The sequence below is a fragment of the Heterocephalus glaber genome, unplaced genomic scaffold (genome assembly GCF_053883595.1).
Source record: "Heterocephalus glaber isolate CG9 unplaced genomic scaffold, H.glaber_assembly_v1.0 deba00001613, whole genome shotgun sequence".
NCBI lineage: Eukaryota > Metazoa > Chordata > Mammalia > Rodentia > Bathyergidae > Heterocephalus > Heterocephalus glaber.
In genome coordinates, this window is record NW_028258384.1 from 22,414,825 (window position 1) to 22,559,003 (window position 144,179).

The 144,179-nt window shown below is 36.7% G+C and overlaps 1 pseudogene; it reads right to left on the minus strand.

The window, feature by feature from the left end:
• Positions 1 to 22,657: 22,657 nt before the first annotated feature.
• Positions 22,658 to 105,939, minus strand: LOC101723229 (integrator complex subunit 7 pseudogene; annotated as a pseudogene).
• Between the last annotated feature and the right edge of the window lie 38,240 nt (positions 105,940 to 144,179).

Below are 144,179 nucleotides of genomic sequence, written 5' to 3' on the forward strand. Positions count from 1 at the left end.
GAAATATGTGATTAAGAGATATCTTGTAATCAATGGGAAATTGATTTAGCTTAGCAGAAAGAAGGGTATTTTTCTTGTTGAGAGAGGCTTGTTTTCCTTTAATCTTTTGATGCTTACTAATTGCTATTAGGATGGTTAAAAGCGATATTTGCTTTTTTTAAAAAAATTCTTTTATTGGTACATTGTAGGTACACAACACAATTACATTTCTCATTGGGAATTGTACCTTTACATAATGCATCTTGGTTCTTATTTTTTCCCCATTCCTAGACTTCTGGTCACACCCTCCACCTTTCCCTATTTACAAAGACTTTATTTCCATTTTTTCCGTTTCTCAGCATTTTTCCATTCCCTTCTTTCCTTTCCCCTGCCCCTCTCACTACCCCTACCACTTTGGACCTTTTCTTCCTACTTTGCATTATCGATTATTCATTCTAATCTTTGGTACATTTTAGGTATACAATATAATGACATTCCTCATTGGAAATTTGCACCTTTACATAGTCTCTCTTGGTTCTTATTTTTCACCCTTTCCCAGCCCTCCCTTCAACCCCTAGATTCCTCACTATTTACAAAGATTTTGTTCCTATTTTTCCATTTTCTCATATTAATCCCATTCCCTTCTATCCTTTCCCCTAGCCCTCCCACTTCCTTCCCCTTTGCCCCTTTTCTTCCGATTTCACATTACCTATTATACATTTTAGTCCTTATTTACACATTGTTTCTCACACCAGAGAAACTATTCGGTATTTATACATGTGTGTCCTATTTATTTCACTTAAGAGTATCCCCTCAATGTGCATCCACTTAGCTATAAATGTCTCTAATTTCTCATTTTTTATGGCTGAGTAGTACTCCATTTTATAAAAAAACCACATTTTCTTTATCCAGTCTCCAGTTGATGGGCATTTGGGCTGTTTCCAAGTTTTAGCTATCACAGATTGTGCTGCTAATTGGAATCTCAGCGTTGTTTTCATTTGAATCTCTCCAATGAACAGTGATGTTGAACATCTTTTCGTATATTTATTTGCTATTTCTACTTATTTGCTGAGAAATGTCTGCTCATTTCAGATGCCCATTTTCGGACTGAGTCTTTAAATTTGGGAGGTCTGATCTTTTTAAGTTCTTTATAGATTCGAGATAGTAGACCTTTGTCTGAGGAAAAGCAGGTGAAGATTTTTTCCCACATTGTGAGTTGTCTCTTCACACTGTTGGTGGTTTCTCTTGCTGTGCAGAAGCTTTTTAATAAGAAGAGATCCCACTTGTTGATTGTTTGTGCTATTTCACGGGGAACTGAGGTTTTGTTCATAAAATCTTTTCCTACACCGATGTCTTCAAGGGTTCTACCTAACCTCTGTTCCAACTGGTTCAGAGTTTCTATTTTAATATTTAGATCTTTAATCCATTTTGATTTTAGTTTATTGCATGATGAGAGATATAGGTCTAGGTTTAATCTTTGGAAAGTTGAAACCCAGTTTTTCCAGCATCATTTATTAAAGAGGCTATCTTTCCTCCAGTGAGGGTGTTTGGTTCCTTTATCAAAGATGAGATGGCTGAGTGTGTCTGGGGTTGTTTCTGCATCTTCTAATCTGTTCCACTGGTCCTCAAGTCTGTTTCTTTGTCACTACCTTGCTACTTTTATCACAGTAGCTTTGTAGTAGAGTTGCAGGTTGGGGATTGTGATACCCCCTGCCATGTGTCTGTTACCTAGAATTGCTTTTGCTATTCTGGGTCTCTTCTTGTTCCAAATGAATTTTTGGATTGCTTTCTCAAGGTCCATGAAGTATGCTGCTGGGATCTCAATTGGAATTGCATTAAATCTATATAGCAGTTTTGGAAGTATGGCCATTTTCACTATATTAATCCTTCCTACCCAAGAGCAGGGGATGTCTGTCCATTTTCTGATATCATCTTCAACCTCTCTTTTCAGAGTGCCATAGTTTTCAGAGAAGAGGTCTTTGATTTCTTTCATTAGGTTGATTCCTAGGTATTTCAGTTTTTTGGATGCTATTGTGAAAGGAATTATTTGCCCTATTTCTCTCTCAGTGAGTCTGTCATTCATGTAGAAGAAAGCTATTGATTTTTGTTTATTGACCTTCTATCCAGCTACTTGACTGAATTTGGTTATTAAGTCTAGAAGACTTTTGGTGGAGTTCTTGGGGTCTTCTATATAGAGTATCATGTCATTTGCAAATAATGACAGTTTGACTTCTTCATTTCCTATCTTTATTCCTTTTATTTCTTACTCTTGTCTAATTGTTGTGGCTAATGTTTCCAGAACTATATTGAACAAGAGTGGTGATAGTGGATATCCTTGTCTTGTTCCTGATTTTAGTGTGAAGGATTTCAGTTTTTGACCATTTAGTATGATATTGGCTGTTGGTTTTTCATAGATGGCTTCTATCAGTTTGAGGTAGAGACCATCTATTTCAACTTTTTGTAGGGTTTTTACCATAAATGCTTGTTGGATTTTGTCAAATGCTTTTTCTGCATCTATGGAGATAATCATATGGTTTTTGTCCTTGGCTCTATTGATATAGTGTATTACATTGATTGATTTACATATATTGATCCATCCCTGCATCCCTGGGTTGAATCCCAATTGAGCAGGGTGTATGATCTTCTTGATGATCTTCTGCATTCTACTTGAGAGTATTTTATTAAGGATTTTTGCATCTATGTTCATTAGTGAGATGGGCCTATAGTTCTCCTTTTCGGTTGGGTCTTTCTCTGCTTTGGGGATCAAGGTGATGCTTACTTCCAGGAATGAATTTGGGAGTATTGCTTCCCTTTCAATTTCATTGAAGAGTTTAAACAGTAGCAGCAGGAGTTCCTCTCTAAATGTCTTGTAGAATTCAGCAGTGAAGCCATCAGGGCCTGGGCTTTCCTTAGTTGATAAATTTTTTATTATGTTTTCAATTTCATTGGTTGATATTGGGTTGTTCAGAATTTTTAGGTCTTCTTCATTCAATGTTGGTAATTCATATGTATCTAGGAATCTGTCCATTTCTTCTGTGTTGTCCATCTTATTGGCATATAGGTTCTGGAAGTAGGTATTGGTGATGCTCTGGATTTCTGCTGGGTCTGTTGTAATTTCACCCTTTTCATTCTTAATTTCATGGATTTGGGCCTTTTCTTTCCTTTTTCTGATAAGGTTGGCTAGGGGTTTGTCAATTTTGTTGATTCTTTTGAAGAACCAACTCTTGGCTTCATTGATTTTTTGTATCGTTCCCTTAGTCTCCATTGCATTGATTTCTCCTCTGATCTTCATAACTTCCTCCCTTGTATGAGCTCTGGGGTTGTCCTGCACTTCTTTTTCTAGAAGCTTGAGGTGCAGCATCAGGTTGTTGAATTGGGCTCATTCTGTTTTCCTAATATGCATATTCACTGCTATGTATTTCCCTCATAAGACTGCTTTCATTGTGTCCCATAGATTCCGGTATGTTGTACTGTCCTTGTCATTTAATTGAAGGAACTGTCTGATTTCTTCTTTAATTTCCTCTGTGACCCATTGGTTATTCAGAAGTGTGTTGTTCAATTTCCACATGTTTATGAAATTTTTTGTGTTTCTTTTTCTATGGATCTCCAATTTCATCACACTATGGTCTGATAATATACAGGGGATAACTTCAATTCCTTTGGACTTACTTAAACATGTTCTATGTGTGAGTATGTGGTCTATTTTGGAGAATGACCCATGTGCAGCTGAGAAGAATGTGTATTCTGATTTTGTGGGGTGGAACACTCTGTAAACATCTGTTAAGTTCATTTATTCAAGAGTTCGATTGAGTTCTAATACTTCTTTACTTATTTTTTGTCTAGTTTATCTATCTATTTGTGACAGTGTGGTGTTGAGGTCCCCCACTACAATTGTATTAGTGCATATATGACTTTTCATGTCTGTTAGTATTTGTTTCATATAGTTGGATGCACTAGTGTTTGGTGCATAGATATTTATGATTGTCATCTCTTCCTGTTGGATTGTTCCCTTTACAAGGCTGTAGTGTCCTTCTTCGTCTCTCTTAATCAGTGTTGGTTTGAAATTTACTTGATCTGCAAAGAGGTTAGCTACTCCTGCTTTTTTTCGGGTTCCTGTTGCATGGAGTATTGTTTTCCACCCTTTAACTTTCAGTCTATGAGTTTCCTTTTGAATTAAGTGTGTTTCTTGTATGCAGCATATTGTTGGATTTTGCTTCTTGACCCATTCTGCCAGTTTATTTCTTTTGATTGGTGAATTGAGACCATTAACATTGATGGTTATAACTGAAATATATTGACTTGTCATTGCCATGACTTTTTCTTTTTGTTGGGTTCTCCCCCTTTACATTTAATTTCATGTCATGCCAGATGGGTTCATTCTGCTTTGCTTCCTGGAGTTGTGACCCTCAATGTCTGTTCCTAGGATATTGTGTAAAATTCTTTGGAGTGCTGGGTTTGTATTCACAAAGTTCCTAAGGTGCTCTTTGTCATGAAAGTATCTTATTTCTCCATCCATTTTGAAAGATAGTTTTGCAGGGTACATCAATCTGGGTTGGAGGCTGTTTTCTTTTAGGGCTTGGACTATGTCACTCCAAGCTCTTCTTGCCTTGATGGTTTGTGTTGAGAAATCTGCTGTGATTCTGATGGGCTTTCCTTTGTATGTGATTTGTTTCTTTTCTCTGACTGCTTGGAGAACTTTGTTCTTCTGTTGTGTTTCTGGAATCTTAACAATTATATGCCTATGTGTAGATTTTTTTTGATCAAGGCTATTTGGAGTCCTATCTGTATGTCAAGCTCTTTTCCCCTGCTTGGGATGTTTTCTGCCATCATTTCTGTGAAGAGATTTTTTTATGTCATCTCCACTCTCTCCTATCTTCATTGACCCCAATCAGTCTTATGTTATTCTTCTTTGCATCATCTAGCAGCTGCTGGTTTGATTTCTCATGTTCCCTTATAATTTTGAAACAATTTTTCTTTTCCTGGTCATTAATTGCAATCTTATATTCTTTATCTGAAATTCTGTCCTCACATTGGCTCATTCTGCTGTGTAGACTTTTAATGGAGTTTTTCATCTCCTGGAAATCTATTTGCATCTGTTTTATTGATACCATTTGTTTTCTATGTTGGGATTCCATCATGTTCCTCAGCTTCTCTCTAGATTTATTAATCATGTCTTGCACTAGGAGCACAATTTCTCCTGTTATCTGAGAAATTATTTCTGATTTCATTGTTTCCAGATCCCCTTTGTTGCCAGTTCAGTGGATCCAGGTGGTTGAGTATCAGAGTGTTCCATCTCATTTCCCTTTGGGGTTGCTGTAGGTTACCTGGAAGTCTGGTTTTTAAACTTATTTATGTGTTTTCTCATTTCGACTGGGGGGGCAAGGGGGTGCTGTTGGCACCCGGGAGAATCACGTCCTCTGAGCTGGGAGAGGTGTGACAGGGACCGGGAGCAGTGGTAGGGAAGGTGGCCCAGAGGCCCCTTCCTCTGGGCTTGGAGCGGCAGGACAGAAGGTGGCCCCAAATCCCTTTCCTCTGGGCTTGGGCCAGTGGGAGTGATGGTGGCCTTGAAGCCCCTTCTTCTGGACCAGGAGCAGTAGGACGGCGGCTCAGGATCCCCTACCTCTGAGCCGGGAGCGGCAGGAGGGATGGTGTCCTGGAAGCCCCTTCCTCTGGGCTGGGACAGGCGGGACAGAAGGCAGCTCAAAAGCCCTTTCCTCTGGACCAGGAGCAGTGGGATGGTGGCTCAGAAGTCCCTACCTCTGGGCTGGGAGTGGCGGGACCCAGTACCATGGTCTGGTGGTCTGGTGTCCTCTGTGTCTTTGTAGTGTGGAACCAGGTGGCTGTACCGGGGAGTGGGCGGGGGACATGTCCAGTGGATTGCTGCTGGGGTGCAGGCTGATTCGGCATGTTCAGCCTGACTCGTGACCTCGTTAGGGCCTCCCCAGACCTGCCTGTCTTCAGCAGGCTGATTCCGCGTGTTCCACTCAACTTGTGACCTCAGTAGGGCATCAAAAGTGATATTTTCTCGCAGAGGAGGTGAACCTTCCTGGCCACCATAACACCACCCCCAGTGCCCAGGAGGTGAGCCCCTTGGGCGCCAGCAGCTCACCCCCACCACCACCGCCACACAGGTTGAAATGAGAAGACACAAAAATAAGTCTCACAACCAGACTTCCAGATCACCTAAAGCAACCTCAAAGGGAAATGAGATGGAACAATCTGATAGTCCACCACCTAGACTCCCTGAACTGGCAACAAAGGAGGATCCAGAAAAAATGAACTCAGAAATAAGTTCTCAGATAACAGCAGAGTGTGTGTCCATAATGCAAGACATGATTAATAAATCTAGAGCAGACACAGATAAAAAAGAGGAGGTAACGAACATGATGGAATCCCAAGATAGGAAACGAATGAAATCCATAAAACAGATGCAAACAGATTTCCAGGAGATTAAAAACTCCATTGAAAGTTTATGCAACAGAATAAGTCAATGTGTGGACAGAAGTTCAGATATAGAAGATAATATTCCAAGTAGTTACCAGGGAAAGAAAAATTTATTTAAAATAGTAAGAGGCCACAAGAAATCAATCCAGCAGCTGCTAGATGATGCAAAGAAGAAAAACATAAGACTGATCAGAGTCAATGAAGAAACAGGAGAGAGTGCAGAAGACATAAAAAAACTTCACAGAAGTGAGGGCAGAAAACTTCCCAAGCAGGGGGAAAGTACTTGACATACAGGTAAGTGAGGCATATAGGACTCCAACTAGACTTGATCAAAAAAAATCTACACATAGGCATATAATTGTTAAGATTCCAAAACCTCAGCAGAAGAACAAACTTCTATAGCAGCTAGAGAAAAGAAACAAAACACATACAAAGGAAAGGCCATCAGAATCACAGCAGATTTCTCAGTGCAAACCCATGACTCAAGAAGAGCATGGACTGACGTATTTCAAGCCCTACAGGAAAACAACCTCCAACCCAGGTTGATGTACCCTGCAAAACTATCTTTCAAAATTGATGGAGAAATAAGGTACTTTCATGACAAAGAGCACCTTAGGAACTTCATGAATACCAAGCTAGCACTCCAAAAATTTTAGACAATATCCTAGGAAAAGACAATGAGGATCACAACCCCAGGAAGCCCAGCAGAATGAACCCATCAGGCTCAATAAGAAATTAAATGCAAGCAGGGAGAATCCAACAAAAATAAAAAGTCATGATAATGATAAGTCAATATGTATCAGTTATAACCATAAATGTTAATGGTCTCAATTCACAAACAAAAGAAATAGACTGGCAGAATCAGTCAAGAAGCAAGATCCAACAATATGTTGCATACAAGAAACACACTTAATTAAAAAACTGATAGACTGAAAGTTAAAGGGTGAAAAACAATACACCATGTGAAAGGAACCCGAAAAAAAGCAGGACTAGCTATCCTCTTTGCAGATCAAGTGGATTTAAAATCAAATCCTATTAAGAGAGACAAAGAAAGACAGTACATCCTTGCAAAGGGAAAAATCCAAGAGGAAGAGATGACAATCATAAATATCTATGCACCAACCACTAGTGTGCCCAACTATATAGGACAAATACAAATGGACATGAAAAATGAAATAAGCACTAATACAGCAGTTGTGAGGGACCTCAATACCCCACTGTCACAATTAGACAGATAAACTAGACAAAAAATAAGCAACAAGCCAGGGATCTAGATCAGTGGTTCCACCGCCTGCCTCGAGAGTGCAAGGACCCAAGTTCGATACCTGGTCCCCCCTAAAAAAGCAACAAAATAATAGAACTCAATCAAATTCTTGAACAAATGAACTTAACAAATGTTTACAGAGGGTTCCACAGCAAAAAATCAAAATACACATTCTTTTCAGCTGCACCCAGGTCGTTCTCCAAAATAGACCACATACTCACTCATAGAACATGTTTAAGTAAGTGCAAAGGAATTGAAGTTATCCCCTGGTTTTCATCAGACCATAGTGCAATGAAATTGGAGATCAATAGCAAAACAAAGTGCAAGAATTTCATAAACATATGGAAATTGAACAACACAATTCTGAATAACCAATGGGTCACAAAGGAAATTAAACAAGAAATCAGAGGGCCGGGGATTTAGCTTAGTGGTTCCGCTGCTTGCCTTGCAAGCGCAAGGACCCAAGTTCAATCCCCGGTACCAAAAAAAAGAGAAGAAACCAAACACTTTCTACAATTAAATGACAATGACAAAACAGCATATCAGAATCTATGAGACATAATGAAAGCAGTCTTATGAGGGAAATTCATAGCAGTGAATAAGCATATTAGGAAAACAGACCAAGCCCAATTAAACAATCTGATGCTGAACCTCAATTTTCTAGAAAAAGGATAGCAGGACAAACCCAAAGCTCATACAATGGAGAAAAATTATAAAGATCAGAGCAGAAATCAATGCAATGGAGACTAAGAGAATGATACAAAAAAATCAATGAAGCAAGAGTTGGTTCTTTGAAAGAATAAACAAAATTGACAAACCCTTAGCTAACCTTATCAGAACAAGGAAAGAAAAGGCCCAAATCCATGAAATTAGGAATGAAAAGGGTGAAATTACAACAGACCCAGCAGAAATCCAGAGGATCATTAATACCTACTTCGAGAACCTATATGCCAATAAGATGGAAAACATAGAAGAAATGGACAGATTCCTAGATAAGTATGAATTATCAAAGTTGATTGAAGAAGACCTAAAAATTCTAAACAACCCAATATCGACCAATGAAATTGAAAAACATAATAAAAACTTATCAACTAAGAAAAGTCCAGGCCCTGATGGCTTCACTGCTGAATTCTACAAGACATTTAGAGAGAAACTACTGCCGCTACTGTTTAAACTCTTCAGTGAAATTGAAAGGGAAGCAATACTCCTGAATTCATTCCTGGAAGCAAGCATCACCTCGATCACCAAAGCAGAGAAAGACACAACCAAAAAAGAGAACTATGGGTCAATGTCACTAATGAACATAGATGCAAAAATCCTTAATAAGATATTGGCAAAGAGAATGCAGAAGATCATACACCCTGACCAAGTGGGATTCATCCCAGGGATGCAGGGATGGTTCAACATACACAAATCAATCAATGTAATACACTATATCAATAGAGCCAAGGACAAAAACCATATGATCATCTCAATTGATGCAGAAAATGCATTGGACAAAATCTAACAAGCATGTATGATAAAAACCCTCCAAAAAATTGTAATAGACGGCCTCTACCTCCATCTGATAAAAGCCATCTATGAAAAACCAACAGCCAATATCATACTAAAGGGTGAAAAACAGAAATTCTTCAAACTAAAATCAGGAAAAAGACAAAGATGTCCACTATCACCACTCTTGTTCAATATAGTCTTGGAAACATTAGCCACAGCAATTAGAAAGAAATAAAAGGAGTAAAGATAGGAAATGAAGAAGTCAAATTGTCATTATTTGCACCTGACATGATACTCAATATAGAAGACCCCAAGAGTCCTCTAGACTTGATAAGCAAATTCAGCAAAGTAGCTGGATACAAGGTCAACACACAAAAATCAATAGCTTTCCTCTACATGAACAACAGATTCAGTGATAGAGAAATGGGTCAAATAATTCCTTTCACAATAGCATCCAAAAAACTGAAATACCTAGGAATCAACCTAACAAAAGAAATCAAAGACCTCTTTTCTGAAAACTATAGCACTCGGAAAAGAGAGATTGAAGAAAATATCAGAAAATGGAAAGACATCCCTTGCTCCTGGGTAGGAAGAATCAGCATAGTGAAAATGGCCATACTTCCAAAATTGCTATATAGATTCAATGGCATCCCAATTGAAATTCCAGCAGCATACTTCATGCACCTTTTGAAACCAATCCAAAAATTCATTTGGAACAGAAAGAGACCTAGAGTAACAAAAGCAATTCTAGGCAACAGAGACATGTTAGAGGGTATCACAACCCTGAACTTGAAACTATACCACAAAACCACTGTGATAAAAACAGCATGGTACTGGCAAAGAAACAGACCTAAGGATTAGTGGAACAAATTAGAAGATGCAGAACCATCTCCAGACACACTCAGCCACCTCATCTTCGACAAAGGAGTCAAACACCCTCACTGGAGGAAAGATAGCCTCTTTAATAAATGGTGCTGGAAAAATTGTGTTTTAACTTGTGAAAGATTAAAACTAATCCTGTATCTCTCACCATATACTAAACTAAAATAAAAATGGATTAAAGATGTACATATTAAAACAAATGTTGAACCAGATGGAATAGAGGTTAGTCAGAATTCTTGAAGATATTGGTGTAAGAAAAGATTTTATGAACAAAACCTCATTTGCCCATGAACTGGCACAAACAATCAACAAGTGGGATCTCTTCTTATTAAAAAGCTTCTGCACAGCAAGAGAAACTACCAACAGTGTGAAGAAACAACCCACAATGTGGGAAAATATTTTCACCAGCTGTTTCTCAGACAAAGGTCTGCTATCTAGAATCTTAAAGAACTTAAAAAAATCAGACCTCCCAAATTTAAAGACCCAATCCAAAAATGGGCATTTGAAATGAACAGACATTTCTTTTTTTTCATTTTAAAATTAATTTATTGGTACATTTTAGGCATACAATTCGTTTACATTTATCATTGGGTGTTTGTACCTGTACATGATATATCTTGGTTATTTTTTTCCCCATTTACCTGTGCACCCTTCACCACCTCCACCCTTCTCTATTTACACAGATTTCATTTCCATTTGTTTTCTTTTCTCATAGGTTTTCCTTTCCCTATTTGCTTTCCCATTCCCCTCCCTTCACTCCTTCATCTTTGGACCTTTTTTCCTATTTCAAATTATCAATTAATCATTTTAATCATTTTAACTCTTGTTTACACTATCAGTTTCTCACACTAGAGAAACTATTTGGTATTTACATGTGTGTCCTATTTATTTCACTTAAGACTATGGCCTCGATATGCATCCATTTAACTATAAATGACTCTAGTTTTTCATTCTTTATGGCTGAGTAGTACTCCATTTTACAAAAAAACCCCATTTTCTTTATCCAGTTTCCAGTTGATGGGTACTTGGGCTGCTTCCAAGCTTTAGCTATTACCAACTGTGCCACTATGAACATGGGTGCACATATATCTCTGTGGTGTGATTTTTTAAATTCTTTTGGGAAGATACCCAGCAGTCAAATAGCTGGGTCAACTGGGACCTCTAGTCCTAGTTCTTTGAGGTATCCCCATACTGACTTCCATAGTGGTTGCACCAGTCTGCACTCCCATCAACAATGGAGAAGGGTTCCTTTCTCCCCACAACCCCGCCAGCATTTGTTATTGGTTGATTTCTTGATAGCAGCCATTCTTTCTGGGGTGAGGTGGAATTTCAGGGTTGTTTTCATCTGCATCTCTCAAATGACGAGTGATGTTGAACATTTTTTCATATATTTGTTTGCTGCTTTTACTTCCTTGTCTGAGACATGTCTGTTCATTTCAGATGCCCATTTTTGAATTGGGTCTTTGAATTTGGGGGGTCTGATTTTTTTTCAGTTCTTTATATATTCTAGATAGTAGTCCTTTGTCTGAGGTACAGCTGCTAAATTTTTTTTCCCATATTGTAGGTTGTTAGCTCTGTTCTTGGTTTCTTTTGCAGTGCAGAAGCTTTTTAATAAGATGAGATCCCAGTTGTTGATTCTTTCTGCTAGTTCTCATGCTGCTGAGGTTTAGTTCATGAAGTCTTTTCCTATGCCAATGCCTTCAAGAGTTCTATCTAATGTATCTTCCAACAAGTTTAGTGTTTCTGTATTAATATTTAGATTTTTAATCCACTTAGATCTTAGTTTAGCGAATGGTGATAGATATGGGTCTAGTTTTAATCTTTGGCAAGTTGAAATCCAGTTTTTCCAACACCATTTATTAAATAGGCTATCTTTCCTCCAATGATGGTAGTTGGCTCCTTTGTCAAAGACAAGGTGGCTAACCATGTCTGGATTCGTTTCTGGATCTTCTAATCTATTCCACTGATCCTCAGGTCTGTTCCTTTGCCAGTGCCATGCTGATTTTATCACAGTAGCTTTGTAGTATAGTTTCAAGTTGGAGATTGTGATACCCCCAGCCATGTCTCTGTTGCTTAGAAGTGCTTTACCTGTTCTAGGTCTCTTCTGGTTCCAAATGAATTTTTGGATTGTTTTCTCTAGTTCTGTGAAGTATATTGTTGGAATTTCAATTAGCATTGCATTGAATCTATATAGTAGTTTTGGAAGTATGGCCATTTTCACTATATTGGTTCTTCCTACTCAGGAGCAAGGGATGTCTTTCCATTTTATTGTATCCTCTTCGATCTTTTCTTTCAGAGTGCTGTAGTTTTCAGTGTACAGGTCTTTTGCTTCCTTTGTTAGACTGATTCGTATATATTTCATTTTTTTGGATGCTATTGTAAAAGGAATTATTTCCCCAATTTCTCTCTCAGTGAGTCTGTTATTTGTGTATAAGAAGGTTATTCTTTTTTGTGTTGACCTTATATCCAGCTACTCTACTGAATCTGTCAATTAAGTCCAGAATTCTTCTGGCGGAGTTTTTTGTGTCTTCTATGTAAAGTATCATATCATCAGCAAATAATGACTGTTTCACTTCTTTTCCTATCTTTATTCCTTTTATTTCTTTCTCTTTTCTAATTGCTGTGGGTAATGTTTCCAGAACTATATTGAGCAGGAGTCGTGATAGTGGGCATCCTTGTCTTGTTCCTGATTTTAGAGTGAAAGTTTTCAGTTTTTGACCATTTAGTATGATGTTGGCTGTTGGTTTTTCATAGATAGCCTTAATCAGGTTAAGATAAAGACCTTCTATTCCAATTTTCTGTAGGGTTTTTATCATGAATGGGTGCTTGATTTTGTCAAATGCTTTTTCTGCATCTATTGAGATGACCATATGGTTTTTGGACTTGACTCGAACAGACATTTCTAAGACAAAGAAGTAGAAATAGCAAATAAACATATGAAAAAATATTCAACATCACTGGTCATTTGAAAGATGCAGATGAGAACAATGCGAGATTCCACCTCACCCCAGAAAGAATGGCTGCTATCAAGAAATCAACCAATTACAAATTCTGGCAGGGCTGTGGGGAAAGAGGAACACTGCTCCACTGCTTGTGGGAGTGTAGACTGGGCAACCACTGTGGAAATCGGTACGAAGATACCTCAAAGAACTAGGACTGGAAGTCCCATTTGACCCAGCTATTCCCTTGCTGGGTATCTTCCCCAGAGAATTAAAAGAATCATACCACAGTGATATAAGTGCACTCATGTTCATAGCAACACAATTCATAATAGCTAAAACTTGGAAGCAAATTGCCCATCAACTGGAGACTGGATAAAGAAAATGTGGCCTTTTTAAAATTTAGTACTATTCAGCCATAAAAAATGAAAAATGATAGCCACTTATAGCTAAATGGATGCACATTGAGGTGATACTCTTAAGTGAAATAAATAGGACACACTTGTGTAAATACCAAATAGTTTCTCTAGTGTGAGAAACTGAAAGTTTAAGTAAGGACTAAAAGGTATAATAGATAATGTGAAAGAGGAAGAAAAGGGGCAATTGGGAAGGGGAAGTGGGAGAGGTCGTGAAAGGAAAGAAGGGAATGGAATTAATATGACAAAATGAAGGGCCAAGGATTTACCTCAGTGGTTCTGCCACCTGCCTCACCACCACAAGGTCCTGAGTTAGAACCCTGGTACCAAAACAAACAAGAAAATATGAGAAAATGAAGAAATGGGAGCAAAGTCTTTTTAAATAGGGAGGTATGGAGGGGTTGAAGGGAGGGCAGGGGAAGGGGGAAAAAATAAGAACCAAGAGAGACTATGTAAAGGTACAAATTTCCAATGATGAATGTCATCATATTGTATACCTAAAATGTATTTTAAAAAATGAATTTTAAAAAAATAAAATCTGTACAGTACCAGGCCTGTACAATATTGATTATTTGTAGTTAAAATTTTACAAAATAAAGTAGTAATTTCTTATTGTATGCTAAACAGAATCTTAAACTAGTGATTTGCAAAACTGGGTCCCTAAAGCAGCAGCATCATGATCACCTTGGAACTTGTTAGTAATGCAAATACTAGAGAGACACTCCCCAGACCTAGCAGAACAGAAACTCTGATGGTGGCACTCAACATTATGTTTTAGCAAATCCCTGCAGATTTTTTAATGCATACAAACTTTGAAGACCACAGTTCTAAGCATTTTACATGAAAGAACTTCTTTCATTCCTCCTAACAATTTTATGAAGTACTGTTAGATACTATTATTATTTCTATTTTATACTTGAATGTGAGATGCAGAGGGGTAGAGTCCAAGGTCACACAGCTAGCAAGTAGTGGAAACAGGATTTGTACCCTCTTATGGTTTGGATGTGGTTTGATTGTGTCCCCCATAATTTTGTGTGTCGGAAGCCTGGCACTCAATATGGTGATGTGGGAGGTGATGGGACCTTTATGAGGTGAAGTCTAGTGGGAGTTCCTTAGGTTACTGGGAGAGATTCTCTTGGAAGAAAGTAAGGCAACTCTTGTGTGATTCCTAAGATCTTATGACAGTGAGATGGTATAAGAGCAAGCCTTATCTTTGAATTGCACTCTGGTTTCTTGTTTTGTAGTGTGATTTCTTCCTCCCCCATACACTCCACTACTGCCATCCACAAGGAAGTGATAAAGTCAAAGGAGATCCTCTCCAGAGCCTGCACAATGCACTTTAGACTTCCAGTCTCCAAAACTACAGACTAAATAAACCTCTTTCCTTTGTAAAGTTAGCTTGCCTTAGGTGTTTTAGCATGAGGACAAAAGAGACTAATATTCCCTTTAAAATTTTTCACAATTTCAAAATTCTCTTAGCACTAGGCTTTTCAGGGTTCTTTTCACTTGCTTCCTTTTTCCAATGATATCAGATCTTGTTCCCATCTATCCTAATACCTTTCTTTAGTCTCCTGCACTGAAAAAAAAATTACCACCTATTGCTTTATCTACACCTTTCTGGACCCGTTGCTTTATAACACCCATACTGCTTTGCATAGGTCTGACAATGAATGAAAAGACAGAAGTTGCATAGGCCACCCCACATGATTACCTCTTTGTGCAGCTTGTTGAGGTGGAGACATCTGATGTGGAAAATATTGTCAGCAGTGTTAACTTAGATTAAAAAGGACCATGACTGGGGAGCCATTAGGGACATTATTCTCACCTACTGTAACAATTTCAATGTTGTTAATTTTATTTTGCAAATAAAAAATTTGAATTTCATGACTTGATCACACCATGAAATCATCTTTGGGAAGAAAGTGCAATTCTGAGTGACCATAACTGATCAGACTTTTATCAATATACTCTTAATTAGCAGGTGTATCAGTTTCTGAATAGCATGAATTCTGTGCAGCCTTAAATGGTAATAGTGCTTGTTCTCATTTCTTCAGCAAGCATAACCTAACCTTCATTTCTTAGCTATTTTGATGGCTTCTTTTTAGGACTAGTAAATATACCATTAAAAAAAAAACTGAACAAGCACTTTGGGCCAGATCTGAGAGATTCTGAGAATTCTGATCCCTTCTAAAAGCTAGTTCCTCCTGAAGAATTATAACAAATACTCTGCTAAATTTGGCTCTCAAATATTCAGATCACAATCATGTCTGATCTCTACACAAAAAGGCAAGCCTTTATTGCCAGGGAAGATCTAATGATCTTCAAGAAGTGTATTTGGAAAAATTTCTTACTGATTATGGCCCTGTGAAGATAAATTTGAGAGATATAAATGTGCAGAAAGATATCTGATGTCATATGAGGTAAAAGAACTACAAAGGAAGACAGAGATTATGGTTATAAGAAAACAGTTGTCAAAAGGTCACTTTACATTATAAAATGTATTTTATCTTAGATAAATACTTTAGAATATTCCACATGCTCCTTCATGACAGAGGGGTATAGTAGTCATTAATTTGGTCTTATCATAAATAAAAATTTTTGAGGTGATATTCATGTAACTTAAAGTTAGTAATTTTAAATGAATTATACAGAGGCATTTAGTATATTTCAATGTTGTACAATCCTAATCTTTAATTGTAGAACATTTCTATCACCTCCAAAAGAAAGGTCATACCAATTAAGTAGCTTTTGCCCATTCCTCCTCCTGTCATAGGCCCTGGAAATGCAACTTTGCTTTCTATCTTATGGACTTATTATACTGGATATTTCACATACAGTAATATAATATGTGACCTTTTGTGTTTGGTTCCTTTAACTTAGTAACTTTTTAAGGTCCATCCATATCATAACTTGTATTAGCACTTCAATCTTTTTATGGCTAAATAACATTTATTATAAATAATATGTATTATTATATTATATATATTATAAATAATATGTATAGACTGGATTTTGTTTTCTTTGGGATTTAAACCTAGGAGTAGAAGTGCAGAGTCATATGACAATTCTGTTTAACTTATTGAGGAATCTCTAGCTGAACAATTTTATATTACCATCAGTGTTTGAGGGTTCTCGTTTCTCCACATCACTGTAACCACTTGTTATTTTCCATTGTTTTTGCCTTTGAATTTTATCCACCCTAGTGGGTGTGAAGTGGTATCCCATTGTGTGTTTGATTTTCATTTTCCTACTGACTAATGATGCTAAGTATCTCTGAAGTGTTTTTTGGTCATTTGTATATTTTTTTGAGAAATGTATATTCCAGTCCATTATCCATTTTAAAAATTGGGTTGTCTTTTTTGTTGTTGATTTTGTAAGAGTTCTTTGTATATTTTAGATACTAGAGCCTTATCAGAAATATGATTTGCAAATATTTTCTATCATTATATGGGTTGTCTTTTGTTATTGTTTAGATCTAATTTGTCTCTCTGAATTCTCATGTATTCAGAGATGTGGTTTTCAGAGGTGATTAGATCATGAAGGCTCTAATAAGTGGATTAAAACATGATGAGTTTGCAATTTGATAGCATTATTGAGAAGTGATGGTTGGGGCCTAGTTGAAGTGGTGGGCGTGAGAGTGTAACCTTGGAGACTGTATCTCCAACTCCTTCCTCTCCAGCTCTTTTTCTTTCTCTGTGCTTTCTGGCTGCTATGAACTAATCAGGTTTTTTTCTGCCATGCCCTTCTGCCATCTTCCTCACTACAGAAACAATGAAGCCAAGTGAGCATGGCCTAAAACCTTTGAAACTGTGAACCAAAGTAAATCTTTTCTCCTTTAAATTGATTTGGTTGGTATTTTGTCACAGTGATGGAAAACTAACTGACATGTCTTTTTAAATAAATAATTTGATTTTCCTCTTTTTCTTTACATTTGTCTTCAACATCCCTCCATATGAAAAAAAAGTAGTATGTATCACTGCTCGAGGAGCTAGTGTGCCATTTGATTTAGATAATCTTAAGTCAATTCCTCAGCAATAGAAAGCACTTGAGATCATGGCTGCTCTGTCGTTTTGCATCCTGGGATGAGAATGACATACTATTAAGTCTCCAGTTAACTGAGGATGAACAAGTATCATAAGCAAAAAACAAATTTTTGTTGTTTTAAGCCATGAAGATCTGGAGATTAGTTGTTACAGCAACAGATGTAAGTAAAACTTTAATATAGTCTCCAAAAGCAAAATCTCCATTACATTCCTACTATTGAAAGTGAGAGCAGGTAATCCCAAGTCAATTCCCTAGGGGTAGCAACTTTTATCAAGACAAGGCCTGGGTCGGGGATTTAACTCAGTGGTTCCGGCACCTGCCTCCCAAGTGCAAGGTCCTGAGTTTGATCCCCGGTACAAAAAAAAATAAGACAAGGCCTAAAGACAAGTCTTTGTGTTCCTGTCAGAAGATGGCAATTTTTTTTCTATAAGAGGACATGTGGTAAATATTTTAAGATTTGTAGGGCATATATAAATGAATGAGTATGATTGCTCACTAATGAAGCTTTATTTACAAAAGGAAGTATTGGGCTAGCCTTGGCTTGTTAGCTATATTTAGTTGTTGACTACTGACCACTGGTCCTAGTCAGAGAGCATAATTCAATTATAGTACATAGTCTATGGGGTCATATAGAACAGTCTTGCCTCAAACCTGAGATATATTATATAAACAACTATTTGTAAAACCATTGAGGAACCCTCACCCCATTCCTAAAATTGCATTTAATTTACAAGATATATGTAGCCCCAACATTTCTACTGTACTTTGTATGTGTCAGGAAATTATGTTTAAGATGAAAAGTAAAGGAAAGCAAAAGTAAACAAGGTAAAGAAGGAGTCAAAGAGTAATTTAGGCAGAGATGACTATGCGAAGATCAGGATTTGAGAAAAGAAGTATCATCCATGGTAGACACCGTTCATTATTTTCTGAACATCCACTTACCCTTTTGTTATTGTTGTTTTTCTATTATTATTATTAGTGGTTCTGGAAATGAATCTAGGCCTTTGCACATGTTAAGCAAGTGCTGTAAGACTGAGCTACATCCCCAGCCTCCTCGTTCTGTTATTCCTAATGAGATTTCAATTTTATTCAGATGCCTGACACCATCTATGAATGTTAAGAGGAGTCCTGATAGTTAAAGCTAATCGCTGTATGAGATTTCCTTTATGATTATTATTTGTTCAGTATTTGGTACTGACTTAAGTTAACTCAACAAAACTAAAAAGAAAGTACAGATGGTCCTAACATAATTTTTTTACTTTATGACTGTGCAAAAATAATATGTTCATTCAGAAGAAACATTTTGATTGAACTTTGATCTTTTTTCCAATAGTGGCATGTAGTATGAGGCTCTCTCTTGAGGTTGGGTAGCTGCATCTTCTAGTCAGCCATGACATCATAAGGAAAAATAACCGATATTCTACAATGTACTGTGTTGCTAGCATTTTCTGGATTTAGGTATTCAATAAATTACATGAAATGTTCAACACCATATTATAAAATAAGCTCTGTTTTAGATGATTTTGCCTAAGGGGAGGCTAATGTAAGTGTTCTGAGTACATTTAAAGTAGACTTGACTAAACTATAATGCTAGGTAGATTAGGTATATATGCATTTTTGATTTATGATGTTTTCAATTTGCAATGTGATTATTGGGATGTAATTCTGTTGTAACCTGAAGAGCATATGTACCTAGTGTATACTTCACGAAAAGATTGTCCCTGGCAGATTGAATCAGGGGGATCCAAGTTTGAGCCCATCCTGGGCAACTTAGTGACTTAGTGAGACTCTTTATTAGTCGCTTTTCTCTTGTTGCTGAGAAAAAATACCCAACATCCAAAGTTAGAGGGGAAGGGGTTAATTTAGCTCACAGTTTATAGAGGTTTCAGTCTATAATTGACTGGTTTCAAGGCAGGGTGGTGTGGCAGACAGGCCTTCCAGAGGAGAAACAGTTCATGGTGGACAAAAGGTACCAAAAGCAATAAGAGACCTTAACAGTGTCTTTCTGCTCCTTTTATCTTATTCAGACTACCGAGATTAGGGTGGTACCAAACCAATAACTCATGTCGTGTAATGGTTTAATAATCAAATGGCCTTAATACTAGCATCACACATTCCAGATTTAGTTACCTTTGAAAAAGACTGCATGAGGCTTTGGGAGGACAAGCCACAGCAGACTCTATCTCAAAATAAAAAATAAAAAAAGGGCAGGAAATCTAGCTCAGTGGTTCTGCTGCCTGCCTTGCAAGCGAAAGGTCCTGAGTTCCATCCTCAGTACCAAAAAATAAATGAATGAATAAATAAATAAATAAATAAATAAATGGACTGCGCAAGAGAATGGGGAAAAAATAAGAACCAAGAGAGATTATGTAAAGGTGCAAATTTCCAATGATGAATGTCATTATATTGTATACCTAAAATGTACCAATAAAATTAATTTAAAAAATAATTTTTTTAAAAAAAGGACTGAAATTAACATAGTGAGAATGTCTTGAGTTCAATCTCCAATAGAAGAGAAGGAAGAAGGGAGGGGAGAAGGGGAGAAGGGGAGGGAGGGAGGGAGGGGGCAGGGGAGAGATAGAAGAGAGCGAGAGAGACAGAGACAAAGGTTTTCCTCTCTCTTTTTCTGGACATGAATTGAACAAAGTTTGTAGCCTTTATTTCCATTGGCAACCACCTTACTACACAGAAGACGACCAGTTTTAATATATAGCCAAATTGTAGAGAGGTTAGCACAAAGCTGGAGTAAATTGAGGCATATTATAATATTTGGGTAGCTACTGATTTCTATCATACTTTGAGCCTACATATTTTTGGCTCTCCAGTATTGAGTTAAAAAAATTCCGTCATTATTTGAGCTAGTTTAGGTTAGGGTTTTCTCTGACCTAGAGTCAAAATTATCCTAAATGAGTACTTAATGAGGTGAAAGAAATTTGGTATAGAACTACAGAGGGAAGAAGATAAGGGTGGAGAAGTATGCAGAGGCAAAAGTCTTGTGAACCTTACTTCTCCTTGCATCACATGCTAAGCTCATCGTATCCATATAGAAAGAGTCTTCCCATACAAGCAGACAATAGTTACAAATGAAAAAGGATGTTTACGACTATTAGAACTTCATTCCTCTACACACTATCTCTCAGTCCGGTTAGGCTCTAATATTTGTCAGTGCTTGTTCCACATATTTCCATCTCAGAGATAAATTACATCTTTTTTAGGGCTGAGCAAACATATTTGAATGTAGTAAAATATAAGAAAAATAATATCAGTGGCATTGATTCTGGACTTTGTTTATGGATCAGAGTCAAGTCTTAAAAGACTTTAAAAAATTATTCCATAATGGAAAAAAATGTAATGAGATGTGGAGAACATACCTAGGAGATCCAAACTTTCCAATTACATGAATTGATAAAGTAAAATAAAAAAAGAAAGTTTAGAAGAAAACTCTGAGCTGTAAAAAGTCAATATAATACAAAATAAATTGAGACAAGTAAAACCAGACATTTCCTGGCAAGCTTTTTGAAACTGAAAGTTAAAAATAAGTCCTCTGAACATTTATGGATGTTAAACATTATTCTACTTACACTAGGGATAACGTAGAGTGGACAGGAGACATCAAGAAATGCTATTTTGTGTTTCAAATTGCTAAGAAAATTATAGGTACAAGTTTTTAACCCAAAGAGAAATGAAAAAATTGGTAAATTAAAAAAATCTAAATATAAGAACACAGAAAAATTTAGTATATATAAAGCAAAGAAGAAGAAAATATGAAAATATTGAAGCAAAAAAACTTATAGGAGATAAGCAAAAGTAATTAAGTTAACACCACTAAAAAGAGTTTCAGGCTGAATTAACTAAGTACAATTACTTGCAACTTAAGACAGGCATCTAAAATAAAATGACTTAGTAGTTTAAAATGGGCAAAAGTATAAGAGAAAAGCATTGATGATAATAATAATAAAGTAAGATTAAATAAATGAGACAGTATTATTTTATTTTTTATTATTTTTTAAAACATAAAACACAAAGAAATTGAGAGATTTATTTAAAAAGGACAATTCCAGGACTTGTGCCCTGCTTCATGCTCTAGGCTGCACCTAGCCTGGCTGACTGGTTAGTAACTACAATCAGATGAGCAGCCCTGATGTCTAGGCCTCTTGGTCCTAAAGCACTAAATGATCTCCACTGAAGAAAGAGTAAAGTTCTACTTAGTATACTGTGTTAGGACAAAAAATGCACATTTGTATGTGGTTTTCAACCAGTGCTGAAAAAGAAAAAAAGAAAAAGGGTATCCTGGCTAACCAGAAAACTATTCCTTGAACATTCCAACTGAGGTCATTTTATAAGGAAAATGCTTTCTAGACATCAAATCTAGCATTACATAATTCATCAAGGAGAAACCAAACCAGTCAAAGCAAAAGATCTGCCCCCTTTAATTTAAAACATTAAGATATTAATGTGAGTGAGCTTTTCACTTTTGGAAACAATGCAAAGTATCTATACAGTCACACACACATTGGAATAAATAACAATTTATTAATCTCCAATTTTTCTTTGTTAACTGCTAGCTGCTCTTTGGGTGAATTAAATACCAAAACAGTAAATTAAGATTGCTTCAGCACAGGAGACGCAGAATAATGGCTGAAGGAACACTGCAGCAGGATGTTCTGATGCTCCTGGCTGCAGACCCTGGGAACCCGGGGCTGGGACGTGGCAGACACTTCCGACAGAGCCCATCTGGAGAGGACTGGTCTACTGTGGCCAAGGATGAAGCCTCTCTGACCAGCCCGTCAGTGCTCCTCAACACCCTGCTCAAATTCCTGTCTGTGTCAGACAGCACATGATGTGTTCTGGAAGAGAAGCAGTCAAATTTACTAATTCCATGATCCCAATGAATGACTATTCTTGAAGGAAGAAGAAGCTCAGCAACAGAAAAACAATAAAACAACAAAACTGTTAAATATGAAATAAAGTATTTGGTTTAGGAAGAAACAAGAAAAAAATCTTTCTGGCTGGGAACTTAAATTATTTCTCAACCTAAAATTTTTAAAGTTTTTAAGAGGGAAAAATAAGTCCATCATTTTCCAGAAGGTTACATTACAGAAATCAGTGTAACCTTCAGAACCTACATAAGAAAGCAAACTCTCTCTGCCTCTTTAACAGATTCTGCGAAAGTCTGCAGAGCACTCGTCACCTGGTCAGAACCGCGTGTAGGCATTTAGCTGCTGCTGCTGCAACGGCTGCTGGGCTTGCTGCTGCTGTAGGTGAATCTGCTGGGAATAAGGGTCTTCCAGGAATTTCACGAATATGGTAGTTTCAGGGCTGGTCTTCCATACGATACCATTAGCGTCCTTCACTGAAAACTCCACTGTGATGTGAGTTCCAAGAATGGCAAAGTGCCACAGAAATTGAGTGTTGAAGTAATCGTTATGAGGCTCAACCCTCTGCTCCATCTCGTTGGTCATGTTGTCGAGGGGTATCTTGTAGTCTTATCCAGAGTTACTTTGCAGGGTGGAAGAAACATTCAAGCAAACAGACTAGATTTTGTGGAAGAGTCTTGGTTTTGATCCATGCTGAACCACTTCCTCCACCTTCAGCTCCAGCTGCTGGTTATTTTGGACAGTAATTGGCTCTGCAGGGTTGGGGGCCGGGGGCGACAGAGCAAGCTTGATGCTGGTAACCTGCAGTTTCTGGAAAAAATATCTCTAGAACGACAGGGAAACTTTCAGCAAAGCAATGATGGCATTGCAGAGGCAAGCTGTATGCATGTACGAGACTGGTGTGTACTTCCGATTGAGTGACTCCACCTCCTCCAAGACGCGACTATACATGGCTGTCATCCTCTACTCGTACTTGCTGTCAGTGTGGGCTGCTCCCATAGACCCGTACTCCTGGAAACTTGCTGATTCTGGATCCAAAATCAGGGCTTCTATTGTGTGAGATACCAATAAGCAGCTCTGCTGCTATAGTTCTACAGTTCCTCAGTGTGGCTGAGTCAGGGTCAAGACTCTTGATAAAGATCCTCATATTGGGAAGTGAGGCTTCTAAATTCTTCCAGGGGCTGGTTTCATCTTATTGGAGATGTGACCACACCTCTGAAGGTCATTTCCTAAGGTCATGGCAAATGTAGTGGCAATAGCCAATGGAGAGCTTGTCTTTAGGCTATTACAAGTGCAGAACAGTTGCGAGAAGGCTTGTAGAAGGTCAATCCTGAGTTTCACATATTCACATTGAAAACTTAAAGGAGCCAGTGGGGTACGGGCAGCTGTCAAGGAAGCAATCCCTTTATGGTAATATTTTAAAGATTTAGCAATGCAAGACAGTGCTGAACTGTAATTCTCCTCTTGCAGCCAGTGAGACACTGCTCTGTGTGTTTGAACTCCTTCAAACTGTTCAGCCAGAAATAAGAGTGTTCTGAGGCAACCTGAACCAGCAAGCTCTGATAAAGCTCTCTGGCCATATCATGATTACCCATCCTGGAGGCCTGCCTGGCAATGAGGTACACAGTCCATCCATTGGAGATGCTTTCAAGCTGCTACTTAATCACAGCCTTGACTTCAGCAGACAATGCTTTCTGGCACCATAGCCAAAGTCACCAGAAGTTCCTGTTGCATGTCTGTGGCTGACTGTCTGACCATTTTGCAGAGCCCCGTGAGGTTGACAACCTTCCCATTGCCCAGCACCGGCACTGCGTGGCAATGGCTGCCAGGCAATGGAACATCAGGATCTGTGTGGCATCCTGGGCATGAGACAGTATTATTTTAAATTGACAAAACAGTATATGACCAACAAAAATGAGGCATTTATATAATATAAAAAAGTGGCCAGAAACTATGCTGTCTTTTTCACATGCATTCATGAATTTAATATTATGAATACTATTTTGAGGTAGAGATGGTTGTTATTCCAGTTTTCCAGATAAAACAATGAAATACAGAGAAATTAAACAACCTACTCAAGGTTCTTACTGTTGAGGGCACAACTGGGATCTGAACCCAGGCCTTTCTGACTTGAGAACCTCTACAACATTACACTTGTATATGAAAAGTTAGTCCTAATCAGAATTACCTGGGGTTTTTACTAAAAAAACCCCAAATTCTTGGCATCACCTGGGATATATCCTAGAGCTTTGAACTTTGCATTTTAACACATACTATAGTTGATTCTTATGCAAGCTAAAATTTGAGAACCACTCAATATTCTGCCTCTAAGAAAATGAAACACAACTGAAGTGGAAATCTTTAATCCACCCTTTCTATCTTAACCAGATTAAGTAGGAAAAAAATTAATGGTTTAAATATTAATCAGGCTATTATAACAGATTGAAAACAATATGGAGACTATATATTACTTTCAAATAACCATTTTAAACTTTTGAAGTTGATCACATATTTATTCTGAAAAAAAATTCCACAAAGATGCTGTACAGATTATATTATTTAATTTCAATATACAGCTAAAATTTTTTTAAAACTAAGAAAAAGGACACAATCAATTATAACTTCAAAAACACATTCTTAAATAACTAAAAAAATCTAAGGTTATAACTATAGAACTACACCACATACAATATTTATGGAAACTTGAGTTCACTAACCAAGAGTGTCTCAAATGTGAAAGATAGAAAATAACAAGTATTGGTAAGGATATATAGCCAGGAAAACTCCCTTCCATTGCTGGTGAGAATGTATAATGGGTGCAATCACTTTCAAAATGATTTGTCCATATCTAATTAATCTATTCATGTGCCTATCCTATGACATATGCTCACCATTCTAGAAATGGATGCTTCCTAAATACTCATTTAGAATGAGCAAATAAATTGCAGTATACTCAAATAATTGAATATTAAAATAAATTCTCCACTTATCCTTCTACAGTACATACTATGGTATCAAGTCTCTCTCTCTCTCTCTCTCTCTCTCTCACACACACACACACGCACACACACACTTTTTTCTTATAGACATATGTCTATGATAGAGTTTAATTTATAAATTAGAATGAAAATCTAATAACAAGAATCACCCCGCTGCAGACAGGCAGGTCTGCCCACGCCCTACCGAGGTCGCAAGTCCCACAGAAGACAGTGAATCACCCCGCTGCAGACAGGCAGCTACCTGGTTCCACACTACAAAGACACAGAGGACACCAGACCACCAGACCAAGGTACTGAGTCCCACTGCTCCTGGCCCAGGGGTAGGGGCTTCTGAGCCACCATACCAATGCTCCTGGTCCAGGGGAAGGGGCATCCCGGCCACCACACCTCCGGCTGATCCCAGCCCGCAGGAAAGGGCTTTTAGGTCACCATCCCCACTGCTGCTGCTCAATGCCCCTGTCCCACCTCTCCCAGCTCAGAGTAGGTAATCCATGCAGGCGCTAAGAGCCCCTGCCCCAGTCAAAATGAGAAAACACATAAATAAGTCTCAAAACCAGACTTCCAGATCACCTACAGCAACCCCAAAGGGAAATGAGATGAAACACTCTGATACTCAACCACATGGACCTACGGAACTGGCAATAAAAGGGGATCTGGCAAAAATGAAATCAGAAATAATTTCTCAGATAACAGGTGAAATTGTGCCCCTAGTGCAAGACATGATTAATAAATCTAGAGAGGAGCTCAGGAACATAATGGAATTCCAACATAGGAAACAAATGGAATCCATAAAACAGATGCAAATAGATTTCCAGGACATGAAAAACTCCATTGAAAGTCTACACAGCAGAATGAGCCAATGTGAAGACAGAATTTCAGATAAAGAAGATAAGATTCCAATTCCTGACCAGGAAAAGAAAAATTGCTTAAAAATTATAAGGGGACATGAGAAATCAATCCAGCAGCTGCTAGATGATGCAAAGAAGAATAACATAAGACTGATTGGGCTCAATGAAGAAACAGGAGAGAGTGGAGATGACATAAAAAATCTCTTCACAGAAATAATGGCAGAAAACTTCCCAAGCAGGGGAAAAGAGCTTGACATACAGATAAGTGAGGCATATAGGACTCCAAATAGCCTTGATCAAAAAAAATCTACACATAGGCATATAATTGTAAGATTCCAGAAACTCAACAGAAGAACAAAGTTCTCCAAGCACTCAGAGAAAAGAAACAAATCACATACAAAGGAAAGCCCATCAGAATCACACCAGACTTCTCAACACCAACCATCAAGGCAAGAAGAGCTTGGAGTGACACATTCCAAGCCCTAAAAGCAAACAGCCTCCAACCCAGATTGATGTACCCTGCAAAACTATCTTTCAAAATGGATGGAGAAATAAGATACTTTCATGAAAAAGAGCACCTTAGGAACTTTGTGAATACCAAACCAGCACTCCAAAGAATTTTACACAATATCCTAGGAACAGACATGGAGGATCACAGCCCCAGGAAGCAAAGCAGAATGAACTCATCTGGTATGACAAGAAATTAAATGTAAAGGGGGAGAATCCAACAGAAAGAAAAAGTCATGGCAATGACAAGTCAATACGTTTCAGTTATAACCATCAACGTTAATGGTCTCAATTCACCAATCAAAAGAAATAGACTGGCAGAATGGGTTAAGAAGCAAAATCCAACCATATGCTGCATACAAGAAACACACTTCATTCAAAAGGAAACTCATAGACTGAAAGTTAAAGGGTAGAAAACAATACTCCATGTTACAGGAACCCGAAAAAAAGCAGGAGCAGCTATCCTCTTTGCAGATCAAGTAGATTTCAAACCAACACTGATTAAGAGAGATGAAGAAGGACACTACATCCTTGTAAAGGGAAGAATCCAAGAGGAAGAGATAACAATCATAAATATCTATGCACCAAACACTAGTGCACCCAACCATATAAAACAAATACTAACGGACATGAAAAGTCATATATGCACTAATACAATTGTAGTGGGGGACCTCAACACCCCACTGTCACAAATAGATAGATCAACTAGACTAAAAATAAGTAATGAAATACTAGAACTCAATCGAACTCTTGAACAAATGAACTTAACAGATGTTTACAGAGTGTTACACCCCACAAAATCAGAATACACATTCTTCTCAGCTGCACATGGGTCATTCTCCAAAATAGACCACATACTCACACGTAGAATATGTTTAAGTAAGTCCAAAGGAATTGAAGTTAACCCCTCTATATTATCAGACCATAGTGAGATGAAATTGGAGATTCATAGCAAAAGACACTCAAAAAATTTCATAAACATGTGGAAATTGAACAACACACTTCTGAATAACCAAAGGGTCACAGAGGAAATTAAAGAAGAAATCAGACAGTTCCTTCAATTAAATGACAATGACAATACAACATATCGGAATCTATGGGACACAATGAAAGCAGTCGTACAAGGGAAATTCATAGCAGTGAATACGCATATTAGGAAAACAGAACGAGCCCAATTAAACAACCTGATGCTGAACCTCAAGCTTCTAGAGAAAGAAGCGCAGGACAACCCCAAAGCTCATACAAGGGAGGAAATTATAAAGATCAGGGGAAAAATCAATGTAATGGAGACTAAGAGAACAATACAAAAAATCAATGAAGCCAAGAGTTGGTTCTTCGAAAGAATCAACAAAATTGACAAACCCTTAGCCAATCTTGTCAGAAAAAGGAAAGAAAAGGCCCAAATCCATGCAATTAGGAATGAAAAGAGTGAAATTACAACAGACCCAGCAGAAATCCAGAGGATCACCAATACCTACTTCCAGAACCTATACGCCAATAAGATGGACAACACAGAAGAAATGGACAGATTCCTAGATACATATGAAATACCAAAGTTAAATGAAGAAGACCTAAAAATTCTGAACAACCCAATATCAACCAATGAAATTGAAAATGTAATTAAAAGCTTATCAACTAAGAAAAGCCCTGGCCCTGATGGCTTCACTGCTGAATTCGACAAGACATTTAGAGAGGAACTGCTGCCATTACTGTTTAAACTCTTCAATGAAATTGAAAGGGAAGCAATACTCCCAAATTCCTTCCTGGAAGCAAGCATCACCTTGATCCCCAAAGCAACTGAAAAAGAGAACTATAGGCCAATCTCACTAATGAACATAGATGCAAAAATCCTTAATAAGATAATGGCAAACAGAATGCAGAAGATCATCAAGAAGATCATACATCCTGATCAAGTGGGATTCCTCCCAGGGATGCAGGGATGGTTCAGTATATGCAAATCAATCAATGTAATACACTATATCAATAGAGCCAAGAACAAAAACTATTTGATTATCTCCATAAATGAAGAAAAAGCATTTGACAAAATCCAACATGCATTTATGATATAAACCCTACAAAAAATTGCAATAGATGTTGTCTACCTCTATCTGATAAAAGCCATCTATGAAAAACCAACAGCCAATATCATACTAAATGGTCAAAAACTGAAATCCTTAACACTCAAATCAGGAACAAGACAAGGATGTCCACTATCACCACTCTTGTTCAATATAGTTCTGGAAACATTAGCCACAACAATTAGACAAGAGAAAGAAATAAAAGGAATAAAGATAGGTAATGAAGAAGTCAAATTGTCATTAGTTGCAGACTACATGATACTCTATATAGAAGACCCCAAGAACTCCACCAAAAGTCTTCTAGACTTAATAACCAAATTCAGTCAAGTAGCTGGTTACAAGGTCAACACACAAAAATCAATAGCTTTCCGCTACACAAATGACAGACTCACTGAGAGAGAAATAGGGCAAATAATTCCTTTCACAATAGCATCCAAAAAACTGAAATACCTAGGAATCATCCTAACAAAAGAAATCAAAGACCTCTTCTCTGAAAACTATGGCACTCTGAAAAGAGAGGTTGAAGATGATATCAGAAAATGGACAGACATCCCCTGCTCTTGGGTAGGAAGGATTGATATAGTGAAAATAGCCATACTTCCAAAACTGCTATATAGATTTAATGCAATTCCAATTGAGATCCCAGCAGCATACTTCATGGACCTTGAGAAAGCAATCCAAAAATTCATTTGGAACAAGAAGAGACCCAGAATAGCAAAAGCAATTCTAGGTAACAGAGACATGGCAGGGGGTATCACAATCCCCAACCTGCAACTCTACTACAAAGCTACTGTGAAAAAACAGCATGGTAATGGCAAATTAACAGACCTGAGGATCAGTGGAACAGATTAGAAGATGCAGAAACAATGCCAGACACACTCAGCCATCTCATTTTCGATAAAGGAACCAAACACCATCACTGGAGGAAAGATAGCCTCTTTACTAAATGGTGCTGGAAAAATCGGGCTTCAACTTGCCAAAGATTAACACTAGACCTATATCTCTCACCATGCACTAAACTAAATTCAAAATGGATCAAAGATCTAAATATTAAAATAGAAACTCTGAACCAGTTGGAACAGAGGTTAGGTAGAACTCTTGAAGACATGGGTGTAGGAAAAGATTTTAGGAACAAAACCTCAGTTGCCCGTGAACTAGCACAAACAATCAACAAGTGGGATCTCTTCTTATTAAAAGGCTTCTGTACCTCAAGAGAAACCACCAGCAGTGTGAAGAGACAACCCATAATGTGGGAAAAAATCTACACCTGGTCTTCCTCAGACAAAAGTCTACTATCTCGATTCTATAAAGAACTTAAAAAGATCAGACCTCCCAAATTTAAAGACCCAATCCAAAAATGGGCATCTGAAACGAACAGACATTTCTCAGACAAAGAAGTAGAAATAGCAAATAAATACATGAAAAAATGTTCAACATCACTGGTCATTTGAGAGATGCAAATGAAAACATTGCTGAGATTCCAATTCACTCCAGAAAGAATGACTGCTATCATGAAATCAACCAATAACAAATGCTAGTGGGGCTATAGGGAAAGAGGAACCCTGCTCCACTGCTGGTGGGAGTGTAGACTGGTGCAAGCACTGTGGAAATCAGTATGGAGATATCTCAAAGAACTAGGACTGGAAGTCCCATTTGATCCTGCTATTCCACTGCTGGGGATCTTCCCCAAAGAATTAAAAGAATCATACCACAGTGATATATGTGCACCCATGTTCATAACAGCACAGTCTGTGATAGCTAAAACTTGGAAACAGCCCAAATGCCCATCAGCTGGAGATTGGATAAAGAAAATGTGTTTTTTTTTTTTTATAAAATGGAGTACTGCTCAGCCATAAAAAATGAGAAATTAGAGACATTTATAGCCAACTGGTTGCACATTGAGGCAATACTCTTAAGCGAAATAAATAGGACACACATGTGTAAATACCGAATAGTTTCTCTGGTGTGAGAAACTGAAAGTGTAAATAAGGACTAAATGCATAATAGGTAATGTGAAATACTAAGAAAAGGGTCCAAGGAGAAGGAAGTGGGAGGGCTAGGGGAAAAGGTTAGAAGACAATGGGATTAATATGAGAAAATGGAAAAATAGAAACAAAATCTTTGTAAATAGGGAGGACTGGAGGGGTTGAAGGGAGGGCTGGGCAAGGGTGAAATATAAGAACCAAGAGAGACTATGTAAAGGTGCAAATTTCCAATGATGAATGTCATTATATTGTATACCTAAAATACCAACGATTAGAATGAACAATCGATAATGTAAAATAGGAAGAAAAGGTCCAAAGGGGTAGGGGTAGTGGGAGGGGCAGGGGAAAGGAATGACGGGAAAGGAAAAATGCTGAGAAATGGAAAAAATTTAAATAAAGCCTTTGTAAATAGGGAATGGTGGAGGGCGTGAAGGGTGGGCTAGGAATGGGGAAAAAATAAGAACCAAGATGCATTATGTAAAGGTAGAATTCCCAATGAGAAATGTAATTGTGTTGTATACCTACAATGTACCAATAAAAGAATTTAATAACAATAATAAAAATAAAGTAATAGAAACTCCAACTTAAAAAAAAAGAAAATAAATCTAATAACAATAACATAATAAAGTAGAAAAATTATGATGTACTGTATTGAAAGAAATGTTATATAAATATGCTCTCTCTTGAGAGTCAAGACAAATATTAATGTTTTCCGACTGTTATTTACCACAGCTAACTAAAATCATGCTGCATGTAAACAAAAGCAAACAAAAACAAAATCATCAAGTTGGAGTTTCCTTCGACCATTTCTATGTTCTGAATATTGTAATGTTCAGACTCAATACAATTCCTCATCTAGCAACCAACTCATTTAATGACCTAGTCGCAAGAACAGAACTCAATTGTTAAGGGAGGAATGTCTGCCTAAATCAGGGAGTGTACAAGTGGAATTAAAAAGTTTTAAGGTCATTGTTTGAGAAAGGGTAATATAATTTATTAGTATTAAAATTTAATAAATGGTTTAATGTCTTGGTAACCAGTAAAAATGTTTTATATAACTTTCAAACTATTAAAAGGAAAAAATAATTAAAAACATTTAAAATGTCACTAAGAACAGATAAAGGAACAAATAATATGTTGGAAAAACAGAATGGTGGTAGATATAAGTTCCCATATCAGTAAATATAATAAATATAAATAGATTAAATGATCTAGTTAAAAAATAGTATCAAACTGGAGAGAAAAACCAAGTCCAATTATATATTTAAGAGATATATTTAACATATAAGACATGGGAATTTTGAGATTTTATTGATGGATAAACTTGTTCTACTTAACAATAAACAAGAGAAAATACAAATAGAATAGATTTTGTGTCTAAAAGGGCATTACTTAATATAAAAACAGTTACCTCATAATGGTAAATGACAAATTTTTCTTTATATATTGTGTTCATGTTCTAAACGTGTACTTTTAGAATTATTACAGTTTTCTGATAGATTTAACTTCTTACTATTATGAAGTGATGTATTACCAGAGAAAATATACTATGTACAATGATAGGAATAAGCCAAGGACACCTAGTGGGGGATGGGATGGGATTGAATGACAGAGTTATGCAAAACTTCAGAAGGATCACTCTAGTAGCTGTCTGGAGAACAAAATAGTGTTGGGCAAAACTAGAGACAAAGAAATTTGTTATGAAAACATTGTAATTATTCCAACCAGAAATAATGGTGGCACAAACCCAGGCAAGATTGGTGAGGATGAAGAAAAGAGCATATATAAGTAAAATTGTCAGGTATTCAACAAATATTTATTGAAAGAATTAATGTATTATTTCAAAAGATACTCCCTTAAAACATTTCAACAATAATTCTCCTTTTATGAATTTATCTTAAGGTTAATTAAAAATATTCATGAGGATTTATATAGCAGATATTCATAAGCAGTGTCAAATTAGGTCTTTTAAAATATCGACAATAGCCTACAGGTCCCATAGTAGAGAAATGGTTAAGTATATTATAGTAGAGTCCTAAAGTCAAATACTATGTAGCATTAAAAAATCATGTTTTCAAAAAATTATTTAATCACATGGAGAAATTCTCAAACTATAAGAAAAATAAACAATATACAAAAATCACTTATCATTTGCTCCAATTTTAGGAAAGATATACTTGGTGATATACATGAAAACATTTGCATGGTGGGTAGAATTAATACCCTCCTACCTAAAGATGTGCATGCCCTCATTCCTTATAAGGCAAAGGTAACTTTGCAGATGTGATTATATTTAAAAGAATCTTGAGATGGAGAGATTTTCCTGTATTTTCTCAATGGGCTTGACCTAATAACATGGGTCCTTAAGAGTAGACTCAGCAGACTGTGGTCAGAAGAAGTAGGTTGGAGAAAGGCACAGGGAAGTGCAATATCGCTGGCTTTGAAGTAGAGACCATTAGTTAAAGGAATGTGGTTAGCCTCAGGAAGAACAAAAAAGCAAGAAAAACAATTTTCCCTTAGGCTTTCTAGAAGGGAATGCAGTCTTGTCAATAACTTTACTTCAGCCCAGCAAGACCTGTATCAGACTTCTGATCTATATGACTATAAGATAACAAATTTGTGTTGCTTTCAACCACTAAATTTGTGATAATTTGTTATACCCTCAAATAGAAAATGAGCAGTTTCAAGAAAATAACACCCAGAATGTTAATAGCGAGAGAGAGAGAGGACTGTTAATCTCTCTAATCTTGTATAAAAAAAACCTGATGCACATTCAATTATTTCCTGAAGATGAATTTCTTGAAGTGGAATTATCAAGTCAAAGGCTGCAAATATTTTTAAGATCCTTGAAAATTTAACAACTGATTCCCTTCAGAAAGTTTTGTACCAATTTATACTCATACCCCAAATTTTCCTTTACTGAAACTTTTGATGAATTAGTTATGCTAGTTCTCTTTCATTCACTTTATGAAGCCCCCAAAATAAACATTAAATACAGAGCCAAGAAAAAGAAAGCAAAAGAGAAATATAAGTTGAATGCTATGTTTTCATGTTAGTAAAATACTTGGGGCCACTTTACAGAGCATGCTGAAGGATGGTTCTTAAGCCCTTGAAAATTCTTTTCTGATTCCAATTGATTATTATTTACTTTTCCATTATTCTATTGAATTTTGCAAGGGCTAGGAGCTTCTTAAAGGTTTCATGTAGTCTTTCTGAAGCATCCTGAAGTGCTCTTTGTCAAGAGATATTTCTTTGGGACATAAATTCCCTTCTAGCTGTTTGTCAAATGGTACTTGTCTTCCTGAAATTCTCTCTGCAACAGATTTCCAAAGCAAGTCTATGAGTACCTGGGTTTTTAACAAGTCTGTACTTCTCTAGGATTTGAACCTTCTCCTTGTCTATAGGGAGGACATCATTCTTTAGCTGATTACAATCAAGACTCTGACTAGAAAATAACTTTAAGGTGTGTCTTCAAGGGACAAATAAATTTTGAAATAAAAATCTATATGATCCTTATTATTTGCTGCACTGTCTTCCCAAAAATGATCAGAGATGAATTAAATTTTCCATAGTAACCATAATTATTTGGATTCAGTAAGTTTGAAAATGATTCAGTAGTAAATTAGATAAAGATTGATAGTTAATGCTGGGGATTTAGGTCAGTGGTTCCACCACCTGCCTCACAAGAGCAAGGTCCCGAGTTCAATCCCTGGTACCAAAAAAAAAAAAAAAAAAAAAGATTGATAGTTAAAAAGGGACCAGGTCCAAGATAGAGCCAAAAAAGAGATGAGGCAAACCAGGCCTGTGGTGGAGGGCTGAGTTGATACAAAGTAGGCCCCAGAATGGAGACGCCATGGCTAAGCCTGCAAGCCTCCCCAGAGGTAAACAACAGTCCAAAGCTATACTGTTATACTGTAACCAGCACCATCTGGTCCATTAAGCCTAAATAGTATAACACACACATAGAAACACTATAACAATCTTGTTTTTATATTAGAACAATATTAGCTAAGTGACTGTACTATAGGTTGATTACAGTTTGATCCAAGGGAATCTGTGATGCTGTAAGCAGCTTTCTCCTGCTCTAGGTTCTTGTTCTGAGGTGGTGCAGAAGGACAGGACAGACCAGCAAGTGGTGGGAAATGGCCAGGTGTGTGGTTTATTAGAAGGAACAAAGAAAAGCCCTCACAGGATGAGGGGAGCAAGAGGAAACTAAGGAAGTGACTGAATCTAAAGACTTATATACAATTCTTTGGGACAGAGGATGTGCATAAGCAAGTGCTGCAGCATTGTTACTAATTTGTTATGCTTCCCATCTCCAGCAAATTCCCTCAGTTCATTGTTTTTTGCAGCTCTAGTTTTCCTTGAGACTTACCTCTACTTTGCCTTCAATTTACTTAGTTTATTTAGTTTTTCTCAGGCCTTTGCCCTTTGCCCCCCAACCCCATTGTTTTTTGGTCTTAATGTGATTTTACTGTATAAAAACCCCCTCACAAAGAGCCTCAGCAGCAACTCACTTTGGGACCATTCCTGTCTCCCAGGAGCTTTCTTTCAATAAACTGTTGCTACTCTTAATTTCTTTTGTTCTCAATTCCATTCTTGGGTATCAGGAGAAGGGATTCAGCACAACTGACCTCTATCAACTTTAAGCAATAGTATATAATAAATACATATAATCTCCAAATGTATTCTATATATATATTTAGCATGTAAAATGCACCTATAATTATCCCATTTTAATTGAAAGTGTGAAAAATACAATATATTTCATATTTAATTAATAATATTTTCTTGTTTTGGAATTTAGAAGGCACAAGAGGGAATGATTTTGAAAACACAGTTCTTTTAAAAAGCTATTCCAGTTATTTCCAACTGAAGTTTTCTTTTTTTCTTGATAAATCTCCCAACACTAAGTAGTGACATTTAAAATAATTTCTTTGACCTTAGAACTACTCTCAAAATACTAAGCATTCAACAAATATTTGTTGTTGATGATGATGATTGTAGCTATCAGGACAACAACAAAAAATTTTCAAATGTAAAGGCTGACCCATCATTTCTTCCCTTTGCTCACTTTTTTATATTTATTCAAAACTACAGAGAGAGCCAGTCTTGGAGTGAAGTAATGTCACCAAGGAAAAACAAAATGCTGTTAAGTTATTTTTTTATCACTCTTCACTGCCACAGTGGTAGATCACCAGTTCTATTCATTGTGCTTATTTCAGTCTGACTTCTCTGCCATAGAAGATTTGAGCACCCTGCCTATATTCACTGCTTTTGATCCTCTCCTAATCTCAGTCTAGGAGAAATCTTTTTTCCTAAGCAAGAAACAAACAAAAAAAGCGCTAGAGAGATGACCTTTTAGCAAACTATACAATAGAAAATTTTTTTACACAAGCAACATGTTGATTAATACAGTACAATGTCCAATGATTTCACTTACCCTTTTAGACAACCTAGTGTGAAAAATTAAAAATAATTTAAGATTATTTTTGAGAGGTACTCTGAGAAATTCACACTTTGTTAAGAGTTATTAAAAAAGCAAAGTAAAACAAACAAACAAAAATACTTGCCAGGTCATGAGTATCATCTTTTTAAAAGGAACTTTCAAAATTGTCTAACTTGCTGAACTGGGACTAAACGAGTATATGATTGTGCTAGGGACTCTGGAAAATACTGAATAAGTTGAGAGATTTGATTAGAAAGCAAAATTTTGGGGCTAGGTAGTGAGCAGAAACTGTATAGATTTTGAGGAGATGTTAGTGAAAGCCTAAAGAATGTACAAGAGAAGGACTTTAAGGAAGCTTCAGATGACAATTTAAAAGAAAACAGGAAAGCTCAGTGGTGCCACTGCCTGCCTTGCAAGCGCAATGTCCTGAGTTTGATCCTTGGTACTGAGAAATAAAACAAAACAAACAAGCAAACAAAAAACTCAGGAAAATGTTATTGGAAACTGGAGGAAAAAAGATTCCTGTTATACAGCTTTTGAAAGTTTATTTCAAAATTACTATGACTTGTGGTAGTAACAGTAAATTTTATATAAACCCGAGTTTATATAAACTCCCAAAATTGAAGAATAAATTTGAGGACAAAAGGAGGACTTTAGGAGAGTGATTATTAGAAACAATAAGAAAAGAAAGCTCTTAATAGAGCTCTACTGGGAGGTGATTCTATGCAAAAAATCCATCAGGGGTCTCTATCCTGATCTTCAGGAAAGCAGAGCATAGGAAGGGGTTAGAATTTAAAAATAATTAAAAAGAAAACTAGTTATCTTGTATTTCTATTTTTCCAAAGCCTAACTTAACATAGCCTGGGTAACAGTCTTCTTCTGGAAGGGTCCCCTTGGTGGGAGACTGGAACCTGAAGACAGTATCTGACAAAACCTATTAAATGAAGGAGCATGGGGGACCAGAACTCTTGGCATTAAGGTGAGGTTTATTGGTAATATTCTTCTTTTATACATTTTTCTGTAGGATACACCAATCATTAACAGTTTACAATGCTAGCCAACTAACCACCAGTTATATCTGTGAGTACATAAAGCCTCCAAAGAACCATCTATGCTCCTTTAATCTTAGTGCATCTTATCTAAATCATCCTGGCTACTTAAAGCTTCTAAAAAGTTAGCTATTCTTATCTAGTTTTATACCAAGCAACTATTTGAGAGTTTCAAGGGACCACAGCAAAGGAACACTGTGGGATCAACAAACAGCCTTCTGAAGTTATCTTTAACTTCTCTATCTGGGCCTGCCACAGACATCAGGACAATCTGTCTTCCCAAGGCTGTCTGAGGGCCCGAGAACTTCTCATATGCTCCACAAAAGTCCTTATCTCTCTTTTTATCTTAACCTTTTATCCTTGGTCCTTGGGTTTACCTTTGCATCTCTAAACTTAGTTCCTTAAATTAGCTCTTAACCATTATCTTCTTTTACATTTCTAATCTTAACCTACTTCTTGCTTAACTGGCTGCTTGTTTAACTCTTTCATCAGACCTTATCTTAGTCTTCTCTAATTGCCTACTTACAATACCTAAACTAAGCTGCTACAGTTGTATGGACATTATCAAATATGGGGGGGGGTAACCTAGTAATAAAAATTTTCAGCTAGTGTTGAGGATACCTTGGGGTTTTTTCTTTGTATTTATAGTAAAATGTGAGAAAAACATAGCAAGCATAAGGAAGAACTGTTAAACAAAATTAGAAACCAGGTTTTGAGAATCTCTAACCTTTGCACATGGCAGTCATTGTTAAAAGTAAGGAATTTGGGAGGGCAAGGATCAAATCCAGGTCACTATCAGAAAAAAAGGGTATAAAGAAGAAGCTGAATGTGAGGGTACAATTACTCATAAAGACCTCAGAAAAAAAATGCAAAAAAGTGTATCAGATATCCATTTAGCCAAACAATAAAGTTTCTAAGAAGTTTAAGATTGTTGTCCCTCAGTGATCCCAATAGAAATTAAGGGAGAGAAAGGCTTATCTCAAAATTTTGTTTAATGAAGTGAACTCCCTAAAATATTCATAGGATATACACACCATATTTAAAATACTTATATTGGAAAGACACTGAAAGGGACAGACAACTTCAAAATGAAAAGATGAATTTAGACTTTGAAACTTCTACACATAGGAAGCAAGTTGAGAAAATAGTAACTGCTAACAGGGTGTCAGAGAGTAGGTAGATCCAAGAGCACAGGAGGTGGATAGAGGCAAGAGCTATGCAATATAATCCTTGAGGCCTATCAAAGGAGCTTCCAACATTTGCTCAACACAGTTTCAGAATTTCTTTGGACCAATGTGCCTCTTGTCCCCCTCACCCTTGAACAGGAGTGTCTAGGGTGGTTATCATTGCTATGCCTGTCCCTCTGTTGTATATGGGGAGTATGGAGAGCAGATAGATTTTCTTTGTATTTAATAGGTCTGAGAACCAAGAGGAACTATTCATAAGGAGCTGTACATAAGCAATTATATTAAAGGAACTTCATCTTCACCAGGACATGATTTAGATGAAGTGATTCTCTGAGCTAATGTTGGAATGATATAATTGGGGGAAGAGTGAAGTGTGTTTTTTATTTAGGAGAGATATAAACCTTTCGTGGCCAGAGGGAGAACTGTGGTAGGAGGCTTCCATGTTGAGCTTTAAGGATTTGCCTTTGTTGACATTCATGCTGTTATATAGTAGAACCCTTTACATGGTAGATAGTGGTGATGCATGTAACCAGAAGAGTAGTGCAGAAATGACAATGTGTGACTCCTGAGGCTAAATTGTAAAAGACATTGTGACTATTACTTTGCTCTTTTTTGGATCATTCATGTATGTGATCCCATTGAGAGCTTCTTTTGGGTAGAAATTGAGGCTTCCCACCAACTGGCAGCATAATTTGCTAGTCCTGTGAGTGAACTATTGTGTAGTCCACCCCTCCAGCCTCAGTTAAATCTTTAGATGACTGCAGCCCCAGCCAACATCTTAACTGTAGCTTCAGGCAGACCTTGAAGAAGAACTACCAAACTAAGATACTTCTGAATTATTGACCTACAGATACCATTAAATGATGCATATTTGTTATTGTTGTTATTTAAGACAATAATTAGGGCAATTTGCTGTACAGCAGTAGACAACTGTTACAGAAAAAGAAAGGATATCACTATAAACCATTTCTTCAAAAAAAAAAAAAACCACAACAACTGACAATTACCAAAAGTGTGACTCAAATCTAGGAAAATAACAACACTTTTATGAATTAACTTCCTGGTCTAGTATTATGCTATCTTTTCTCCTATAGTTTTTGTTGTACACTCCTTGATAAGAGTCAATCTTCTTTCTAGTATGGTTGATCACTTTTTTTTTTAATTACTGACAGTCTTTATACATTTTTTTTTCAGCCCAACAATGTGTTATTGTTAAGGTCAGGTACAGTTTTAGGATTTTAGTCAAATTTTGGAAATCTATGTAATTTATGAGCTGTGAAATATCAGAGTATGTTTTCTTATATAATGAGTATGCTATTTGATTGATGATGCTTATTAACCAGTTTTGAGTCAATGTGTTTATTGTAGTGATATTAGTCTGAATACTGTCTTAATGACAGTATTTTGTGTCAAATCATCAAGAAATTTAAATCTTTTTCCAATTTATTCATATGATTCTCCTTCCTTCACTATTTAAACAATCCAAGAGCCTATTCATTACATCTATTCATATTTATTTCTTTCTCAATGAATTACTGCTTTTGGCATAATCTGGAAAAACTATTTCACTTCTCAATGTCAGAGTACTTTTTATTGATTTAATCATTAATCTTTATTACTTTTGCTTCTTGTTTCATTAATTTTTTATCTGAATTTTCCTGTGCTTTAATAAATAAATTTAATGATGACAAAAGACGTACCTATCATATTCAGCCAAATAGGAGTTGTACTGAAACTTTGTTTCTTTTTTTATTTATTAGTACATATTCTCAGTACATAATGATTACTTTTATCATTGGTACATGTACCCAATACAACTTAATTCTTTTTTCCCCCATTATCTATTATTCTCCTCCCTCCCTGCTCCTTCCAAATCTTGGTCTCCTTCTCATTTGCAAAAGCTATATTTCCATCATCATTTTTTCCCTTTAATCCTTTCTTTTCCCATTCCCTTTCCCTCCCCTCCTTTTCCTACTCAATCCTTCCAACTCTTATTTTCCCACCTATTTGAAAAAAATCTTTCTACTTGCTCTTTATCTATCTTCTATTTCTATCATCTATCTATCTATGTGTCTATCTATCTATCTATCTAATCTATCATCTATTATTGGTTCTATAAGTTTAGTCTGAAGAACTGTGACTAAAATGCTTTCCAAAGTATATTTTCAAGTCTATTTCACATTATTAGAATAATTAGTATCTTATTAAATTTTACAAAACCATGTCATTAAGTGAATACATTGCAAGATCCACATTTAGAATTGTAGAAGGGTCTGTGTAACAAAGGAGCCATGAAAACTTTATTTTTACCCACTTAGGCCACTTCAGGCTCTGAAAAATGACATGGATTGTGATATCTCCTACTAAGCTGAAAAAAAAGAAACAAGTATGGAAGAAAATGAGTATGGAAGACTTGTGGAATCACACTGGAATTTTATTTTTTACCTGTAAAATTTGAGATGTCTATTGGGGTCGCTATATAATTTCTGGTACAAACCTTTAAACTTTTGAGCATGAAAGAGTACACTATTTGCCCAGCACCCAGAAGGAAGCTCCCTGCCTCCATCCCAGGCTCCTAGGGCAGAGAAGGTGAGCCGGTCTCAGCACCCAGAAGGAAGCTCCCCTGCTGCCATCCCAAGCTCCTAGGGCAGAGAAGGTGAGCCGCATGGGCGCCAGAAGCACCCTGCCACCCTGTGGAAATGAGAAAACACATAAACAAGACTCAAAAACAGAGTTCCAGATCACGTACAGCAACCTAAAAGGGAAACGAGATGGAACAATCTGAGAGTCAACCACCTGGACTCTCTGAACTGGCAACAAAAGAGCATCTGGGAAAAATGAAATCAGAAATAATTACGCAGATAACAGCAAAGATTTTGCTCATGGTGCAAGACATGATTAATAAATCTAGAGAGGACACAGATAAAAAAAATAGAGGATCTGAGGAACATGATGGAATCCCAACATAGGAAACACATGGAATCCATAAAACAGGTACAAACAGATTTCCAGGAGATTAAAAACTCCACTGAAAGTCTGCACAGCAGAATGAACCAATGTGAGGATAGAATTTCACATATAGAAGATAAGATTGCAATTAGTGAGGAGGAAAAGGAAAATTGCTTTAAAATTGTAAGGGAACACAAGAAATCAATCCAGCAGCTGCTAGACGATGCAAAGAAGAATAACATAAGACTGATTGGAGTCAATGAAGAAACAGGAGAGAGTGCAGATGACATAAAAAACTCTTCACAGAAGTGATGGCAGAAAACTTCCCAAGGAGGGGAAAAGAACTTGACATACAGAGAAGTGAGGCATATAGGACTCCAGCTAGCCTTAATAAAAAAAAATCTATACATAGGCATATAATAGTTAGGATTCCAGAAATCCAACAGAACAAAATTCTACAAGCAGTGAGAGAAAAGAAACAAATCACATACAAAGGAAAGCCCATCAGAATCACAGCAGATTTCTCAACACAAACCATCAAGGCAAGAAGAGCTTGGAGTGACATATTCCAAGACCTAAAAGAAAACAGCCTCCAACCCAGATTGATGTACCCTGTAAAACTATCTTTCAAAATGGATGGAGAAATAAGATACTTTCATGAAAAAGAGCACCTTAGGAACTTTGTGAATACAAACCCAGCACTCCAAAGAATTTTATACAATATCCTAGGAACAGACATTGAGGGTCACAACTCCAGGAAGCAAAGCAGAATGAACCCATCTGTCAGGACAAGAAATTAAATGTAAAGGGGGAGAACCCAACAAAAAGAAAAAGTCATGACAAGGCTTTAAAAACTTTGAACTTCATCTCCCTAATGAGTGTATAATTCAATCTTATTATTGTACTGATTAGTATTTTTCTGATTCTAGAGTTGCACACCATTCCTTGTGCTATACTGGCTATTTGTCATCTTCTTATGTCTACTTTTTAATTGGGTTGTCTATTAATGAGCTCTAAGAATTCTATATATTCTGGTCATAGGTTATATGCATTGTAAATATGGTCTGTTTAAGGACTACTTTTCATTTTAATGATGTCATTTAAAGTTCTAAATATTGATGGAATCTCATTTATCAATTCTTTTCTTTTATATATAATGTCTTTTGTATCCTAGGTAGTTCTTGCCTACCCTGAATTCATAAACATTTTCCCTTATAATTTCTTCTTAAAGTTTTATACTTTTAGGCTTTCATATTTAGGTTCATAGATTGCTTCAAGTTATTTTCATGTATGGAAAAAGAGGGTTGAGGTTAATTTTTTATATATGGATACCAGGTGTTCTAGTGCCGTTTGCTGAAAACACTATCCCTTCCTCGGCTCTTGAATTGAGTTTATATTCTATAAAATGCTAATGTTAAATAATCTTTCAAAACTCAGTGGACCATATATGTGTGGTTCTATTTCTAGATTCTCTGTTTTATTCCAATGATCTATATGTCTTTCCTTACACCAACACTGCCTTGATTACTGTAGCTTTAGAAGAAGTCTTAAAATTAGGTACTAAAAGTCTTCCAATACTGTTTTTGATTTTGTTTTTGTTTTTAACTTTTCTAGGTCCTTTGTACTCCTACATAACTTTTAAATTTCAATATCCAATTCTTCATTTGTAGCAAGTATACACAGACCTGAATTTTTATATATACCTTGTGTTTTTTAATCCTGCTAAATTCAAGTACAAGTTCTAGGGGCTCCTAGAGATTTCTTAGTATTTTCTCTGTAGATGATCATTTCATCTACATATAAAGATTTTGCTTCTGCTGTGCCAATCCTATCCTAGTTGTGTCATTTTTTTGCCAGACTATTTTGGTGGGGACTAGGTTTCAAAGTTTAATGGACAGATAAAGAGTAAGCATATCTGCCCTTGTTCTCCACTGTAAGGAGAAAGCATTGTATTTTCTCCATTCATATAAGACATTCTCACTGGAAGTATGGAGTACATGTCTTTAATCTGTTGAGAAGGTTTTGTTCTACTTCTAGTCTCCTGATAGCTTTTACCATGAACAGTTGTAGAATTTAGTCCAATATTTTTTCTCCAACTAGTGACAGGATCATATGGCTTTTTCCTTTCCTCTGTTAAAATGATGACTTTTGGGGGTGGATCTTCCAATGCTGAACCAACACTGCCATCTCTATAACAAAACCACTTTCTACATCCTGCCAGATCTGACTTCTAATAGTTTGTTTTGTTAAACAAATTTCTATCTATGTTCATACTTTTTTCTTCTATTATCTTTATCCAGTTTTATGATTAGCACAATGTTGAGTTCCTAAAATGAGGGGAGAAGTGTTCCTTCTTTTTTCTGCTTTAATTGTTTGATATAATTTATCATTTAAAATGTATATGAGCCTGCTGTTGTCATATAGGTAGGTTTTCAAGCTAGGAATATACTTTCTTTAATAGGTGATATTCAAATTTTATATTTCCTCGAGAGTTAGTTTCATTAATTTGTCTTCCAAGGTACTTCTTAGAAGTTGTCAAATTTATTTCAAAAAAGATTTTTGTAATATGCTTTCTACATCCTTTTAAATTCTGTAAAATCTGTGGTAATGTCTCCTAGATCTTAATATTTTAATTTAAAAAATGTATAACTGATATTGTGTAACAGGAAGAAAAGTTCTAAAAGAGCAGGGTAATTGGGAGGTGTAGGGAAGGTTAAAAAGGGAAAGGAAAAAATATGAGAAGAGGAAAAAAAATGGAAACAAAGTCTTTGCAAATAGGGAACGGTGGAGGGGGTGAAAGGAGGGCAAGGGAAGGGGAAAAAATAAGAACCAAGAGACTCATGTAATGGTACAAGATCCCAATGATGAATGTAACTGTATTTTATACCTAAAATGTACCAGTAAAGCTAATGGGTGAAAAAAAAGAGTACACTATTTATTTAAAAAAGCATAAATTACAACTACTCCAGATAAACTGAGATGTATAATCAACTTACATATTGAACATTAAAGTAGAGATATTGAAGCAAGTAATTGCTTATAGAATATTGGAATTAAGAGAGAGTTGTAGTCTGAAGGTATAAATTTTAAGCCAGACATGGTGGGACACACTTGTAATCCCAGGACTCAGGTGGCTGAGGCAGGAGGATCACCATGAATTGAAGACCATCCTGGGCTACATAGCAAATTCAAAGACAGCCTGAATTACGTAGTGAGACACTGTGCTCAAAGACGGGGGCACAAAAATAAATAAAAAAATAAATTTGAGAGATATATTAATATTTAAATGTTATTTAATGTCTCAGAACTAGCTAGAATAGATAAGAATACTGAGATCTGAGCTCTAGAATATTCAACATTTTAGAAGTCAGAAAGATAAGGATTAACTATGTAAAGAGAGCCCATGAGATGGAAGGAGAACCAAAGCCATGTCAAAAAAATGTTTCAAGAGTGTCTTATCATTTGTGCTAAATGTTTTTAAGTCTAGCAAAATGAGAACTCAGAAATGACCTTTGGATAGAACCAGCAATAGTATATAATTTTCTACATCCAGTGAGAAACTGAAAATGTGTCTTTCTTCCTTTAAAATTATTAAGAAGTAGAGTATGACAACAGCTAAGTTTTAACCAAGCATGGGGCTCTTCTACACACAGAGCCCTGTGAAACCTGAGCACCATGAACCTGACCATGCTTTGGGGATAGTGATAATCACAAGAACAGTTTGAATAGAGTTGGTGAATGAATGAGTAATTGGCTTGGTTTCTAGAAGGAACAAAAAGAGAAAGTCTGGATATCAAGGTAGATAATCCCTGATAAAACTTTTTTCATCTTTATATTTAAAAAAATTTTAGTAGAGAAATGGGGTGGTGGGAAGAGTGAGTATTGAGTTCAAGGGAATGTTTCAGATGAGAGAATAATAGGATATTTATATACTTATTTGAATAATACATTAGAGGTGGGAATTTTGGTAACTCAAAGTAACAGGGTAGTAACAAGAGTGACGTCTTTGAGGAAGTAATGGTATAGGATTCAGGACATATGGGAAGCAGTGGACACACCTCCTCCAACAGGAAGAAAGACAGAATGTATGGTAGAGGATGTAGGAACGCTAGAAGATTTGGAGGTGAAATCATTGCAAAATTCTCTTCTGATTGCTACTGTTTTCTCAAAGAAATAAAAAGCTACACCACCAATTGAGAGCATGGAGTTGGTGAAGTTGTATTGGAGACTTGCAGAATGAGGAAAATGTATTTTGTTTGCTGCCCCATGACCTACATTAGCATAGCATCTGTTGCATCTTAGGTGCAAGTATAGATGAAGTGTCATCCAATTCTTTTCTTCATACTGTCAGGATATCTCTGGACTCTACTTTTGTCTTCACTTCCTTACCCTCCCCCCCATTTTAGTCCCTGCATCTTTCTTTGTTAAACTGGCCTCCCATCTTTAGTTTCCCTCCTCCAAATTATCCCTTACACTGATATATTATTATGCCTAGATTCCTCATCAAAGAACACTGTATAAGTAAATTAATGAACAAATTGATGGTTACACTAACATCAACAAATGACAATTACAATAGATTCTTCACAGCAGAAAGCTAAACAATGCAAAATGGGTACCTCAAGCTTCGATTTTAAAAAAATTTCTGGTATAAATGTCAGATATAAACAGTAAAAATTTAGTAAGTAAAATTCTGTTACTTTTGGGTTTATGTTAGAGTAAATTTGGTTTTGTTTCTAGAATGATAAAAATAAATGCTAAAAGTCACCATTTAGTATTCATTTGCAAATAAGCAGAACATTTTAACCTTGACTTTAAAACAGTGTCATTGTTTTATAATAGCAAAATAAATATAAGTTTATTATATGAGATTTGAGACACATAGTAAAATATAAAAGATAAAATGATACCACAATGAAGAGATACTTGTTAATATTAATGCTCATTTTTATGATCATATATTTTAAATTGAGCTCATGCTCTTGTTATAGTGTTATTCTGTTATTTTTATCCATTAATATTGTTAAGTATTCTCTCTGTTGTTAAATATTTTTCTAAAACAAGCATTATAATGGCTGCAGTGCACTTTGTCATATATGTGTATTGCAGTTCAAGTATTTATTCTTGGGCACTTATATTAAGACCTTCATTTGTTTTTATTCATCCCTTTCCCCTCTTTCCTCTCCCCATCTTCTTACTCTCTTCTTAGTCCTCTCCCCTTTTCTTATTCTCTTTCATTTTTTCTTCTATCTATCTATTTCTTCTTATCTATCTTTCATTTTGCTCTTTATATTTTGGTTTTCTCATATAAAAGGAAATGTGTTATTTAAACTTGTGTGTCTTATTTCACTTAACATTATGGTCTCAAGGTACATTCATTTTCCTACAAATAACTCATTGATCCTTCTGTATGGCACAGTATTACTCCATTATGTATAAATACCACATTTTCTTTATCCATTCATGTGTTGATGGACATATAGGCAGCTTCTGAGTTATTATGAGTTTTGATGCTATAAATATGGTTATACATGTATCACTGTAATACAATGCCTTTAACTCTTTGGGGAAGATGCTTAAAAGAGTTGAATGGAATTCCTATTTTAAGTTTTTTGAGGAGTCTGCATACTGATTTCCATAGTGGTTGTACTAGTTTGCATTCCCACTAACAATGTAGAAGGGTTTCTTTTTCCTTGCAGCTTCACCAGCATTTGTTATTACTCTATCTGTTTTCTTGATGACAGCCATTTTTCTGGAGTAAATGGAATCTCTGTTGTTTTAATTTGCATTTCTCTAATGGCCAAAGATGTTGAATATTTCTTAATGTATTTATTGGTCATTTGTACTTCTTCTTTTGAGAAGTATCTATTTATATCAGTTGCCCATTTGTTGATTGAGTTTTATTTTTTGGAAGGGTCTAATTTTTTCAGTTCATTATACAGTGTAGATATTAATCTGTCTGAGGAATAGCTGCTAAATATATTTTACTATTCTGTAGGTTATCTCTTCACTCTGTTAGTTGTTTCCTTTGCTGTACAAAAGTTCTTTAATATGACATCATCTCATTTGTTGATTCCTGATGTTATTTCTTGTGCATGTGGAGTTCTGTTCAGAAAATCTTTGCCTATGCCTATGTTTTCAAGAGTTTTACCTGTTTTATCTTTCAGCAGATTCTATTTTATTATTTAGATCATTGATGAATTATTATTTTAGTATAGTATATATAGTGAGTTATATGGGCCTCGAGTTAATCTGTATGTGGGTAGTGTTTTCCCAGCATCCTTTACTAAAGAGGCTGTCTTTCCTCCAGCATGTTTTTGTCCCTTTTGTCAATAATCAAATAAATTGATGTACTTGGTGTTGTTACTGCATACTCTATTCTGTTCCATTGACCCACATGTCTGTTGTTGTGCCAGTATTGTGATTTTTTTAATCAGTGTAACTTCATAATATAACTTGAAATTTGGGATTGTGATGCTTTCTGCTTTGTTCTTGTTGCCCAGGATGGCCTTTGCTATTCTTGGTCACTTCTGCTTCCATATGAATTTTAAGATTATTTTGTCTAGTTCGGTGAGAAATCCTATTAGTATTTTGATTGGAATTGTGTTAAATCTATATTAAATTTTAATACCACATTTAAAAGTATGATCATTCTGACAATATTAGTTCTACCTATCTAAGAACAGGGGACATCTCTCCATTTTTCTGATGTCCTTTTTTATCTCCTTTTTCAAAATATTGTAGTTTTAATTAGAGAGGCCTTTCTTTTCCTTGGTTAGGTTAATTTTTAAGTATTTAATTTTTTTTGATGCTATTGTGAATGGTACTGTTTTCCTAATTTCTTTCTCAGTGAGTTCATTATTGGTTTACAGAAACACTATTGATTTTTTGTGTTGATTTTTATATTTTATACAAAAGAATTTGGCTATTCATTCAAGGTGTCTTTTGGTGGTTTTTTGGGAGTCTTTATGGAGAGGATTGTGCAATCTTCAAATAATGATGATTTGATTTCTTCCTTTCCTGTACATATCGCTCTTTTCTTTTTCTCTTGAGTGCTCTGGCTAATGTTTTGGGATTGTGTTATATTGAATATGTGTGGTGATGGATGTCCTTGTCTTGTTCTTGATTTTAGAGAGAAAGCTTTCAGCCTTTTCCCATGTAATATGATATTGGTGGTAGTTTTGTCATAAGTAGCTTTTATCAGATTGAGATAAGGTCTTCCTATACATATTGTTATCATGATTTTTATCATGAATGGATGTTGAATTTTGTCAAAATTTTCTTCTGTATCTATTGAGATGATCTTGTCATTTTTTATTGGTTCTGTTTATGTGATGTATAATAATTATGGATTTGCATATATTGAGCCATCTTTTCATCCCTGGGTTGAAACCTACTTGGTCTAGATATATGATCTTTTTGATGATTTGTTGCATTCTGTTTTACAGTATTTTCTTGAGGACTTTTGCATCTTTATTTGTTGAAGACATTGGCCTGTAGTTCTCTCTCTCTTTTTTTTTTAGTTCTCTTTTTTGATTGGTCTTTGTCTGGTTTTGGATATGAGCTCATGCTAGCTTCCAAGAGTGACTTTGGAATCACTCCTTCCATTTTAATTTCATTAAAGAGTTTGAGTGGTATTGGTATTAAATCTTTCCTGAATTGCTTGTAGAATTCACCAGGAAATCCATCAGGACCTGGGCTTTTCTTAGTTGGTAAGTTTTTTATTACTGCTTCAATTTTATTGCCCATTACTGGATTATTCTTGGTTCTGTTTGTGTGATTCACATGTATCTGAAACTCTAAGCATTTTTTCTTAATTTTCCAATTTATTGGTATACATATTTGTGAAATACTTGTCAATAATCTCTGGATTTCAGCAGTATCTGTTGTGATTTCACTTTTTTTCCTTTCTATTTACTTTGATTCAGATCTTCTCTTTCTTTTTCTTTCTTCTTGGTGAGATTGGCTAAGGGTTTGTCTATTTTGTTTATTCTTTTGCAGAACCAACTTTTTGATCCATTGATACTTTGTCTCATATTTTAATTCTCCATTTCACTGAGATTTGCTCCCATTTTTATAATATCCTTTCTTATACCAGCTTTGGATTTAAATTGTTCTTGTTTTTCTAGGAGCTTGAGATTAGGTTATTTATTTGGCCGTGCTCTATTTTTCTGATGTGAACTTTCTCAGCCATAAAATTCCCTCTTAGGACCACTTTCATTGTGCCCCATCAGTACTGGTACTTTCTTCTGGTGTTATAGTTTAATTTTAGATATGATCTTATTTCTTCTTCGATTTCTTCTGTGACACATTGATTATTCAAGATTGTTTTGTTTAATTTATATTCCTTTGCATAATATCTGCTATTTCTTTTGCCTTTGAGTTCTTGTTTCATTGTGCTACAATCTGACAATATGCATGGCATAATTTGATTTTTTGGCATTTTATTAAGCATGCTTTATTTGCTAGTATGTAGTCTATTTTGGAAAAAGTTCCATGTGCTGCTGAGAAGAATGTGTATTCTGTTTCTGTTGGGCTACTAAATTCATTCGTTTGAAGGTTTTGTTTAGCTCTAATATCTTTTTTTGTCTAATGATATCTTTGTGATAGTGTGATATTGAGATCCCCCATTCTAATTGTGTCAAAATTTATCTTGTCTTTTATGCCCAGTAGTACTTGTTTTATAAAGGTGGGTGCACTGGTGTTTGGAGGATGTATGTTAATAATTGTTAACTATTCTTGTTGAATTGTTTTCTTATCTAGCATGTAGTGAACATCTTTGCTGCTTGTAATCAGTTTTAGCTTGAAATCTCGTTTGTCAGATAATAGAATAGCTACTGCTACTTGTTTTTTATTTTCTGTTGCATGGGGTTTTGCTTTCCATCCTTTAATTTTTAGTCTTTTAATTTCCTTTTAGGTTAAATTTGTTTTTTGTATATAGCACGCCATTAGATTTTGTTTCTTGATCTATTTTGTCAATCTGTGTCTTTTTTGTTTTTTTTTTTGTACCAGGGATCAAACTCGGGTCTTTGCGCTTTTGTAGTAGGTGGCGAAAACACTGAGCTAAATCCCCAGCCCCAATCTGTGTCTTTTGATTGGTGAATTGAGACCATTCACACTGAATGCTATTATTGAAAAATAGAGTATTGACTAATTTCTGTCACTGCTTTATTTTCCCATTGCTGATTCCCTTTTTTCTCCTTTTTATATAACTGCCCATTCTACCTGGTGTATTCATTCTCTTGGACTTTTTGTCATTGTTAATATCCTTGTCTCTTGGTAGGATATCCTTGAGAATTTTTTTGAGTTTTTGTTCAGAGGTCATGAATTTTTTCAGATGCTCTTTGTCATGGAAATAATGTATTTTTCTATCAACTTCGAAAGACAGTTTTTCAGGATGTATCAATCTGTGTTGGAAGTTGTTTACTTTCAGGGCTTGACACACTTCACTCCAAGCTCTCCTAGCCTTTAGGGTTTCTATTGAGAAGTCTGCTTTAATTCTAATGGCTCAACTAGCTTGTGTTCTTGAGTTGTACACCTGGGATTTTGACCATGATGTATTGTGAAAATATTCTTTTGTGATTGTGGCTATTTGAGATTCTGTATGCATTACTTATCTTTATGTGAAACTATTTTTCCATATTTGGAAAGTTTTATGCTATTATTTCAGTAAACAGGTTTTTTAATGCCATTTGAACTGTCTTGTCATTTTTCACTAATTCCAATTAATATTAGTTTAATTTTCTTTGCATCCTCTAGTAGCTTTTGGATCCAATTTTTATGTTTTTATTGTTTTAAGGTATCTATCATTAACTGGTACTAAAATCTACTCTGACTTCTAGTGCTGACTCCCTGTTTATCACTTTGGTCACTACTGCTGCCCATACTTTCAATAGATTTTTCAGAATCCTAGATTTGTATTTGGTACATTTTCATGGACTCTAATCTTTGGCAAACTGGTCATTCATGTTTTGTATTATTTTGTTTAGTTAAGCTAGCTTTTCAATAGTGTTTTCTGTAAACTTACTGAACAATTTGTTTAGCAAGTATTTTTTGATTGGTTTTATCTTCTTTGAACTCACTGAATACATTAATGATCTCTTTTCTTTTTCTCTGCTTTCATCATTTCGAATAAGTCAGCTCTATAGCGTTTGATTTTCTCCTCCTCTATGCTCCCTTGGTCCAGCTCTGGGGGAGTTGGAAATATTTTGGAGTCATTTTTTTGCCCTTTCTACCAATGTTTCTATTGTTTGTCTTTGTTTTGTGCTGAGGTTTGATAGTCAATTATAATAAAAAACTTTCTTGGTAGTATGGAGTGCTCTTTAATAAGTGTCTCCTTTTTAATGATGCACTCTGCACATGGCTAACTATAGGCCTTTGCCTTTGTCACAAGATCAAACTACCTCTCTGTATCAGTCAATGCTTACTAGAGAAACAGATTTGATGTATGATATACAAATGTATAACAATTCACAAGAGTGGCTTACAATAGCAGCCCACGGAGTCAGGTGTGGGAGACTGCAAAAGGTCTGTTTGTGTGTTGGAGATCCAGTTGAAGGCCTGGAGCCCACTGTAGTATCCTGTGCAAATCCATATCATGAGGCCAAAGAGTCTATGCCGGGAGTCTGAACAGTCTGTGACATCAAAGATGAAGGTACAGATGGGCACATCTCTGAAGAAACAGAACAAAGCCTTCCTTTTTCATTTCCATTTTATACCATTCCAATGATAATCCTCCCTAGGGTGGGTCTTCCACACTAAGAACTATGCTGATTGAATTTATTTGGACATTTCTTACTCAAGTTGACACAATCAGTTAACTATCACAATCCATCCCTTGTCAACTTGACAACCAAACACAATTCTTTAAACTATAGTCTCCAGACACCAAGCCAAGTATATAATTACACCTAACATGTCCTAACTATCCTGTGTACACACAGAAATGCATTAATTCCCTCCCCAGAATAGAAGACAAATTTTCTTTGGGTGATGCTACTCCTAACATTTCATAACTTGAAGAGTAAAATATAGGCTTAATAATACTTAAGAACCAATATTAAGTCTATCAACAGTATATTACATAGGAAGCATATTAGGAAAGAATTATTACAATTACAATCCTTGTTTCTGTAATTGATCATAGGGTTGTTGTATCTGGTATTTTACTTTTTCTGGTACCTGGGATCGAACTTAGGACCTTGAGCTTGCCAGGCAGGTGCAGTGCTATTGAGCTACATCCCTGGTCTTAGTAGCTGGTATTTAGAATTACCTTATTACCTTCTACTATCTATTCTGTATTTCCTTGATCTTCAGCAAGCACCTTAGTAGGTCTTGGTTCCTTCCCTGGTGGAGTGACCAATACCTTCACTCCTGAAGATTCTGGACCATTTGTCATTCTGCCTGGATTGAATTGTTGTACAGTGGTATCTTGGATCACAAACTTAATTCTTTCCATGATTCTGATTGCAAACCTAATTGGATGAGAACAAAATCAAATTCAGTGTTTAGGTTCAATGTTGACATTATGGGGAAATTTGATTAAGTTCTCATCCAATTTGGTTTTGACCAGAATTGTGCAAAAAAATTAAGTTTGTGAATCAAGGTACCACTGTAGTTTCCCACTGATTTTAATAACAAGGCATGGTAATACTAGGAGGCATCTTAAAGGATCTCCTCCATTACAAATATATTCTTCCCTTCCTCCGCTGTGGTATAATTGTCCAATTTTCCTTTCATAGTCTGGATCAATCACCCCTTGCAACACCATAATTCCCTTTATAGCTTGTTTGCTCAGAGACATGAAGAGACCAAAATGACCAGGGAGAAATCTTAGTTTCTAGTTCTATGATATCATTGTTGTGCTTCCTAGTATAAGCCTTCCCCTTCTCTGGAACTAAGACTTGTAAGCTAGCAGAACATAAGGTCTTGGAAACAGGAAGCAAAAATGTTGCTAATGGAACACAACAGGTAATAGTGAGAGATACCATTTCCACTTCCTAGACCCATGAATCCTGGCTATGGGAGACAGAGTACTGTGTAGAGGATGCTGATTCAAAGCATATTCAGCCTTTTGAAGAACCTTACCCCAGTCTTGTCAGCTATTGTCACCTAGCTGGTACTATAACTATGTCCCCCAAAGATCCTTCCCCCTTTCTAACAATTCAGCCACTTCTGTATGATGAGGAACATGGTAAGAACAGTGAATTCCATGAGCATGAGCCCATTGCCTCACTTCTTTGGCTATAAAATGTATTCTTTGGTAAGAAGCAATGCTGTGCAGAATTCCATGATGGTGGATAAGTCATTCTGTGAGTTCATGAATGGTAGTTTTGGCAGAAGTATTATGTGCAAGAAAGGCAAATGCATATTCAGAATAAGTGTCTACACCAATAAGGACAAAGCACAGTCCTTTCCATGATGAAAGAGGTCCAATATAATTCACCTGCCTCCAGGTTGCAGGCTGATTAGCCCAGGGAATGGTGCCATATCAGGGACTCAGTGTTGATTTCTGCTGCTGGCGTATTGGGCATTCAGCAGTGGCTGTAGCCAGATCAGCCTAGGTAAATGGGAGTCCATATTGCTGAGCATATGCATAAGCTCCATCCCTGCCACCATGGCCATTCTGTTCATAAGCCCATTGGGCAATGACAAAGGTGGCTGGAAAAATAAGTTGACCATTATCTACAGGACAGATCATCTTATCCACTTGCTTGTTAAGGTCTTCTTCTGCTGAGTTCACATTTTGTTGAGCATTTACATGGGACAGAAATATTTTTACATCCTTTGCCCATATGGAGAGATATATCCACATACTGTTGACCCAAATATCTTGGTCACCAATTTTCCAGTCATGTTCCTTCCAAATTCCTGACCATCCAGTCAGACCATTGGCTACAGCCCATGAATCGGTATACAGGCTCACATCTGGCTTTTTTTTTTCTGCCATGAAAAATATACTATTATATGCACTGCTTGAAGTTCTGCCCACTGAAGATTTCCCTTCACTACTGTCCTTCAGGGATGTCCTGGAAAGGGGATGTAATGCTGCAGCTGCCCACTTATGGGAGTGTTAGCAAAATGAGCAGAACCATCCGTAAACCAGGTCCTAGTCTTCTCTTCCTCTGGCAGTTAATTATATGGTACACCTTATGAGGTCATAAATACATGCTAGGAAACAGAAGGGAATATATCAGAAGTAGGAGCCATGGACATGTAGGCAACTTCTTCATGTAACTAACTTGTAACTTCTGGACCTGCTCTGGCTCAGTCATATATATACCATTTTCATTTAATGATAGACTGTTGCTGTGTGTGTCCAAACTATGATTCTGTGGATTAGATAATACTAAGCTCATGATAGGCAGCTAAGTACCAGGAGATGTGTTATCTGCTCAAGCAAGCAATCCACATCTGGTACAGCAACTGCAATTGGAGTCACCACTTGATTCAGTTTATGGTAATCTACCATCCTTCTGCATTACCCATCAGTCTTCTGTACAGGTCAAATAGGAAAATTAAATGAAGATGTAGTGAAGATCAACAATGCTGCATCCTTCAAGTTCTTGATAGTGGCACTAATCTTTGTAATCCCTCAATATCTGCAATCCCTGAAGTAGTTTTTTGTTTACTATTTTACCAAGCAAAGGCAACTCTAATGGCTTCCGTTTGGCATTTCCCACCATAATGGGACTCACACTACAGGTTAAGAAACCAATGTGAGGATTCTGCCAAGTACTACCTATATTTATCCTAAGTATCCATTCTGGAACAGGGGAAATGAGTACAGGATGGATTTGAGGACCTACTGGACCAAATGTGTGTCAGACCTTTGCTAAAACTCTGTTGATTACTGACCTCCATAGGCCTCTACTCTTGCTAGAGGACCATAATGGTGTTTTAGATCTGCTGGAATCAGTGTTAGTTTAGGATCAGTGTCTAGCATTCCTGGAAATGTCTGACCATTTCCCTTCCCCCAATTTATACTCACTCACGAAAACCCTTTAGGTCCCTTAGGGGAAGAATAGGAGAAAGACTGACCATATACATTTTTGGTGCCCCAGAGTCCCTCTCCAAGGAGATTTGGGCTCCCCTTCTTTCAAGTTGTTCTAGGTCTTTGAATTGACTCACATCTGGGAATGAATTGAGGGCCGATGATTCTCTGTTATTAATTTTTTTTGATTATATACATCTAATAAAAATTTTGTATGCTTCCTCTCTATTTAACTTTTAGGAACACAGTGGCTAATCAGCCAATGCCCTAAGTCTACACATATCAGCCCATTCTGATCATTGTTCTGCTTCTGGTTTCCATTACAGTAAGTACGCGTACCCTATCTTTGGAGATTAAGTGCTGCCACTTGATTCTTGTTACTTCAGGATCCAATCAAATATATTGCCCTTAAGTTTCCCAACTGAGTAACTGTTGGGAGCAATTCTACATAATTTTGGGGAAAAATAATTTCACAATTAAATTATGATTAGGTCTAGTTTTCCTGCCTACATGCCAGCTATGGCAATGTTGAGACATAACTCCATTTTTGCCTCTATTCACAGCTAAAACCTCAATGGTCTGGTGATGCTGTGACAATCTAAGGCAGTACTGTATTAGCTGAAGACATCCTGGTTCCTTGCGAACTCAGTAGTAAGAGAAAGGTTTCACCTGGGGAGGGACAAATTCCTTATTAACTTAACTCCTCCCACCTACTATCATAAGAATGTACTCCTTATAGTCTTCCTCAACATAAGAACCTCATGACCCAAGATCTTCATCAGCATGAGATCCACATGGACATAGGGTTACTGCCATCCCCTAATTCACCTGATGCTCCCTTCAATTACTGTGTGTATCCAGTAAGTAGTGGCTAGCTCAGAAAGTCTTCGTCTTTGCCACTCTCAGGCACTGACCTTACAGCCCCCCATATATTTTGCATATATTGTGAAATTCCCCAAGTCTCTGTTGTCTTTTTTTCTTTAGCCCTCACTGTCCCCCTGTATCAGTCAGTATTTACTAGAGAAGCCAATAGAACACAAGATATATAGATATATATAAGAATTTACAAGATTAACTTATAATAGCCACTCACAGGGTCGGATGAAGAGGAGTCCAGAGGGTCTCAGTCAAAGTTCTGGAGCTCACTGTAGTGTTCTGTGTGGGTCTGTATCAGGAGGCTGATGGGTCTGCACTGGAAGGCTGAAGGGTCTATGCTGGAAGGCTGAAGGGTTTGCGCTGGAAGGCAAAGACTGGGGCTCCTCCAAAGGAACAGAAGAGAATTCTACCTTCCTCATTTCCCCTTTATAGCAGTCAGGCAAGGAACAGCCCTAGGATGAATCTCCTGTGCCCTAAGTTGTGGAATTGATGAGCCAATTTGGCTAAGCTTCTCTTAGCCAAACTTCACAAGTTGACACAATCTCTCAACCATCACACCCACTTTCTAGGCATATGGAGGCTTGATCACCCTCTGATAAGTAATGATAGTCCCCACTGTAAGGTGATATAGAGAAGGGCAATGATAAGGTTCTTCAGAGATGCCAGTACTCCCCTCCTGCAGTATTTTTAATGACAAAATGTCAATCCAAATATTGGCATACAGAGAAAACCAATTAATAGCAATAACTATACCACACTGGCAATAACAGCAAAATCAGAAAAAATAATAACATCAAAGACAAACTAGATGTTGTCATACCTTAAGAACCAATAATGTATCATCCTTATTCATAGAAGAGATCTATAATTTTAGTATAAACACTAAGAAAAAATACTGACATACTGTAAAAATCTACTAAATACAACAGCTATATTTTCCCTTATGATAGAAAAGAACTGCACAATAATAGCATAGAATTAACTATCTAAAGATAATAATAGGGCTGGGGATTTAGCTCAGTGGTTCCACCACCTGCCTCGCAAGCTTAAGGACCCAAGTTCAATCCCTGGTACCCCCCCCCAAATACTAAAGATAATAATAAGGCTTAAAGGTTATACTAGTAAAGATAGAGTATGTGAGGGAATAGGAGAATGAAAAATAAAATTTCACAATATTAAGCAATGGAAGGTGGGAAGGAGAGAAAAATGAGATTAACTATCCTATTAAAGAGCAAAAGGAAATTAATAGAATTAGATAATGGTAACATAAAAAACAAACAAGAAAGGAAAAAAAAGAGAAAATAAGAAAACAAAATGAATAAGAAGAAATTAAAATACCAAAAAGGATAAAAAGAAAAAGGAAGAACTCCCCCACACCCCTGCCAAACCAATGAAGATCAAAAAAGGATATGAGTAAAAAAAAATTCCTCTGTATTTTTAAATGAATTATTTCTTTCTAGGGTCTACAGGCTTGGAATCTAGCATGCCATAGTTTTCTGGGTTTAGTTTTGTGGCCTGTAATTTTGTCAGTTGCCTACGTCCCTGCTCTAAGAGCTCCTTTATCCATGGACCCCTGGCTATGGCAATTATCCAAGCCAGGGTGTTTCCTTGCTCATGTTGGTTGATAGGGAAGAAAGCAGACCATTGGTCTCTGTGTTGGATATAGGCAGCTGGGTTGGGATTCAATCAGAATGCTGGACTTACTGACAGCATTTTCAGACCCAGTGGCCTATAAAAGGCACATATGCCAGGCCTACCTTCTCATTACAGAAGGCAGGGCACCATACTGTGTTCTTCCCAGCTTGAGCTTAAGCTTCTCAGAGGTTCTAGGTCTAGTCTGCACCCTCTCAACAGTCATCTCCCATGGCTGTCTCCCACCTAGTCACTGTTATTGCGCTCTGCTGGAAACACTGAAATGAAGTTGTTCTGTCTTAGTTTTAAACAATTAATCCCTTCTTTAAATGGTTTCAGATTAAACCCTTCCAAATATGGTGGGTACTGCCCTGGATTTCTTCTCCCACTCTAGCCTGCTGTGCATAAGTCATTTTCAGAGTAAAGTCCCAAACTGTTTTTGCAGTTTACCATAGCCATGGGATTTTGGGGGCTAGCCTGGTCTGTTGTTTTTTTCCGGAGCTGCTGACCCTCTTGGCTTACCTTACATTCCCTAGAGTTGAGGAGAGTTTTCCAAGCAGTTCTGTTCTTTTCTCTGAGTTTTGATCTGTTTTTTCAGCTTCTCTGTAGTTTCTAGTGTTCTTGTCAGCTCCCTCCCAATACCCAGAGATCTACTTTTATTGTTTCCTTCTTCACCAAGTTTTGTTTTCCATGTGTCTTGATTCCAGGCTCCAGAAAGGCTGTATTTTGCTGCTGAGTGCTACTCTGCATTTTTCCCCCCACTATCATGAGACAAAAGTACCTTCATGATCATTTTCTTTGTAGCATATAATTATTTGATGTATTTAAAGGAGTGGGCTCCAGCAGGAAGCTATCAGCTCCTTTTCCTGTTCCACCCTTGATCTTTATCACATCACCTGATATTTTGTATCTAAAATAAAATTTATACCCTTCTGAAGAATAATTCTAGGGAAGCTGTGTATTTTAAAACATCTGAGCTCTGGAGTGACACACTTTTACCTCTCTGTCTCTCTGCCTCTCTCTTTATCTGTTTCTCTCTCTCTCTCCCCTTAAAATAACCTGGCAGTGACTTGAAAGAACAATGACACTATAAAATCTACACAATCTGTTTTAGATAATATTGCTAGACCTCTTTTGAAATTGGACTGTACTTGTAGTTTACATCTTGTTATAGACAAATGTATTGAGATCTCATGAAGATGGAAGGAATGTGGGGAGCAAAGAGTACAGACCACGTATTTTTTCTTATCTCTATTCCACTTGTATGTGACTTGGAAATCTCCAAATTACAGAGAATAACACAAATTTTGTATTACAGAGTTTGTGAATTTCCAGAACACCTGTCTTATAAAGCCATGATGCTTTGATGATGAATCACCCAAGCTTTATAAAATGATTCATCACTAATCGCTATAAAATAAGCTTAACAAGTCATAAGCTCAAAATAATATTTGTCTATTAGGTCTGTATTTATTAAAACTATATTATTTTGACTATATTAGAAAACAAATAAAATATGCAAGGTTTTTTTCCCTAAAAATAGCAGATCTTTTCATTCCTTCAATGCTCTATTTTACCTATATCCATTAAGGTGACATAATATTTTTAGCAGAGGAAAAATTTAATAAATGATTTTTTTTGTAAAGGGGATAATATTTCTAGGCCTTTGCTTCATGTTTCTACATAAGAATGTCATAAATGCAAAATATTTTTTTCTTTATATACTCTCAACAGTCAACACAGAGTACTTCTATGATCAAATATGTGTTTTTTACCACATCAAGCAATTCTTCGACACTAGTGAGGTATCCTACAATTCAGTTCAACTATGACATTAACAAGGTTAGTGCAGATGCCTTGGGCTAAGTGTTTAGTCCCTTAAGCCTGCCTCACCTACTTCAGAAGCTCACCACAAATAGCAGGTTCCCAGGTTACCTATACTTTCAATCTGGCTTGGCCAAAATTGGAGACTTCCACAACTTCTTTTCAGGTTTAATTTGCATTAGTTCACAGAACCCAGAAAACAGGTTATATACTATTGCTGATTTGTTGCAAAGAATATTTAGAAGAATATAAATTAACAGCCCAATGAAGACATATAGGATGATATTTGGATCTGAGTCCTGAGCATAGAAACTTCTGAATTTCTGCCCCTGTAGAGTTGGGGGAGTGTCACTCTCCTGGCACATCAATTTGTTTTTGTTCACAACTGGGAAGCATCCCTAAATCCTATATTGTTGGGATTTCTATGGATATTTCATTATGTAGGCATGGAACAATTACTAACTCCATTTTCAACCTCTGTCCCTTGTATGGACAATAGGGAGAAGGAGGGGCTGAAAGTTCCAAGCTTCTAATCATACCTTAGGCTTTCTGGTGATCAGCTTATATCCAGGTGCCAACCAAGGTGCCTCATTAGACTAAAAGATGTACCTGTAATTCAGAAAATTATGAAGGCTTTGGGAGTTCTGTGCCAGGAGCTAGGGGCAAAGACTGATGTATCATTTCATGCATACTTAATTCCTTACAGAACTATGTGCTGTAAATTAAGCATGAAAGTCTAAGATCTTGAAATTTCCCATCATCTGGGTATGTTTCCAAGTATTCTAAGTCTCTATGACTATGTCACAGATGAGAAAATTGAGACCAACATGGTTCATTAGTAAGATCAAGGTCACATCTGTGCTTAAAGACAGCTTTGTGGAGAAGCAACAGCTCATAGGTTCACAATCTGCTACTATGTCAATGAATAAATCTGTCTGTGTTTTGCAGGCTGGTATATTTTAGCTCAGCTCTAACATACCTGCCTGGGCGTCTTCTTAATAATTGTCACACAAAGACTGTTAATTCTAATGCCCACAGATTGGCATATGTTTTTCCTTATGAGTTTCAGAAGTATGCTATGTACAGGGGAGGCTCTATACTGAGTAGCTGTATATAAGGAACTTTATGGGGTTTAAAATCACTTTTCAGTAGCTCTAGCACTTTCTGGAGCAAATCTCTTAACTCCTTTGAGCTTTAGTTGTCTCCTACTTAAAATGGAGATATCTTAACTCCTATGTCTGAGAATTTTGAAGTATTTGATGAATTCACATAGCACCATGTCTGGCTCAAAATGAGCACTCTATATTTGCTTTAAAGAAATATGAATACTACTGTGCTGGCAAAATAATCAATTGTGTAACCATCTTTTTGTTGTTCCTGTATGAATGAATTTATGAGGGGTGCTTTGGTGTGTTCTCTGATATAAATGGATGAAGCACTTAGTTCTGAGATCAACATGAAAAGAGTAAGACTCCTAAACAGAGTTATTTGTCCAGGAGTCTAAATAACATTGTAATTTGAAAAACTACTTAAAAGTTACTGCAGAAAAAAATAGTAATGAGGTAGAGCCTCTTTTCCATTCTTCCATTTCATTAGGCATGAAAGTAGAAACAAAAAAATTTAAGAGAAATTACCCACTCATTTTATTGAAGCTTCCCTCTCTCGGGACAGCATCTAATTACTTCTTGAATAGTTCCAGTGAGTTGCTTTGAAAATAAGACTTTATATTTCTAGAAGCATTTTCCATATCTGTGACTGGGAAAGATATGAGGTTATACCAAAAGTATGCTTGCTCTTTGGCTTAAAAGTCATGCTTTTTTTCAACAGACTAACATACATTAAAACAAATAACAGGTCCCAGACCAGAGAGAACTCAATCACTTTATCACTGTACCTTGTTGTTAGTTGCCCTAGACCCTGTGTAATTTCTCTTAAGGGAGAAAATGTTGGAGCTGTAAGACATAGGATTAATTACTTTAACCTACTTCTATTTACTAATGTACAATTCCTGTGGATCAGTATTAACCTCACTGATTCTGAATAACAAAACAGCATAATTTAGGCTTATCCACTAAGGTCCTGCCCTCATTATTGCTAACTAGATTCAAGACAATCCTTTTCTTGATGATGACCCTTTCTTGGACATTTTGTTATAATTTCAAAACCATATGAAGGCAGTTTTTCTTCTAATTACCAAGAGACTCTTCATCATTATCTCAAAAATTAGATCAATAAAGGCATATCAAACTCTTCTGAGAATCGAACTCTAGAATATACAGCTATGGAAGATATAAGCTAGTGATTACATGAAGGTAACAAGGAAAGTCATTCCCTAGCCAAGAAGACCAATTTCCTCCAATCTTTTTTTTTTTTTGTATTAAATTCTTTTATTGGTACATTGTAGGTATACAACACAATTACATTTCTCATTGGGAATTGTACCTTTATATAATGCATCTTCATTCTTATTTTTTCCCCATTCCTAGCCCTCCCTTCACCCCCTCCACCCTTCCCTATTTACAAAGACTTTATTTCCATTTTTTCCATTTCTCAGCATTTTGCCTTTCCCTTCTTTCCTTTCCCCTGCCCCTCCCACTACCCCTACCCCTTTGGACCTTTTCTTCCTATTTTACATTATTGATTATTCATTCTAATCATTGGTACATTTTAGGTATACAATATAATGACATTTTTCATTGGAAATTTGCACCTTTACATATTCTCTCTTGGCTCTTATTTTTCACCCTTGCCCAGCCCTCCCTTCAACCCCTCCAGTCCTCCCTATTTACAAAGATTTGGTTCCTATTTTTCCATTTTCTCATATTAATCCCATTCCCTTCTATCCTTTCCCCAGCCCTCCCACTTCTTTTTCCTTTGCCCCTTTTCTTCCTATTTCACATTACCTATTATACATTTGGTTCTTATTTACACTTTCAGTTTCTCACACCAGAGAAACTATTCGGTATTTATTCATGTGTGTCCTATTTATTTCACTTGAGTATCACCTTAATGTGCATCCACTTAGCTATAAATGTCTCTAATTTCTCATTTTTTATAGCTGAGTAGTACTCAATTTTATAAAAAAAAACAGATTTTCTCTATCCAGTCTCCAGTTGATGGGCATTTGGGCTGTTTCCAAGTTTTAGCTATTACAAGCTGCGCTGCTATGAACATGGGTACACATATATCACTGTGGTATGATTCTTTCAATTCTTTGGGGAAGATCCCCAGCAGTGGAATAGCAGGGTCAAATGGGACTTCCAGTCCTAGTTGTTTGAGATATCTCCATACAGATTTCCACAGTGGTTGCAGCAGTCTACACTCCCACCAGCAGTGGAGCAGGGTTCCTCTTTCCCCACAGCCTCACCAGCATTTGTTATTGGTTGATTTCATGATAGCAGCCATTCTTTCTGGAGTGAAGTGGAATCTCAGCATTGTTTTCATTTGCATCTCTCGAATGACCAGTGACGTTGAACATTTTTTCATGTATTTATTTGCTATTTCTACTTCTTTGTGGGAAAATGTCTGTTCAATTCAGATGCCCATTTTTGGATTGGGTCTTTAAATTTGGGAGGTCTGATCTTTTTAAGTTCTTTATAGATTCGAGATAGTAGACTTTTGTCTGAGGAAGAGCAGGTGAAGATTTTTTCCCACATTGTGGGTTGTCTCTTCACACTGCTGGTGGTTTCTCTTGCTGTGCAAAAGCTTTTTAATAAGAAGAGATCCCATTTGTTTTCTGTTTGTGCTAGTTCCCGGGCAACTGAGGTTTTGTTCATAAAATCTTTTCCTACACCGATGTCTTCAAGAGTTCTACCTAACCTCTGTTCCAACTGGTTCAGAGTTTCTATTTTAATATTTAGATCTTTAATCCATTTTGATTTTAGTTTAGTGCATGGTGAGAGATACAGGTCTAGTTTTAATCTTTGGCAAGTTGAAGCCCAATTTTTCCAGCACCATTTCTTAAAGAGGCTATCTTTCCTCCAGTGAGGGTGTTTGGCTCCTTTATCGAAGATGAGATGGCTGAATGTGTCTGGCATTGTTTCTGCATCTTCTAATGTGTTCCACTGGTCCTCAAGTCTGTTTCTTTGCCAGTACCATGCTGTTTTTATCATAGTAGCTTTGTAGTAGAGTTGCAGGTTGGGGATTGTGATACCCCCTGCCATGTGTCTGTTACCTAGAATTGCTTCTGCTATTCTGGGTCTCTTCTTGTTCCAAATGAATTTTTGGATTGTTTTCTCAAGGTCTATGAAGAATGCTGCTGGGATCTCAATTGGAATTGCATTAAATCTATAGCAGTTTTGGAAGTATGGCCATTTTCACTATATTAATCCTTCCTACCCAGGAGAAGGGGATGTCTGTCCATTTTCTGATATCATCTTCAATCTCTCTTTTCAGAGTGCCATACTTTTCAGAGAAGAGGTCTTTGATTTCTTTCATTAGTTTGATTCCTAGGTATTTCAGTTTTTTGGATGCTATTGTGAAAGGAATTATTTGCCCTATTTCTCTCTCAGTGAGTCTGTCATTGGTGTAGAGGAAAGCTATTGATTTTTGTGTGTTGACCTTGTAACCAGCTACTTGACTGAATTTGGTTATTAAGTCTAGAAGACTTTTGGTGGAATTCTTGGGGTCTTCTATATAGAGTATCATGTCATCTGCAAATAATGACCATTTGACTTCTTCATTACCTATCTTTATTCCTTTTATTTCTTTCTCTTGTCTAGTTGCCATAGCTAATGTTTCCAGAACTATATTGAAGAAGAGTGGTGATAGTGGATATCCTTGTCTTGTTCCTGATTTTAGTGTGAAGGATTTCAGTTTTTGACCATTTAGTATGATATTGGCTGTTGGTTTTTCATAGATGGCTTCTATCAGTTTGAGGTAGAGACCATCTATTCCAATTTTGGTAGGGTTTTTATCATAAATGCATGTTGGATTTTGTCAAATGCTTTTTCTGCATCTATGGAGATAATCATATGGTTTTTGTCCTTGGCTCTATTGATGTAGTGTATTACATTGATTGATTTTTGTATATTGAACCATCCCTGCATCCCTGGGATGACTCCCACTTGATCAGGGTGTATGATCTTCGTGAAGATCTTCTGCATTCTGTTTGCCAGTATCTTATTAAGTATTTTTGCATCTATGTACATTAGTGAGATTGGCCTATTGTTCTCTTTTTCAGTTGAGTCTTTCTCTGCTTTGGGGATCAAGGTGATGCTTGCTTCCAGGAATGAATTTGGGAGTATTGCTTCTCTTTCAATTTCATTGAAGAGTTTAAACAGTAATGGCAGCAGTTCCTCTCTAAATGTCTTGTAGAATTCAGCAGTGAAGTCATCAGGGCCCGGGCTTTTCTTAGTTGATAAGTTTTTAATTACATTTTGAATTTCATTGGTTGATATTGGGTTGTTCAGAATTTTTAGGTCTTCTTCGTTCAACTTTGGTATTTCATATGTATCTAGGAATCTGTCCATTTCTTCTGTGTTGTCCATCTTATTGGCGTATAGGTTCTGGAAGTAGGTATTGATGATCTTCTGGATTTCTGCTGGATCTGTTGTAATTTCACCCTTTTCATTCCTAATTGCATGGATTTGTGCCTTTTCTTTCCTTTTTCTTACAAGGTTGGCTAAAGGTTTGTCAATTTTGTTGATTCTTTTGAAGAACCAACTCTTGGCTTCATTGATTTTTTGTATTGTTCTCTTAGTCTCCATTGCATTGATTTCTCCTCCAATCTTTATAGTTTCCTCCCTTGTATGAGCTTTGGGGTTGTCCTGCTCTTCTTTTTCTAGAAGCTTGAGGTTCAGCATCAGGTTGTTTAATTGGGATCGTTCTGTTTTCCTGTGTATTCACTGCTATGAATTTCCCTCATAAGACAGCATTCATTGTTTCCCATAGATTCCGATATGTTGTATTGTCATTGTCATTTAATTGAAGGAACTGTCTGATTTCTTTTGTAATTTCCTCTGTGACCCATTGGATATTCAGAAGTGTGTTGTTCAATTTCCACATGTTTATGAAATTTTTTGAGTTTCTTTTGCTATGGATCTCCAATTTCATTGCACTATTTTCTGATAATGTACAGGGAATAACTTCAATTCCTTTGGACTTACTTAATCATGTTCTGTGTGTGAGTATGTGGTCTATTTTGGAGAATGACCCATGTGCAGCTGAGAAGAATGTGTATTCTGATTTTGTGGGGTGTAACACTCTGTAAACATCTGTTAAGTTCATTTGTTCAAGAGTTCGATTGAGTTCTAGTATTTCATTACTTATTTTTAGTTTAGTTGATCTATCTATTTGTGACAGTGGGGTATTGAGGTCCCCCACTACAATTGTATTAGTGCATATATAACTTTTCATGTCCGTTAATATTTGTTTTATATAGTTGGGTGCACTAGTGTTTGGTGCATAGATATTTATGATTGTCATCTTTTCCTCTTGTATTGTTCCCTTTACAAGGATGTAATGTCCTTCTTCATCTCTCTTAATCAGTGTTGGTTTGAAATCTACTTGATCTGCCAAGAGGATAGCTACTCCTGCTTTTTTTTGTGTTCCTGTCACATGGAGTATTGTTTTCCACCCTTTAACTTTCAGTCTATGAGTTTCCTTTTGAATTAAATGTGTTTCTTGCAGCATATTGTTGGATGTTGCTTCTTGACCCATTCTGTCAGTCTATTTCTTTTGATTGGTGAATTGAGACCATTAACAATGATGGTTATAACTAAAAAGTATTGACTTGTCATTGCCATGACTTTTTCTTTTTATAGGGTTCTCCCCATTTACATTTGATTTCTTGTCATGCCACATGGGTACATTCTGCTTTGCTTCCTGGGGTTGTGATCCTCAATGTCTGTTCCTAGGATATTGTGTAAAATTCTTTGGAGTGCTGGTTTGGTATTCACGAAGTTCCTGAGGTGCTCTTTGTCATGAAAGTATCTTATTTCTCCACCCATTTTGAAAGATAGTTTTGCAGGGTACATCAATCTGGGTTGGAGGCTGTTTTCTTTTAGGGCTTGGAATATGTCACTCCAAGCTCTTCTTGCCTTGATGGTTTGTGTTGAGAAGTCTGGTGTGATTCTGATGGGCTTTCCTTTGTATGTGATTTGTTTCTTTTCTCTGACTGCTTGGAGAACTTTGTTCTTCTGTTGAGTTTCTGGAATCTTAACAATTATATGCCTATGTGTAGATTTTTTTGATCAAGGCTATTTGGAGTCCTATATGCCTCACTTATCTGTATGTCAATCTCTTTTCCTCTGCTTGGGAAGTTTTCTGCCATTATTTCTGTGAAGAGATTTTTTATGTCATCTCCACTCTCTCCTGTTTCTTCATTGAGCCCAATCAGTCTTATGTTATTCTTCTTTGCATCATCTAGCAGCTGCTGGATTGATTTCTCATGTTCCCTTATAATTTTGAAGCAATTTTTCTTTTCCTGGTTACTAATTGCAATCTTATCTTCTATATCTGAAATTCTGTCCTCACATTGGCTCATTCTGCTATGTAGACTTTCAATGGAGTTTTTCATGTCCTGGAAATCTATTTGCATCTGTTTTATGGATTCCATTTGTTTCTTATGTTGGGATTCCATCATGTTCCTCAGCTCCTTTCTAGATTTATTATTCATGAAGGTGGCCCAAAAGCCCTTTCCTCTGGGCTGGGAGCAGCGGGAGGAATGGTGACTGGCAAGCCCCTTCCTCTGGACCAGGAGCAGTGGGATGGTGGCTCAGAAGCCCCTACCTCTGGGCCGGGAACATTGGGGCCCAGTACCTTGGTCTGGTGGTCTGGTGTCCTCTGCATCTTTGTAGCGTGGAATCAGGTGGCTGCCTGTCTGCAGTGGGGTGATTCGGTGTCTTCCGCGTGACTCAGGACCTTGGTAGGGCATGCACAGACCTGCCTATCTGTAGTGGGCTGATTCAGCCTGTGTTCCACCGGACTGGGGACCTCGGTAGGATGTGGGCAGACCTGCCTGTCTGCAGCGAGGTGATACAGCATCTTCAGTGTGACTCAGGACCTCGGGAGGGCATGCACAGACCTGCCTGTCTGCAGCGGCCTGATTCGGTGTGTGTTCCGTGAGACTGGGGACCTCGGTGAGGTGTGGCAATTTCCTCCAATCTTACATGATGCTACAATTTGGATTTTGAATGTCTTTCAAAGATCCATGTGTTAGGGGCTTGATTTCCCGGAGATGTTACTATTGGGAGGTGTCATACTATTAAAGAGGTGTATCTTAGTAAAAGGTATAGATTATTGGAGACATGCCCTTGAAGGGGAGTGTAGGACCAACCTTGACCCCTCTTCTTTGCTCTTTTTGGCTTTCTGGCCATGCCACAAGCAACTTTGCTTCACCATGTACTTCTGCAATGGAGTGCTAACTTGCTACAGACCCCAAAACAATGGAGTTAGTGAAGAATGAATTGAACATCCAAAACTGTGATTCAAAATAAACTTGTCCTCTTTATAAATTGATTATCTCAAGTATTTTGCTATGGAAAACTGACTAACACATGAAATATATTTTTATTCCCTTTGTCTATGAAACAACTAGGATCAGAAGAATCCAGATTTTATTGTGGCTATTGGAAAATGCTTCTCTTCCTGAAAAAAGATGGCAGAGATGTGTAAGGAAATGAAATTCAAGGTAAGATACAGAACAAAGAGTGGGATGTGTGGATTTGAAGTCCTAAGAGCTTTAACAGCATGAAAAAGCCTGCTCAACTGTAAAGTATCCAGCTGCTAAGTGGTAAAATTTGCATCAAGTTCCTGCCTTTTATACAGTAGTTTCCTCTTATCCTCAGGGCATACATTGTAAGATCCCCAGTATATTCCTGAAACTGAATAGACTAAACTATATATACTGTGTTTTTTCATATACATTCATACCTAAAGTTTAATATATTAGTTAGGTTCACTAAGAGATCAAAAACAATAACTTGTAAAATAGAATAATTATAACAATATAGTAAAATAAAAGTTATGTAAATATGCTTTCTGTTTTTCTCTAAAAATATCTTATTGTACTGTTCTTAACCCTTTTTGGGATGATGTGAGATGATACAGTTAAGCAAAATAAAGCAAGACTAGTGGTGTAGGCATTTTGACAAAGAATTAGGCAGCCACATAAAGATTAGTTGAACACAAGAACTACAATACCACCACAGTCCATCTGGTAATGGAGTTGGCTTCTAAGTTACTAATGGGCAGGTAGCATATATAATGTGGAGACACTAGTCAAAGGGATAATCCATGCCTTGTGAGGATGATATGAGATTTCATCATGTTACTCAAAATAGTGTGAAATTTAAAACTTATCAATTTATTTCTAGAATTTTCCATTTAATATTTTCAGACCCTGGAACTGCAGAGTGAAAAACTGTAGATAAGGGAGAGACTACTGTACCAACTTTTCAAGACTTTTTGCTGAAATATCAAGTTCCAAAAGAATAATTAATTACTATTGTTGGGAGATTGTTCTTTATTCAAATGTATGTCCCCTGGGGATATTAAATTCATGCTTTATTTCCTAGAGGAATTTGTTTACTAAGTACTTCCCAGTAAGACGGTGGGTAGAATATAGAAAGAAAATGCAGAGATACCAAAAAAAAGAAAGTAGTAATTGTAGGAATTAAAAGGGTACTTTGGAGAAAGCTGAAAACAAACTGAGAAATTGTATGATGAAAGATTATTTTTCCTTCAGGCAATAGGAGATCATAAAGAGATCTAACTTTGTAATAGAAACTAAGGTGCACTTTGTACTGGGTGGGGTAGTAGTGAGGAATATGAGAGACACACACAATGTGGCCTTTGGGAGCTGTTTTTAGATTAAATAAGAATAGATATGTGTGCAAATGAGTGGGGTGAGGGTGACATGGTTCTATACAGGTTGGCTGGAGAGTTAACTTTCAGTTTTCATTTCTGGAGAAAATTTAGTTAGAAGCCTAAATTCTTTCTGAGGTTTAAAGTGTCACAATATTGAGTAGTAGCTCTTTATGTCTTGTGTTTGTATGCTAGTATAAGGAAAAGTGTTACCACTGTAACCCAAATGTTCACTGACTTGGTAACTTCCAACTGTGCAGAAGCAAGGTTTCAACCTCACAACCTACAAATGTTCTCCAGTTACTTCTGACAATCTTCACAGTAATGCTCTTGAGTCTACAAATCAGCCTATCAGTTACTGTCATTGGTGGTGTCTGCTCTATTCTTCCTCTCCTAATCTCATTTGTCTATATCCCCTCTTCTTAAAATGTCCTGTAAAAACCTTATTGCTGTCATAAACCATAATGATAAGACTATTGTCCATGTCAAGAATGTTGTCTCTGGGTACCAGGACTGTGTTTTGTTTTCAGCTTCTGTTTCTAAGCTCCTCTCTGTGTAGGAACAACAAAACCAGTCCACAAGACCTAGTATAAACAAGAGCTCATTTCATCCCTTTGTGTCTTCTACTCTAGTTCTTCTATTACCCCCTTTCCTAACTAGAAGTTTTTCTTCCCTCACCAAATTGCAAAACAAAAACTCATGCACTTATAACTAGAAACCATTCCCCGTATTTTGGTAAAAAGCCAGTCTATCTATCTATCTATCTATCTATCAATCAAATCATTGTGAGTGGCAGGTGATGGAGTATGAAGAAAAAGAAATAAAGATGCTAGTTTCATAGCCCATTTTCTGTGGCTATAACACAATACCTAAGGTTGGGTAATTTATAAAGAAAAGAGGTTTGTTTTGGTACTGCATGCTTCTGGAGGCCCAAGAACATGGTGTCAGCATTTGTTCAGCTTCTGGTGAGGGATTCATGGTGAAAGAAAAAAAAATAGACACATGAGGAAGAGAAGCAAGACTGAATCAAGGAAACCCAACTTGCTCTATAACAACCTGCTGTCATAGTAACTAGCCCACTCCTGCAGGGACTACATTAATTTCTTCATGAAGACGAAGCTTCCGTGACCTAAATTTATCCTAAAGGTCTCACCACCTCTCAACACCATTACACTGGGGACCAAACCTCAACCTGAATTTTAGTGGAGAAAAACCACATTTAAACCACAGCAACCAATAAATAAACAACACACATTTCTTTGACTGCCTGAGTTATTCCAAATGACCAGCTTGAGTTGGATAATTCATGTATGCTCTCTTGAGCAGAGGAGCAGCATCCACATACTTGTCTACATCTGGATTACACAGGTTAATCAAACACAAACATTTTCATCTTTCTTTGGTTTGTTGCCTAAACTAGCTCATAGGTCTTTTGTGGCCCTCTGTGACTCCATTCCCAAATGTTAGAAATCATTTTTGTTGAATCAAAAGGTAGAGGCAAGGTTAACATTGACTTTGCAGAGGTGTTTGAAGATTTGAAAACTTCCAATATCTCTAGGATCTTTAGCGGATGAAACTGAAGTCCATACATCTCACTATCTTCTTCACCAGTATTAGGATATAGTCTAGAAATTAAATGGTATCCATGTATCCAGTTAGAGGCATATAGGAGGCACTCGATAGATATTCATTGAATCCAATTGAATTGGTGCCTGGCATTTTATCTCTGTTTTTGCTTTAGGATGTGAACCAAAACAACTCATGAGCTCAGGGTATGAGTATTATGTATGCATTTATTCCATTTGCTTGGAACAACTGAAAATGTTAAAGCCACAGATGTGCTCAAGGCTATATCAGAGATGTTGATGCAATATAGATGTCTGTGTTATATTCTTTATGTATAATTCAGTGATTTTGGGAGGTGGTCTTTTGTTGAAGACTGGAAGCATGAGAATTTTATTGGTAATATCCCTATCAACTCTGGCAGCAAAGGATGTGGATGCTTTGAATTACTGAGACAATCTCAACTTTCCTAGTGATTTCAGTTCTGAGTGATGTTCTAAATTGCTTTGAAGGTATAGAGGAGAAACTATAAAGAATACTGTTCTTTGTTCACTGTGTGAAGAAACAAAATAAAAGTATTTTAAAATAAGAACTTTCAAAGAAATTCCCTACCACCACCACAATAAAAAAGAAACCAGGGCCAGGGATTTAGCTCAGTGGTACTGCACCTGCCTCATAAGTGCAAGGTCCTGTGTTCAATCCCCGGTACCAAAAAAAAAAAAAAAATCAGAAGTGTACCAAGCCACTCTTTTTAATAAAATCAAGTTCACTAGCCAAGATAGTCGAGTAGGAATAATAAGCAAGACTGTGTTTTAGTTATACTAAAGATTAACAGAGCTAGACCACAAAGGGAATGATTATAGGCCAAGAATAACATGATGCATGGGAGTGGAAGAAAGGCTTTAAAATGATGAAACCTCCATAAAAATTCAGGGCCAGAATATTGAATCCAAACTATTAACATCCAGTAAAAAAGAAAATAAAGTAGTGAACATCAAGCTGGAAAAGCTTGAAAATCAAGATTTCAATGAAACTGTTTCCTGAATGAGAGAAAACCAATGTTTCACATTTTTAGAAAACAAAGAAAAATCTTCAGAAGAGAAAAGAGGGACCCTGTGGCAGTGTCATGGAGGGGCTACCTAATTGGGAGAAGCATATGGAACAAAGCGTATGTTAAGGGAACAGCTAAAAAATGACTGCTACTCATTTATTTTTCGTAACTAATCATACTGTGAATAAAAAGACAAACTTTAACAAAATCTTGTGGGAGAAAATACAAGACGTTCTGACTAGGAGAAGCAGACATAAATACCTGCTGTGCTATTTAGGAGAGAAAACAACTTGACAAAAACAACATGAGAGACGATAATGTTGTGCAAAAATATTTTCTATAAATAAATATAACAAAAGTAAAAATCATTAGACCATTGATTGAATATAAGCCAAAATGTAGTAATGATATAAAAAGAAAAGGGTGAATATGGGCTAGAAGAAGGCATATGAGTAGTTGGGTGACAGGCTAGGGACCTGGAGGATGAAATGCACTTCATAATAACTGAACCCTAGATCAATGTCCCAGGCCCTTCCCTCACAGTAGCTTCTGTTACTTTTGACTCTTTCTCAATGAAGTGGTGGCTAAGGGAACTGCCCATAGTAACACAGGTACTAAGTGGGAAATCTAAATCTCAGCCCAAATCTGACTGTTAAAGCCTATGTTCTGTTTATCCAATGCTGATTAACTAAAAACCACAAGATTACCCTTTCAGTATATTCACAGGAGTGGAGTCATCAGAGGGTTTTCATTTCTCAGCTCCACAACCCCAATGTCATTAAGAACAAAGTAAGGAGTGCTTCAAATGAGTACATAAAACATTGAAAAGTAATTAAGAAGTTCATTCTTACACAGAAGAAAGGATGGATCTGGGGATGGGCAAAATAAAGAGAAAATAGAGCAAAATATTCCATCTCTGCATACACTGTAGTTTACTAGATGATGGAGATGGGGTGTTCCTAATTGTTAAAAGAGAAAGAAAAACTGGATTTCAATATAGAACATCAAAAAGAATGTCATTATAAAGAAGTGGTCTGTATAACAAAGTGATTCCTATTTTTCATAGGATAGTTCATACTAATTTGATATTATGACAAATAGTTTACTGCAAATCGTTTCCTACAACAATTTTCCTTTAAATTTTCTATTAATTATCCTTTGTAAAGAAGAGATGATAGAGAGCTTGGCTGTGTTTTGCTTTGCTGCCATATATAACAAACACTTACCCTGCCATTCACTTCTATTTCCAGTAACATCCTAACTGGTTTCCTTGACTGCAGTTCAGATTCTCTTAATTATATCCTTCATATCACTGCTAGAATAAACTGTGTAAAATGCAATTCTGACAATGTCATTTCTTGGCATAGAACTTGTCAATGACACCCCACTGCTGGAGCCTGCCATTACAGACTCATCTCTAGTTGTTCCCTCAAGCACTCCTCACTTTAACTGTACCAAATTGCTCATTGTTCCCAAAGGAAGGAAGCTGCACTGCCTTTGTGCAAGCTATTCTCCATATTCAAGATGTCTTTTCCTGACTTTTTTTAACCTGACGATTCCATCTTTCCATTACCTAAAATGACAGATCCTTGATACAATATTCCAGAGTCTATCAGCCAAAATCATCATGAATTTTTATACATTTTCAAAGTAGTGCTTGTGAAATCTAGATGTGATATATATGCATATGTGTGTGTGTGTGTGTGTGTGTATATATATATATATATATATATATATATATGCCCTACTCCATTGAAAATCCATTATTCGTTAGACAGTACATTTTAGAATTAAGGGACTAATAGAGTTGCTTCCTCATCTCTGTTAGCATAGCAATGGCATTCATTCATTTAACAAATTTTTAATTAAGTCCCTATAAAATGCCTTATACTATGCCAGGTACTGAGAATGCAACATTAAAAATTAGACATGGTAATTTTCCTCAGCACATTATGTTGGGGATACAGACAATAAAACCAACAAAATAAAAAAAAACTAATAACCTCATGTTACTAGCAAATAAAATAATAGCATTTTATGATAAGTATCTATAAAGCAACAAAACAAGGTGATAAATAGTGATAAATCTTTTTTTGAAATATGTTTTTATTGTGATTATGTTGGGTACAAACCCACTTTCTTACACTCCTTAAGCATACCATTAAATTATATTTCTAACTTGCCCTTATCTAGTGGGGACATGTAACTAGCTCTTGCCAACGGAATATGAATTAAGGCTAAGTGTGTCATAGCTTGGCTGGGGCAGATAAGAACAGGTGAACTTTGTATTATTCTCAACCTTCCCTTGTCACTCAGTTGGAGGCAGAGGATCCAATAAAGGTCTGTGATGAACTAGAGGATAGCAGATCACATCTGTTATGGTTTATGTCTAAATGTCCCCCCAAAGAATCATGTGGTCATAGAGCTTCTTCAGAGGTGGCTGAGTCTAGAGTGTGTGATGCTGGGATTAAGGGTGTGTGATTACTGAATCAATCCACTGATTGGTTTGGCACCACCCTAATCCCTGTAGTTTGGATAAGATAAAAAGGGTAGAAGGATGCTTCTAAGGTCCCTTGCTGTTTTTGCTACCATGTTGGCAACATGAACTGTTTCTACTCTGTGACACCTCTCTGCCATGTGCCACTCTCCCTGGAGGCAGCTGATTTTGGACTGAAACCTCTACAAATTGTGAGCTAAATAGTCCTTTACCCTTTAACTTTGAGTGTCAGGTATTTTGTCTCAGCAGTGAGAGAAAAGTAACTAAGACAACATCACAGGAGAGTCAGGATTCCTGAATGGCTTTGTAGAGACTTCTCACTGATCACGTAATTGAACTATGTGGTGAGTAAGAAATGAATCTATTCTGTTTAGGTTGATATATAGGAGTTCTTTGCTACAACAGTTAGATTGAATTGACACACACTGATCACAGCCAGCCTTCCATGACCAGGGTTAACATGAGAATTAGAGACAGGTTCATGGGTATGTCCAAAAAGTACTTTTTCCTTCTTAGAAGCTGTCCTAAAGAATTTTGATCCTTCCCATTCAACATGTAGGTTATTCAACTTTTCTCATGACATTCCCATTGCTAAATTATGGAAATGATATATCCTGCCAAGGCAAAGAACTCTGATCTGCTCCGGAGAAAATCTGCATGGTTAGATAAACACATTTTCTAACTGTATGTGTCCTTCTAATATATACTTAACAAATTATTGCTATATACTTTTTATAGTGCTTTAATCTTTTTACAGCCACTAAATGGTATCATAAGTCAGCTGAGAAGTTGAAGCAAAACAAAATGAAAGATTTTACTTATGTCTTGGTGTGCTGACCCATTTGAACACACACTGCTCCAATAGGAACTAGGATGTGTAGAAAGATATATTCTATCTGTCAATTAATTAAGTCCATGCTTTTTCAGTAGTATTGGTTCATGACACGCAGACTAATTTGGTCAAGCATTGCCAATTACAGAGGAACATTTGCTTAGACTGTGACAGAGACAATGTGGCTGCTTCCAAGTTGAGCCACACTTGTTCTTGAATCCAGAATATTGCCTCTAACCCACTTTAACTAAACTGGGTAATTTTTACTGGATGAAAAATTCAGTAGAATAATTTCATTAAGTACCCATCTACCTACTAGAACATGTTAAAAAAGTTGATGATTTTAATAAATTTAATGAACATCATTCAATTTGGCATTTGAGAATATGGATTTTTTTTGTTTTTTTTATCTGAAAGGTTTTCAAAAAAATTTATTTTCATAAATTAACACACATAACAGTGGGCATTGTAGAGTCACAAACTACCAAACAAAAAAGGAACTGCAGGGCCACCGCATATGCCAATGTTACCAAAAATGTACAAATTTCACTGAATTATTGACCATGATAATATAGAAACACTTCCGGCAGCTATTCACTGGCCCAGATCTCAGCTCAAGGAGATGTGGAGGTCTCTCACTGAGAATTCAAATCCAATTCAGCACCACCGGGGGCCTTATGAAGACAGTTAACAAGCATTAAATCTTAGGGTGCTGTATCGGATGGTGGGCTACACAGGGACCCCTCAGTTCACCATCAAGATAACTTTTGCTGCTTAAGGTGTTTAGAAGGTAACATAAAGCCAGCTTTATACAGAAGTTCAGTTCAGTCAAGGAACCCACTCCTTATATGAATCCAGGCAAGTACACTCTGTACCAATTCTTTATACTTTGGAAACAGCTACCCCCAATATGTTTATTTAAGGGGTCCTTTCTAAGGGAGAAGCTCACAGAAACAAGTGGATAGGGAGGCCATACAGACTATTCTTGGGAAAGAGTTCAAAACAACATCAAGGTTTTCAAATTTTTGAACATTATAGTTAGAAATTTCATTAAATATTTGGAAAAGAAACATTTGTAAGGATGATGAATAGAGGTGATAGAATTTTTTACTCATCATTTTCTTTGGGAATAATATGCTGCTTAGAATGCTCTAAGGATATTCCAATACAAACCTAAGCAATGCGATCTGACTGCAGCTGAAAGGAAAAGTACAGTAACTGGTAGCCAAAATTGACAGGATAAGCACAGCTCTAATCTTCCAGGAAGAAGCAGTGACAAATTCTTCTGGACATTTGGATGTAGACATTTACCAAAGCACCAAATTTCTACTGGACCCAGCATACACAGATTCATAGATCCTACTCTGGTCATTCCTATCCTCTAAATCAAAGGCAGCAAACTGCAGAATAACAAGCCTGAATGCTGAAATAAAACACACTTGTTTGAATTCTAACTATATCACTGGGCTGGGGATTTAGCTCAGTGGTTTCGCCACCTGCCTCTAACTATATCACTTACTACTTACTACATGACCATGAACATTGCTCAGCCGCTCTGAGATTTAGTTTCCTTATCCTGAAATGGGAGTAAAAATACCATATTTGGTGAATATTAAATTACATGCACAGAGCATTTATCTGGACAATGACTAGAATGTTTTGAGAGTTCAATAAATGGTGGATGTTCATAATACACTCTTCAAAAATGAACTTCTTTACTTCTCCCATCCCTCCTTCTATTATCAATACTCATGAATATGTGCTTGGTTAGTTTTAGCAAATGGGCTAAGCAGAATTAGGAAGCATGCCCAAAGTTAAGATATAGGAATTTTATTATTTAAAAATATTTCAAATCAATGTCAGAAAAGGAAATAAATGTCAGTAATTATGATGCAATAAGATTGTGTTGATAAGTAAATTTATTTCACAAAAGGTAAACTTGTCATCTTTGGTCTTGAATAAAATCACAGATGTGATTAAAAATCTCAGACAATAAGTGGAATTAGTTAAATTATATTGTGTAACTCTATATTTCAAAATTATGAGAATCTACTTATTCAAAGTTATGTGTGAAGGCATGATTGTGGAATTTCCTCACTAATAAGGCTAAAATACTAATAAAAATCCTATTCAACAGTCCATGATGCTTAATGTGTAACCAGTCTTAGTGACATTTCATTAATACTAGTTGAAAGGGGAACAAACTTACAGTTCAGGTTTAAATTATATGGAAAAGTTAAAAAATAACAGCTGTAAAAACACAACTGGTCTGTTTGTCACTACTATATGAAATAGCTTAATAGATTTTCATTGAGAGGTCCTTTGTATATAAGGCATATTGGGAATTTCTTTTGCTCCACATCAGATCCTCTGGCCACATCTCCCACTCAGAAAATCTGAAGGACTAAGCAGGCTTTGACTAATGTAATGTAAAGGTCACCTAACAATGCTTTGTCTTCGCCCAGCTTCAAAGCTGCAAATGTCCCTCATTTCTGGCCCCGGGGATTCTCGATTGTTTGGAGAACCATACTCCAATAGGCATTTGGCATTCAAGTAAGAGCAAGCTGAAAGTAGGGTGGAGAAAGTTAATATTTGTTAGGACAATCTTTACCAGTGAGGAAGAGATTTGATATTTAAAGGCACTTTTCCTTTTAGAAAGATGGTCTTGGGTTGCATTTTCTGTAGTAAATTAGATGGTTCCTCATGATTGAGCACCTACATAATTGGATCAACTGATTACATATTCTTTAATTGGTTCTCTCTCCTTCCTTATTTCATACCCTCTATCCCTCCTCTCTTCCTCTTCCATCACATTACCACATAACCACTCAAATTTAAGCTTTTGTTTCTATTTCAGGGCAAAACTAGGCTAAGGTATGTTCACATGAGAAATCTTTCATTGCACAAAAGCAACTCAAGATCAATAAAGGGAAGACACAATGCAATGAATATAGACTTTGTATTTTGCATTACTCAAAAATAAAGCAAGTTTGGGCTGGGGATTTAGCTCAGTGGTGCTGCTGCCTGTCTTTTTAAAAAAATTAATGTTATTGGTACATTTTAGGTATACAATATAATGACAGTCATCATTGGAAATCTGCAGCTTTACATAATCTCTCATGGTTCTTATTTTTTCCCCATTCCCCTGCCCTCCCTTCAACCCCTCCACCCCTCCCTATTTACAAAGATTTTGTTTTCATTTTTTCTTTTTCTCACATTAATTCCATTCCCTTCCTTCCTTTCTCCTACCCCTCCCACTTCCCCTTCCCCATTGTCCCTTTTATTCCTATTTCATATTATCTACTATACCTTTTAGTCCTTATTTGCACTTTCAGTTTCTCACACTAGAGAAATTATTCAGTATTTACACATGTGTGTCCTATCTATTTCACTTGAGTATCACCTCAATGTGCATCAATTTAGCTATAAATATCTCAAAGTTTCTCATTTTTTATGGCTGAGTAGTACTCCATTTTATTTTTTAAAAACTACCACATTTTCTTTATCCAGTCTCCAGTTGATGGGCACTTGGGCTGCTTCCAAGTTTTAGCTATTACAAATTGTGTTGCTATGAACATGGGTGCACATATATCACTATGGTATGATTCTTTTAATTCTTTGGGGAAGAAACTCAGCAGAGGTATAGCTGGGTCAAATGGGACTAAGAGTCCTATTTCTTTGAGGTATCTCCATACTGATCTCCACAGTGATTGCACAGTCTACACTCCCACCAGCAGTGAAGCAGGGTTCCTCTTTCCCGAGAGTCCCAGCAGCATTTGTTATTGGTTGATTTCATGATAGCAGCCATTCTTTCTGGGGTGAGGTGGAATCTCAGTGTTGTTTTCAGTTGCATTTCTCGAATGAACAGTGATGTTGAACATTTTTTCATATGTTTATTTGTTATTTCTACTTCTTTGTATGAGAAATGTCTGCTCATTTCAGATGCCCATTTTTGGATTGGGTCTTTAAATTTGGGAGGTCTGATTTTGTTAAGTTCTTTATAGATTCTAGATAGTAGACATTTGTCTGAGTGACACCTGGTGAAAATTTTTTCCCACACTTTGAGTTGTTTCTTCACACTGTTGGTGGTTTCTCTTGCTGTGCAGAAGCTTTTTAATAAGAAGACATCACACTTGTTGATTGTTTGTGCTAGTTCACAGGCAACTGAGGTTTTGTTCATAAAAATCTTTTCTTACACCATTGTCTTTAAGAGATCTAACTAACCTCTGTTCCAGCTGGCTCAGTGTTTCTGTTTTAATATTTAGATCTTTAATCCATTTCGATTTTAGTTGAATGCATGGTGAAAGATACAGGTCTAGTTTTAATCTTTGGCAAGTTGAAGCCCAATTTTTCCAGCACCATTTATTAAAGAGCCTATCTTTCCTCCAGTGAGGGTGTTTGGCTCCTTTGTCAAAGATGAGGCGGCTGAGTGTGTCTGGACTTGGCTCTGCAACTTCTAATCTGTTCCACTGGTCCTCAGTTCTGTTTCTTTGCCAGTACCATGCTGTTTTTATCACAGCAGCTTTGTAGTATAGTTTCAATTTGGGGGTTGTGATACCCCCTGCCATGTCTCTATTGCCTAGAATTGCTGTTGCTATTCTAGGTCTCTTCTTATTCCAAATGAATTTTTGGATTGTTTTCTCAAGGTCCGTGAAGTATGCTGCTGGTATTTCAATTGGGATTGCACTGAATCTATATAGTAGTTTTGGAAGAATGGCCATTTTCACTATGTTGATTATTCATACCTTGGAAAAAGGGGTGCCTTTCCATTTTCTGATATCATCTTCAATCTCTCTTTTCAGAGTGCTATAGTTTTCAGAGAAGAGGGCTTTGATTTCATTGTTAGGTTGATTCCTAGGTATTTCAGTTTTTTGGATGCTATTGTGAAAGGAATTGTTTGCTCTAGTTCTCTCCCAGTGAGCCTGTTGTTTGTGTAGAGGAAAGCTATTGATTTTTGTGTGTTGACTTTGTATCCAGCTACTTTACTGCATTTGGTTATTAAGCCTAGAAGACTTTAGGTGGAGTTCTTGGGGTCTTCTATATACAGTATCATGTCATCTGCAAATAATGACAATTTAACTTCTTCATTTCCTATCTTTATTCTTTTTATTTCTTTCTCTTGTCTAATTGCCATGGCTAATGTTCCCAAAACTGTATTGAACAGGAGTGGTGATAGTGGACATTCTTGTCTTGTTCCTGATTTTAGTATGAAGGATTTCAGTTTTTGATCATTTAGTATGATATTGGCTGTTGGTTTTTCATAGATGGCTTTTATCAGATGGAGGTAGAGACCATCTATTCCAATTTTTTGGAGAGTTTTTATCATACATGCATGTTTGATTTTGGCAAATGCTGTTTCTGCATTAATTGAGATGATCATATGGTTTTTGTTCTTGGCTCTATTGATTGATTTGCATATATTGAACCATCCCTGCATCCCTGGGATGAATCCCACTTGGTCAGGGTGTATGATATTCTGCACTCTATTTGCCAGTATCTAATTAAGGATTTTTGCATCTATGTTCATTAGTGATATTGACCCATAGTTCTCTTTTTCAGTTGGGTCTTTCTTTGCTTTAGGGATCAAGATGATGCTTGCTTCCAGGAATGAATTCAGGAGTATGGCTTCCCTTTCAACTTCATTGAAGAGTTTAAATCTCAGTGGCAGTAATTCCTCTCTAAATGTCTTGTAGAGTTCATCAGTGAAGCCATGAGGACCCAGGCTTTTCTTAGTTGGTAAGCTTTTAATTACATTTTCAAATTCATTGATTGAGAATTGGTTGTTTAGTATTTTTAGGTCTTCTTTGTTCAACTTTGGTAATTCATATGTATCTAGGAATCTGTCCATTTCTTCTGTGTTTTCCGTCTTATTGGCTTATAGGTTCTTGAAGTAGGTATTGATGATTCTCTGGATTTCTGCTGGGTACACTGTAATTTCATCCTTTTCTTTCCTAATCACATGGTTTTGGGCCTTTGCTTTCCTTTTTCTGATAAGGTTGGCTAAGGGTTTGTCAATTTTGTTTATTCTTTGGAAGAATCAACTCTTGGGTTCATTGATTTTTTTGTGCCATTCTCTTATTCTCCATTGCATTGATTTCTGCTCTGATATATATATATATATATTTATATATAAATATATATATAAATGTATATAAATATACATATATTTAAATATATATATATATTTAAATATATATATTATTTTAGTACTTTTTTTGTACATTTTAGGTATACAATTCATTTACGTTTATCATTGGGTGTTTGTATCTGTACATGATATATCTTGGTTCTTATTTTTCTTCCCATTAACTGCATGCCCTTCACTCCTTCCACCCTTCCCTATTTACATAGATTTCATTTCCATTTTTTTCCTTTTCTCCTAGTTTTTCCTTTCCCTCTTTTCCTTTTCCCCTTCCCCTCCCTTCACTCCTTTGTCTTTGGACATTTTTTCCTATTTCAAATTATCAATTATTCATTTTAATGATTTTAACCCTTGTTTACACTATCAGTTTCTCACACTAGAGAAACTATTCAGTATTTACACATGTGTGTGCTATTTATTTCACTTAAGAGTATGGCCTCAATATGCACCCATTTAGCTATAAATGACTCTAGTTTTTCATTCTTTATGGCTAAGTAGTACTCCATTTTATAAAAAAACCACATTTTCTTTATCCAGTTTCCAGTTGATGGGCACTTGGGCTGCTTCCAAGTTTTACCTATTACAAACTGTGCCACTATGAACATGGGTGCACATATATCACTTTGGTATGATTCTTTTAATTCTTTTGGGAAGATACCCAGCAGGGGAATAGCTGGGTCAAATGGAACCTCTAGTCCTAGTTCTTTGAGGTATCTCCATACTGACTTCCACAGGGGTTGCACCAGTCTGCACTCCCACCAACAATGGGGAAGGGTTCCTTTCTCCCCACAACCTGGCCAGCATTTGTTATTTGTTGATTTCTTGATACAGCCATTCTTTCTGGGATGAGGTGGAATCTCAGGGTTGTTTTCATCTGCATCTCTCGAATGGCGAGTGATGTTGAACATTTTTTCATATATTTGTTTGCTGCTTTTACTTCATTTTCTGAGAAATGTCTGTTCATTTCAGATGCCCATTTTTGAATTGGGCCTTTGAATTTGGGGGGTCTGATTTTTTTCAATTTTTTATATATTCTAGATAGTAGCCCTTTGTCTGAGGTACATCTGCTAAATTCTTTTTCCCATATTGGAGGTTGTCTGTTAGCTCTCTTGGTGGTTTTATTTTTGTAGTGTAGAAACTTTTTCATAAGATGAGATCCCAGGTGTTGATTCTTTCTGTTAGTTCTCATGCTGCTGAGGTTTTGTTCATGAAGTCTTTTCCTATGCAAAGGTCTTCAAGAGTTCTGCCTAACTTATCTTCCAGCAAGTTTAGTGTTTCTGTCTTAATATTTACATCTTAATCCACTCCGATCTTAGTTTAGGGCATGGTGATAGGTATGGGTCTAGTTTTAATCTCTGGCAGGTTGAAATCCAGTTTTTCCAACACCATTTATTAAAGAGGCTATCTTTCCTCCAGTGAGGGTGGTTGGCTCCTTTGTTAAAGATGAGATGGCTGAGTGTGTCTGGCATTGTTTTTGAATCTTCTAATCTGTTCCACTGGTCCTCAGGTCTGTTTCTTTGCCAGTACCATGCAGTTTTTATCACAGTAGCTTTGTAGTATAATTACTGGTTGGGGATTGAGATACTCCCTGCCATGTCTCTGTTACCTAGAATTGCTTTTGCTATTCTGGGTCTCTTCTTGTTCCAAATGAATTTTTGGATTGCTTTCTCGAGGTCCATGAAGTATGCTGCTGCGATCTCAATTGGAATTGCATTAAATCTATATAGCAGTTTTGGAAGTATGGCCATTTTCACTATATTAATCCTTCCTACCCAAGAGCAGGGGATGTCTGTCCATTTTCTGATATCATCTTCAATCTCTCTTTTCAGAGTGCCATAGTTTTCAGAGAAGAGGTCTTTGATTTCTTTTGTTAGGATGATTCCTAGGTATTTCAGTTTTTTGGATGCTATTGTGAAAGGAATTATTTGCCCTATTTCTCTCTCAGTGAGTCTGTCATTGGTGTAGAGGAAAGCTATTGATTTTTGTGTGTTGACCTTGTAACCAGCTACATGACTGAATTTGGTTATTAAGTCTAGAAGACTTTTGGTGGAGTTCTTGGGGTCTTCTATATAGAGTATCATGTAGTCTGCAAATAATAACCATTTGACTTCTTCATTACCTACCTTTATTCCTTTTATTTCTTTCTCTTGTCTAATTGCCATGGCTAATGTTTCCAGAACTATATTGAAGAAGAGTGGTGATAGTGGACATCCTTGTCTTGTTTCTGATTTTAGTGTGAAGGATTTCAGTTTTTGACCATTTAGTATGATATTGGCTGTTGGTTTTTCATAGATGGCTTCTATCAGTTTGAGGTAGAGACCATCTATTCCAATTTTGGTAGGGTTTTTATCATAAATGCATGTTGGATTTTGTCAAATGCTTTTTCTGCATCTATGCAGATAATCATATGGTTTTTGTCCTTGGTTCTATTGATATAGTGTATTACATTAATTGATTTTCATTTATTGAACCATCCCTACATCCCTGGGATGAATCCCACTTGATCAGGGTGTATGATCTTCTTGATGATCTTCTGCATTCTGTTTGCCAGTATCTTATTAAGGATTTTTACATCTATGTTCATTAGTGAGATTGGCCCATAGTTCTCTTTTTCAGTTGGGTCTTTCTCTGCTTTGGGGATCAAGGTGATGCTTGCTTCCAGGAATGAATTTGGGAGTATTGCTTCCCTTTCAATTTCATTGAAGAGTTTAAACAGTAGTGGCAGCAGTTCTTCTCTAAATGTCTTGTAGAATTCAGCAGTGAATCCATCAGGGCCTGGGCTTTTCTTAGTTGATAAGTTTTTAATTACATTTTCAATTTCATTGCTTGATATTGGGTTGTTCAGAATTTTTAGGTCTTCTTCGTTCAAATTTGGTAATTCATATGTATTGAGGAATCTGTCCATTCCTTCTGTGTTGTCCATCTTATTGGTGTATAGGTTCTGGAAGTAGATATTGATGATCCTCTGGATTTCTGCTGGGTCTGCTGTAATTTCACCCTTGTCATTCCTAATTGCATGGATTTGAGCCTTTTCTTTCCTTTTTCTGACAAGGTTGGCTAAAGGTTTGTCAATTTTGTTGATTCTTTTGAAGAACCAACTCTTGGCTTCATTGATTTTTTTGTATCATTCTCTTAGTCTCCATTGCATTGATTTCTCCTCTGATCTTTATAATTTCCTCCCTTGTATGAGCTTTGGGGTTGTCTTGCTCTTCTTTTTCTAGAAGCTTGAGGTTCAGCATCAGGTTGTTTAATTGGACTTGTTTGGTTTTCCTAATATGTGTACTCACTGTTATGAATTTCCCTCGTAAGACTGCTTTCATTGTGTCCCATGGATTCTGATATGTTGTTTTGTCATTGTCATTGAATTGAGGGAACTCTCTGATTTCTTCTTTAATATCCTCTGTGACCCACTGGTTATTCAGAAGTGTGTTGTTCAATTTCCACATGTTTATGAAATTTTTTGAGTTTCTTTTTCTATGGATCTCCAATTTCATCACACTATGGTCTGATAATATACAGGGGATAACTTCAATTCCTTTGGACTTACTTAAACATGTTCTATGTGCGAGTATGTGGTCTATTTTGGAGAATGACCCATGTGCAGCTGAGAAGAATGTGTATTCTGATTTTGTGGGGTGGAACACTCTGTAAACATCTGTTAAGTTCATTTATTCAAGAGTTCAATTGAGTTCTAATATTTCATTACTTATTTTTTGTCTAGTTGACCTATCTATTTGTGACAGTGGGGTGTTGAGGTCCCCCACTACAATTGTATTAGTGCATATATGGCTTTTTATGTCTGTTAGTATTTGTTTTATATAGTTGGGTGCACTAGTGTTTGGTGCATAGATATTTATGACTGTCATCTCTTCCTCTTGGATTCTTCCCTTTTCAAGGATGTGGTGTCCTTCTTCATCTATCTTAATCAATGTTGGTTTGAAATCTACTTGATCTGCCAAGAGGATAGCTATTCCTGCTTTTTTTCGGGTTCCTGTCTCATGGAGTACTGTTTCTCACCCTTTAACTTTCAGTCTATGAGTTTCCTTTTGAATGAAGTGTGTTTCTTGTATGCAGCATATTGTTGGATTTTGCTTCTTGACCCATTCTGCCAGTCTATTTCTTTTGATTGGTGAATTGAGATCATTAACATTGCTGGTTATAACTGAAACATATTGACTTGTCATTGCCATGACTTTTTCTTTTTGTTGGGTTCTCCCCCTTTACTTTTAATTTCTTGTCATGCCAGATGGGTTCATTCTTCTTTGCTTCCTGGGGTTGTGATCCTCAATGTCTGTTCCTAGGATATTGTGTAAAATTCTTGGAGTGCTGGTTTGGTATTCACGAAGTTCCTAAGGTGCTCTTTGTCATGAAAGTATCTTATTTCTCCATCCATTTTGAAAGATAGTTTTGCAGGGTACATCAGTCTGGGTTGGAGGCTGTGTTCTTTTAGGTCTTGGAATATGTCACTCCAAGCTCTTCTTGCCTTGATATCTTGTGTTGAGAAGTCTGTTGTGATTCTGATGGGCTTTCCTTTGTATGTGATTTGTTTCTTTTCTCTGACTGCTTGGAGAACTTTGTTCTTCTGTTGAGTTTCTGGAATCTTAACAATTATATGCCTATGTGTAGATGTTTTTTGATCAAGGCTATTTGGAGTCCTATATGCCTCACTTATCTGTATGTCAAGCTCTTTTCCCCTGCTTGGGAAGTTTTCTGCCATTCTTTCTGTGAAGAGATTTTTTATGTCATCTGCACTCTCTCCTGTTTATTCATTGAGCCCAATCAGTCTTATGTTATTCTTTTTTGCATCATCTAGCAGCTGCTGGATTGATTTCTCATGTTCCCTTATAATTTTGAAGCAATTTTTCTTTTCCTGGTCACTAATTGCAATCTTATCTTCTGTATCTGAAATTCTGTTCTCACATTGGCTCATTCTGCTGTGGAGACTTTCAGTGGAGTTTTCCATGTGCTGGAAATCTATTTGCATCTGTTTTATGGATTCCATTTGTTTCGTATGTTGGGATTCCATCATGCTCCTGAGCTCCTCTCTAGATTTATTAATCATGTCTTGCACTAGGGGCACAATTTCTTCTGTTATCTGAGAAATTATTTCTGATTTCATTTTTTCCAGATCTCCTTTTGTTGCCAGTTCAGTGGGTCCAGGTGGCTGAGTATCAGAGTGTTCCATCTCATTTCCCTTTGGGGTTGCTGTAGGTGATCTGGAAATCTGGTTTTTAGACTTATTTATGTGTTTTCTCATTTCAACTGGGGCGGAGGGCTGTTAGTGCCTACATGGATTACCTCCTCTGAGCTGGGGGAGGTGGGACAGGGGCCAGGAGCAGTGGCAGGGATGGTGACCCAAAAGCCCTTTCCTGTGGGGTGGGAGTAACAGGAGTGATGGTGTCCGGGAAGCCCCTTCCTCTGGACCAGGATCAGTGGGATGGTGGCTCAGAAGCCCCTACCTCTGGTATGGGAGCAGTGGGAGGGATGGTAGCGCGGAAGCCCCTTCCTCTGGGCCAGGAGCAGCAGGACAGAAGGTAGCCCAAAAGCCCTTTCCTCTGGGCTGGGAGCAGCAGGAGGGATGAAGACCAGGAAGCCCCTTCCTCTGGACCAGGAGCAGTGGGACGGCAGCTCAGAAACCCCTACCTCTGTGCCGGGAACAGCGTGACTCAGTACCTTGTTCTGATGGTCTGGTGTCCTCTGGGTCTTTGTAGTGTGAAACCAGGTGCTGTCTGTCTGCAGTGGGGTGATTTGGCATCTTCTGCATGACTTGGGACCTCGGTAGGGCATGCACAGACCTGTCAGTCTGCAGCAGGCTGATTAGGCATGTTCTGTGTGACTCAGGACCTTGGTAGGGCGTGCACAGGCCTGTCTGTCTGCAGCGGGCTTATTTGGCATGTTCTGGGTGACTCAGGACCTCAGTAGGGCATGGGCACACCTGCCTGTCTGCAGCGGGGTGATTCGGTGTCCTCTGCTAGACTCAGGACCTTGGCAGGGTGTTGCCGTGTTCTTTATAATTTCCTCTCGTAGGAGCATTGGATTCCTTTTTCTAGGATCTGGAGGTTCTGCATTAGGTTATTTATCTGAGTATTCTCTGTTTTCCTAATATGGGCATTCAGTGCTATGAATTTCCTGCATAGAACTGCTTTCATTGTGTCCCATAGATTCCTGTATGTTGTACTACCATTTTCATTTACTTGTAAAAATTGTTTAATTTCTTCTTTACTACTTCTGTGACCCATTGGTTGTTCAAGAGGGTGTTATTCAATTTCCATGTGTTTGTGGTTGTTTTGCAGTTTTTTATGTTATTGATCTCCAATTCTATTGCACTATGGTCTGATAATATACAGGGGGTAACTTCATTTCTTTTACATTTACTTAGACATGTTCTATGAGCTAACATGTGGTCTATTCTGGTGAATGACCTCTGTGCAGCCGAAAAGAATGTTTATTCCAATTTTGTGGGGTGGAACACTCTGTAAACATCTCTTAAGTCCATTTGTTCAATAGCTTGGTTCAGTTCTAGAATTTCATTGTTAATTTTTTTCCCAGATGATCGTATATTTGTGATAGAGGGGTGTTGAGGTCCCCCACTACAATTGTGTTATTGCTTATTTGGTTTTTCATGTCCATTAATATATTTTTTGTACAGTTGGGAGCATTTGTATTTGGTGGATATATATTTAGGATTGTCATCTTTTCCTCTTGGATTGTTCCCTTCACAAGGATGTAGTGATCATCTCTGTCTCTCTTAATTAGTTTTAGTTTGCAATCTACTTTGTCTGCAAATAAGATTGCTACCCCTGCTTTCTTCTGTTTTCCTGTGGTGTGGAGAACTGTTTTCCATCCTTTTACTTTCAGTCTATGAGTTTCTTTTTGAGTTGGGTGTGTTTCTTGTATACAGCATATTGTTGCATTTTCCTTTTTAATCCATTCTGCCAGTCTATTTCTTTTGATTGGTGAATTGAGGCCATTAACATTGAGGGTTATAATTGATAGATATTGATTTATCCTTGTCATGATATTTTACTTTTGTTGGCTCTTTTATTTCTTATATTTTCCCCCTTTCCCATTAGGGTCTTACTTCCCATTACTGGCTTCCCTCTGTTGGGCCTCATGGAGTTGTGGCCTTCATTGTTTTTTTTTAGGATGTTGTTTAGAATTGCTTGTAGTGCTGGTTTGGTGTTCATTAAATTTCTCAGGTGTTCTTTGTTGTGGATGTATCTAATTTCCCCATCGATTTTGAAAGAAAATTTTGCCAGATACAACAGTCTAGGATGGAAGTTATTTTCTTTTAGGGCTTGAAATACTTCACTCCAGGCTCTCTTTGATTTGAGGGTTTGTGTTGAGAAGTCTGCTGTGATTCTGATGGGCTTTCCTTTGTAGGTGATTTGTTTCTTTTCTCTAACTGCCTGTAGGATTTTGTTTTTCTGTTGGATTTCTGGGATCTTGACTATTATATGTCTAGATGTAGATTGTTTTTGATCATGGCTAGTTGGATTTCTCTATGCCTCACTTATCTGTATGTCCAATTCTCTACCTCTGTCTGGGAAGTTTTCCACTATTACTTCTGTGAAAAGTTTTTTATGCCAATTGTGCTTCCTCCTGTTTTTTCATGGACTCCTATCAGTCTTACGTTATTCTTCTTTGCATCGTCTAGGAGTTGTTGGATTGATTTCTCATGGTCCCTTACTATTTTTAAGAAATCTCTATTTTCATGGTCTCTAACTGCTATCCTGTCTTCTATATCTGATATTCTATCTTCAGATTCCCTAAATCTGCTGTGGATACTTTCAATAGAGTTTTTGATCTCCTGAATATCTGTTTGAATCTGTTTCATGGATTCCATTTCTTTCTTATGTTGGGCGATCATGGTTTTCATTTCTTTCTTATGCTGTGTATTTGTGGCTTCCAGCATGTTTCTGAGCTCATCTATTTTTTTATCTATTTCTGTTCTAGATCCTCTCATCATGTCTTTCACTCTGCTCACCATCTCTGTAGGTATCTGGGAGATTATTTCTGCTTTGAATTTTTCTAGAGCCTCTTTCATCTGTTTTCTTACTTCTTGTGCTATCAGTTCAGGGTATCCAGGTGGTTGGTTATGGAACTTTTCCATCTCATTTCCCCCAGGATTTACCCTTGGTGGGGTGGAAGTCAGAGTTTGTACCTTGCTTAAATGTCTTCTCATTTTGGTGTTTGGTACTGTCCTTGGTTTAACTCCTGGGTTGATAATTTGAAATTGCTTATTGTAGGTATCTTTGTTGCTTGCATTTAGAACCCTTATGGAATGATTGCTTCTTAGAGGTGTCTTCCAGATATAGCCGGTCTTTAAGTTTTGAGTCTCTAATGACTCTAAGGCTATCTCATTTTCCTTATACTTGGAAGGTTCATTGACTAGATCAATAACAACATCTTAGCCCAAGTGATACAATCAGCAACACCATTGCATCACGTACATCTTCAAAAATGACATTTTGTGGTAGTTATTAATCTATCACCTTTAGCTGTGTGAATTAAATCAAGATTGAGGACCAACCCAACATATAGTGAATAAACTCTTCAGTATAACAACTTTACTCTTTGGGATGGGGAGTTAGAAGAGGTTGGGCAGGGAGGGACAGATGGAAAGAAGGATAGGGGAAGATTAGCAGTGTGGCCAGAGGACACAGGTGAGAAGGAAAAAGAGAATAATAGGAAAATAAAGAAGAACTCTGAATGAGGACCCAAACAGGGACAAAAAGGGAAGATGAACAATGTGGGAGAGCAAGAGAGTGAGTGTAAGAGAGAGAGAAAGGAAAGAGAAAAGAAAGAAGAAAAGAAAAGAAAAAAGGAGAGAAAAACAAATATTTGCAAAGAGTTGGAAAAAAATTAAAGCTATAAGGATCAAAGGAAAAGAAAAGAGAAAACATCCAAACTAATACTAATTTTGGGAATAAAAAATAATAATGAAGATGAAGGGCCTCTTTCAGGGTATGTCTGTGCTGTCACAATAGACAAGGTGGGTAGCAGTGTGCAGATATGTCAATGAGTCTCAGCAAGCCAGTCGCATACCCGTGAGATTCAGGCAGATTTCTGGCTGCAAGTCTCAAGTTGAACTCCCTGTCCTCCTGTAGGGTTGAACTGTGCAGAGTTGTATTGCAGGTTCCAGCTGCCCTTCCCCTGAATATAGACCCAGTCCTGATGGGAGGTTTAGATGACTCCAACTTACCCAGTACTGTAGTCTGGTGGTCTGGTGTCCTCTGTGTCTTTGTAGTGTGGAACCAGGTGGCTGTACAGAGAAGAGGGCAGAGGAGCAGGGCGGGGTGTGTGTCCAGTGGATTGGTTCTGATTCAGTGTGTTCAGCGTGACTCGCAACCTTGGTACAGCTCTGCTCTGATCTTTATAATTTCCTCTCTTGTATGGCTTTGGGTTTGTCCTGCTCTTCTTTTCCTAGAAGTTTGAGGTTCAGCATCAGGTTGTTTAATTCGGCTAGGTCTGTTTTCCTAATATGAGTATTCACTGCTATGAATTTCCCTCAGATAGCTTTCATTGTGTCCCATACATTCCAATATGTTGTATTGTCATTGTCATTTAATTGTAGGAACTGTCTGATTTCTTCTTTAGTTTCCTCTGTGACCCATTGGTTTTTCAGAAGTGTGTTGTGCAATTCAATGTGTTTATGAAATTCTTGTGCTTTCTTTTGCTATTGATCTCAAGTTTTGTCACTTTATGGTCTGATAATATACAGGGGATAGCTTCTATTCCTTTATACTTACTCAAAGATGTTCTATGAGCGAGTATATGGTCTATTTTGGAGAACGACCCATGTGCAGTTGAAAAGAATGTTTATTGTGATTTGATGGGGTGGAACACTCTGTAAACATCTGTTAAGTCCATTTGTTCAAGAGTTTCATTGAGTTCTAGTATTTTGTTGCTTATTTTTTGTCTAGTTGATCTGTCTAATTGTGACAGTGGGGTATAGAGATCCCCCACTACTATTGTATTAGCGCTTAATTGATTTTTCTTGTCTGTTAGTATTTGTTTTATATAATTGAGTGCACTAGTGTTTGATGCATAGATATTTATGATTGTCATCTCTTCGTCTTGGATTGTTCCCTTTACAAGGATGTAGTATCTTTCTTTGTCTCTCTTAATCAGTGTTGGTTTGAAATCCACTTGATATCCAAATAGGATAGCTAGTCCTGCTGTTTTTCGGGTTCCTGTCACATGGAGTATTGTTTTCCACCCTTTAAATTTCAGTCTATGAGCTTCTTTTTCAATTGTGTTTCTTGTATGCAGCATATTGTTGGATCTTGCTTCTTGACTCATTCTGCCAGTCTATTACTTTCGATTGGTGAGTTGAGACCATTAACGTTGATGGTTATAACTGATACATATTGCCTTATCATTGTCATGATTTTTTCTTTTTGTTGGATTCTCCTCCTTTGCTTTAATTTCTTGTCATGCCTGATGGATTCATCCTGCTGGGCTTCCTGGGGTTGTGATCCTCAATGTCTGTTCCTAGGATATTGTTTAAAATTTTTTGGAGTGCTGGTTTGGTATTCATGAAGTTCCTAAGGTGCTCTTTGTCATGAAAGTATCTTATTTCTCCATCCATTTTGAAAGATAGTTTTGCAGGGTACATCAATCTGGGTTGGAGGCTGTTTTCTTTTAGGGCTTGAAATACATCATTCCAAGCTCTTCTTGCCTTGAGTGTTTCCACTGAGAAGTCTGCTGTGATTCTGATGGCCTTTCCTTTGTATGTGATTTTTTTCTTTTTCTCTGACTGCTTGTAGAATTTTATTCTTCTGTTGAGTTTCTGGAATCTTAACAATTATATGCCTATGTGTAGATTTTTTTTCATCACAGCTACTTGGAGTCCTATATGCCTCACTTATCTGTATGTCAAGTTCTTTTCCCCTGCTTGGGAAGTTTTCTGCCATCACTTCTGTGAACAGATTTTTATGTCATCTGCACACTCTCCTGTTTCTTCATTGACTCTAATCAGTCTTATGTTATTTTCCTTTGCATTGTCTAGCAGCTGCTGCATTGATTTCTCATGGCATCTTACAATTTTAAAGCAATTTTTCTTTTCCTGGTCACTAATTGCAATCTTATCTTCTATATCTGAAATTCTGTCCTTACATTGGTTCACTCTGCTGCCTAGACTTTCAGTGGAGTTTTTAATCTCCTGGAAATCTGTTTGTTTCTGTTTTATGGATTCCATTTGTTTCCTATGTTGGGATTTCATCATGTTCCTCAGCTCTTCTATTTTTTTATGTGTGTTTGCTCTAGATTTATTAATCATGCCTTGCACTATGGGCACAATCTCTGCTGTTATCTGATAACTTATTTCAGATTTCATTTTTTCCAGATCCTCTTTTTTTGCCAGTTCTGGGAGTCCACGTTTTTGAATATGAGATTGTTCCATCTCATTTCCCTTTGGGGTTGCTTTATGTGAGCTGGACATCTGGTTTTGAGACTTGCATACCTGTCTTCTCATTTCAATGAGGGATGGTGCATTCTGCTGGTGCCCATGCAGCTTACCTCCTCTGTTCTGGGGGCAGTGGTATGGAGATTCAGAAGACACCTCCTTGGCACTGGGCTGAAGCCTGTCTTGCAAGTGCAAGATCCTGAGTTTGATCCCCAGTTCAAAAAAAAGCAAGCTTATTATGATTTGTTTAGTTTTATCTGTATATAACAGTTGAATATTTTTTATTGTACAGGAATACAGAATAAAGTAGAGATTGACTGTAGGGCACTAAAAAAGCTCATGCAAAGCCTTAGTGTTCTAAAATCAGTGACCTTGCTTGTCTACCTTGGCAATTTACCATGGTATATTATCTTAGGCAATAGTAGTTCAATCAGTTATCTGGCTTAGTTTTGGTCGTATTTTCACACCATGTGATAATGGCTGTGATTCTTGAATTTCCTTAAAATGAGTCTTGGAAAATTTGACACAAAAAAGGGCAGGAGAACACACAAAGCTCACTGTTTAGGAAAGATTCAGTTCAAACTGGGGGAAAAATGGACCTGCTTCTAATTACCCAAGTTATCTGTCTTATGAGACCTACTTGCCTTTGGAATAACAAATTAAACTGTATCCAACAGTAGCAAAATTTTTGATGTTACATTATGATTATGATGTCTTTAGGACATTGTTGACAAATACATTTTATCTTATGAACTGGCTTGAATGTTTTGCAGTGGGTTTTGGGGGCCTTTAGTTGAGGTTTCTGGTGCTGAATGAATAAGAATACAAAATCAATTAATGTACTGTTTCCCATTGCTGATTTAGGAGTTTTCAGGTTGTCATATGAGGGATTTTATCCTCACTGAAATCTATCCAATTCATAACTTTAACGTAAGTTTCATATCTTACAAACTCTGGCAGGTTCATCATCACAAAAATACAACTAGGTTGTATTTTCTGAAAAAGGTGTCTTGCCCAATTGACGTCATCATCAGGAAGCATAAGTTCCAATCTTATTCTCTACTATGCAGTTTCTTCTAAGTTCTAGTTTCCTAGAAAACCCAGAAGTGCTACAGTTACTAAATGAATATTGGTGTAAAGCTGTGTGTGTACATAAATGTGTGTATGTGTGATGATTTTTATCAACTTTTGGGTGGATTATGTTTTTAGTCTGAAGTATTCATTAGAACAATTGGAAATATAGATTGTATATAAATATATATAATCCTCTAACCAAACCTCACCCCAAATCTCAGAGGAGATCACAAAATTCAATCAAGCTTTAGTTGTATTAAATTACAGTGTCTCTGTTTACCTCAACCTACATAACTTGGATTAAATAGAATAAAACTGCCATCAGAAGCCAGTCATGGTGGCTCATGCTTGTAATCCCAGCACTCTGGGAGGCTGAGGTAGGAGGAGGATCACAAATTCGAACACAGCCTTGGAAGCTTAGTGATGTCATAGATCTTTTCTCAAAATAGATACAAAATAAAAAAGGGGCTAGGGATGTAGCTCAGTGGGAATGTTCTTCATTTAATCCTTAGTATGGCAAAAAGTGCCATAATGTAGAACATATGGTGCTATATTTATTTTGGACATTTCTCATAAATTATTTTCATTGCAAATTTAAAATATTGGGAAAATTTGCAATGAAGATGAATGACCTAGTAATCCTTTAGTGAATATGTTTTGTTCCTTAAGAAGAGCTGAGAGAAGCTGAGCTAAATATTTTCTCATATTTTTAAATTTCACTGATTTTAACACAAGTTCCTTTTGGCGAGGCAGTGGTCTTTCTCTGCAAGATATATCATATGTTTATTGCTTTGTTTGTTTTTTCTGATAGACATGTCTACACTGCAAGAAACCTAAGATCTTGGGTATTTGAAAATTAAAGAACAGCAGCAAAAAGCCAGATGCTGCAGTTATAAAAGTTGCAAAGGTATCATAAACACCAGGTGTGCCATATAAATGCACAGGTATTTACCCTGCCACACTATTATCACATGGTTCCAACATCTGTTCATTCCTGTCTGGGCTTCCCACAGACAGTATTTATTAAAATCAAATATGCACTAGCTCTCACTTATGTGCCTTGAGCAGGAAGTTCCACAGTGACCTTATTATGGAGTGTAAGTGAGCCGATAAAAATTGATTTTTATCTTTACAATTATCCTTACAAGCTAATATAATATCTTATGGCTTTGGTATGCCTTCTATTAATTACTCTGTTTTTTCTATTAGAGAGGGGCTACTACAGAACTTTTTCCCAAATTCCAAATAATTCGAGAATTAGAGAGTGTATATTCGAGACTATTATCTAAAGAAATACAATTGTCTTATTTTCTACTGGAGGACATATAAAAAAGTATAAATGAATATAACCAAGTGAATTTTATTTTACAGAATTATATAATTAAAGATTATCTTATAAAATGACATATTAGAAGCAAACAACATAGTATAGAAAAAATAAGAATGGTCTGGAAATTAAGAGCCTTAAACTCTGATTCTTAATCTATCTCTCCTTGCATCCTTTAGGCCCTAGTTTTCTCATCTGAGAAGTGAATAGATGGTAAAATATGTACTACATTTCTTTCCAGTTTTGATGATTTATGACTAATAATAAAAACTTTCAATGACAGATAATTTTTTTCTTTATCCCTTGATTTGATAAGTTCTTCTGCTTTTTCCTCATTTTCCTCTTAATGGAAAATAACCACATTGTATCTGAAATATCCCCACCAACAAGTGAGTACAGTTTATATTAATGAGTACTTTGCCAGGATTTTTTTTGTTCTTAATGCCTAAAAAGAAGAATGAGAAACAAATGAAATATGAGGTTAAGCGTTGGAAGAATAGGCTATTTGAATAAAAAATAAGAACCTCTATCTAGTTGTATAGTACATAAAAATAAATTCCAAATGGGTGACAGATTCTAAATGTAGGGAAAAACTCCATGCACATAAGTGAGAGAATCCTTGAAGTATTGCCCCAGCAGCCTAGAGTATTGTCTGTAGACAGTCTTCAGATGCTGGCCCCTTCATTGCCTCCTTCAAGCCATGGACTTCCCAGAACAGTCTATGTATAGGACTGATCAAATGCAGAAATACACAGCCATGGCTTTCTCATTCCAACTCAAGAAAATTTTGAAAGGGCATTCTAGCCCCAAAGCTGCCAGAAAAGTCAGCTGGGGTTGTTATTGGCCCATCATGGCAGCTCAACTTCTTCCTTTGATCATTTCTCTCTCTTTCATTCTGCAGATGCTGATGGTAAGAACACATGATCAAGCTGGGCATGGTGGTGCATACCTGTAATCTCAGCTACTGAGGACGTGGGGGCAGGAGGATCATATGTTTGAGATCAACCTGGGCAATTTAATAAGACTGTATCTCAAAATAAAATTAAAAGGGCTGGGGATGTACAAGTAGCTTAGAGATAGAATGTCCTGGGCTCAATCCGTAGCATCAGCAAAAACAAAAGAGTTCAAGAACACTTGGTTATAAACATTCAGAAGGCCAGCCTCTTCTCAGATTCTGCATATTGGACACCACAAGCTGCTAGAACATATTAGAACAGAATGAGAAATTTGTTCTTAGAACATAAAAGTCAGAAGCTATAAAGGAAGAAATGAAAAGATGTGACCAAATTAAAATTTAAAACTTCCTTTAATATTACAAATGACATCTTAATTAAAGTGAAAAGACAGGTATATTATATAAACTATGCAGTCAAAAAAATGGTGACATCTTGTCATTTGTGACATCATGGATGGAACTGGAAATCATATGTTAAATAAGATAAGCCAGGCATAGAAAGAAAAGTACCGAATGATCTCATTTATATGTGGAATATAAAAATGTGTTTATCATAGAAACTTAGAGGAATTTTCTAACTAGAGGTTGGAATGAGAAGCAGAAGAAAGGAATGGTTGATCAATTGGTACTAAATTGCTATAAGGTGGCACAAAGAAGTTCTATTGTGCTATTGCACAGTAAGGGGAATATAGATAGCATTTATGTACTGTATGTCTCAAAAAGGTAAGATTTTGAATGATCTCATCACAAAGAAATGATAAATATTTAATGTGATGGAAATGCTAATTACTCTGATTTGATCATTACACAATACACACATATAGCAAAGCAGTATATGTATCCCACTAATATATATAATTATTATATGTCAATCAAAATAACCTTTAAAAAAAGACAGGCATGCCCACTTTCAGTTTCGCATATGTCCTGGCTGTTTTGCTGTCACGTTTCCGTGCAATGACCATCTAAGGATCCAGACAGTTTCTATTCCAGCCTGGCTTAGCTGGATCTTAGAAGGCTGAAATCAAAACATTGGATGACCTACAATATCATCTAGAGGCTCAACTGGGGAAGAATCCACTTATAAGCTCATCACTAAGATCATCATTGAGGTGGTTACCATTGAGGAAGCTCCCCCACCACCATCCCAAGCTCCTAGGGCAGAGAAGCTGAGCCAGTTCCAGTACCCAGAAGGAAGCTCCCCCACTGCCATCCCAAGCTCCTAGGGCAGAGAAGGTGAGCCATGTGGGCGCCAGAAGCACCCCCCCCCACCGTGGAAATGAGAAGACATGTAAACAAGTCTCAAAAACAGACTTCTGGATCACCTACAGCAACCCCAAAGGGAAATGAAATGGAACAATCTGATACTCAACCACCTGGACTCTCTGAACTGGCAACAAAAGAGGATCTGGGAAAAATGAAATCAGAAATAATTACTCAGATAACAGCAAAGATTTTGCTCATGGTACAAGACATGATTAATAAATCTAGAGAGGACACAGATAAAAAAGTAGAGGATCTGAGGAACATGATGGAATCCCAACATAGGAAACAAATGGAATCCATAAAAGAGATGTAAACAGATTTCCAAGAGATTAAAAACTCTATCGAAAGTCTGTGCAGCAGAATGAACCAATGTGAGGATAGAATTTCAGATACAGAAGAAAAGATTGCAATTAGTGACCAGGAAAAGAAAAATTGCTTTAAAATTGTAAGGGAACACAAGAAATCAATCCAGCAGCTGCCAGACGATGCAAAGAAGAATAACATAAGACTGATTGGAGTCAATGAAGAAAGAGGAGAGAGTGCAGATGACATAAAAAAAAACTCTTCACAGAAGTGATGGCAGAAAACTTCCCAAGCAGGGGAAAAGAACTTGACATACAGAGAAGTGAGGCATATAGGACTCCAAATAGCCTTGATCAAAAAAAATCTACACATAGGCATATAATAGTTAGGATTCCAGAAATCCAACAGAAGAACAAAATTCTACAAGCAGTGAGAGAAAAGAAACAAATCACATACAAAGGAAAGCCCATCAGAATCACAGCAGACTTCTCAATGCAAACCCTCAAGGCAAGAAGAGCTTGGAGGGATGTATTTCAAGCCCTAAAGGAAAACAGCCTCCAACCCAGATTGATGGACCCTGAAAAACTATCTTTCAAAATTGATGGAGAAATAAGATGCTTTCATGATAAAGAGCACCTCAGGAACTTCATGAATATCAAACTGGCACTCCAAAAAATTTTAGACAATACCCTAGGAAAAGACAATGAGGATCGCAACCCCAGGAAACCCAGCAGAATGAATCCATTGGGCATGACAAATTAAACGCAAAGGGGGAGAATCCAAAAAAAGAAAAAGTCATGACAAGGCTTTTAAAACTTTGAACTTCGTCTCCCTAATGAGTGTGTAATTCAATCTTGTTATTGTACTGATTAGCATTTTTCTGATTCTAGAGTTGAACACCTTTCCTTGTGCTATACTGGCTATTTGTCATCTTCTTATGTCTACTTTTTAATTGGGTTGTCTATTAATGAGCTGTAAAAGTTCTTTATATATTCTGGTCATAGGTTATATGCATTGTAAATATGGTCTGTTTAAGGACTACTTTTCATTTTAATGATGTCATTTAAAGTTCTAAATATTGATGGAATCTCATTTATCAATTCTTTTCTTTTATATATAATGTCTTTTGTATCCTAGGTAGTTCTTGCCTACCCTGAATTCATAAACATTTTCCCTTATAATTTCTTCTTAAAGTTTTATACTTTTAGGCTTTCATATTTAGGTTCATAGATTGCTTCAAGTTATTTTCATGTATGGAAAAAAAGGGTTGAAGTTAATTTTTTATATACGGATACCAGGTGTTCTAGTGCCGCTTGCTGAAAACACTATCTCTTCCTCGGTTCTTGAATTGAGTTTATATTCTATAAATGCTAGTGTTAAGTAATCTTTCAAAACTCAGTGGACCATATACGTGTGGTTCTATTTCTAGATTCTCTGTTCTATTCCAATGATCTATATGTCTTTCCATATACCAACACTTCCTTGATTATTGTAGCTATAGAAGAAGTCTTAAAATTAGGTACTAAATGTCTTCCAATACTGTTTTTGTTTTTGTTTTTGTTTTTAACTTTTCTAGGTCCTTTGTACTCCTACATAACTTTTAAATTTCAATATCCAATTCTTCATTTATAGCAAGTATACACACACCTGAATTTTTATATATACCTTGTGTTTTCTAATCCTGCTAAATTCAAGTACAAGTTCTAGGGGTGCCTAGAGATTTCTTAGTATTTTCTCTGTAGATGATCATTTCATCTACATACAAAGATTTTGCTTCTAACTTGCCATTCCTATCCTAATTGTGTCATTTTATTGCCAGACTATTTTGGTGGGGCCTAGCTTTCAAAGTTTAATGGACAGATAAAGAGTAAGCATATCTGCCCTTGTTCCCCACCTTAAGGAGAAAGCATTGTATTTTCTCCATTCATATAAGGCATTCTCACTGGAAGTATGGAGTACATGTCTTTAATCTGTTGAGAAGGTTATGTTCTACTTCTAGTCTCCTGATAGCTTTTACCATGAACAGCTGTAGAATTTGGTCCAATACTTTTTCTCCAACTAGTGACAGGATCATATGGCTTTTTCCTTTCCTCTGTTAAAATGATGACTTTTGGGGGTGGATCTTCCAATGCTGAACCAATACTGCCATTCCTATAACAAAACCACTTTCTACATCCTGCCAGATCTGACTTCTAATAGTTTGTTTTGTTAAACAAATTTCTATCTATGTTCATACTTTTTTCTTCTATTATCTTTATCCAGTTTTATGATTAGCACAATGTTGAGTTCCTAAAATGAGGGGAGAAGTGTTCCTTCTTTTTTCTGCTTTAATTGTTTGATATAATTTATCATTTAAAATGTATATGAGCCTGCTGTTGTCATATAGGTAGGTTTTCAAGCTAGGAATATACTTTCTTTAATAGGTGATATTCAAATTTTATATTTCCTCCAGAGTTAGCTTCATTAATTTGTCTTCCAAGGTACTTCTTAGAAGTTGTCAAATTTATTTCAAAAAAGATTTTTGTAATATGCTTTCTATAGCCTTTTAAATTCTATAAAATCTGTGGTAATGTCTCCTAGATCTTGATATTGTAATTTTAAAAATGTGTAAGTGATATTGTGTAACAGGAAGTAAAGGTGTAAAGGAGCAGGGGAAGTAGAAGGGGTAGGGGAAAGGCAAAAAGGCAAAAGAAAAAATTTGAGAAAAGAAAAAAAATGGAAACAAAGTCTTTGCAAATAGGGAAGGGTGGAGGGGGTGAAGGGAGAGCAAGGGAAGGGGAAAAAAAATTAAGAACCAAGATACTCATGTAATGGTGCAAGATCCCAATGATGAATGTAACTGTATTTTATACCAAAAATGTACCAATAAACTTAATGGGGAAAAAAAAGACAGGCATTTTTTTTGCTTAAATTCTTTTATTGGTACATTTTAGGTATACAATACAGTTACATTTGCCATTGCATGCTTGCACCTGTACATGATGTATCTTGGTTCTTATTTTTTCCCCATTCCCTGTCCTCCCTTTACCCCCTCCACCCTTCCCTATTTACAAAGAGTTTGTTTCCATTTTTTCCTTTTCTCATAATTTTTCCTTTCCCCTTCCCCTCCCACTTCCCCTACCCCTTTGGAACTTTTCTTCCTATTTCATATTATCAATTATTCATTTTAATCATTTTAATCCTTGTTTACACTTTCAGTTTCTCACACCAGAGAAACTATTAGGTATTTACAGGTGTGTCCTGTTTATTTCACTTAAAACTATGGCCTCAATATGCATCCTTTTGTCTATAAATGTCTCTAGTTTCTCATTCTTTATGGCTGAGTAGTACTCCATTTTATAAAAAAAACCCCACATCTTCTTTATCCAGTTTCCAGTTGATGGGCACTTGGGCTGCTTCCAAGTTTTAGCTATTACAAACTGTGCTGCTATGAACATGGGTGCACATATATCGCTGTGGTATGATTCTTTTAATTCTTTTGGGAAGATATCCAGCAGGGGAATAGCTGGGTCAAATGGGACCTGTAGTCCTAGTTCTTTGAAGTGTCTCCATACTGATTTCCACAGTGGTTGCACCAGTCTGCACTCCCACCAATGACAGGCATTTTGAAGAAAATATTTTTAAAATGTAATAGAGAAAGAGTCCATATAAATAATTGCTAAGGAACACCCACAAAACAGTAAGTAAAAGACATGCCCCCAAAGACTAAAACATATTAACATGGATTTCAAGAAAAAGATCTTGCCATAAAATAGGAAAAGGTGCTTTCAGCCTTACTTGAAATCAAACAAAACTTACATAAAATTAAAGAAAACTTATTTAAAATTCAAGAAATGCAAAAATAAAAATATGCTAATTTGTAAAATGAAAAAAGACTGAAAATATGCCCAAAGAGCAAGAAGATGGTGGAAATGGCACTCACTTTATTTGTGGAAATGTAAATATTTTTTGGTAGGGCACTAAGGATGTAATATCTCAACATTGTAGATATGCATACCTTTTGATACAGTATTTCTCCTTTTAGGAATATATAGTGCAGAAATATTAATACTTAAACAAAAATGTAGACATGGAAGTATTGTTTTTGATAGAAAGGAACTTGAAAAAAATCCAAAAAAGGGGGTATATGTTTAAAAATATTATACCTCTGTACTCTGAAATACTATGTAGATGCTAAAAGAGTGAGGTTGATCCATACATTTTGGCATGGAAAGATATTTGTGTTGCAGTATATTGCTAAAAGAAAGAGAAGCTGGGCCAGGGATTTAGCTCAGTGGTGCCATCGCCTGCCTTGAAAGTGCAAGGTCCCGAATTCAATCTCAGGTACAAAAAAACAAAAAAAGAAAAAAACAAAAAAAGAAAAATGCATAATAGAGCTGCTGGGCATGGTGGTACATGCTTATAATTCTGGGAGGTTGAAGCAGTAGGATCACAAATTGGAGATCAGCCTAGGAAATTTAGTGACTTAGTGAGTCCCTGGCTCAAAATGAAAAAAAAAAGGCTGGAGATGTAGCTCAGTGAGAAAGCACTGGGTTTAATCCAAAGGACCACACACACATACACACACACGCCCAAAGAAAGAAAAAAGAAAAATGTTACACACACGTTATAAATATATAGCAAATGTTCTCAGAAGAGATATGCACCAGTACCCTATAGTATGTTCTATAGAATTCTGTATTTCTGAAAATGATTTATTCTACATTATCTAATTGTACTCCATCCTGATACTCTTTCACATAAATGTCTTGAAAACTGAGTAAGTGTAGTGAGCTATTGAATCTCATAGAAAATAATTCATATTCTATTTTTTAGATACATATTCACAAGATTCATTTTACTCCCCCTCAAAGTCTATAGTCATCTAAGAGTGAATGAAATATGTAAAAGATGGGAATGAGCTTTGAAAAGTGATAAGTAAAGTTTTCAAATATGAAAACATCTCTGAAGTCATTTCTTCAGAGAATAGAGTAGAAATTTGGAAATATTAGTGGTGAACTTGGGCTGTGCAAACAACTATGTGCTGTGTAAACCAGTTTAAAAGAAATGTGTTGGGAAGTGAGGCTTACACCTTCATCCTTTGCTCTCTGGTGCTGAGTCTCAATTTCTTCATTCTCCAGTAAAATCCCCTGCTCCTTTGAAGTTCTTGCCCTTTAGCTGTACCACAAACAGTTCCTTTATTGTGTACTTTCTGCCCACTGTCTCAAGTTCCCTAGGTGAAAACTTTGCATTCTATTCTTCCTAAATTCTGTTTTCATCTGGGGACATCAGGGTTTGTTTGAGTAATCCTTCAAACTTCAGCTCAAGGTTTCCAAATTAATGTGTGCATTTGAAATACCAGTAAAATTTTTAAAAAGTGCATATGCCTGAGTTTGACCTACTACATCAGAATCTCTGAGAGTAGTTGCCCTAATTTCTGTAACTTCCAAAATTCAACAGAGATGATTCTGGTACAATCGAAACTGTGAGTTGCATATAGTTTTCTACTTTGCCTGCCTCTACCTCTACTCTTAAAGTTCACCTTCCATGGCTTTATGGTATACATTTTAATTACCTGGAATCTCACCACGTGTGAAATCTTCAACTAGACCAGTGCATTCGGTGGATATAATTTCCAAGTTTTCCAACTCATCCTTTCTCAGGTCTACTACAGCAAAGACAGCTCCAATTTCTTTCAGTCTTTTTGCTCTTTACTGGCCTCACAAAGGTCATATAACCTTTCCCTTCTGTTACCAGTCTAGAAAAACTTCAACCTTCAGGTATACAAAACTGTCTTTTCTGAGTCTGAATCATTCTCCAGCTTGCAGCTGAGTAACCTTTTCAAATGCAAATTTCAGGGCCTGACACTCCCACCCCCCACCACCAAATTACCTTGCATAATCCTTTAACTGGTTTCCCAGGGCTTTTAGTCTGCAACACATCATTCAAGTTAGCTATATCTGGTGCCCTGTGTACATTTCTGACCTTAATGTCTGTCTGCCTCTCTGTTGTAAATCTATGCTGTGTCCACACTGATAGACTTGTACTTTTACCCACACTCAATATGATACTTCTATTTATGAATGTGTTCTTACTACCTGGAATGCCCTCAGCTCCCTTTACAAGTCTAGCTCCTCGTCATCCCTTAAAGACTTGTCTCAAGAGGCACCTCTTTCCTGATAAAGTCTCAAAGGTGACCCAGGTTTCAAAAGTCAAATTCTCTATGTACTTTATAATAAATTTGGTACTTAGGCCCTGAGTGATATTAAAATATTGAGCAATCAGATACCAGTGAATGCTGGTTGTATATCAACCCTGCTAAGACTATAAAATATATAACTTGATATTTGAAAAGACTGTCTCCTTTCCTTTTTCCTTTTCTCCTCATTTACTCCACTTATCAGACAATTTCTAGACAACTGAGCTGGGGGAGAATGAGTAGCTGAAACCCTCACTTTGCACCAATAAATATGTCAATAGAATTCTCAAGATTGAACTTTTTCTGTCCTCACTCATCATTGCTAGCAGGTTTTCTCAGACCATTTCCATATTCTTGCCTGCTCCATTCTGATGATCAGTGTCCTACATACAAAGATAGGCCCTGGTATAGTAATAATTTATTTTTAAGAATGGTGACTGATTACAATTTCTCAGGGATACACATATATAAATCAAAACACAAGGTCAATATATTATCCAATGATTAAAAAGAGATTTGTAAGACTGAAATACAAATCTCAAGTTAGGTATGTGTTTCCTTTTCTCCTTTTTTTTTTGATATACTATAACTGTTTTCTGAATATGTCCTTCATACCTATGGAGAATGTTATATTTATCTGTCTATTCATGGTGTCTAAGATATTACTAGATTATGTAATAGTTGCTTGATAAATATTTGTTGACTGAATAAAAGGATGGATAGATCATTTTTTAATAGAGATGAGCAATTATTATTTGGTGGAGGAAAATAGAAACAAAGGCGAGTGTTATACTAAAAACACTACAACAGTTGGAGGAATAACTCTTTAGCAGTGTTATCTCAAGTGTCCCAATGAGGAATTTGTTCTTTTGTACTGTTTAAACTCACTTGTGTGATGTCTAGCATGTAGTTCCAAACTGTTTGCATGCTGTTCAAAGAATTGTTCTGCATAAAGATTGGTTTATGTGTCCATATTTTTTAAAATTCAATTTAAAGTAACAGCTGAATTAGTCAGTGAGATTGAAAGTTCTTTTCAATGTTCAGTATAGGTGAAGGGGAAGTACCCTCTATTCATTTGTATGTTTAAAGCAGGAAGCCAGAAGGATATTCTATGCATGTCTTGTAAAGAATAAACTGAATATTAATATTTTCCCAGTTATCATCGTTTTCTTTTTTTGGTACCAGGGATCAAACTCAGGACCTCATGCTTGAGGGGTAGGCACCTGAACCACTGAGCTAAATCCTCGCCCAATCATTATTTTCTCCTTGCTCGTTTTCTGTATTGCAGAGTTTGTGGCTATTTCTTGATGGTTTTCAGGCTCCAGTTCATTAAGATTACAGCACTGGGTTCCTCTTTTGAGAATTTCACTACTATCTTTCACTAGCAGGCACATAGCAAGGTGAATATGCTCCTAAACCATTGTTATGCTTACTTGAAAATCATGACTGAATTATCTCTGTTCTGTCTCTCTTCTCAAATAAATAAATTAATCCCTAAATCTCTTCTGGAGCAAAACCAAAGTCAGTCTTCGTAACAACTTCTCTAAATTAAAATACAGAGGTTTCCCCTGCTATTATTTTAAGCAGAGTAAAAATTCTGAATTTAAAATATCAGAAAAATATTACATAGGCTGTTTGCGCTCCGGCTCGCGATGGGGAAGAAGTCGCGGTCCGCCGGGGCCTCGAAGCAGCACACCGGGCCGGGACCCCGACCCCGACCCTGACCCTGAGCCTGATGCCATGGCGGCTGCCCCCAGACAGCCCGCCCTGGAGGCGGCGGCGGCGGCGGCGGAGGGGCAACGATGGCTCCCGCGATCATGGCCGCCGCGGGCCCCGACGACTCCACTTCGGAAGATGAGCAGGAAATGGTGGTGGAGGTGCTCAGAGTTCAGAATCCTCCAAAACCAGTCATGACCGCCAGACCCATGCCCTTGAAGGCAACGGACAAGGTGAGTGCAAAAAGAAAGAGCTATTCCGTCGAGTACAAGAAGGGCATCGTGGAGGCCTCGCGGGGCAAGAATCTTACAGGTTTCTGCAAAGAGAAGGTGGATCTCTGGATGGTCCGGAAGTGGCTCTCGGAGTACTCGCACCTCAGTCAGCAGGTGGACGAGGGGAACGCCAAGAAGCCCAAGTGCGGGTCGGGCCGGCAGGCGCTGGTCCCTGAGCTGGAAGACCTCGTCTGAGAGTGGATCACTGGCAGGGGAGCCAGGCCCCTGGTCGTGCGCAGGGCTGACATTCAGGCCTTTGCCCTGGCGCTGGTGCCACAGTTAGAAATATCCCCAGATGAGTTCAAAGTGTCCCAGCACTGGCTGGATGGCTTCCTTCAGAGGTACCATTTGATCTGTCTGTAAGATCTACCGCACTGTTCAAGCTGGAAGATGCTGGAGTTACTAAATGTGTGCTTGTGTTTGAGGCCTTGTGGCTGGCCCGCACTTTCCTGAACACCAGCTCTCCAGCCTATTCCTGGGGGTGAAGCTGCAGTGTTCTTGGCCAAGGATCTCAGAGGACTGGGTCTGAGGGGTGCACTGGTGAGGGAAGCACACACCTTTCCTGCCTTCTGGCCGTTTGTGTGGACGGTAAGAAAGGCCCTCCGCTAATCACTAAGGGCACGAAAGACAGCACTGAATGCGTCTCCGGCATTTCTGTTCTTGACAGCAAAGGGGCCTGCTGCGCCAGACAGTAACAAGGAAGTGGGTCGATTGAATGCCACCCCTTTTGGCCAGGTGGCCAGAGAGGCCTGCGAGTCTGGGTCTCAGCCAGCGCTCATCGCGTAAGGACAGAAGAACTTGCTTGCAGCGAAAAGAACGGGTCAGAGTGATGCCCGCAGGAATGACCGCCCGTTTCCAGACTCAATATTGCAGTGGACAGCCACGCAAGGACCATTTGAACGTGGGAGCCGATGACTATGTTGAAAATAGAATGGAGAGGGCTGGGGATTTAACTCAGTGGTTTCGCCCCCTGCTGCGCAAGCGCAATGGACCCGAGTTCGATGCCCGGTACCCAAAAAAAAAAAAGAAAAAGAAAAAAGAAAATAGAATGGAGAGAAATCATGTAAACGTGAGGCCTGGCCTACAGGATATGGTGACGTGGGCGAAAGATTCATGGTGTAAAACCACTGACAGCTGTGTTGCTGGATCCCTATGAGCAGGCTGCATGGGCAAGAAGCCAATTAAGGAGAGCTCTATGGTGACACAGGAGAGACAGGACAAAGATTCTACTGGAAATGGAGTCGAAAAAGTTCAGGCTGGAATTTGGGGTTTGGAGTGATGATCCAGAAGATGACAGGACTGTAATTAATTAAATGTAGATTTCCGTGCATGAATAAAAGTAGGTTGTTGTACATGACAAAAATAAAACATCCCATGAAAATTTTGGGGGAAAATACAGTATGTAGCCCGCCCAGGCTGGCTTCAAACTTGGGATTCTCCTGCCTCAGCCTCAGGAATACTGGGATTACAGGTGTGGACCATCACTCCCAGCTCCTAGTGTTACTCTGTGACGACTTTCTGGTTGTCCTACTGACTAGGTGTTCTTAGGGGATACCGGTGACGGCTTCCTTCTTGTTTTGTTTTGTAACGGTCTGACTCGGTGCCTGGCTTACATTTGTGGAGCAGAAAGTTGCCTGTGTAAATGTAAGCACAGAGGAGTATTTGCAGCAGTGGCTTTAGTTAAACCTGTGGTAGATCATCATTCTAGCATTCACTGTAGGACTTCAGTGCAGTTATTAACTGGCTGACCCTCATTTGTCTGTCAAATAGATTTTCTAGCCCTGAGTTATTTTGAGGATTAGATAGAATGTGCATGCTGAGCTAGTGCTCTACCACCAAACTACACCACCAGCCCCATTGCAGTTAGCTTGAAAGATCCAAATGTTACCATATCATGGATTACGAAAGCTAAAACTTGCTAGGCATGACTGATTTTCACAGCGCTCTGTGAGGCTGAGGCAGGAGGATCACAAGTTCAAGCCCAGCCCGGGCAATTTAACAAAACCCCATCTCAAAACTTTAACAGGGCCAGGAGTGGGCTCAAGCCTCGTTACTGCTGAGAAGAAAAGGTTAACCCTTGGCTGTGACGTTTCAGAACTACATAACACCACTTTGTGTTTGCAAACTGCTGTACAGATACTGCTTGATTTGAGTCTTCCCTAAGAATCGGGACGGTGAACAGAAGGCCCACGTGCCTGGGGGGAGAGACCAGGGGCCGCTGCGACAGTGTATTGCTTTTACTCGGTTCCTACCCACTAGTTGGTGTAATGCAGAAGGAAGTGTTTGCCAAATGGAAACCACTGAGAAATGACTCTCCCTTATTTGCATGGATTTGTGTAACCAGTATTAAAGTGGATGTAAAATTTAAAAAAAAAGAAAAATATTATATAGTATAGACTCAGCCATGAACTAAAACTCTTTCATATTTCCCCTTAGATATCTTTTCATATGCAGGGTACATCTCTATTGATCAGTTATCTTTTATTACATAGTGTCCTGGGAGAAGCCAAGCAATCTGGAGCACCACAAAGTTCAAAGAAATTGAACTTGTGGATTAAACTTGCAAAAATGCTGCATTGATGAGGATTGTATGTCTTTCTTGGCTTCTGATAAATCTCAATTTGCAAATTAAAACAGAAACTTTAAGGTCTTTCTGATATCAGCTTGAATTCAAAATGGGTTACAGTCTCCAGATTTCCTTTATCCAATTCACTGTGTTACTGCTCAAAGTTGCCAGAACATGTTTTTCATTCTGTGTCAATTGAGGTCTTAATCCTCTTCAAATTGGTTAAGTAAGTCAGTGTGGGCTGTAGTGTCATGGGAAGGAGTATCATGGACTTGGAACTAAACAGATTTAGGGGGAATTAGTTAAGCTCTCCTGAGTGAACAGAGGTGCTGACTCTAACTGGTCACTCCTTTGGCAAGACTGGTAGAGGATGAAAAGCAAAATGTCTCTAAACTCAATCTAGATTTATTTGTGCAAGTTAATTCAGCATTCGTTCATGTGCCTGCCCATATCCATTATTAGAGACAAAGAAGAATTTTCAATGTGTGAATTTTCCTCCAGAATCATATTGAGAGAGATAAATAGATGAATAAAGATTTGCATTTACAAAATGACAAAAGAGGAAAGGAGAAATGGGAATAAAAGATATGCTTGCATATATGTTCCTCTCTTGCTTTCAATATTTTGTCAATAAATGTGTTTGGATCTCGCACTCACTGGTTTATATTGAACGAAGAAGATATAGTGGTTCCTGCATTAGAAAGAAAGCAAATCAATGTGAATGGAGCTAGAGTTATGTGGAATAAGTGCCAAAGGAGAACTCGGCTACTTGTGATAAAGAATCTTCAACCCCAAGGATCCACAAACTGTGATCTGTTTTAGTAAATAAAGTTTTATTAGGACACAGCCATGCTCATTTGCTCATTGATTTACATATTTTTTAATGGTTTCTTCTAAGTATTTGTGATAAAAGATTGTCTGGCCCTTGACAGAAACTTTGCCAGCACTGTTCTACCCAATAGAAGCCAGAAAGAGATACAATAATTCTGAAAATTGATCAATGGATTTGGTCATCTTGAGGAAACATTTATAGTTTATAACATAAAGTTTAAACCAAAAATAAATTAGTTGTAGGATATTATTTAGAGTTATAGCAGTAAAATCCAAGCATGTTGGCACATGCCTATAATCCCAGCACTCAGAAAGCTCAGGTAGGAGGATTGTCATGAGTTTGAGGCTAGCCTGGGGGTACATAATGAGTTCAAGGCCAACTTGAATGACATTGTGAGACCCTGTCTCAAAAATTAAAAAAAGAATATATATATATTAATATATAAGTTGTTAATTTATTTTTAAAAATTCATGTCATCTATGCTTTCTACCAATTTAAATAAGTGTTCCCCTTTCCTATCTCTCTGTTTGCTGGCTAACAGGAGAACAGAATTCCTTTGCCACATGCCCCTGCTATCATGTTCTGCCTCATTACAAGACCAAAGGCAAAAGGGCCAAGCAACCATGGGTGAAAACCTCTGAAACCTCTGAAACTATGAGCCAAAACAAATCATTCCTCTTTATGAGTTGATTTTTTCAGGTATTTGTATTTTGTCACAGGGCTGGAAATCTACCTATCATAAGCCCCAAGATAATATGTTATCTGACCTCAGTTGTGTGCCATTAAATATTTAATAATGGACATTTGTGGGGGGGAGGTTATAGAATAGTGCATTTCCTAGTTACTATGGCGGGAATACCCCTGCCATGATAATAATTTAATCAGCTTTCAAATTTTCAGAAGATTAATAGCCCTTAGGAATCTCCAACATGGTTCCATCTGACTCCATTATAGCAAATATTGGTTAGTATTTTATAGAGCATTTACTATGAAAGAAGCACAGTGTTACAAATTTTACATGTGGGTTCTAACAAAATTAAAAGGGGACTGTTTATTCCTTCCATAAGGTTTTGATTCTTTCATGGTAGATGTCAGAGAAATAAAAATGAATGGGAAACAACTTCTGCTGTCAAGCAGTTCATGGAGTCTAGTAGGGAAGACAGGTACATAAGTAGATAAATTATAGTGCAACATGATATACAATAGAACAGATAATGGAGATAACTGATTCAGTACCTATTGTGGTCCCTGCTAGGGGAAGGGAAACTAAAGGGAAGCCATCTTATTCACTTCCTTTCTAAATACTTACCATTTTAAAATAACTTTTGTGGATACACTTTATGTCAGTGTCCTTTATATTTCATAGAATTGAGGGATATATCAGTTCCTTTAGAGAGAAAATTGCTGACAAGCATGTTACATCTTATACTTAGAATTTGGCATAAATTATATATCATATAGACTTCAGAAAGAGAATATGGAAAACAAAGAAAGAGCCTTTTTTTTTTTTGGTACTGGAGATCGAACTAGGGACCTTAAGAAAGAGCCTTTTGAGAACTGTCAATTTGCAGACTTCTAGAGTACTATCCTATTCAAATTCAATTTTATTTTAGAAAGTTTGAAGACATTAGACTGTTACAGAGATTTTTACAAAGCCAAGTATTAGTGTTTTGAGTTACTAGCTTACTCAAGCTGAAAAGAGTTAGGGGACTCTTAATCCATTTTAAAACTAAAGATCAAACGAAGGAGTTAAAAACAGTACAACATGATGGCTACTCCTCTTTGATTGTTGCTGAAAGAATGTGCAATTTATTACAACCACTGTTTGTTTATTTTATTGCTTTGAGTCACTTATGGAAAAATAGGATGGGTAGAAATAATGAATTACTATTTTATTTTACTTTCAATCTTCATTGCCTCAGTACTCTATTTGTCCATCACTTTTTTCTTGTCTTACACAGGTCAGAATTATATTTTAGCATTGTGGTCAGAGTGTGAAAACCAGGTTTGGGTTTCATCAAAAACCAATCTTTATGTGACAGAACAGTGTGCCAGAAAACAAAGTTGTTATGCATTTTTCTCTTCTGTCTGCCCTATCTAGACCTAACATGAATGAAGTGATGATTTAGTGCAGAATTCTTGATATTGCACAAGGAACCCTACTGAGCAAGCTTGCTTTGGTTTCTTATAGGATTCTAGGAGACAGAATGAAATATGATGCTTTGAAAGGAGAACAGTCAGGGACCTAGCAATGAATCACAACCTTCTAATTCCTTTTAAGGCCGTGGGGCACTCTGCTGAAATTTTAGGTACAAAGTGACAGCAATGTTTTAAATTTTACACTCAGTAAAAATAAAAATAAGTTAAATTGGAAGAAGTCCAATTATTTGATAATCAAGTGACTATATTCCTATGTTATTAAAGTGATTTACCTTTATGTTCATTTTATATAGTTTTCCATTCTATTTTACTTTTCTATGGCTTTTTAAATATATGAAAAGTTCTGGGAGATCAGGAGTAAACACAAATTATTTATTTAAAAATTTTTATTACTATATGTTTGCAGTACATAATGTTTACATTCCTTATGGAGAATTGGTACATGTATATAGCACGTCATAATTTCTTTTTTTCATCCCCTTCTCCTCCCCTCTCTCTCCTTCCCTCAATCCTTTAATCTCCTTCTCATCTGAGAAAGATCTGTCTCCCTACTTTCTATTATCTACTTTTTATTTTGCTTTTTTCTTATATTTTGGATTTCTCATAAAAAAACATGCAAAATTTAAGTTTGTGTGTCAAGTTTATTTTATTTAATATTATGATCTCAAGGTGCATCCATTTTCCTACAAATAACTCAAGTTTATCTTTATGGTGGAGTAATATTCCACTGTGTGTAAATACTGCATTTTGTTTATCCATCCAACTGTTGATGAACATATAGGCTGCTTCAGAGATTTAGTTATTATGAGTTGTGTTGCTATAAACATAGGTATGCACGCATCATTGTATTATGATGTTTTTTAACTCTTTTGGGAAAATACCTAGAAGGGAAAAAGCTGGGTAAAATAGAATTTCTAGTTTTAGTTTTTTGAGGAATCTCCATACTGATTTTCACAGTGGCTGTAGTGTTTACATTCCTGCCAACAATGTAGAAGGGTTTCTTTTTCCATGCAACCTTAACAGCATTAGTTATTATTTGATTTCTCTCTTTTTTCAAAAAAAATGACAAACTATGGTAACTACTACTTTGTTGCCTTTGTATGAACAAGATTTGTAGTTATTTAACAAAATTTATAACAAACCAGAAAATTATATACAGTAAATATCCTCTTAATATGATGATTTTATCCTCAGGGGAGAAAATTTAAAAGGGGTTACAGGAAAAAATAGAGAAATACAAGAAAAGAAAGAGATTAGAAGCAAGGCTGGAGGACAAAGGAAGATTACACAAGCTTTGGAAAACTGGTGAAGAAGACAGGAGGGAATAAAAGAAGGAAGAAAGAAGAACAAAACAAAATAACAACAACAAAAACTAGAAACAATGTTCACACTCATACAAAGAATAAACAATCAACAAAAAGAGAAAAATTAATAAAGTAAAGAAAGGGAGAAAAGGAGAAAAAATGTTTAGATCAGGGTGTGTCTCTGCAGTCACTGGTAGACAGAATGGTCAGACAGATCCCAGATCTATGTTGCTTGATACCAGCAAGCCAGAAGTAGATTTATGGTGGGGTTGTGGATAATCCCAGCAAGCCTCTGCTTTTAGTTCCACAGAAGTTCAAGCTGCTTTTGGTTTCTAGCTGTGAAACTGGGACCTGAGTTGTTCAGCCTGCAACACTCCAGCTGCCTCCTGCCAGCTTGAGCTTGCTCCCTGACCTCCTTCTGGCTTGAACTCAGCTGTGCCTCACCCTTATACTGGGAGCGACTAGATGGAGCCAACCTACAGCTGCTCTGAGTTCTGAGTTCAGTTGACCCCTTTCCAATATGGTGATTAGCCAATCATCCTCTCTTGTGGATACCTGAACTGGTCTGGAATCATTCACCAGCCACTGTAGTCCACAGTGTCCACTGCTCTGTTTCACTGGTGCATTTCTCTGTAGAGGCCTCTGGATTGCCAGTTGTCACTGTGCATCTGCAGGTTTGAGCCACCCCTCCCACACTGTGAGCTGTGGCTCAGGGAGAAAGAGCTTCTAGCCACTTCTGTTTTGAGGTCTTTCTCTTTGAGCTCCCTGTGGGCTTCAGTTCTTGCTTCAGGTCCTTTCTGGGTCCCAGGGAGCCACTTCCCTCCTTCTTCTCTTCCTCACATTGCTATATTCTAGCATCTGGACTCCAAATCTTGGAGAGGCTGTGTCTCTGTTACCACTCCACCATCTTCTGCTAGTGGTTTTAGTTTTCCTCTGTCCCTTTCATACATATCACACTCCCCATGACTGCAATCTTCTCATCCATATTCCATCTCACCTCATGACATTGGTAGAATTTTCTCTTTTCCTAGAAAGTTCCCTACCCCCCAAAACCCTTACTCATTTCATTCAAATCATCAAAATTCTTCTGGACTAAAGAATCCATTATCTTTATTCAGAGCCAGGTGCTTAATATCCTATCATTTAAATTTCTCCCTAATAGCTAAACTAATAGACCAAACCAGATGGGAAACAAACAAAACTTTTGACAAAATTTTTTTTCTGCCTGCTTTGCTCTTGAAATACCTAGAAAATACAGAGGAAATTCTAGTACCTAATAATACAGTGTAGGACAGAGTCGTGCTTTCTAATAACAATATGACTTCATAGATACTAGAGAAGATATTTATTCAATTTTTTTATACTCCCAATGTCACATTCCCTAAAAGAATGATTCTCAAACTTTTATGTGTATGAGATTCTCCTGGAAGGTTTACTAAAATATGGGTTATCAATTCCTCCCAGTCTCCTTGGAACTAGCTTTGTCATCCAACTGTTCTCATATTACTGAGTTATTGATCATCATGGCCCAAAGTTTTCCAATCTAGAGGATAAGTGGAGTGTGTTTCTGCATTGATCACAAACTCTGAGTACCTTCAAGGCACTTCAACCACAGAGCACTCCATGTGCAAAAGTCTTCCTACAGAACCAATAGAGACTCACATCATCATTATTCTGTGACTTCAAACATTTTCTTAGCTTTGACTACAATCGTGTTATGGTTCTTATTGCAGATTCTCATTGCCCAGGTGAGCAGGAAAAGCAGTAAGTGAGCAAGTCACTCAATCAGTAAAACTCAAGACCAGAGAAATATCTGACAGTCTTCCTCTCATGAGTTGCCTTTGCCAAAGATTCTCTTCCAACCTTCAGGACCTGAAATGACCTGTTTTTCCCCAACAGAAGCACTTGGAGGGATCTCAGGATAGAAAGCCAACTAATTTCTTCAATCTGGTTATCATATAAATCCACAGATATCATTCTCTGTAGATTAGAAATAAATTTTGGACCTAAGTTATAAAACTGTGTTGAAAGTTCAACAAATGAAGGTATTCTTCTCTATTGATGATAGGACATACAGACAGCTTCTGCCTTTCTAGGATCAACCTATCTGAGTAAAGAATTTTCTTTCTAGAAGAACGTTTAAGAATAGGAAATGATGGCATTGACGAGCTCACAATATTAATATGATCCTGAGATGCATTTGGGCCAGCACTATGACAACCCTGTCAGATTCTGGACTTGGAAGGTATCTGAATGGAAGACTCTCCAAATGCTGATAAGGAGCTCATGGCTGTTTTCATTTCTAGCCCACAGAGCTCTGTCAAGTTTGTTGTAGATGAGATGCATGATGATTTATTATGAGGCAAAGGGCTTACTACTCTTCCATCTTGCCTACTGGCATAGTTTCTTTCAAGGTCATGGTGTAAGAGTCTACCAGGAAATGATTGTGTTTTTCTGTTAAGGGTGAATTTGACCCTGTTTTTTTCAGGAAATGATGATGTTTGAACAACCAGATGATGCCCACAGTTCATGTTGTTTGCAACCTACCAGAAAGACTGGTATTTCCCTGTAATCATGGCAGGAGACAATCCAGGATGTTAGATCTGCCTTTGAGGTGAAGCTACAGTAGAGATTCAAAGAGACCAAAGGGGGTCATCTCCCAGGCAACCTGCTCTGGAGTTACCATAGAAACTACCATTTCTGGTCTGGTCCTCTTCCAAACTGACTGGCCAACAGAGTCAGGATAGCTTCTAGTTGTATATGTGGAGGATCAATTAGTCACCACGTCCTCATTTTGTTTTCTTGGCCTCATAAAACAGAGCAGGAGTATTGGGAGGAGGAAAAGCCACGGAACAGACTGAACACCCTTGATTTCTTGATGATGACCATTCTTTTTAGGGTTATGTTGCTTCTGAGGTCTCTCTTTGTGTCTTACTTTCTGTGTCCTCAGGTGATCTTTACTCTGCCAGGTATACATGTTTATATTCTGTCTTAATGCTCTCCAGAAGATATATATATATATATATATATATATATATATATATACTCATGTAATTATGGAGACTGAAATCTTCTAATTTGTAGTCTGCAAGGAATTGACCTCCAGAAGAATCAACCCTGAGGTTACTCCGAGACTGAATGTCTGAGAACAAGGGGAGCTGATGATATAGTCTCAATTTTAAGGCAGGAGAAAATTAATGTTCTACTTTAATTTAGGCACAGGGAGCAAATTCTCCCTTCCTCTGCCTTTTTTTCTAATCAGGACCTCAACATATTGAATGATGTCTGTCCATACTAAAGTTGGCAATTTGTTTTACTGAGTTCAGTGATTCAAATGCTATTTTTATCTAGAAACATTCTTGAAACCATATACAGAAATACTATTTAAGTACGTATTTGGGTACCCTATGATCCACTTAAGTAGACAAAATTAAACTACTCAGTCCTAACTTTCTCTTCTTTCACTTCTTATAAATCCACAATTTAAATTGAATTAGGGCTCATGCATTTGATCATATTTTATCTTAATTAGTTCTTAAAAGTCCTATCTCAAAATAAAGTTATATTCTGAGGTACTGAGGGTTGAAAATTCAACATATGAATTAGGAGGATGAAGGTACACAATTCAGCTCCTGACACAAGGCCATAAAAATGTTCTATTTTTATGTTAAATGGACATAGTTTTAACAGATATATTCATAATTACATGAATATATATCTATATAATTTAGAGATAATCATAAAACTACTTGGTAGAAGAGAGACTGCTTTACTCTATGCTATGCTGCCAATTCCTAGCACAATACTTAGCATAAAAAATGTTTACCAAAACTTATTGAATGAATGAATGTGAGTCATATTAATTATTCCATTTATGCTCCCTGAATTTTAGAGATTGCTCATAGTTGTCTTGCTGAAGAATATTTATTGTATTTCTAGTCCAATTTATTGCATAAAAATTTATCAAGAACCATTCAAAATTGCCTCAAACACAAAATCTATGAAACATAAACATGGACTTATTATAAGATCATAAATTTCATTACCAGGCATATAGCTCATAGATTATTACATATGTTCATTAAGAAACAAGTACAAGAATGTCTGCAGCAACTCTATGCATAAAAGATAAAACTGGATGCACCCAAAATTAACATTCTGACATATTCCTGAAATAGAATATTATACAACAATTACAATGAACACATTACTTTTACATGCAAAAGCATGAATGCATCTTAGAAACAATGAGCAAGAGGTAACAGATAAAAAAGAATGCAAAATTTACTCCTTAATTTATAGAAAGGTCAAAGCCAGACAAAATTTATTTATAATGATAAAACTAATGACAGTTGTTCTCTTTAGTGAAAAGGGGACTGGGAGGGAATATTGGGACTACTGTGGTGCTGGTATGTTCTAATTATTTATTTGGGTGCTGTATTATAAGTAGATTTGCTTTACAAAACATCATTGAACTGTGATTCTTTTTTGTGCTTATTTAAAAAATTACTCTTTCTGGACATGGCATTGTAATTTCTGCACAAATTGTGGAAAACTTGAGAAGGCATTTTACTGAGATCTATTGAGAAATGAAGCAAATTAGAATGTGGATTACTTTTCTATTTTAAAACATTACCTGATTTCCTTCCCTTTCTAACTTTTCCTTACATTGTTTTATTCTCAAAAGTCTTTGATTGTTTAGACACAAAATCTGAAAAAGGAAAGAAAACAATATAAAAAGGGAAAGCTGCTTCTGAATAAATTCTGATCAAACACTAGAATTAGGTCAAGCTTATATGGTCTTATATTTGACTTCCCATAATCTAGTCATAATGACAATTTGGGTCACCACACAAAGTTGGATTTGTCACATCAACTGCCTTTCCTATTAGTAGCCCAGCCATAGAACTACTTGCCTTTAAAAAATATCGATCTATTTTTAAATTTGGACTTAAATTTCACTAGTGGAAAGATTTTCTTTGTAAAGAGGTGCTCAGCATTATGTTATTGAAATGTTACAGAATGTTGTTCAAATTGCTACCCATCTTGAAAGGTGGTTCATCCTTATTGAAGGTTGCCTATTGTAAAACTATTATTTCCTGGCACTTTCAAGACACAAGTGTAATCAATGACTTGAAAAGCAAGGCTGTTGAACATCAACAGATGCCCAGTGTGGTGTATGTGTATGTGCATCATAGACATTAAAATTAATGCCTGTTCTAAGAGTTCTTCACCTGATAGATACATCTGGAGTAGTTAAAAGGATTTGTTCTCCTAAATAAAAATCTTTACTCAATTAACTTTTAAAATTAATTCAAATGTTTAAAAGAAAGAAAAAATATAAAATGCCATTCTCATCTTCTAAAAGAATCATATTTTTACCCAGTTTTGAAAAGCAGAATATCACACTGGCACATAAACTTCTCTATGTATGGATCAAGAATTGGTAGAATTTGTTTGCAATCTTTACCAAAGAATTCAGTCAAGTTAACATTTTCAAATGGCTTAACAAACCACTGAAACATATCATTTCTTCATATATATAACATGCATCATCAAATCATATTTTAATAGATTGTATACAATCAACCATTTTTCATAAGGTAGACCATTTCTACCTTTCTAAATACACATAGAATATTTTATTTGCTATGATATAATCAGTGGTGGTTTTACCATTGTTTGTTTCTATGGATGTGGGAAAAAAATTTAAGATAAACTTGCCTTTTTGTCCATGTGATGTCAAGAACTGAACATGTAAAAGCAGAAAGTCCAGTTGTCACTTTATTATCAAACTTCCTAATGACTACACTGAACTCATAAGCTCCTTTTAGACTCTTCAAATCACAGATGCTCCTCTACTTACAAAGTTACATCCTGATAAAACTAAGTTGAAAATGTAAGTAAAAAAGGCATTTATTAATCCTGAATTATCATATTTGTTAGCTTTCTGGTTGTTGGGAAAAATACTTGACACTCACAACTTAAAGAAAGAGAGGTTTCATAGTTTGAGAGGTTTTAGTTTAGGGTTGGCTGGTTCCAAAGCAGAAACTCTTGGTGGAAAGATATGACAGAGCAAAGCTGCTTATTTCATGGTGGCCAGGAAGCAGAGGACAGGGGAAGAGTGCCAGAGATGAAGAAACCAGGAATATAGCCCCCAAGTTCAAGCATCCATGACCCTCCCAAATACAACCAGAAGTTCACTTTGGTAGTCTTTCAAGCCAATCAGGTTGACAATCAAGACTAACCATCACATTCTACTACCTGTAACTGGGCACCCAGATATGTCTCTTTAAACTATAATTAATCTCCAAATACAGACAATATAACAAGATCACAATCATGTCTAACATGATGGAACTATCACACATACAACCCAAAATGAATGAATTCCTTCTCCAAATTCTTAACAGTCTCATCATTGTTCAAAAGTCTGTCCAAAATCTCCTCTAAGACTCAAAGCAAACTCTTAGCCATGAACTCCTGCAAAATATATTTTAAAAATTACATAATACTGGAGTCTCATGGAAGACACCGAATCACCCCGCTGCAGACAGGTAGGTTTGCCCATGCCCTACCAAGGTGCCCAGTCACACAGAATAGGCCGAATCAGCCTGCTGCACACAGGAAGGACTGTGCATGCCCTACTGAGGTCCTGAGTCACGCGGAAGACACCGAATCACCCCTCTGCAGACAGGCAGCCACCTGGTTCCACTCTATGAAGACTCAGAGGACACCAGACCACCAGACCAAAGTACTGAGTCCCGCTGTTCCCAGCCTAGAGGTAGGGGCTTCTGAGCTGTCGTCCCACTGCTCCTGGTCCAGAGGAAGGGGCTTCCTGGTCATCATCCCTCCTGCTGCTCCCAGCCCAGAGGAAAGAGCATTTGGGCCACCTTCTGTCCTGCTGCTCCTGGCCCAGAGGAAGGGGCTTCCAGGCCACCATCCCTCCCACCACTCCCGGCCCAGAAGGAGGGGCTTCTGACCACCATCCCACTGCTCCTGGTCCAGAGGAAGGGGCTTTCTTGCCATCATTCCTCCTGTTGCTCCCAGCCAACAGAAAAGGGCTTTTGGGTCAGCATCCTTACCACTGCTCCCGGCCCCTGTCCCACCTCAACCAGCTCAGAGGAGGTAATCCATGCAGGTGCTAACAACCCCCTGCCCCAGTCGAAATGACAAAAACATAAATAAGTCTGAAAACCAGACTTCCAGATCACCTACAGCAACCCCAAAGGGAAATGAGATGGAACATTCTGATACTCAACCACCTGGACCCAATGAACTGGCAACAAAAGGGGATCTGGAAAAAATGAAATCAGAAATAATTTCTCAGATAACAGGAGAAATTGTGCCCCTAGTGCAAGACATGATTAATAAATCTAGAGAGGAGCTCAGGAACATGATGGAATCTCAACATAAGAAACAAATGGAATCCATAAAACAGATGCAATTAGATTTCCAGGACATGAAAAACTCCATTGAAAGTCTACACAGCAGAATGAGCCAATGTGAGGACAGAATTTCAGATATAGAAGATTAGATTGTAATTAGTGACCAGGAAAAGAAAAATTGCTTCAAAATTATAAGGGAACATGAGAAATCAATCCAGCAGCTGCTAGATGATGCAAAAAGGAATAACATAAGACTGATTGGGGTCAATGAAGAAACAGGAGACAGTGGAGATGACATAAAAAATCTCTTCACAGAAAGAATGGCAGAAAACTTCCCAAGCAGGGGAAAAGAGCTTGACATACAGATAAGTGAGGCATATAGGACTGCAAATAGTCTTGATCAAAAAACATCTACACATAGGCATATAATTGTTAAGATTCTAGAAACTCAACAGAAGAACAAAGTTGTCCAAGCAGTCAGAGAAAAGAAACAAATCACATACAAAGGAAAGCCCATCAGAATCACAACAGACTTCTCAACACAAACCATAAATGAAAGAAGAGCTTGGAGTGACATATTCCAAGCAATTAAAGAAAACAGCCTCCAACCCAGATTGATGTACCCTGCAAAACTATCTTTCAAAATGGATGGAGAAATGAGATACTTTCATGACAAAGAGCACCTTAGGAACTTCATGAATACCAAACCATCACTCCAAGAATACCAAACCATCACTCCAAGAATTTTATACAATATCTTAGGAACAGACATTGAGGATCACAACCCCAGGAAGCAAAGCAGAATGAACCCATGTGGCATGACAAGAAATTAAATGTAAAGGGGGAGAACCCAACAAAAAGAAAAACTCATGGCAATGACAAGTCAATATGTTTCAGTTATAACCATCAACATTAATGGTCTCAATTCACCAATCAAAAGAAATAGACTGGCAGAATGGGTCAAGAAGCAAAATCCAACAATATGCTGCATACAAGAAACACACTTCATTCAAAAGGAAACTCATAGACTGAAAATTAAAGGGTGGAAAACAATACTCCTTGCAACAGGAACCCCCAGAAAAGCAGGAGTAGCTATCCTCTTGGCAGATCAAGTAGATTTCAAACCAACACTGATTAAGAGAGATGAACAAGGACACTACACTACATCATTGTAAAGGGAGGAATCCAAGAGGAAGAGATGACAATCATACATATCTATGCACCAAACACCAGTGCACTCAACTATATGAAACAGATACTAATGGACATGAAAAGTCATATATGCACTAATACAATTGTAGTGGGGGACCTCAACACCCCACTGTCACAAATAGATAGATCAACTAGACAAAAAATAAGTAATGAAATACTAGAACTCAATCGAACTCTTGAACAAATGAACTTAACAGATGTTTACAGAGTCTTCCACCCCACAAAATCAGAATACATATTCTTCTCAGCTGCACATGGGTCATTCTCCAAAATAGACCACATACTCACACATAGAACATGTTTAAGTAAGTGCAAAGGAATTGAAGTTATCCCCTGTATATTATCAGACCACAGTGTGAAGAAATTGGAGATCTATAGCAAAAGAAACTCAAACAATTTCATAAACATGTGGAAATTGAACAACACACTTCTGAATAACCAATGGGTCATAGAGGAAATTAAAGAAGAAATCAGGCAGTTCCTTCAATTCAATGACAATGACAATACAACATATTGGAATCTATGGGACACAATGAAAGCAGTCTTACGAGGGAAATTCATAGCAGTGAATACGCATATTAGGTAAACAGAATGAGCCCAATTAACCTGATGCTGTACCTCAAGCTTCTAGAAAAAGAAGAGCAAGACTCGCCAAAGCTCATACAAGGGAGGAAATTATAAATATCAGAGGAGAAATCAATGCAAGGGAGACTAAGAGAATGATACAAAAAAATCAATGAAACCAAGAGTTGGCTCTTCGAAAGAATCAACAAAATTGACAAACCTTTAGCCAACCTTGTCAGAAAAAGGAAAGAAAAGGCCCAAATCCATGCAATTAGGAATGAAAAGGATGAAATTACAACAGACCCAGCAGAAATCCAGAGGATCATCAATATCAAGTTCCAGAACCTATACACCAATAAGATGGACAACACAGAAGAAATGGACAGATTCCTCGATGCATATGAATTACCAAAGTTGAACGAAGAAGACCTAAAAATTCTGAACAACCCAATATCAAGCAATGAAATTGAAAATGTAATTAAAAACTTATCAACTAAGAAAAGCCCAGGCCCTGATGGCTTCACTGCTGAATTCTACAAGACATTTAGAGAGGAACTGCTGCCACTACTGTTTAAACTCTTCAATGAAATTGAAAGGGAAGCAATACTCCAAAATTCATTCCTGGGAGCAAGGATCACCTTGATTGCCAAAGCAGAGAAAGACCCAACTGAAAAGGAGAACTATAGGTCAATCTCACTAATGAACATAGATGCAAAAATCCTTAACAAGATACTGGCAAACAGAATGCAGAAGATCATCAAGAAGATCATACACCCTGATCAAGTGGGATTCATCCCAGGGATGTAGGGATGGTTCAGTATATGAAAATCAATCATTTAATACACTATATCAATAGAGCCAAGGACAAAAACCATTTGATTATCTCCATAGATAAAGAAAAAGCATTTGACAAAATCGAACATGCATTTATGATAAAAACCCTACCAAAAATTGGAATAGATGGTCTCTACCTCAAACTGATAGAAGCCATCTATGAAAAAGCAACAGCCAATATCATACTAAATGGTCAAAAACTGAAATCCTTAACACTCAAATCAGGAACAAGAAAAGGATGTCCACTATTACCACTCTTCTGCAATATAGTTCTGGAAACATTAGCCACAACAATTAGACAAGAGAAAGAAATAAAAGGAATAAAGATAGGTAAGGAAGAAGTCAAATTCTCATTATTTGCAGATGACATGATACTCTATATAGAAGACCCCAAGAACTCCACCAAAAGTCTTCTAGACTTAATAACCAAATTCAGTCAAGTAGCTGGTTACAAGGTCAACACACAAAAATCAATAGCTTTCCTCTACACGAATGATAGACTCACTGAGAGAGAAATAGGGCAAAGAATTCCTTTCACAATAGCATCCAAAAACTGAAATACCTAGGAATCATCCCAATGAAAGGAATCAAAGACCTCTTCTCTGAACACTATGGCACTCTGAAAAGAGAGATTGAAGATGATATCAGAAAATGGACAGACATCCCCTGCTCCTGGGTAGGAAGGATTAATATAGTGAAAATGGCCATACTTCCAAAACTGCTATATAGATTTAATGCAATTCCAATTGAGATCCCAGCAGCATACTTCATAGACCTTGAGAAAACAATCCAAAAATTCATTTGAAACAAGAAGAGACCCAGAATAGCAAAAGCAATTCTAGGTAATAGAGACATGGCAGGGGGTATCTCAATCCTCAACCTGAAACTCTACTACAAAGCTCCTGTGATAAAAAAAAAAGCATGGTACTGGCAAAGAAACAGACTTGAGGACCAGTGGAACAGATTAGAAGATGCAGAAACACTACCAGACACACTCAGCCATCTCATCTTTGATAAAGGAGCCAAACACCCTCACTCGAGGAAAGATAGCCTCTTTAATAAATGGTGCTGGAAAAATTGGGCTTCAACTTGCCAAAGATTAAATCTAGACCTGTATCTCTCACCTTGTGCTAAACTCAAATCAAAATGGATTAAAGATCTAAATATTAAAATAGAAACTCTGAACCAGTTGGAACAGAGGTTAGGTAGAGCCCTTGAAGACACCGGTGTAGGAAAAGATTTTATGAACGAAACCTCACTTGCCCATGAACTAGCACAAACAATCAACAAGTGGGATCTCTTCTTATTAAAAGGCTTCTGCACAGCAAGAGAATCTGCCAGCAGTGTGAAGAGACAATCCACAATGTGGGAAAAAATCTTCATCTGCTCTTCCTCAGACAAAAGTCTACTATCTAGAATCTATAAAGAACTTAAAAAGATCAAACCTCCCAAATTTAAAGACCCAATCTGAAAATGGGCATCTGAAATGAGCAGACATTTCTCAGACAAAGAAGTAGAAATAGTAAATAAATACATGAAAAAATGTTCAACATCACTGGTCATTCGAGAGATGCAAATGAAAACAATGCTGAGATTCCACTTCACTTCAGAAAGAATGGCTGCTATTATGAAATCAACCAATAACAAATGCTGGTGGGGCTGTGGGGAAAGAGGAACCCTGCTCCACTGCTGGAGGGAGTGTAGACTGGTGCAACCACTGTGGAAATCAGTATGGAGATACCTCAAAGAACTAGGACTGGAAGTCCCATTTGATCCTGCTATTCCACTGCTGGGGATCTTCCCCCAAAAATTAAAAGAATCACACCACAGTGATATATGTGCACCCATGTTCATAGCAGCACATTTTGTTGTAGCTAAAACTTGGAAACAGCCCAAGTGCCCAATAACTGGTGACTGGATAAAGAAAATGTGGTTTTTTAATAAAATGGAGTACTACTCAGCCATAAAAAATGAGAAATTAGAGATATTTATACCTAAGTGGATGCACATTGAGGAGATACTCTTAAGTGAAATAAATAGGACACACATGTGCAAATACCGAATAGTTTCTCTGGTGTGAGAAACTGAAAGTGTAAATAAGGACTAAATGTATAATAGGTCATGTGAAATAGGAAGGAAAGGGGCAAAGGGGAAGGAAGTGGGAGGGCTAGGGGAAAGGATAGAAGGGAATGGGATTAATATGAGAAAATGGAAAAATAGGAACAAAATCTTTGTAAATAGGGAGGACTGGAGGGGTTGAAGGGAGGGCTGGGCAAGGGTGAAAAATAAGAACCAAGAGAGACTATGTAAAGGTGCAAATTTCCAAAGATGAATGTCATTATATTGTATACCTAAAATGTACCAATGATTAGAATGAATAATCAATAATGCAAAATAGGAAGAAAAGGTCTAAAGGGGTTGGTGTAGTGGGAGCGGCAGGGGAAAGGAAAGAAGGGAAAGGAAAAATGATGAGAAATGGAAAAAATGGAAATAAAGTCTTTGTAAATAGGGAAGGGTGGAGGAGGTGAAAGGAGGGCTAGGAATGGGGAACAAATAAGAACCAAGATGCATTATTTAAAGGTACAATTCCCAATGAGAAATGTAATTGTGTTGTATACCTACAATGTACCAATAAATGAATTTAATACAAAAAAAATTTCATAATACCGAAATGTAGTTGCACAGAGTAAACATACCCATTCCAAAATGGAGGAATAGGAATATAAAAAGTAATCAGACAGGAAAGACCAAAACCCAGCAAGGTCAATATTCACTTTTTTTGTTGCATATCTGGGCACATGGTGGTAAAATGTGAATTCTAAAGGTTTGAGTGGCTCCACCTTTATGTTGCTCTCCCAGCCCACATCGTCTATCTCTTAGAATGGCTCTGTTCATAGCCTGCAGCTTTCCTCAGCAAATGTTCTTGGCATGTCCAATTTTGGAGGGTCTCTATTGAGTCCTTGGTCTCACCACCACAGCTTCACATACCACCCTGTTGGGCTTTTGACAAAAACTCTAACTCTGCCATACATTTTTGTTTGACCTTAGGACTTCTCTGAAATCTGAGTGGAAGTCTCCACAGCCACATAATTCATTCTTTCCTTTTATTCATTAAGTTTATTGGTACATTTTAAGTATATAATATGATGACATTCAGCATTGGGAATTTTTACCTTTATGTGATATGTATTGGTTCTTATTTTTTTCCCCATTACCCTGCCCTCCCTTCAACCCCTCCACAAAGACTTTCTTTCTGTTTTTTCATATTTTTTCCTTTTCCTTCTTTCCCTCCCCTTACCCCTCTCACAGTCCAAAGTGGAAGGAAAAGGGGAAGGCACATAATTCTTGAATGCTGTATGCCTAGAAAACCATCATCACATGGACTATGAGTGGCATGGTCTGCCACCAGAGTGAGCAATAGCTGGGCACCCTTCATCCATTGTTGTAGTAAATTCTGAGTGATTGGATGACTAAGCATCATGAAATGTGTCCCAGGAACCAATTCTTTAGGAACCTTTCTTGAGTTCTTCTCAAGTTGGTAATTGAGATTAATCATAACAGCATAGCTTAGAAATACATTATACTGTAGAGTGTTGATTGTTTATCTTTATGATCATATGGCCACCTCAGACCAACAGCTTGTTTCTGCTTCCCAGCATCTAGAGAAAGTATCTCAATAAAAATCACTACCCCAAAGAAAGATGACAATTCAAAAGTCAATGTGCAGTTTCTACTGAATGCATATAGTTTTACTTTATTGTAAAGGTGAAAAAATCATATGTCAAAAATCATAAGTCAAAAGATAAGTGCAGGATCATCTGTATTAAGCTTTCAGTAGTGACGGCAAAGTGAAGTGCTTGTGTAAAAACTTATACAGTTAATAATTGTAAAATCTGAAATATATAATATATAATCAGATATCAACATTTTAGTGTACTGGAAAGTGTCTAAGAGGATACAGAAGAGAAGAAATGAGGTTACTCTTGAAAATTTGCAAGTAAAAGAGAAAGAATTGCAAAATTACAGGTTTCATTCTTGAGGATTTCTGCTATATCCATGGCTAGAGCAGAAAAAAAAATCACAGCATCATGATAACTGGGAAGAGTTCAAAGCTGAAAACTCAACTGTAAATTTATGTGGGAAATTTTGGCAGCAAGAGAATTATAAAGGAGTGAGGCACAAAATCTGAGCATTAACTCTAATCAATGCATGTGTAGGGTAATTACCAGGGTATCTGATGAGAAAAAAACAGGCAAGGAACGTATTGAGGAGACAGAGAGGAACGTATTCAGGAAAAACAGCTATATTAGGTGATATTGTGAGTTTTCTATTTTAAAAAGGTCTGAGTCTGTTCTTCAATCTGCTCAGGTGGGAGAAAATTGAAGTTTTACTGGATTGACATATCAGAAAACAGCAGAGAAATTTAGGAGAAAATCCACAAGCAAGAAAATGCAGAGAGTGTGAGCCCCATTATCTAAGTATGAGCTATGCCCAAATCCTTCGCTGACCACCAACATATTCAGGTGCAGGTGAAACTCCCAGGAAGCTAGGGTAAAAATAGCTGCAGCAAGAAGCAATAATAACAGAGCAAATATATCAGCTGCTACATACCACATGGGAGACAGAGTTTTCAGTTTGATTTCAGTTTGATACCATGTAAGCGAATTGCTTATTAGGGCAACAAAAAACAATCCTCAGAACACAACATAACTCAGAATCATAGAATGCTAGAATGTTAATCTAGGTGCCTAATTTTAATACAAAATTGTAGCTATGCAAAGAAACAGGAATATTTAATTCACATCTAGGAAAAGATAAAAATCAAACATGCATCAAAATGTGTCTAAATGTTGGGTATAGCTGAAAAGGTTTCAAAGGCTTTGAAGATATATATATATATATATATATATATATATATATATACACATGTTCAAAGAATTAGAAGAGAAATGCAATTAATGTATGAACAGAGAAAGAATCCCTACAGAAAATGAAATTGTTTTAAACATTTAAACATTTAAATTTTAAACATCTGAATTCAAGAACTCAAAAGTGCAATGTAAATGAAAATTCATTAAGTGATTTCAAGAACAGTTAGATATGGCAAAAATATTAATGAAATTTAAGATTACACTGTTTAGAAGAGGTACACATTAAACATAGAAATGTAAGTAGGTTGAAAGTCAAAAGAAGGTAAATGATATACAAAACAAACAGTAAGTGTAAGAAAATTGGTGTAGGGCTAGGGATTTAGTTCAGTGGTTCTGCCTCCTGACAATCCCCGGTACCAAAAAAAAAAAAAAAAGAAAAAGAAAATTGGCGTAGTTAATTTAATATTAGACCAAGTACATTTCTGAACAAGATACTTCACTAGCTCAAAAAAGAAACTTTATAAATTTGTTAATATACCAGGAAGATATATAAATCATGCATATATAAGCACCATATGTTAGGGCTTATAAACATAGGAAATGATAATGGCAGAAATAAAAAGAGAAATAAGTAAACAAACATACTTGAAAAATTTTACAGAGCTTTCAAAAATTTATAGAACTAGATTAAAATTGGAAATTATTAAAAAAGAATCCAAACACCACTTTCAAATACTTTAACCTAATTCTAATTTATAGAACACTACACTGAGCAACAGCACAATACACATAATTTTCAAGTGCATATGGAATATCCATAAAGCTAGATTATCAACAATGCATACACTAGTCATAATAAAATTTAAAATATGAATTAATGTATTTTCACACAACAATATTTAATTAGAAATCAATAGTAATATAATATCTTAAAAATTTCCACATATTTTTATATGAAGAACTGATTTTTACATAACCCACAGATCAGTGGAAAATTAGAAAACATTTTGAGCTGAATGATAAAACACAACATGTCAATATTTATAGGATAAAGCTAAAGCAGTACTCAAAGGAAAGTTTGAAATGCTTGTATTACAAAATAAGAAAAACCTAATATGAATACAATTTAATTTACTTTATGAAGCTAGAAAACAAAGAACAAATTAATCCCAAAGTAAAATAAGTAACTATTAAAGATAAGATACAGTAATGAAATGGAAAATGGATAAGCAATAAAGAAAATCAATAAAACTAGTCTAGTTTTTTTGACAGGATCAAAATAATTTCTTCACGTCTAGTTAGACTGGGTAAGAAAGAAAAAGAAGATACAGATTATCAATAACAGGAGTGAAAAAGAACATCACTACAGATATTTCCATTTCAACTACTAATATGGTAGTAGTATAATAAATTTATACAGTAAATTTGACAACTTATGGGATATGGATAATATTATAAAAGGCATAAATGACAAAACCTAACATAAAAAGAAATATAAATATACAAGTAGCCTTGTATCTACTAAAGAAATTTAATATGTAAGCAAAAACCTTTTTACAAAGACAACTCCAATCCTGATGGTTGCTTGGGTGAATTATCTCAAATAAGTAAGAAAAAAATAATATCAATAGTTGAAAGTCAATTACGATTATCCAATCTGAGCAGCAGAAAAGAAAAACAAATGACAATAATTAATAGAATCTCAGAGACTACTGAAATATCAAACAGCAACACATGCATAATGAGAGTCTCATAAAGAAGAGAAAGGTACAACAAAAATTTCTGGATAAATAATGGCTGAAATCTTTCCATAATTAATAAAAACTTTCATTTATACACTCAAGAAGCTCAAAGAACTCCAGTTAGAGCAAACTAAAAGCAATTGACATCTAACCACATCATAATCAAACTGTCATAAACCAAAAATGGAGAGAATCAAGAAAAGAACAAAAGAGGAATGTATCTAAAGAAAAATGGTATGCAAAATAATGCTGAAAAGAATCATAAATGTAACATGAGAGAAGACAGTGCACGAAAGTTTTCTCAAGAATATTAATATACCATATTAATACAACATATTAATATATCATATTACAGAGATACATCCATACCCTTGTTCATCACAGGAAAATTCATAATATCTAAATTATAAAAGTGACCCTCATGCTGTTTAAAAGATGATGGATACATAATGTGATATATATATATCCATATATATATATATATATATCCATATATATATATATATCCTTCAAAAAGAAAGATAAAGTTGATACATTTGTAGGAAAATGGATGCACCTTGAGGCCACAATGTTAAGTGATTTATTTCACATGAAAGATTATATATTATTATATGAGAACCCAAAATATAAATAATTTAAAGAACAAAATGAAAATAGATGATAGAAAACAAGGAGTTAGACTTTGTTGAGGTGGGAAGGGTACCTGGGGATGAGAGAGAACAGGAGGGAGAGATGGGAAGTAAGAAGTAATAAAGGATCAAGATGAGATATGTATAAATGCCAATACCACAAATGAATATACTCATTATATATATTACAAACATGTACTGATATAAATTTTTAAAAGGATATTCATAGCTAATTTTTTCATAGTCCATGGAGGCCAGAAGGCAGTAGGATAAAATATTCAAAATGACGGAAAGAAAAAAAATCAACAGAAAATCTTAAAAACAATCAAAGCAACAACAACAATAGAAACATACTTTAAAACTGAAGAAAGTATGATGGCCTTGGGGGGGAAAGAAACTAAAGGAAGTCATCAGTAGCAAAATTTTCCTACAAGATTTAATAAAAGGAATTCTTTAGGCTGAAATAAAATAACACTAGAGATTAACTTGAATCTACATCTATATATTAAAAATATAAGCTGGGCACACTGGCACAAGCCTGTAATGCCAGTACTTGGGAGGCTAGACAAAAGGATCATGAGTTTGAGGCCAGCCTGGGTTACATAGTGAGTTCAAGGGCAGCTTGCACTATGTAGTGAGACTGTCTCAAAAATAAAATTTTAAAAAATGCATATTTTCTTTGAAATATTTTCCTTTCCCATATCTGATTAATATATATATATGTGTATACCTATATCAGGCTCTAAAATTATGTTAATTTGTATATAAAAACAAAAATATAATTTCTATGACAATAAGAGCATAAGTAATGGGAGAGCAATAGGAGCTATTCAAGAGCAAAAAGTTTTATATACTACTGAAATTCTGTTGACATTAATTTGAGTTAGATTTTCATTTATTATTAATTGTAATAGCTAGGAAAACCATAAAGAAGATGACTAAAAATAGAAAAGATACTACAAAATAATTAAAATGGTACACATGAAATATTTAACACTAAAAAGGTAATAATGGAGAAATTAAGGAAAAATTATAGAAGATAGAGAAAACAAACAGGAAAAAGGCATTATCAGTATGCTGTATTAATCATGAGTGGATTAAACCCTACAAAGAGAATGAAGAGATAGAATAGTTTTAAAAATGATTTAACTATACCCTATCTACAAGGGACATATTCTATATTCAGGTGTACACAGATTGAATGTAAAAAGATGAAAAAAGATATCATGCACACAGTAGCCAAAAGTCAGCTTGAGTAGCTGTAATATTATCAGAAAAAATAGACTAAGAAAAATTGTTATAGACAATGAAATACATTCTATAATTATTAAAATGTCAATCAGTGAATGCCATATATACATATAGGTGCCTAACAACAGAGCTTTGGGGTACATAGAACAAACAAAAAAACCCATGGCTGTGGGTATAACTTAGTGGCAGAGCACTTGCATCACATGCACAAGGTCCCAGGTTTGATCTCCAGCACTGCAAAACAAAACAAAGCAAAGCAAAGCAAAAGAAAACAAAACAATAACGTATAAAAAACCCAGATGAAATTGAAGGGACTTATAGGCATATTAATAAGAATCATGAGTAAATTTACGGCCTCACTTTCCATAATGGATAGAACAATTAGGGAAAAGTCAGCAAGAAAATAAAATTTAAACACTGTAAACCAAATAGATCTCTTTGCATTTGGCTTCCACGAGCTGAGACACTTTCTCTCATCATACCCTCTGCCATGTTTCTGCTTCACCACAGAACTAAAAACAATGGTGTTAGCTGGCTATGGTCTGAAACCTGTGAAACTCTGAGTACTGGTCCATGTTACAACAGCTGGGTGAACTCTGAAAACATTATACTAAGTGAAAGCTAGACCTAAAATATCAGATGATGTATGATTCCATTTATAGAAAATAGCATAGGCATATTTATAGAGACCTAAAGTAAATTAGTGATTGCTAGGGGTTGGGAAATAAGTTGTAACTGCTCATGAGTCTATGATTTTTTATTATAACATGTTTGGAGTACATGATGTTTACATTCATCTCAGGGAGTAGGTACATGTATTCAACATATCTTTGTTTCTTTTCATTTTCCTTCCTCTCCTCAACCACTTCTGTTGACCCTCTGTTTCTAGATCCCCTTTCATTATCATTATCATTATTATTATATTATTATTTCATTTTCATTATTATTATTTTTAAGTTCATGTTTGCAATATATGAAGATTACATTCATTGTAGGTAGTTCCTACATGTACATGATGCATCTTAAAATTTTAAAGTCTCCTTTACCCTCTACCCTCTACCCTTCCCCCACCTTTAGTCTGTTGTTCCCTTTCCCCTTTGCAAAACAGCTATCTCCCTTCTCTAAACGGAATCATACAGCATGTGATCTTTTCTGTCTAGCTCTCACTTAGTATTATGCTTTTCAGAATCTACCCATGTGTTGTACATGATTCAGTACTTTTATCAGTATTTTATTCTGCTCTTTATTTGTACTTTGGATTATGGTTTCTTTTATATGATTTCTTTTGGGAGTGAGAAAAATTTTCTGGAGTTAGTGATGACGCTTGCACAGACATTGTAAATATACTAAAAACAAATTGTACTCTTTACAAGGATGTATTCCATGTTATGTGAGTTTTTAAAAGGAATAGGAAAATTAATTATTATGATTAAGCACAACCGTAGAATGTAGAAAAAAATCATAGAGTCATTTTAGAAACTGTAAAATAACATTAAAGAGAGCTCCAAAACTCTCAGATTAGAAACAGAAGGTTATTTCCCCACCAAGATTAGTCTTATACAAAGCCACTCATCATTCATGCATATTTAATAGTGAGACTGATGTTTTTTCTCCTAAATTTGAGAAAGAGACAAAGATATTTGCTTTCATTTCCATCTAACTTTGTACTGGAGGTTCTACACTGCTATAATGCAAGTAAATGGAACAAATGGCAGCGAATTGGAAAGGAAAAAAGAAAAATACCTTTTATTTACAGATGCTATGACTATGCAATTCAAAATCCTAAACTAGGTGCAAAAACACTTCCTATCAGAATTAATAAACTCTAACCCTAAATTTGCATGTATAATGTAAATGAGACAAGAAAGGTTGCTGCATAAGAAGTAAAACACCACACTGTACTGACCCACGCTGTGGTCAGAGATAAGAACTTGGAGACATATTTTACATCTAGGAACCTAGGTTCTCTGCTTTCCAACTGATTTCTTTAAAAACACCATTCAGAGAGGAGACTTCTGGGCTGCCATAAAACCCCTACCAGCACAGAGGAGGTGAGCCACTCCCAGTGCACAAGAGGAGGCTTCTGGGTTGCTGTACCACCCCAGCAGCACAGAGGAGGTGAGCCGCATGGGTGCCAGCAGCACCTCTTCCTCCCATTGAAATGAGAAGACACATAAACAAGTTTCAAAACCAGACTTCCAGTTCACCTAAAACAACCCAAAAGAGAAATGAGATGGAACACTGTGATACTTAACCACCTGGACTCCCTGAACTGGCAACAAAAGAGGATCTGGGAAAAAATGAAATGACAAATAATTTCTCAGATAACAACAGAGATTTTGCCCATAGTGCAAGACAGGATTAATAAATCTAGAGAGGCCACAGATAAATAAATTAAAAAATCCTCTAAAAAAATAGAGGAGCTGAGGAACATGATGAAATCCCAACATAGGAAACAAATGGAATCCATAAAACAGAAACAAACAGATTTCCAGGAGATTAAAAAACTCCATTGAAAGTCTATGCAGCAGAGTGAACCAATGTGGGGACAGAATTTCAGATATAGAAGATAAGATTGCAATTAGTGACCAGGAAAAGAAAAATTGTAAGATGCCATGAGAAATCAATGCAGCAGCTGCTAGACAATGCAAAGGAAAATAACATAAGACTGATTGGAGTCAATGAAGAAACAGGAGAGTGTGCAGATGACATAAAAAAGCTGTTCACAGAAGTGATGACAGAAAACTTCCCAAGCAGGGGAAAAGAACTTAACATACAGATAAGTGAGGCATATAGGACTCCAAGTAGCTGTGATGAAAAAAAAATCTACACATAGGCATATAATAGCTAAGATTCCAGAAACTCAACAGAAGAACAAAATTCTACAAGCAGTTAGAGAAAAGAAACAAATCACATACAAAGGAAAAGCCATCAGAATCACAGCAGACTTCTCAGTGGAAACCCTCAAGGCAAGAAGAGCTTGGAATGATGTATTTCAAGCCCTAAAAGAAAACAACCTCCAACCCAGATTGATGTACCTTGCAAAACTATCTTTCAAAATTTGTGGAGAAATAAGATACTTTCATGACAAAGAGCACCTTAGGAACTTCATGAATACCAAACCAGCACTTCAAAAAATTATAGACAACATCCTAGGAACAGACAGTGACGATCACAACCCCAGGAAGCCCAGGAGAATGAATCTGTCAGGCATGACAAGAAATTAAAGCAAAGGAGGAGAATCCAACAAACAGAAAAAGTCATGTCAATGATAAGCCAATATGTATGAGTTATAACCATCAATGTTAATGATCTCAATTCACCAATCAGAAATAGAATGGCAGAATGAGTCAAGAAGCAAGATCCAACAATATGCTGCATAGAAGGAGCACATTTAATTCAAAAATAAACTCATAGTCTGAAAGTTAAAGGGTGGAAAACAATACTCCATGTGACAGGAACCTGAAAAAAAAGCAGGAGTAGGTATGCCCTTTGCAGATCAAGTGGACTTCAAAGGAAAATCTGAAACATTCTGGTCTCAAGAATTTCAGAAAAGGGATAGTCAACTTGTATGTACAAATCTATTGTGAACAAGTGTTTTCATTCCTCTTAAGTAAAAACTTAAGAACAGGACTGTTGGTTCTTAACAGTAATACAAGAAATTTCTATATTGTTTTCCAAAATGGTTTTTATCATTTTACATTCACATTAGCAGTTTAGAAAGTTCTAACTAGTTCACACCAAGCTGACATTTGTTGTTTTAAAACTTTTAACTTCATATCCCTAATGATTGTATAATTCAATCTTGTTATTGTGTTGATTAGTATTTTTCTGATTCTAGTGTTGCACACCTTTCCTTGTGCTCTACTGGCTATTTATTATCTTCTTGTGTCTACTTTTTAATTGGGTTGTCTATTAATGAGCTGTAAGAGTTCTTTATATATTCTGGTCATAGGTTATATATATTATAAATATGGTCTGTTTAAGGACTATTTTTCATTTTAAAGATGTGATTTAAAGTTCTAAATTTTGATGGAATCTCATTTATCAATTTTTTAAATTTTATACATCACATTTTTTATATCCAAGGAAATTCTTGCCTTCCCTAAATTCATAAATATTTTCTCTTATAATTTCTTCTTAAAGTTTTAAACTTTTAGTCTTTCATATTTAGGTTCATAGATCCTTTCAAGTTATTTTTATGTATGGAAATAATGGGTTGAGGTGAATTTTTCACATACGGATACCAGGTGTTCTAGTGCCATTTTCTGGAAACAGTCTTTTCCACTGCTCTCGAATTGAGTTTATGTTCTATAAAATGTTAATGTTAAATAATCTTTCAAAACTCAGTGGACCATATATGTGTGGTTCTATTTCTAGATTCTCTGTTTTATTCCAATGATCTATCTGTCTTTCCTTATGCCAACACTGCCTTGATTACTGTAGCTTTAGAGGAAGTCTTAAAATTAGGTACTAAGTATCTTCCAACACTGTTTTTTTTTCTTTTTTACTTTTCTAGGTCCTTTGTACTCCTACATAACTTTTAAATTGCAATATCCAATTCTTCATTTATAGCAAGTATACACAGACCTGAATTTTTATATATACCTTGTGTTTTCTAATCTTGCTAAATTCAGATACAAATTCTAGGGGCTCCTAGAGATTTCTTAGTATTTTCTCTGTAGATGATCATTTCATCTACATATAAAGATTTTGCTTGTGCCATGCCAATCCTATCCTAGTTGTGTCATTTTATTGCCAGACTATTTTGGTGGGGACTAGGTTTCAAAGTTTAATGGACAGATGAAGAGTAGGCATATCTGCCCTTGTTCCCCACCTTAGGGAGAAAGCATTCTATCTTCTCCATTCATATAAGGTGTTTTTGCTGGAAGTATAGAGTACATGTTGTTGATCTGTTGAGAAGTTTCTGTTCTACTTCTAGACTTCTGATAGCTTTTACCATGAACAGCTGTGGAATTTAGTCCAATACTTTTTCTGCAACTACTGACAGAATCATATGGCTTTTTCCTTTCCTCTGTTAAAATGATGACTTTTGGGGGTGGATCTTCCCATGCTGAACCAACATTGCCATCTCTATAATAAAACCACTTTCTACATACTGCCTGATCTGACTTCTAATAGTTTGTTTTGTTAAACAAATTTCTATCTATGTTCATACTTTTTTCTTCTATTATCTTTATCTAGTTTTAGGATTAGCACAATGTTGAGTTCCTAAAATGAGGGGAGAAGTGTTTCTTATTGTTTCTGCTTTAAATGTTTGATATAATTTATCAGTTAAAATGTATATGTGCCTGTTGTTGTCATATAGGTAGGGTTTCAAGCTAGTAATATACTTTCTTTAATAGGTGCTATTCAAATTTTATATTTCCTCCAGAGTCAGTTTCATTAATTTGTCTTCCAAGCTACTTCATAGAAGTTGTCAAATTTATTTCAAAAAAGATTTTTGTAATATGCTTTCTACATCCTTTTAAATTCTGTAAAGTCTGTGGTAACGCCTCCTAGATCTTGATATTGTAATTTTAAAAATGTATACTTGACATTGTGTAATAGGAAGAAAATGCCTAAAGGAGCAGGGAAAGTGGGAGGGGTAGGGGAAAGGAAAAAAGGGAAAAGAAAAAATATGAGAAAAGGAAATAAATGGAAACAAAGTCTTTGTAAATAGGGAAGGGTGGAGGGGGTGAAGAGAGAGCAGGGGAAGGGGAAAAAAATAAGAACCAAGATACTCATGTAATGGTACAAGATCCCAATGATGAATGTAATTGTATTGTATACCTAAAATGTACCAATAAACTTAATGGGAAAAAAACCCACCATTCAGTCATTTTTCCTCAAATACAAGGTGTGTCATTATATATACATATATAGATATAGATATAGATATAGATGTATCTCTCTATATATAGATATTTCAAATTCTCTCTCAAGTTTTCTCTTAAAGCCCCCTCCTTGTTATCTCTCTCCACCTTCAGTACAAACAGCATAATTGAAACCATAAGCATCTATATGGATTATAAAAAGACCTTACATGTAGTATTGTTCCCCCTTAAATTCATTCTTTACTTGGCTGCCAGAGTAATAATAGTCAAAGCATTACCCCGTTCAGTGGCTTCCCATTGTTTTAGGGTAAATTTAAAACTCTTTATAACAGAATCTTGATCCATAGAATCCAGAGATTCTGTGAATGTCTAAGCTTAAATTTTGAATTTGCCCATCACTAGCTAGGTGAACTTGGGCTACTGGGATGACTTCACTCAGCCTCTTTTTCCTTATCTGTAAAAGTAGGATAATACAAGAACAAGATATGCCTTGTAGAGTGTTGTAAGGATATAATCAATTTCCACATGTATGAAGCAATTAGAATGTGTTTTGTCTCATCATTAAATTAATGTTTGTGTTGTTTTTATTCAACAAGTGGTTTAGAATTTGTACTATGTGGGAGGAACTGTGGTAGATAATAGCAATGATATTTTGAACAAAATAGAAGAGGTTATAGGCCTCAAGGGAACTGTTTTATAATCTAGCTACATATTTTACCTCTCACAAACTTAACACTTTAAATTGTACTATTGTCTACCATTATGTGCTGTTTTGCTCATGCTGCTTTTCTCCCCAAAGAGCATTTTCTTTTTTTTTTTAATTAAATTCTTTTATTGGTACATTTTAGGTACACAACACAATTACATTTCTCATTGGGAATTGTACCTTTACATAATGCATCTTGGTTCTTATTTTTTCCCCATTCCTAGCCCGCCCTTCACCCCCTCTATCCTTCCCTATTTACAAAGACTTTATTTCATTTTTTCCATTTCTCATCATTTTTCCTTTCCCTTCTTTCCTTTCCTCTGTGCCTCCCACTACCCCTACCCCTTTGGACCTTTTATTCCTATTTTACATTATCGATTATTCATTCTAATCATTGGTACATTTTAGGTATACAATATAATGACATTCATCACTGGAAATTTGCAACTTTCCGTAATTTCTCTTGGTTCTTATTTTTCACCCTGGCCCAGCCCTCCCTTCAACCCCTCCAGTCCTCCCTATTTACAAAGACTTTGTTCCTATTTTTCCATTTTCTCATATTAATTACATTCCCTTCTATCCTTTCCCCTAGACCTCCCATTTCCTTCCCCTTTGCCCCTTTTATTCCTATTTCACATTACCAATTATACATTTTAGCCCTTATTTACACTTTCAGTTTCTCACACCAGAGAAACTATTTGGTATTTACACATGTGTGTCCTATTTATTTCACTTAAGAGTATCGCCTCAATGTACATCCACTTAGCTATAAATGTCTCTAATTTCTCATTTTTTATGGCTGAGTAATACTCCATTTCATAAAAAAACCCACATTTTCTTTATCCAGTCTCCAGTTGATGGGCATTTGGGCTGTTTCCAAGTTTTAGCTATCATAAACAGTGCTGCTATGAACATGGGCACACATATATCACTGTGGTATGATTCCTTTAATTCTTTGGGGAAGATCCCCAAGAGTGGAATAGCAGAGTCAAATGGGACTTCCAGTCCTAGTTCTTTGAGGTATCTCCATACTGATTTCCACAGTGCTTGCAGAAGTCTACACTCCCACCAGCAGTGGAGCAGGGTTCCTCTTTCCCCACAGGCGCCCCCCCCAGCATTGGTTATTGGTTGATTTCATAATAGCAGCCATTCTTTCTGGAGTGAGGTGGAATCTCAGTGTTGTTTTCATTTGAATCTCTCCAATGAACAGTGATGTTAAACATTTTTTTCATGTATTTATTTGCTATTTCTACTTCTTTGAGAAATGTCTGTTCATTTCAGATGCCCATTTTTGGATTGGGTCTTTAAATTTGGGAAGTCTGATCTTTTTAAGTTCTTTATAGATTTGATATAGTAGACCTTTGTCTGAGGAAGAGCAGGTGAAGATTTTTTCCCACATTGTGGGTTGTCTCTTCACACTGCTGGTGGTTTCTCTTGCTGTGCAGAAGCCTTTTAATAAGAAGAGATCCCATTTGTTGATTGTTTATGCTAGTTCATGGGCAACTGAGGATTTGTCCATAAAATCTTTTCCTACACCAATGTCTTCAAGAGTTCTACCTAACTTCTGTTCCAACTGGTTCAGAGTTTCTATTTTAATATTTAGATCTTTAATCCATTTTGATTTTAGTTTAGTGCATGGTGAGAGATATAGGTCTAGTTTTAATCTTCAGCAAGTTGAAGCCCAATTTTTCCAGCACCGTTTATTAAAGAGGCTATCTTTCCTCGAGTGAGGGTGTTTGGCTCCTTTATCAAAGATGAGATGGCTGAGTGTGTCTGGCCTTGTTTCTGCATCTTCTAATCTGTTCCACTGGTCCTCAGGTCTGTTTCTTTGCCAGTACCATGCTGTTTTTATCACAGTAGCTTTGTAGTAGAGTTGCAGGTTGAGGATTGTGGTACCTCCTGCCATGTCTCTATTACCTAGAATTGCTTTGGCTATTCTGGGTCTCTTCTTGCTCCAATGAATTTTTGGATTATTTTTTTGAGGTCCATGCAGTATGCTCCTGGGATCTCAATTGGAATTGCATTAAATCTATATAGCAGTTTTGGAAGTATGGCCATTTTCACTATATTAATCCTTCCTACCCAGGAGCAGGGGATGTCTGTCCATTTTCTGATATCATTTTCAACCTCTCTTTTCAGAGTGCCATAGTTTTCAGAGAAGGGGTCTTTGATTTCTTTCATTGGGATGATTCCTAGGTATTTCAGTTTTTTGGACGCTATCGTGAAAGGAATTATTTGCCCTATTTCTCTCTCAGTGAGTCTGTCATTGGTGTAGAGGAAAGCTATTGATTTTTGTGTGTTGACCTTGTAACCAGCTACTTGACTGAATTTGGTTATTATCTTGGGGTCTTCTATATAGAGTATCATGTCATCTGCAATTAATGATAATTTGACTTCTTCATTTCCTATCTTTATTCTGTTTATTTCTTTCTCTTGTGTAATTGCCATGGCTAATGTTTCTAGAACTACATTGAACAAGTGTGGTGATAGTGGACATCTTTGTCTTTTTCCTGATTTTAGTGTGAAGGATTTCAGTTTTTGACCATTTAGCATGATATTGGCTGTTGGTTTGTCATAGATGACTTTTATCAGTTTGAGGTGGAGACCATCTATTCCAATTTTTGGTAGGGTTTTTATCATAAATGCATGTTGGATTTTGTCAAATGTTTTTTCTGCATCTATTGAGATAATCATATGGTTTTTGTTCTTGGCTGTATTGATATAGTGTATTACATTGATTTGCATATGTTGAAGCATCCCTGCATCCCTGGGATGAATCCCACTTGATCAGGGTGTATGATCTTCTTGATGATCTTCTGCATTCTGTTTGCCAATATCTTATTAAGGATTTTTGCATCTATTTTCATTAGTGAGATTGGCCTATAGTTCTCCTTTCTGGTTGGGTCTTTCTGTGCTTTGAGGATTAAGGTGATGCTTGCTTCCAGGAATGAATTTGGGAGTATTGCTTCCCTTTCAATTTCATTGAAGAGTTTAAATAGTAGTGGCAGTAGTTCCTCTCTAAATGTCTTGTCAAATTCAGCAGTCAAGCCATCAGGGCCCGGGCTTTTCTTAGTTGATAAGTTTTTAATTACATTTTCAATTTCATTGCTTGATATTGGGTTGTTCAGAATTTTTAGGTCTTCTTCGTTCAACTTTGATAATTCATATGTATCTTGGAATCTGTCCATTTCTTCTGTGCTGTCCATTGTATTGGCGTATAGGTTCTGGAAGTAGGTATTGATGATCCTCTGGATTTCTGCTGGGTCTGCTGTAATTTCACCCTTTTCATTCCTAATTGCATGGATTTGGGCCTTTTCTTTCCTTTTTCTGACAAGGTTGGCTAAAGGTTTGTCAGCATTGTTGATTCTTTCAAAGAACAAACTCTTGGCTTCATTGATTTTTTTGTATTGTTCTCTTAGTCTCCATTGCATTGATTTCTCCTCTGATCTTTATAATTTCCTCCCTTGTATGAGCTTGGGGTTGTCCTGCTCTTCTTTTTCTAGAAGCTTGAGGTTCAGCATCAGGTTGTTTAATTGGACTCATTCTGTTTTCATAATATGCATATTCACTGCTATGAATTTCCCTTGTACGACTGCTTTCATTGTGTCCCACAGATTCTGATATGTTGTATTGTCATTGTCATTGAATTGAAGGAACTGTCTGATTTCTTCTTTAATTTCCTCTGTGACCCATTGGTTATTCAGAAGTGTGTTGTTCAATTTCCACTTGTTTATGAAATTTTTCCAGTTTCTTTTGCTATGGATCTCAAATTTCATCGCATTATGGTCTGATAATATAGAGGGGATAACTTCAATTCCTTTGGACTAACTTAAACATGTTCTATGTGTGAGTATGTGGTCTATTTTTGAAAATGACCCATGTGCAGCTGAGAAGAATGTGTATTGTGATTTTCTGGCATGGAAGACTCTGTAAACATCTGTTAAATACATTTGTTCAAGAGTTCGATTGAGTTCTAGTATTTCATTACTTATTTTTAGTCTAGTTGATCTATCTATTTGTGAGAGTGGGGTGTTGAGGTCCCCCACTACAATTGTATTAGTGCATATATGGCTTTTCATGTCTGTTAATATTTGTTTTATATAGTTGGGTGCACTAGTGTTTGGTGCATAGATATTTATGATTGTCATCTCTTCCTCTTGGATTGTTCCCTTTACAAGGATGTAATTTCCTTCTTCATCTCTCTTAATCAGTGTTGGTTTGAAATCTACTTGATCTGCCAAGAGGATAGCTACTCTTGCTTTTTTTCGGGTTCCTGTCGCATGCAGTATTGTTTTCTACCCTTTAACTTTCAGTCTATGAGTTTCCTTTTGAATGAAGTGTGTTTCTTGTATGCAGCATATTGTTGGATTTTGCTTCTTGACCCATTCTGCCAGTCTATTTCTTTTGATTGGTGAATTGAGATCATTAACATTGCTGGTTATAACTGAAACATATTGACTTGTCATTGCCATGACTTTTTCTTTTTGGTGGACTCTCCCCCTTTACATTTAATTTCTTGTCATGCCAGATGGTGTCATTCTGCTTTGCTTCCTGGGGTTGTGATCCTCAATGTCTGTTCCTAGGATATTGTGTAAAATTCTTTGGAGTGCTGGTTTGGTATTCACGAAGTTCCTAAGGTGCTCTTTGTCATGAAAGTATCTTATTTCTCTGTCCATTTTGAAAATAGTTTTGCAGGGTACATCAATCTGGGTTGGAGGCTGTTTTCTTTTAGGGCTTGGACTATGTCACTCCAAGCTCTTCTTGCCTTGATGGTTTGTGTTGAGAAGTCTGCTGTGATTCTGATGGGCTTTCCTTTGTATGCGACTTGTTTCTTTTCTCTAACTGCTTGGAGAACTTTGTTCTTCTGTTGAGTTTCTGGAATCTTAAGAATTGTATGCCTATGTGTAGATTTGTTTTGATCAAGGCTATTTGGAGTCCTATATGCCTCACTTATCTGTATGTTGAGTTCTTTTCCCCTGCTTGGGAAGTTTTCTGCCATCATTTCTGTGAAGAGATTTTTTATGTCATCTCCACTGTCTCCTGTTTCTTCATTGACCCCAATCAGTCTTATGTTATTCCTTTTTGCATCATCTAGCAGCTGCTGGATTGATTTCTCATGTTCCCTTATAATTTTGAAGCAATTTTTCTTTTCCTGGTCACTAATTGCAATCTTATATTCTATATCTGACATTCTGTCCTCACATTGGCTCATTCTGCTGTGTAGACTTTCAATGCAGTTTTTCATGTCTTGGAAATCTATTTGCATCTGTTTTATGGATTCCATTTGTTTCTTATGTTGAGATTCCATCATGTCCCTGAGCTCCTCTCTATATTTATTAATCATGTCTTGCACTAGGGGCACAATTTCTCCTGTTATCTGAGAAATTATTTCTGATTTCATTTTTTCCAGATCCCCTTTCGTTGCCAGTTCAGTGGGTCCAGGTGGTTGAGTATCCATCTCATTTCTCTTTGGAGTTGCTCTAGGTGATCTGGAAGTCTGGCTTTGAGAATTATTTGTGGGTTTTCTCATTTCAACTGGAGAAGGGGCTGTTGGCACCTGCACGTATTACCTCCTCTGAGCTTGGAGAGGTTGGACAGGGGCGGGGAGCAGCGGCAGGGATGGTGGCCCAAAAGCCCTTTCCTGTGAGCTGGGAGCAGTGGGGGGGAAGGTGGCCGGGAAGCCCCTTCCTCTGGACCTGGAGCAGTGGGATGGCAGCTTAGAAGCCCCTACCTCTGGGCCAGGAGCAGCAGGACTCAGTACAGTGGTCTTGTGGTTTGGTGTCCTCCATGTCTTTTTAGTGTGGAACCAGGTGGCTGTACAGAGGACTGAGGGGAAGGGTGTGTGTGTCCAGTGGATTGTTGCCGGGGCACTGAGCATTTTCTTATACACTTACTTTCTCACAAAACATTATCTCCCATGCATAACTTACTTCTAACACTCCTTATTCTTCCGATCTTATTTAATTATCACTTCTAAGAATCCCATAACTTAATTACATTTCCATGATTTGTTATATGTTCCTATTTATCCCATTTTTATTTTATCATTTACATGTGTCTATCTCAATACTCTAAGCACCAACAGGTATAGAAGTCTGTAGGTCTTTGTTTATCACTGTTTCCCCAATGTCAGACATAGTGGGGATAGTGTCTGGCACATATAGACGTTAAGTAC